The sequence below is a fragment of the Arvicola amphibius genome, chromosome X, assembly GCF_903992535.2.
Source record: "Arvicola amphibius chromosome X, mArvAmp1.2, whole genome shotgun sequence".
Classification (NCBI taxonomy): domain Eukaryota; kingdom Metazoa; phylum Chordata; class Mammalia; order Rodentia; family Cricetidae; genus Arvicola; species Arvicola amphibius.
In genome coordinates this window covers 16814861-16959039 of record NC_052065.1, presented here as the reverse complement: position 1 = coordinate 16959039, position 144179 = coordinate 16814861, and positions in this window count along the sequence as shown.

The following is a 144179-nucleotide window of genomic DNA, read 5'->3' as shown; positions in this document are numbered from 1 at the left end:
TGGGGGAAAACACCAGTTTGGCTGATTCTCTTTTGGACCCACATCCAATTCAATGGCACAGTTCACACTAAAAAAAAATACATATAAACCCACCTGTCATTTTTAGAGACCAGGTCCTGAAGCGTGACTAGAATAAAATGTGTCTGCCTGTTATTAACTCCTCATAGGAGTTACCGCATCTAAGAAGAAAGGGAAGCTGTTTTCATTCTGAGGCAAGGATTCCCAGACATCTGATCATTCCACCCTTACAAATTTCAAACTATCTTAAGATTAACTTGTACAAAAAAAAGATTAAGTTGTGCTTAAAGTGTTCATGACTTCAGAACCCCCCAGGGTCTTTGGTTTTCTCTAACTTACCGGTGTTGTCCACCTTTATCATATGGTATATAAAAAGGAATATCTGCCACTACACAATTAATTCTTCTGAAGGAGTCAATTGGTTAGTAAAAAAAAATCCCTAAGAGGATTCATGTATTCATTCCAGAGTTCAAATCATATAAAGACCAGGGCTACCTCAAACTACAACAGAACCAATTCCCATTGACATCAATGCCACAGAAGAAGTGAAGGAAGTAACAGAAACTTTCACCTCAGAAAGAGAGCTATTATCAGAGTCCATCCACAAGCATCGCTCTATGATTATTCAGAAACCACAGAGGACTTGGTCGAAGGAGGACTCTTTGTTATTTCTGCTTCAGTTTGAGCTTTCAATTTGTCCATAAAGTCTGCTGCACTAGTGATAACCTAGGCCATTTGTTGAGTGAAAAAATAGTTGGAAAAGCCCCCATTTTTCCACAGAGATAGCAATATAGATATCGATGTGTATGTCTTACTTATTTATCATTATTCCCTAACTAATCTTAGGAGAAAACTAGCTCCTAACCACAGGAGAAATCAAGTTATGCAGATAAGATGACCCTTTGTATAAGGACATACACTTCTGTTCTCCACATGCATTGTACATATACCACCTGCACATGCATGCACATATATACATAACATAGAGAGAATCTCTTCTGTGAGGAAAACAACCATATCAAAAAATGATGGCTTTAAACAACAGAAATTTATTCTCAATTCTGGAGACTAGAAAAAGCAAGATGGTGGTAGATCACTGGTTTTCAACCTTCCTAATGCTGCGACCCTTTAATATAGTTCCTCATGTTGTGCTGACCCAAACAATAAAATTATTTGTATTGCTACTTCTTAACTGTAATGTTGCACTGTTATGAGTCATAATGTAAATATCTGATAATGTGAACCCCAAAGGGGTCAAGACTCACAGGTTGAGTACTACAAGGGGTAGATTATAATCTCTCTTAAAGCAGGGAATGATTTGTTTCATGCATTTCTCTTCAATTCTGGTGTTTTGAGCAGTCCCAGGCCTTCAGGCTCTATGGACACACCGTTTTCAACTCTGCTTCCCTTGTCGTATGTCATTTTCCCCGTGTGTCTATGTGTCTCTTTCTCTGAGATTCCATCTTACACCTATCGGAATGGCTAAGATCAAAAACACAAATGATAAAGTACGCTGGAGAGGATGTGGAGCAAGGAGAACACTCTTCTATTGCTGGTGGGAGTACAGACTTGTACAGCCACTTTCGAAATCAATACGGTGATTTCTCAGATAATTGGAAATCAGTCTACCTCAAGACTGGCTATACCAATCTTAGGCATATACCCAAAGGATGCACCATCATACCACAAGAAAACTTGCTTACCTGCATTCGTAGCAGGTTTATTTGTAGTAACCACAACCTAAAAACAAGTTAGATGGCCCTCAACCAAGGATTGGATAAAGAAAATGTGGTGCCTTCACACAATGGAATATTACTCAAATATTAAAAACAACGACATCATTAAATTTGAAGTCAAATGAATGGAACTAGGAAAAAAAATCATCCCGAGTGAGGCAACCAAGACCCCCCCCCCCAAAAAAACATGGAACGTACTCACTTCTAAGTGGATATTAGCTGTAAAGTAAAGGATAACCATGCTACAATCCACAGACCCAGAGAGACGAGGGAACAAGGAGGACCCAAAGGTAGCATGCATAGATCTCCTGGAGAAGGGGAAATAGAAGAAATCTGAGGGTGGATTGGGGGCAGGAGGAGATGGGAACATGAGGGACCGGGTTGAGGAGTGGATGAATGGTGAGAGTACTAAAATAGATTATCGGAAGGGGGGGCGTTTGGGGTCAAGTAAAAACCTGGTGCAAGGGAAACTCCCAGGAATCTACAAGAATGACTCCCACCTAAGACTCCTAGTAATGATGGATGCATAATCTGAACTATCCAGCTCCTGTAATGAAGCAGACTTCAAATGTAGGGACTGGAACGCTGGCCCAGCCATACAACCTTTGGCCTGCAGTCTGTACTGCTTATGGGAAGTGTGGGAAATGAGAGTGACACAGAGATTGTACCAGTGGCCAACCAAAGACTGGTACAACCTGAAACCCATCCCACAAAGAGTGAGCCCACCACTGATACCGCCCTCCCAGAGTGCCAGGACCGGGAGACTGGATGCTCCAGAGACCTAGGATAGAGCAAAACACGAATGAAGAAAAGAAATGTCATTGTAGTGATTCCTAAGGATATTCTGCTATACTCAAAGATTGGCGCCTAGCCAAACTGTCATCAGAGAGGCTTCATCCAACAGCTGATGGAAAGAGATGCAGAGACCCACAGACCGAACATTAGGCCAAACTCAGGGAATCCTGCTGAAGAGGGGAAGGAAGGATTGAACAAATCAGGGGGCCAAGGATATCACAAGGGACCCACAGAAACAACTAACCTGGGCTCATAGGAGCTCACAAACTCTAGACAGACAAACAGGGAGTCTGCGGGGGACTGACCTAGACCTTCTGCATATGTGTGACAGTTGTGTAGCTTAGTCTGCTTGTGGGACTCCTAGGGAGGGAGCAGGGGCTGTCCCTAATGTTTCTGGCTATTGGGATCCTATTCCTCATACTGGGTTGCCTTGCCCAGCCTTACTACAAGGGGAGGAGCTTAGTCCTACTTCAACTTGATGTGTCATGCTTTGTTGATCTCCTTGGGAGGCCTGCCCCTTTCTGAACAGAAACAGAGGAAGAGTGGATTGGAGTAAGTAGGGGAGAGAAATGGAGGAGAAGGGGAAAGGGGAAACTGCAGTTAGAATGTAAAATAAATTAATACATTTAATTACTAAAAAACAATATTAACATGTGCTAATTAAATGTGCACCTGAGTTTCATTATAAAAATTTCATGCCTGTACATAACATATTTGATTATATTCCAAGTATGTATATATTACTCCCTCTTGTCCCCATCCCACCCTGCTAATCTCCTTCCTCTTCCAAACTACCCCCTTATATTTTCATTGATCTTATATGTATGGCCCAGTGAGTTTCATTGAAGCTGTTTACAGGAGCATGGTTGAGAGGTTGTCACCAAGAGCACAGACACCTTACCATTGGCTACACCACTGAAGAAAGTGTCTTTCCTCCCCGGCATCAACTGTTAATTGCCTGCAATCTTCAGAGAGGAATCTCTCCCTTCTGTGGCAGGGTTTTGTGACCATCTTCAGTAGATCTTATGAAAGCAGTCCCAGATGCTGTGAGCTCAAGAAGAGAGCACAAATTGTGGCATGCCTGAAAATCACTATGCCTACCTCTGGCTCTCACCTCCTTTCCATCTTTTCTTCTGCTGTGTTCCCTGAGCCTTAAAGGGGTGACGTAGATGTCCTATTTATTGTTGAGAATCCGACTTCCCTTATTCTCTGTATTTACCACTGACCACTGCAAAAAGAAGCTTCTAAAAAGATAAGCAGCACAACTCTATAGATAGAAACAGCATTATTCAGAAGGCAATTTGACATGTATGCCGTGTTCATTTAGTAAAGCAGAAACTAGCACTTAAGACGTCCACAGCCATGGGCTTTCAACTAGATTGCTAATACCAGATGTGAATTCCCTCCTGGGCCTCAAATCCAGTTCAAAAGTGTCTGGTTACCCCCATAACAGACTCCCCATGATCATACCAGGGTAGTCATCTTGCCTGTATTGTATTGTTGCACACAGGGTCCACAGCTGCGTCAAATTATTAATGAGAATTCGCTTCCAGCAACCAATACTCCATCTTCTAGCATGATGAGGGCTGTCCAGCAGTAAGGACGACTAGTTTGGTTCTGCTTGAATTCTGTACATTCTGTGGCCGGCACATGTAGCATCTTCAGCAACAGGATCTTGCCATGTAACTGGTTACCAGTAACAATGTGACCATGCTACCATTAACAGTTGTCTGTATTACTTTTGGTTGAATTTTCCCCATACCCTCTTCTCTCCCTTATCTCCTTGATCTCACTCCTCACTTAAACTTTCCTCACCCCACTTTTCTCCCTTCACATGCATTTTCCTCATCTTGTGAGCTCCTTTCTCCTTCTCTGAGCTCTACACACACCCACTTCCCCATAAATGCACATATTCAAAAGTTAGAAGCTAAGATCCACATATGAAGAAAAACATGCAGCGTTTGTCTTTCTGACCTGAATTACCTTACCTAGTATAATATTTTCCACTTATGCCAATTTTCGTGATTTCATTTTTCTTTGTGTTCAAATTAAATCCCATTGTGTATATGTGCCTTATTTTCATTATCCGTTCATTCACCAAGTGATGGACATCTAAACCTGATTCCATACTTTTGCCGCTGTGGGACACCAGTTTTCTGGCTGAGATTTTCTTTGAACTGTGTTAAGGACCAGGACCCTTCCACAGCAGTCCTACTTCCTTTTTCTTGTGCCTCACAGGTATGTGAGTTGTAGGACAAAGGTTCCTCTCTTCTTACTTCTTCCTCTTTGTCACCTACAGGCCTTTGTCCCAGACAGTTTCAGACACGTCTGATCCTGTCTTGTTAGCTGCTTCTTGAAAGTTCTAAGCACACATAAACTTGACTACGGTGGAGTCTAAGAAAGCAGATGGTCTTGTGGCATCGGAGGACTATGTCACTCAACAGCTGGTGGATAGAAGGGAGGAGATCCTCACTTGTAAATGAAAGCAGTTAGCCCTTCACATAGGAGAATAACCAAGGGGTGATCAGTTCACCGGTGCTCCATGACCTAAAAACAAAGTCTGCTGGGGAAAAAAACAGCCTTATAAAGGCAATGATTCTGGCATTCAAACAGCAGGACAACATACACACATACTCTGCTCTCTGGTAGAGAATAACCCAAATAGCCAGGAAAAGAAAAGCGAGGTGGCATTAAGACTCTCCACCTCTCTCCACTCCCTGCCACAAGTGCCTTCTCTGTTTCTATTTTAAGTTAGAAGTTGCGTTTTGGGGACTTGGGGATTGAGATAAGGTCTCTCTATATAGCCCTGGCTACCCTGGAGCTGTCGATATAGACTAGGCTGGCCTCAAACTCACAGAGATCCGCCAGCCTCTGCCTCCAAAGTGCTGGGATTAAAGGCGTGTGCCACCACCACCCAGCTACTTTTAATTAAGTTTTTTTGTTTGTACTCTCATTTTATTTTCTTCTTTGATGGATTTTCTTTCTTTTCTTATTGGTCTTTTAGAAGCTGTTTAGTTCTGACAGATTAAATCAGATAAAGCGGTTCAAATATACATACATTTTCATTTATTTTCTTGTTTTGCTTAGCTGTTGAGATGCAGCTCACGACAGCTTCAGGCTTTGTGTGTATCCAAGGGTGACTGTGAATTTCTGATCCTGTGCTTCCACTTCCTAAAATGGTAGAATCACAGGCACGTATCACTTTTCCCAGCTATTCTGCTTCGTTTTTCCTCCTGTTCATTTTCTTCACTTTTTTTGCTTCCCTTTATATTAAATTTGTGAATCAAGGTTGTCCCGTGTGCACCTTTCCACCCCCAACAGGTTCTCAATATGGGGCACAGGTTGTCCCGTGTGCACCTTTCCACCCCCAACAGGTTCTCAATATGGGGCACAGGTTGTCCCGTGTGCACCTTTCCACCCCCAACAGGTTCTCAATATGGGGCACAGGTTGTCCCGTGTGCACCTTTCCACCCCCAACAGGTTCTCAATATGGGGCACAGGTTGTCCCGTGTGCACCTTTCCACCCCCAACAGGTTCTCAATATGGGGCACAGGTTGTCCCGTGTGCACCTTTCCACCCCCAACAGGTTCTCAATATGGGGCACAGGTTGGCCTGGGACTATAATCTTCCCAGTCTCAGCCTCTCGGTGCTGGATTTGTTTCAGGTTGTCTGTTTGCATTCATTTCCCCCTTTTCTTTGCTCGCTTATCCTTAGCTTGAGCTGCCTTATCCGCTTCCTTCTTCTCTTGTTCCTTCTTTTGCTTATTTTTTTTTTACTTATTTCTGCTCTATTGTTCTTGTACTGATAACTGGTTCTGCTCAGCTGACTTTCTTTTCATGTCTGCCGTTAGTAACTATTATTCCAGTATACATCATACTACCCTCATTCCTTTATTTCTCAAAAGATATTGCAGTGGGGAGGGTATTATTTTACCTGGTTACTGCTGCATGTTCAATAGCTCAGTAGCCATCGATCCCTTTGGTTTGTGTTTATCATAGCACGCTTTCCTTTCTTCATTATTAAGGGCAGTTTTGATGAACTTAGTAATTTTGCTAGAAGTCATCTTTCAGGGCTTGAAATATATTGTTCCATGTTGTCTTATATTTTAGAGTGTCTGTTGACCCTATAATATGCTGTTATTCTGATAGATTTGCCTATACATGTGACTTGATGTTTTCTCTCTTGCAGCTTTCAACAGGATTCTTTCCTTGTTCTACATACTTACTTGGTTTTCTTTTTAAACTATATTATGATATAGGGAGGTTACTGGAAGTAAAGACTGACCTTAATATAACTATGGTGGGTGACTTCAAACCAAGAGATAGGTAATCCAAAAGAAAAAAAATCAACAATGCCTTCTTTGGGGCTTCTATTTCTGTGTTAAAACATCATGACCAGCTTGGGGAGGACAGGGTTCATTTCATCTTACAGCTCTCAGATCATTGTCTGTCACTGAGTGAAGTCAAAGCTGGAAGTCAAGGCAGGAACCCGGAGGCAGGAACTGAGGTAGAAGTAAGGAAGGGATGCTGTTTACCGGCTTGCTCAATTTCCTTTCTTATATACCCCAAGATCACCTTATGAATAGTGGCAGCACCCACAGTGAGGCGGACCATCCCATATCAATCATTAATGATGAAAATGTCCCACAGACTTGCCTACAGACAACCTGATGGAGGCACTTTCTAAACTGCAGTCTCTCTTCCCAGATAACATTAGCTGTGTCAGGTTGATTAAAAATAAAAAAAAAAACCAACAGTACAGAAACCTACTACTTTGTTACCAATTAAGAAATATAACTTTAAAAAAGAATGATAAGGAAAATGTCCTATATGACTGAATAATGATGCTCCTAGAAGCCATTGTATGTTAAACAAAAGTCCTTGTACCAGTCTGAGATACCTCCTTATGAGTTCTTGGTCAGGGAAGTCCCAGAAGCCCCATCCAAGAAATAAAAAATAAAATAAATAAAAAAATAAAAATAAAAAACCAACCAATACAGGCTCTTGCCATTACTCTTGGTTACCAGTCCCAAGAGTCTGTTGCTGAAGATACCATACATCTTGGTTGCACATTAATAGAGAAATCACCTGAAACTGGCTTGAAATCTTCCCTATCAGCTAATTTTCATACTGCTGGAAGGTACTATGCGGGCTCCTAGGAGGAAAAAGTCATCCTTAGTCTTAATCACCTGTGAACCCTGTAAACTACAGTTTTTGTTTGTTCGTTCGTTTGTTAGGGTTTGGGGGTTTTTTATTTGCTGCTGTAATAAACCAGCATAACTGGGGAAACTTATAAGTAGAGTTTATTTGGCCTTACAGCTCCAAAGGAAGCGGTCATGTCCTGAGAGAAGTATGCGTAAAGCTGAGAGCGTACATATTCAGCCGCAAACACAAAGCAGAGAGAGCAAACAAGAAACAGGGTAAGGCCATGAGATTTTAAAGCTTTACCCGCAGTGATGTACCTTCTCCAGCAAAGGTTCCATAGCCTCCCCAAGCAGTATCACCAAGGGTTCAAATTCCTGAGCCTGGGAAAGACAATTTTCATTCAAACCATCACAAATGCCAACCTGTTAGACAAGGTGTGCCAGTGGAACAATACTGGCATGGCTGTTATGAAGATCACCAACTGCTCCTGGATTGGAATTTGAGGTCCACTCAGTGGGAGGAAGTGCATACCTTGTACTGAACTGGGTCACAGTCATGACTGAGTAACATGGGTCCTGATCATGGTGGGAGGCACTGACTACTGCTGTTGGCTGAACTGACATGGCACCATAGTGCCTTCTAAAATACTTACGTGTTTAACACTTAGACAAATGCTAACTCTCAGCCTTGATTAGAAGCTTCTCTTTGCAGTGAATGTCAGTGAACACAGACTTACAGTTTGAATGTAATTGGCTCCAACAATCTCACAGAGAGTGGCACTATTAGGAGGTGTGGCTTTGTTGGAGTGGGTGTGGCCTTGTTAGAGGAAGTGCATCACTGTGGGGGCGGGATTTGAGGTTTCCTATTCTCAGGATACTGCCCAGTGACTCCCTGTTGCCTGCAAGATGTAGGACTCTCAGCTACTTCTCTAGCACTATACCTGCCTGCATGCCACCATGCTCCCCACCATGATGATAACGGACTGAACCTCTGAACCTGTAAGCCAACCACTTCAATTAAATGTTTTCTTTATAAGAGTGCCGTGATGATGGTGTCTCTTCGCAGCAATAGATACCTTAACTATGACATAGCCTCTTATGGTGCTGAGAATAAGTGACAGTTGAGCGTCCATCCCTACAGAGTCCATTTAACCACTCTAAGGGGACATTGCAGGAAAGGGAGTGGAAAGTAAGAGCCAGAAGAAAGGGGCTGTGAAATGCCATCTTCTGTCATAACAGAGCCATTGCAATCCCTAATTCACAGCAGCTGGAGCTAATGCACTGAGCTTTCATAAGACCGAGCCAGTCAGCTGGGGATCAGGGAGGGGATCGTGGAATCCTGTGGGGAGCAGTGGAAGCCCTGAGTGTGTGAAGTCCTGAGTAAGTGGGAGTTGTCAATATGAGCCAGCCATGGCAAGGACCAGAGCCTCAGACCCATGGAAAATGGCAGCACCTTCCCTCTGGAGTGAAGTTCAGAGGAATGGTCCATGTAAGGATGCTGATAGTCTGTGCAGCAAATGTCCATCACAGCCTTCTCTCCCCAGTCATCCATGGCCTGACTACTACTCCCTTACAGAGAACTCCTACTGAGATTAGTTAAATCTGTAAACAAAACAAATTTAATGTAGGAGAGGGCCTTATAGGGAGGAGAGGGGCTCGGGCTGACAGGAGCAGGAGGGAGATGAGAAATGATGAAGGGGGACTAGTCAGAATAGGTTATATACAGGGCAAGAGATGGCTCAGCTGTAAAGACTGCTTTCTGCACTTCCAGAAGAACCAAGTCTAGTTCCCAGAACCCTTATCAGACAACTCACAACTGTCTAGGACTCCAGCTCCAGTTGACCCAATGTCCTCTTCTATACTTCATGGACCTGTACACTCAACCCATGTGACACACGCGTGCACACGCACACACACAAATAAAAGAAAAATAAATCTTTGAAGTTGTCAAAAATAGTCGATTAAAAAAATCTCAAAAATGCCAGTGGTGGTGGTGCATGCCTTTAATCCCAGCACTTGGGAGGCAGAGGCAGGCGGAGCTCTGTGAGTTCAAGACTACAGAGTAGTTCCAGAACAGCCAGAGCTACACAGAGAAACCCTGTCTCAAGAAATAGACTTCAAAAAAAGATGAATAGAGAAAACTCCTGATGGATTTGAGACATGGCTATGCCACATTTGGCTTTTTACAGATTATAATTTCAAAAGAACTCCCTACAAAAACTTACTATACAATAGGGAACTTTGGACATTGTTGGATCCATGCTAATACATTAGGTGTATAATAATGTGATGGTTTCATTTTAAAAGAATCCGTACGTTTCCGGGTCAACTGTTAAATAGTGTGTATTACGTCTATGAATTCACTAAAAGCAACTAATGTGTAGTAGTTAGAGAAATTAATCAAATAAAATAGGTCATGCCTTGTTAACATTGAAACTGAGTTGTTGGTCCACAGTAGTTTGTTATGATGGTCTCTACAATCCTTTCTCCATAATTGAAAAAGTCTCCAAGTCATATTAGCATAAAGAATAATGGCAGCCCTCAGAATATAAACTGATCTGTGTAGCTCTTTTTTGCTATGAAGTAATAGTTACCAAAAGCACAGAGGCATGCAGTTTGGATTCAAAACAAGGAAGATATAGTTAGGTTTTGTTGTTGCTTTTTCTTCAACAAGATTGCTTTCCACAGGCCAAGCAAGAAAATTTCATGTTGAAACTTGCAACTTAGAAAGAGCTTGAATGAAAATTCCATTTAAAATAGTTTGTCATTCTTTTTGCCTATTTTCATTTCATTTTTCCTATCTGTCCAATTTCCTTTTTATTACGTTGTTAATTTTTTTTCATACAATAGATTTCATCATATTCTTTCTCTTTCCCCAATTCTTCCAGATTCCTCCCTACCTCCTTACCCGCACATCTTGCACATCTTCGTGTTCTCTCTCGCTCGCTCAAAAAAAAAAAGCTCAGCAAACCATACCAACAACAAAAAAGCACACACAAAAAATATGGAATCCATTTTGTGTTGGCCAACTACTACTAACCATGAGGCCTTCCCTGGAGTGGTTGTTATACCCAGTGCCACTCCAATGGAGAAAGAGGATCCTTCCCTCTCCCAGCAGGTAGTAATTGCAAAGGGTTTCTTGGTTATGGGTGGGACTTCGCACCCACTTCCATCCGCCTTGCTGGGATTTTTTTCTGGCTTAAATTTGAGCAGGTCTTTGGCATGCTGTCACAGTCTTTGTGAGTTCCTAACATCAGCCCTGTTGTGGAAGACACTGTTGGAAAGTACTGGGCCTTGCTGTGGGCCAAAAGCTATTTGCTGATGGCAAGGGCAGATATGAGAACTTTAATCTTAGCAAACCCATAACAGTTCATGAAAAGCACAGGATCAGGCTGATCATGTGTGGACCGTTTGAGTGGGTAAGCAAGCACTAAGGGATGTCTGCCATCCTGCTCAGCAAATGCTTCATTGTGAGAGCCTCGGATTGGAAAGACAGAGGAATTGTGAAAGAAGACGTTTTCGCTGTAGCCATTGGGCTGCATGCAAATGTGTGAAAATTTTAAATTATACAAAGTGAAATGTTTCTGATCAACAAACACTCTTTTGGAAAATTTGAATACCTTTGAGGCCAGTTTGCAATGATTTTGTTAATTTGAGAAAATTGTTTTCTTCAAAACCTGAAACCAAATCTTCTTCTTGTAGCTTTTTAAGTATTTTAGCTCAATTTCATTTGAAAGTGGGCTGTATTATTTTGTCTCTTGACTTTTTATATTTTCATCAACCTTTCTGAGTTTCTATGTGGGCTGAAAATAGATGCCTGCGGCAACAGTTTCTACTCCCAAGTAACAATTGCTACTGTTCTGCCTTCCCTGCTTGGGAAATTTTTTAAATCTTTCAATGTCTTTGCATTGTGTATCTCTTTGCTGTTCGATAAGCTGTTCATTTGCGCAGCTTTGTGTCAGTCTCTGGTGTTATTTTGATACCATATAATGCTGTGTCAAAATTGAGGGTATAGTCTGGAAGGTGGTGGCACACACCTTTAATCCCAGCACTCGGGAGGCAGAGGCAGGTGGATCTCTGTGAGTTCAAGGCCACTCTGGTCTACAAGAGCTAGTTCCAGAACAGGCTCCAAAGCTATAGAAAAACCCTGTCTCGGAAAAACAAAAAAATTTTAAAAAATTGAAGGTATGAATGTTCCTAGAGTTTCCACTTGGGGCTACTTGATCAGATCGTTAACACTGTAGGCATGTTTTAAACTTTGTAAGCTGTTTATGTTTGTACATGCAAGTAATTGTATTTCAAACTGTAGGGAGTGATTTATTGTTCTTTCAGATTGTAAATCTAATTTACATAATACGTTAGTTATTACTACTTTGTTCTTACTAAGTGTCTTCTATCTGCAGTTACTTTTCTTTTGTGGTAAGGACATTTAATGTGAGATCTACTCTCACAACAGTTTTTAAATGTACAACATAGTGTTGCTAATTAAAGGCACAATACTATCCAGTGCTACAGAGTGGGTCTCTAAAATGTATTCCTATTTCCCTGTGAAACCGTACCCACCCGGAATAGCAGCTTTGCATTTCTGCCTCCATCCTAGCCCTTGCCAGCTACTGTTTACTCTCTGCTTTCATTTGGTTATTTTGCAATCCACATCTACGTGGAATCATATTGTATCTGTCTTGTAATCAGCTTGCCACCCTTAGCATAATGTCCTCAAGTGTCATCCATGTTGTTACACTTCACAGTATTTTTTTTCTATTTGAGACATGCAACTGCCAATTCGTGATCTTCCTGCCCAGCCTCCACAGTGCTAGGATTATAGTTGTATGGTACTCTGTGTGCCTGTGTCCCCATCCGTCTGTGCCTTTGGGTATCTATTTGTCTGTCTGCTACCCTTCCAGTTGTCTGTCCACCTGTCTGTCTGTCTGTCTGTCCACCACCCTTCCAGCTGTCTGTCTGACTCTCCATTCATCTGTCTGTCCCTCTGGCTGTCAGTCTGTCTGCCTGCCTGCCTGCCTGCCTGCCTGGCTATCTGTCTCTGGTGCTTAGGATCAAATCCAGGACCTCAAGCATGCTAAACATGTACTTTATCACTGCATGTTCCCAGGCCTGCAATATTTTTGAGAGGTATTGAAATGCATGAAGTTACTATGAAACATGCCTCATGATGCTTCATAACATTTTCAAGGTCAGAGGGTGATTCTGTTGATTCTCTTCTTTCCCTCCTAATCTCTCCTGTCCTCTTTGGCACTCTTCTGCCCTCTCAACTGTTAAAAAAAAATGAAATTTGCAGGAAAATGGATGGATCTGGAAAGTATAATGTTAATCCAGTGGCCCAGACTCATACAATTCCTAGCTTTTAATATTATTGTATGTTAGCACCCGGGAGGCAGAGGCAGGCGGATCTCTGAGTTCGAGGCCAGCCTGGTCTACAAGAGCTAGTTCCAGAACAGGCTCTAGAAACTACAGGGAAACACTGTCTCGAAAAACCAAAAAAAATCAATATTATTGTATGTTGTGGAGATGAGCATGTATATAGACTACGTAACTAGAGAGGGAACTGACTACAAAATGGAAAGAGTGAGCAATAAAGCATACATTTAATTTTTTGAGACATTTCCTGCTGTTTTCCTTAAATGTTCTATCATTTATACCAACAACATACTAGGGTCTTAATGATTTTCACATCCCTGATAACGAGCATCTTATTAAAAGAGATGTGATATTTCAATGTGGATTTGATTCTCATTCCCCTGATGATCAATGATATTGACCATCTTGATTCTTTTTTTTTGAAAGCTGATTATTGAAATAAGCCTTTTTAAATTGTTTTTATTGAGCTATATATTTTTCTCCACTCCCCTCCCCTTCTACCCTCTCCCATGATCCCCATGCTCCCAATTTACTCAGGAGATCTTGTCTTTTTCTAATTCCCATGTAGATTAAATCCATGTATGTCTCTCTTATGGTCTTCTTTGTTGTCTAGGTTCTCTGGGATTATGAATTGTAGGCTGTTTTTTCTTTGCTTTTTGTCTAAAAGCCAATTATGAGTGAGTACATATGATGTTTGTCTTTCTGGGTTTGGGTTACTTCACTCAATATGATGTTTTCTAAATCCATCCACTTGCCCGAAAATATCAACATGTCATATTTTTTTCTGCTGTGTAGTACTCCATTGTGTAAATATACCACATTTTCCTTATCCATTCTTTGGTCAAGGGGCATTTAGGTTGTTTCCAGGTTCTGGCTATGACAAATAATGCTGCTATGAACATAATTGAGCACATGTCCTTGTGGTATGATTGAGCATCCTTTGGGTATATACCAAAAGTGGCATTGCCAGGTCTTGAGAAATGTTTTTTTCTTAATTTTCTGAGAAATCGTCACACTGATTTCCAAAGGGGCTGTACCAGTTTGCATTCCCACCAGCTATGCAGAAGTGTTCCCTTTTCCCCACAACCTCTCCAGCATAACTTGTCACCAGTGTTTTTGAATCTTGATTTATTTTTAATTATCATATATAGTATTACATTTTGTTCCGGTACTTTCAAGTTTTGTTTTTTTCTGATTCTCCTTCCCTTGCTTTTCCTTTAAATACATGTTGATCATTAGTGTCTTCTTTTGGAAAATGTCTATTCAAGCAAACTCTGCCGAATTTTTTGTTGTTGTTGTTTTTGTTTTTGTTTTTCGAGACAGGGTTTCTCTGTGGCATTGGAGCCTGTCCTGGAACTAGCTCTGTAGACCAGGCTGGTCTCAAACTCACAGAGATCCGCCTGCCTCTGCCTCCCGAGTGCTGGGATTAAAGGCGTGCGCCACCATCGCCTGGCCCTGTGCCACCATCGCCCGGCCAACTCTGCCGAATTTTGAAGCCAGTTATCTGGTCCTTTTATTGTTTCATTGTTGAGTTATATGTGTTTCTTATATTTTGTATATTAACCTCTCATCTGACACATGGTTTACAAATATTTTCTCCTTTCCACATGTTGCCGTTTAATTATGTTCACTGTTTCTTTTGCTGTGCAGAAACTTTACTCTCAGTAACATTTTATATTTGAATTAACTGTTACAAAATCACTAGTTGAGCTATTCATACTACAAAGATTATATTTTTAGCCTTAATCAGTATGGGCTAGTCTCCTTTTATTTTATTTTATTTTTCTTTTCTTTTTTGGTGTGTGTGTGTATGTGTGAGAGAGAGAGAGAGAGAGAGAGAGAGAGAGAGACAGAGACAGAGACAGAGACAGAGACAGACAGACAGACAGACAGTCAGACAGAGTGACAGAGAGAGGGGGGAGATCTCACTACATAATCCTGGCTTGCTTCAAACCACAATTCTCCTGCCTCCACAAAGTACTGTGATTACAGAAGAGCACCACCACACTCGGCTATTTTGTTTTCTTTGTTATCATTCCTCTGCCTCTACCACAGATAAACATGGTATATACAATATGGTGTGCATATTTTTCTGCTTTAAAAACACATGGGTTTCACAACTTGTTATTGCATTTTTTTCTCAGAATTTGTATTTTCAAACTTTAGTTTCTTTCTCAGAAATATTCCCTCCTTCTATATATCCAAGCTTGCTATATTTTTGATTACCTTTATCACATCCATCAGTGCAGGTTTTATTAAGCATAATGTCTCTCAGTCCAGTGATATTATCTTGCTACTATTTGCTTTGCTTCAAAATTGAGGCTTTTATTTAATTGGACCTGTTTTGCATCATGAAAGACTGGTCTCAGTGTGTCAGGGTCAGGGATGCAAGCCATTTTCTGGACAGGGAATAATGATTGGTCGTAAACTCTGCAATTGGCTTGATAAACATCTCTTCTAATCATTTACAGTGCGCCTTCCTTTATGATATAGAAGCTTCAAAGCCAGAGGCTCTATTACTTCTCTGAAAAAAAAGAGTGCATGTAATTTGGGTTCTACTAATCAGGTACACTCATGTGAAAATTGCCTTTCAAAATGCAGTCAAGTGGGGAGAAAGGAGGCAATAGAAGAGCCTCCCATCTTGTTGCTGTGCTTCGGAAACCACAGATATGGTGGCAGCTTCCACGTCTCCGTATCACAGCTGAGGTAGTATGTGCCTCAAGTCAAAAGCTGTCATGGAAGATTCTAATCTCGGGGTTTAGGCTTAGATTATTTGATCCTGCACACAGCTGTCAGGAGAGGAGCATTCTGCTTCCTGATGGTGGTGGAGCAGCAGTCATCCTGCTGTGACAGCTTTTAGCTGTCCTACTAATCACTCCCAAGCTTAATGCCTGCTCTTTTAGCTTGCCCATGACCAAAAGCACCGGATGATTTGTCTCAAATGTATATGATGTTATAATAACTAGGGTAATTTGCTATGTGTAACTGAAATTTGATATAGGTGTTAATCAAAATAAAGTCCTTGTAGACACCAACACAGTGTCCTTTCCAATTCCAACACCTTGCTCTTATTTTGAAGAACCCTCATTAATGCCTATCAGGTGCATATCCTTTTTGCACGACCCCAAACAACAGAAGAAAGGAAAGGAGTCTAGTCCATGCTAATGGAGAAACTCCTTTCTCTAGGCAATCAAAGCCCCTTACCCTCAATAAAATTTGCTTTTAATTACACATAGTAACTTTCCTATCAGAATAAATTGAAAAATATCCCACTGTTCTTTGCTTAACACCCAAGTCTAAAAGAAGAAAACTTGGAAGGGACAAGTAGAATGTATAGATCATATTTCACAAGACATTGAAAGAGCAAGAACAAGGAGCAGCAAAGGCACCAGGCCTGAGAGTTGGTTCAAAGGCTCCTGCCAGCTCCCTGAGCTGTCTGACACAGTACCGTCCTGCTGAAGAGTCGGCCTGTTATCCTTCTTCAGAGGGAGCCATTTCTGCATGTGCTTCTGGCTTACTTTGCATGCTCACCCCACCCTGGGCAAAATACTTATACAACACTTCCAGGCCTTAGCTACAGACCGACTGGAGTTCTGATTTGCGTTTCCCTGTTGGCTAAGGTTGTTAAACGTCTCCTTAAGTGTGTGTCTCAACCCTTTGAGATTCAGGCCTTCACCACCTCTGCATTTAACCCATCCAGCTGCTTTTCAGTGTATCACTCTTCTATTTTATAAGCTTTGTTTTTCCAGAGTGGTCTTCCTGTTTCACATACGCTGTGACTTTTCTACCTTTGAGTTGCATTTTTAAATCTCCTATCAACATGTGTCCATACCAAATATTTTCCAGGCAAAAATTCCAGAACAGAGCCCTACTGGGGTCTAGTATTGGATCACCTATGACCTTGCCTAGAAGGCAACCTTAATGGAACTTGGCGCAGGTCAAAGTGAGAGCTTGGTAAAGTAATCGCCCACCATCAGCCCAGCAACTGTTTCTACAGTTTTGATTTTTATTATTAGTATTTGAAAATCAGCATACAAAGTAGTAGATTTCATTATATTGTTTTCACATATAATTCATTTTATTCCTTTTCTTCCACTCTTCTCTCCCACCTGCCTGCCCCCCTCCTGTTGGTCCGCTGTTTCTCCCAGTAGCTTCTCTGAATGGTTTTCTGAAATGTGTTTCAAAGTTAGAGGGTTTGGAGAGGCAAAATCCAAGATCATGAATTAGGTATGAAATTAATGATTGTTTGGGGAAAATCTCTGCTACTTCCCTATACTGGTTAAGGTAACAGATGCACTATCTATTATAGCAGATAAAACACAACTTTTAAAAAAAAGAAAGGATGGGTGGTGGTGGTCCACACCTTTAATCCCAGCCCTTGGGAGGCAGAGGCAGAAAGATCTCTGAGTTCTAAGCCAGCCTGATCTATAGAGCTGCTTCCAGGACAGCCGGGGCTACACAGAGAAATACTCTCTCTCAAAAAAGAGCAGCAAACAAGATAAAAACATGACACAACTTCACTAGTGTAACACAGCAGATTTTAATTCTTGTTTCCTGAAACCAAAAGTACTATTGTGGCCTGCCGGTGGACACCGCACTTTCTCTAGACCACCCCCTGTATTTTCCTTTATTTAGAAAGCAGAAAGAGAAACAGACCATTAACAAGGCACAACCAATTTTTGGATGTAGCAATCCTGGTGCTCCTAGCCATCTGAATGGAAGGGGTGGGATGAGCACTAACAGCCATAATCTGTTGCTAGGCAGCTGCTCGTAGCAAGCCTCCCAAGCCATAGAGATGGCATGCAAATCTTAGGGAGAGACTGGGCCATCTCAGATATACCACCTTTCTTTTTCAAAAAAAAAATAACATTTTCCAAATAAATCACAGCTAGGAATAGAACTTCAGAATTTATCAAGAGTCAGTGAAATAATATTTCTTCAAAAGAAATTAGAAACATATTCTTCTAAAGTCTGGATATTGACCCAAATGTAAAACTGGTTCTCAGGAGGAACAAAACTGTTAGAATGAATCTGTATTAAAGGGGGCGGTAATTAAATTGGCTTATGCCATGCGGTCAGGGTACTCCTACAACAGCAACGATAGTTCTCACACTGTGGAAGGTGAGCAGGGTAGCTGCCCAGCTCATGAGGCTGGGTGTCTCCAAAGTTCAAATCTAGTATTGAAGGTTTTGAGTGTTTGTAGCAAGTCATTGGTTTTCAGACCATGTAGGAAGCCCCAAAAAGCAGGTTCTGATGTCAGTGAAGGGTGGCACCATCAGCAACAATAGCAGAGGCAGCCACAGTTTAAGCAAACTCACAGAGAGAGTAACTGAACTTGCCAGCAAGACACAAAGGAAACAGGCAGAAAGGGCACAAGCTGTCCCTTCAGCCTCCTCCTATCTCAGCTGCCAGTGGAACATGTCCCTCGCATCAGAAGGGCATCTTTCCATCTCCATTAGCCTAATTAAGATAGTGGCTCACAAGTGTACCCGGAGATTTGCCTCTCAGTTGATTCCAGATCCAGTAAAACAGATAACCAAGACTGACCATTCCATTGCCCCCATGGAAAAGATTCTGAAAGGGTCTCTCTTCCATCTGCCCTGGGAGAATAAGAACACAGGTTTGTTCTTTAAGCCATCTATAAACTAGCAAGTAGCCAAGTGATCAAACAAACTTTGCTAGAACCTTGATCTGAAGCTACCTAGCTTCTGAAAGCATGATAAACAGATGTTCCTTGTCACTTAAACCACCCAGCCTGTGGCACTTTGTTAAAGCAGGGCAAATAGAGTAACAACCGCTACCAGAAAACTACTGATTCTGGCCTTTCCTTTCATTTAGATGAAACTTATAAATTTATGCTTGCTTTTAAGCTACGTTTCTGGATCTGGATCTGGTAAGACTATCCCCACCAGGGGTCTGCCTTCTCTGAACAGCATCATTGGGGGCATGAAGTCTAGTTGTGCTTCTTGGTGGTCAGTATGGAGTTGTGTTCTAGGAGACTTGAGGCTTTTCTCAGAGGAAATTCCATTTGGGTCCTGCCCATACCCCTCTAGCCTTTAGCCCTCCAGTCAGGCACAGTAAATACTCGCCACCATTACGTAACAGGTGGTGACAAATGCTAGCTAGATCTTTCCATGATGTAAGGAGGCTGCTTGTTGGTTCCCAGCTGCTCAGCCCCAAAATAATCCCACAGAGGCTATATTAACTAAATCACTGCTTGGTCCACTAGCTCTAGCTTCTCACCGGCTAACTCTTACATCTTAATTTAACCCATTTCCATTAATCTGTGCATCACCACAAGGTTGTGGCCTACCAGCAACGTTTCAGCACGTCTGTCTCCAGCAGCGGCTACATGGCTTCTCTCTGCCTCCTTTCTCCCAGCATTCCATTTAGTTTTCCCTGCCTAGCTAGCTCTGTTCCCCTATAGCTCTGCTATAGGCCCAAAGCAGTTCCTTTATTAACCAATGATATTCACAGCACACAGAGGGGAATCTCACATCATTGTCATGTAACAACACATGTTCATTTTCAAAAGAGTACCTGTTCTGCTGACCTGCAGTTTTTTTTCAGCTCTAAAGCTTGATCCTGTTCAAAATCACCTAATCATAGATAATCCATTCCCACCAGACAGATGGGCACTAAGGGGTTGCAAGATTTCCCAGGGAAAGATGTGTACCAGCAGAATTTACCTAAAAAGGCCTGATCAACATTCTTTCTTCTCCCAAGTGTACCTTTCCCATCTCCAGTGATCTGGTCACCCTCTTCTTCACTAGCCACACCCTTTCCCAAACAGCTTCTGTCTCCCTTGGCTTCCACCCTGCCATCAGGTAGCTTACCCACTTTCTCAAAATCCCTCTACTTGCTCTTGTGGGGACATTTTCACCTCTTTTTCTTATACCTCTCTTCTTGTATGCTCTCCCCACCAGTGAATACTCTCGTTATAACTGGAATTGTTAACTTTCTTGAAGTCAATAACTTTGCACTAAGATTCCCATAAACAAAACAAAGAAGAAAAATGAAAAGCTCTGTTATTTGGACTCCGTCCTCTTCCAAAGCTATATGGTATTAGGTCTGATTTCTCTCCTGCTACTTGTACAGCAAAAACATCATATAATTTTATCAGCTCATTTGGAGGGGAGCCACTGTGTTTGGGGGAATCCATCTGTAGAAGGCATTAAACTAGACATTGTCGGATAGAAAGTAGGGAGGGAGCATACATTATGGGTCAAGTGAAATCTATACATGTTTTTGCTGAAAGCTGGTCAAGGCGCCTCTCCTCCCTAGCCACCTCACTGCTGGATACTCAACACTGATTGGTCCATGCATGGGAATTGACATGTACCTGTTTGGTTTAGTTACTCCAGCTTTCAGACTCGGACAACTACACTACAGTTATAGTTGTTAGAACAGCCTTTAGTGTACGGGTACGTGTAATTTCTTGATTACTTGATTGATTAATTAATTAATGCAGGGCTGAAGGTCAAACCCAGGTCTTGTGTATGCTAGGCAAGATGTATGCTAAGTAAGAGTGCTCTATCCCTAAATCACTCTTGCAGCCCTAATTTTTAAAGTGGTTCATTTTAAAGCTGGCCTCTGCCTAATATAAAGATATTACTATTGTTTAAAACAGGATAAAATATGGCCTTGGGGGCTGGAGCAATGACTCAGCTGTTAAGAATATGTACTGCTCTTGCCTAGAACCCACGTTGTCTTCCCAGCACCCATGTTGGGCAGCTCACAATCACCTAGAGTGGTGGGTTGAGACCTCTTCGGCAAACCTCTGTCTCTAAAGATATTTACATTACAATTCATAACAGTAGTAAAGTGACAGTTATGAAGTAACAACGAAATAATTTTATGGTTGGGGTCACCACAACTTGAGGGACTGTATTAAAGGGTTGCAGCATTAGGGAGGTTGAGAACCGCTGCCCTCCAGCATTCAGTCTGGAGTTCTGATGCTCTCCTCTGACCTCCCTGGGCACCTGAACTCACATACACTTACTGCCCCATGGACACACTTAGTTTTTAAAAAAATTAAAAACGATGGCACTGTCTTAGGTAGGCTTCTTCCCCAAGGTAATGCCTAAGCACTAATCTTCTCTGTAGCTCTCAAATGTCATGGAGTTCCAATCCCTGGACAGAAAAAAACACAGGAGCCAGCATGGAAAGGAACACATTGGGTTTGCACAACCGAGATTTTCTTAGCCACATTCTTTCCAGTTGACAGCCAAAACAGCATTCCTAAGAACCGGCCATAAAAGCAGGAACTTTCTGGAAATGTCCACAAATGAGAAAAAAAAATCCAGTAAAGCTGCCTCTAGGAAAGGGATTACTTCTGTATGTTCCAAAGGCCTGTTGGTAAGAGGCTAACCTAAGCAACTCTTTCCAACTCCACATTGCATTCAAGGAGAGCGTTGGTAGCTTGGCCTGGACCTTCGTAGGAATATTCACACCGTGAAAATTGGCAACTGACATAAATCGTGATTTTCTTCCTAAAAGTAAACACCTACTGAAAAAAGGAGGCCTGGATGTGGTGGTGGCACGAGCTTTGAATGCCAACAGAGGAGGGTCTGTGAGCTTGAGAGTTTGTTGAGAGCTTGAGAGTTTGTTGAGAGCCTGGTCTATAAAGCGAGATGCAGGAGAGCCAGAGAAACCCTGTGTTGAGAAACCAAGTGCACAGTTCCTGTGCCTGCTGACGTTTTCCGCTTGCATCCTCCACAGTTACCTTCTTCTAATCGCAATAGCCCCGTTTCCCCCCTTGGCTCTCATAGTCAATTTACAAATTGATATTTAGCTCTACAGATTTCCAGTAGGCCCATTCATACTATGGAAAGTGGAAAGTGGGTTACCCCTGTACAAATTAACTCCAAACTATGTCAGGTGATTTTACTATAGAACAAAGGATGGTCCTGCCTCCGCACATTCCATTGTCCTTCTCAGTACAGGTCCAAGCTACTGAAAACCTACTGTGTGCGGGTGCTTGAAATAGATTTTTCTCTTTCATATTTTGTAACCACTTTAGGACCTGGTGACGCAAGGTTCTAAGTGAAGGGCTAAAGGAAACATCAGAGCAGAACAGAATATGAACCCTAAATGCCGCATTTGTAATCACTGCTAACAATGCGTTTATCAGGCATCATGGTAATAAAATGGGCTGTGTGGGAAGACAGAAAGTGCTTGGGGACTGCTGTCCTCCCTTGCCCAGCCTCGGTCTCATTATACTTCAGACAGCGCGTATCGAGAGTGCTGAGGAAAAAAGCCAGCTGACGCGTGGGATTGCCAAGCAACAGCTTATGAAACGAATTCAAACCATGGCAACCAAACACTGCAGACCCAGCAATAGCTTCATTTCATTTACAAGAGTAAGAGGAGGGCTTTGTCAACAACAGATGAGCTAGCTGAGAAGACTACTGGCTTTGCAAGTACACGGAATGGTCCCCGCCATCGTCCCCGCCATTGTTCTCTGGCACACAATGCCAAATTATCTATGAAAGTTATTCCTTCATGCAAATTAAGCATCATGCTGCTACAGCAACTGCGATGCACACATATTCTTGAAAAAAAAATACAAGCCCACTACCCTAAATCCAACTAATTACTCTTGATTTAATAGAGCTATTCATTTGCAGGAGAAAGAGAGCACAAATATGCCTCATTTAAGAATCAATTTCTGCGGAATGCACTTTCTAATTCGTTCTCCACAATGAATGCTGTTCTCTGGGTATATTTTCCACTCCATGGACAAGCAAAGTATGATGCGGCGATTGCAAGCAAGCACACAGCTACTAAACCACAGCCCAGTATTCCCTCCCGCTAGAATGGCTCCTCTCCCTTCAAAAGTGCACCCGCAAAACACCGTTCAGTACATTGCTGTTCGCTTGTTCTTTCAAAGGGCTCATTTTGCCCTGAAGTGTTTCCAGGCAACCCAGGTGGGCTTTTAGCCATGCTAGACGATGCCCCTAGAGCGTTTTCCTTTTCTTTTTCTCCAGTGGCCATGGGAGACTTCCCTGAAATTCAGAGCGCTACTAAGAGTCACAAGGTGGGACCGTGATGAGAAGAGAGGTCACACATCATTTGAGTTCATGCTTTTTTCTCTGGCCCGATTTTGATCTCTCCAGATTCAACCTTGACTTGTGTCTTTGCTCACTGCCTTGACCAGGCTCTCCTCCACCAAAACGGAAAAACCTCTCAAGGGGCAGCTGACCCCAGAACAAATGGTTCTGACTCCAGGTGTGCCGAGGCACTCTGCTGATTTGTGATCTAGACATTGTTGTGCCTTTCTTTCAGGAAAACTCGTGGCTGTTCTAGCAATGGGATAAGTAGGCTCTTCATTTGAAAGTCGCCGTCAAGGTAGTGGGGTGTCTTCTCGGGGGCTCTAAATCATCTGCTGAGGACTCTAGACAAACTCTCACGCTTTGACAATGCAGCACACGCCTCTGGCTTACACTGGTTTCCACACAGCAACTGATGGTGACCATTCATAAACACCGCAGATTGTCTTTATTCTCTCAGTCCCGAGGCCCAGACTAGAAGGTAGCTGAGTGGAGGCTGTGGACTCTCGGGGCACACTGCTGTGATATTTGGAGATGGAAAGGAACCCAAGCCCAATTGTGGAGAGGGAAAAGAAGAGGAGCGAGACAGAGACAGAGAGATTGAGATCCTCTTTGGTGTTTCAATTGAGCCTGAAATGCTGTTTGAAGCCCTTTAGTTTTGAATGCCATCAGTATTCCTGTCTCCCTACAAGCTCTGTCTTCTGTATGAGATCTTCATCTTGTCTGGGATGGCCGTAAGACCCATTTGCAGACCACATATACTTCTATGCCTCTGCACAGGTCCTTATTTCTTTAAATTCAAAATACCCAAGAGCCTATCATTTAAAAAAACAACTTTCAGTTCTATCTCAAAATTTCTTGTGTGACTCAAAACTTGGGATCTTTACTTCTATTTAAGTTTCTGCTGAAATATCTCTACCCTAAGTCAGGAGCCTTGGACCTGCTGTGACTGCATCCAGGCCATGGGTACAAGGACAAGCTAGAGGTGGAAGCAATAAACAAAAGTTAATAATTCACAACATCCCACTCTCGTAAGATGAAAGAGAAGCAAGTTGTCCGTCAAGAGGTATGCACTGAAGAAACGCCATTAACCAGTGGCAGCAGCAATACCAATAACCTGAGTACTTGGAAAGCTGAGGCAAAAGATTAGCCTGGGATACCTAGCAAGACCCTGTCTCAAAAAGAAGAAAGGGGACAAGGAATGGGGAGGGCTAAAAGAGGCCCTTTCTCTTAGTCTTCTCTGAAACGAATAGAAGGTTCTAGTCTCGATTTTACAGATGTTACAACTCCTAGCATACTAGCCCTTCTGATCCAAAAAGATGGTGCCTTATATGCATTATCTCGTTTAAATCTCTAAAACAGTAAGATTATACTTGGAAATATTACAGAAAATAAGAATTACAAAAATAATTTGCTCATGGTATATAGCTAAGAGTTTTCAGGAAGCTATATTTCTACCAATCCCTGTACTAATAATCATGATGTAACCATTTCCTCAACCTGAGTTCCTAACTAAGTTTTGAAGGAAGAAGAGACAGCCCTGCCCAGTCCCAAAGTTAGACTGTGTATGGAATACTTGACTCTGATATATAGCCATCTTTGTGGGCTGAGCCCTGGGTCCGAGTGTCTATTAGTCAGTCCGTAACAAAGAGAAGAGAGGATATGTGCTTTGAGATGAGTATCACTTATCACTCATGGTGCCATCTTTCTTTCCATATGCATGGATATACATAAGAGTGATCACAAGAGCCTTAAGACAGACACTTTTTGAAATGTGTGCTTTCAAGGTGACAATCTGAAAAGCACTTGTCTTGGGCCCCTACTCAAAGCTGTTTGCATCGCAGTGCCCAGAACCTTGGCAGAAGGGATTTTTGAATATGTAATGAAGACTATAGGATCTGAGATGGGAAAAATTACCCTGGCTCACCCAGGTGGGCCCAGTCGAATCACATGAATTCATAAAAGTGGGAGAACCTTTCCCACATGAGACTCGAGAGGTGCGACCTGAGAAGGACTCAACTCATTGCTCTGGTTTTGAATTTGGAGGGGCCACAGGTTAAGGAATGTAGCGGTGGCCTCTGAAAGCTAGGAATGCCACTCGAGGAAATAGACTTCTGGCTTACAATCCCCAAAGAGTTGAATTCTGCCAAACAACCTGAGCAAGCAGGAACGTGATTCCTAGCACCTCAGAAAGGACTATGGCCCTGTCAGCAGCTGCATTTTAACCTAAGGTTGCCTTTCTGACCTACTGAACTCGTAAGATGATAAAGCTGTAGAATTTAAGCCTCCGGGTTGGGGGTAATTGAAAAGAGCTTGTTTGGTTAAGATAGATTTTGTTTGTCTTGTGGTTTCCAAAGACAGGGTATCCTAGTTCAAGCAGGCCTTGGAGTCATAGTCCTCCTGACTCAGCTACCCGGATCTGGGGTTAGGAGCAGAAATGAAAAAACAATAGCGGACATGACATGTTCTTTCAATCATGAGGCTGGTTCACTGTGTCTAACCAAGTTACACAAACAGTGAAGCCTACCCTGCTTGCTTCCTCCTGAGAGCCCAGAATTTGATACATGATAGGCAGTGGGTGTTTAGCAACCAATCCTCAGGAACAAGCTTGGGCTCTGAGCAAGCTTTCTTGGGTTAAAAACTATCAGCTACTTAGTGTGCACTTCATTCCTGAGAAAGAGTCTATTTGTATTGTTCCCTTACAAGAGGAAGAGGGCATAAGGAATCCCGTGCATAGATTTCTCCAAACCTTATGTAATTTTCCCTCATTGGTCTTATTGGACATCCTTTTTTTGTAGTAATCCTTAGTTATGAGTGCAATGATATACTAAGTCCCATGAGTCTGTCTAGCAAATGCACTGACAATGTAGGCTGCCTTAGTCCCCTAAAATAATGAGATCAGAGGCCACATTTCAGGTAACTAGTAAGTTCCAAGCTGTTACAATAGATAATATCTGAAAGAGACTTTATGTTCCATGTCTCACTCAGGGCTAGTGACAGAGACCTGAAGTGCAGGCATGATTGGCTTCCTTGTTGCTAAGCAACAGTGATTTTCTTTTTTCCAGAACAGGAACAGGGTGCAAACAGGAAGGGCCATGTTCCACCAAAGCAGAAGCACACTGGCCCCCTCTAGTGGTCTATCGACAGTCACCGGCAGAGCTAGAAATGGGCACTTGCTCAAATGTCAAGGCGCAAGCTCAACCATCCCCCTGAATGCCTACAGGATTTCAAATGCAGCAGTGCCAAAGCTGGACCGGTTCACCCCCCCCCCCTCCTAGAAATACGCCCTGAGTGCGGACTTGGCCCTAGAAAACACCTGGCAGCACGAAAGAATCAGAATGGAGACACTGGGTGTGGAGAAGACTCCTCTCCTGAAGGGGAAGGAATCAGAAGCCTCAGGGAAATTATAAGAGTGGAGCTGCCTCTGATTTCCCTTATTTAATGGGACACCCCCAAACAACACCCCCAAGGCTTCTCTTGAGATTTGGACCCTGAAATGTCAAGATTTTACAAGTCCAAGGCAAGTGGCCAGCCACATTTGTTCATGAGGCAATGACTTAGTTGCTGTACAGACAACACAACCCATGCTCCAGCAGAGACATAAGTCCCCCCCCAAAAAAAGACCTCCCATTTGGTAACATCTTGCCCACCCAGCAAATAACCTAATGATATCTGACCAAAATTAGGCAGGTCCAAATTCCCAGGTGTGCCTGGGCGATATCTAAAACCCCCTGCTGGAAGAGCAGGACCTGGGGAAGGAGGACAGGACTCTCAAGTACTCATGTTCCTGTGCACAGAGACGGAACGTTGCCATGCCCTGCCCTACCCAACATTTTCTGAATAGTCCTTGGCAATTTTCAGAAATCCTTGCTTTAAGAGTCCTGCCTCCCTCAGATGGAAACCCAGTCTTAGCCTAGGGGAAAGGTTTAGCCCTAGGTTCTACTAATCAGATGTTTCTCACTGAAACTTTGGCCTGATGGAAGCCATGTCTCATGGATGTGGTAGACTGTGGCCAAGAGACAGTAAGGATTAGAAATAAAAATGAAGATTTGTCTGTTTTGTGTTTGAGTTGTCATGCTCACATGTATTTCTGTGCATGTACACACCAGTCTAAGCTTTCCGAAGTAGCACGATAGATAGCTATGATCATGGTTGTGTCTGTGTCTGTGAGCACATGCATAATATCTATTAGGTAGCTCCAAGAAACCTCCAGCTAGCTAGAAAATCTGGTTTGGAAGCTAAGTAGTAGAAACATGTGTGATCCCTCCTCTTGTCCATATGGACCCTGCTGTGCTTGAGTTCAGAACTCTGCCCCTAGGGCATCTACAACATCTGCTTGTGAAAAGCACTCTTGGGACTAGAGAGATGCCTCGGTAGTTAAGAGCGCTTTGTTCTTACAGAGGAGGATATGGGTTCAATTCCAAGCCCCCAAGTACCACAACTCAAGTACCAGAGGAGAGCAATGCCTTCTTCTTCTGACCTTTGCAGGCACCGGGCAGGCACACCTTACACACACACACACACACACACACACACACACACAAACTAGTAAGTCTAGCCAATAAAGAAGGACCTAAGCCAGGCAGTGGTGGTACATACCTTTTATCCCAGTACTCAGGAGGCAGAGGCAGGCGGATTTCTGTGAGTTCGAGGTCAGGGTGGTCTACAGAGTGAGTTCCAGGACAGCCAGGACTCCACAGACAAACTCTTTCTCGAAAAACAAAACAAAACAAAAAGCAGGACCTGAAATGAAACAGCCATGAGTTACTATTTTTAATTTGGCACAGTCATGGCTTGTGATCGGGAACAGCTGGGATCAAAGATGACAGCCAAGTAAAGGACTGTGATCCGCATCCAGATACCTGCTTACGATTTTATTTCCTTTCATTCTCAACTTTGGAATTCCCGATTCATCCATCCAACCAAGGTGCACACTTCTAGAGAGCTGGAGTGTCTGTGTATTAGCACATACTGCTTCAGGACTTGCGCTCACCGACCACAAGGTGGCGAAAGAGATTATCACATCAAACCAGCCTGCCATCTGCCTAGTCCGTACCATTGTTTTTCTTAACCGAACCTTCAGTGAGCACTCACTGTGTGCCAGGCACTGCCCTGGAGGCTTGAATGCATGCGTCATTCAGTCATCACAGTGATCGTGTGGGGTAGCTATTATCTCACATATGAGCAAACCAGGATCCAAAGAGACATGTAGAGTTTCGCTGGTACCTATTTTTAGCACCACATATGTGAACACTGTACTGTAACTATTTGACAATTGCTCTGTCATCATTTTGGATATAAGAAGTTTTTCAGCCTAATCACAATCTTATAGGACCATCATATATATATATATATATATATATATATATATATATATATATCACAATCTTATAGGACCATCATATATATATATATATATATATATCACAATCTTATAGGACCATCATATATATATATATATATATATATATCACAATCTTATAGGACCATCATATATATATATATATATATATATCACAATCTTATAGGACCATCATATATATATATATATATATATATCACAATCTTATAGGACCATCATATATATATATATATATATATATATATATATATATGTGCCAGGCACTGCCCTGGAGGCTTGAACGCATGCGTCATTCAGTCATCACAATGATCGTGTGGGGTAGCTATTATTTCACATATGAGCAAACCAGGATCCAAAGAGACATGTAGAGACATATATATATATGGTCTGTTGATCAAAACATCACTACATGGCACATGATTACATGTTTCTCATCTATATTATAAAAGAAACATGTATTCATGGTAAAATTTTCAAATTATAGTAATTAATAAAAAGTTTCTTCTCTTCCCTAATCACCATCCCACCAGAACTATCAAAATCACTTAATTCCTGTCATGTTCTTTCATAAATTTTTGAATATGTGTAAGCATGCTTTATAAGTTTATTTTACAACAGACACACACAAATACTCTCTACACTGTTCAATAGCATGCTTTTCCCAACTAGGTTAGTAACCTGATGTCAGCTGTCAGATGTGGGCTGAGGCCACAGAGGCCACCGTGGCCTTTAGGCCTTATTTACAGTTCTGGAGTGTGCAGCAAGGAGTGTCATCTGATGGACTGCAGCCTGAGGTGACAATGAGCTGAGGGAGGAGAAGAGAGCAGATTTCTGGCAGGGGTGGGAAGGTGTGATGAGATGTAAGGCAAATCACTTGATGGGCCTCAGGCAGGCTGGTCTTCTTCACCTCTGCTGTTTCCAGGCTCCTCGGCCGTCTCTTTGGGAATGTTCAGAGTTGGATATACCCAACCTTCACAGTGCCTTTAAGACAGAGCAAGCTCTTTACACTGTACAAAACCATTGTATGGAAACCCTGTGGGGTAGTAGTTACTAACATTTAAAGGAGACATGTAGTATGAGGAGTGGGCGTGCTTTTCGTCCTGGCTGCCAGGCTAGCTTAACCCGAAATAATCACACAGAAATTGTATTAATTAAATCACTGCCTGGCCCATTAATTCTAGCCTCTTATTGGCTAACTCTCACATCTTGATTAACCCATTTCTATTAAATCTGTGTATCACCACGTGACTGTGGCTTACCGGCAAGATTCTAACCTACGTCTGTCTCAGGCAGGAGATTCATGGCATCTGCCACACTGCCCTTCTTCCCAGCATTTAGTTCTATCTACTCTACCTATCTAAGTTCTGCCCTATCAAAAGGCCAAGACAGTTTCTTTATTAAACCAATGAAAGCAACGCATACACAGAAGAACCTCCTACACCAGAGACAATGTTGAGACTCAAAGAGGACAATACTCCCAAGGCCAACCCACCGGAAGTGTCACCTCCTCTTGCCCACTGTGTCAGCACTCATAGGCCCAATCCTCCCTGGGGAACTTTCTGTGAGATGGAGAGTCATTATCTTCAGATGTGTACCCGCTAGGGAACCCACCCGGCTCCAGCTGAGAGTTCCGGACCCATGGACACACAAGCAAGCCTTTCTAAACTCAGTTGTTCCTGAAACCAAACAAGAAGACATGAATGTTGGAAAGGGAGGACAAGGTGAGAGACAGATGAAAAAATGGGGGTTAGACCCCAGCTGCACAGACATTAAGGGCAACATTGAATAAATGGGACCTCCTGAAGCTGAGCAGCTTCTGTAAAGCAAAGGACATTGTCACTAAGACACAAAGGCAGCCTACTGACTGGGAAAAGATCTTCACCAACCCTGCAACTGACAAAGGTCTGATCTCTAAAATATATAAGGAACTCAAGAGACTAGACTTTAAAATGCTAAGTAACCCAATTAAAAAATGGGGCACTGAACTGAACAGAGAATTCTCAACAGAAGAAGTTCAACTGGCTAAAAGACACTTAAGGTCATGCTCAACCTCCTTAGCTATCAGGGAAATGCAAATCAAAACAACTTTGAGATACCATCTTACACCTGTCAGATTGGCTAAAATCCAAAACACCAATAATAACCTTTGCTGGAGAGGTTGTGGGGTAAGGGGTACACTCATCCATTGCTGGTGGGAATGCAACCACTTTGGAAAGCAGTGTGGCGGTTTCTCAAGAAATTCTGGATCAACCTACCCCAGGACCCAGCAATTCCACTATTGGGAATCTACCCAAGAGATGCCCAATCATACTACAAAAGCATTTGCTCAACTATGTTCATAGCAGCATTATTTGTAATAGCCAGATCCTGGAAACAACCTAGATGCCCTTCAGTGGAAGAATGGATGAAAAAAACTGTGGAATATATACATGTTAGAATACTGCTCAGAGGTAAAAAAAAAATGACATCTTGAATTTTGCATGCAAATGGATGGAAATAGAAAACACTATTCTGAGTGAGGTAACCTAGACCCAAAAAGATGAACATGGAATGTACTCACTCATAATCGGTTTCTAGCCATAATTAAAGGACATCGAGCCTATAATTTGGGATCCTTGAGAAGATAATAAGAAGGTGAACCCAAAGAAAAACATATAGTAATCCTCCTGGATATTGGAAGTAGACACAATCACCAGGCAAAAATTGGGAACTTGAGGGTGGGGCGAGACGGGGCCAAGGGAAGATGGGGAGAGAAAAGCGTGAAGGGGAGAATGGGGGGAGCTCGGAGGAATGGGATGCTTGGGATACAGGAAGGGTGGATATGGGAGCAGGGAAGCATATATCTTAATTTAGGGAGCCATCTGAGGGTTGTCAAGAGACTCTTGACCCTAGAGGGGTTCCCAGGTTTCCAGGGAGACGCGCCCAGCTAGTTCCTTGGGCAGCTGAGGAGAGGGAGCCTGAAAAGGCCAGATCCTATAGCCATAGTGATGAATTTCTTGCATATCACCATAGAACCTCCACCTGGCGATAGATGAAGGAAATGACTGAGCCACACATTGGAGCACCGGACTGAGCTCCCAAGGTCCTGATGAGGAGCAGAAGGAGAGAGAACATGAGAAAGAAAGTCAGGACCGTGAAGGGTACGTTCACCCATGGAGATGGTGGGACAGAACTAACGGGAGATCACCAACTCCAGTTGGATTGGGACTGATGGAACATGAGACCAAACCAGACTCTCTGAATGTGGCCGACGGTGGAGGCTGACTGAGAAGCCAAGGACAAAGGCGCTGAGCTTTGACTCTTCTGCATGGACAGGCTCTGTGGGAGCCTTCTCAGCTTGGTTGATCACCTTCCTGGACCTGGGGGGAGTTGGGAGGACCTTGGTCTTAACATACAGTAGGGAACCCTGATGGCTCCTTGGCCTGAAGAGTGAGGGAGGAGGGGTATGGGTGGAGTGGAGGGGAGGGAAGGGGGAGGAAGAGGGGAGGAGATGGAAATTTTTAAATATAAAAAATAAACCAAAAAAATGGGGGTTAGAGAATTACAATGTGTTATAAACATAGATGAAATTATCAAAGAACAAACATAATTAATTTAAAAAGAAGAAAATGCACATACAAAATTAACCTAAAAAAAACCAAAGACACAGATCTTATTTTTTTGGTGTCTAAAATATCCAGTGATTTTTTTAAAAAACCAATCCTACAAAGCTTTTTTAAAATTAGCAATTCCATTGTATTGTTTGGCTATACAGTTATTATTCAGAAGTGTTAAATAATTCATGTACTTTAAAAATGAAATTTACAGAAAATGGATGGATCTGGAAAATATTCTAAGTGAGTTGAGCCAGACTCAGAAAGACAAATACTGGCCCTCCCATATGCAGATCTGTGAGTGTGTGTGGACATGTGCACATGTGCAAGCCTATGCCAGAGAGAGAAAGAGAGAGAGAGAGAGAGAGAGAGAGAGAGAGAGAGAGAGAGAGAGAGAATTAAAGGGAGATTTAGAAAGAGGACAAGAAGAGGGGGAAGGAAGGTATTGACGAGGGGAGAGAAAAATTAGAACACATGCTATGAAAACAGAAAGGAGGCTATTGAGGGTAGAAGGGTATGAGGGAGGTGAAGGCATGGGGGAAAGAGAGAAGGAAGATCAACAAAAACAAATGATGTTTAAAAAATACCATAACATCTCTGGAGTAAATTGGGAGCATGGGGGTCATGGAAGAGGGTAGAAGGGGAGAGGGAAGTGGAGAAAAATATATAGCTCAATAAAAACAATAAAAAAAATACCACAACGAGACCAAATACTTTGTATGTTGGTTAAAAATAAAAGCTATAAAAGAAAAGAAATATACCCCAAAAGATAACTTTCAGCAGCTATTCTTCAAGGTTGAGACACCTTCTTTGTGCAGAGGAAAAATGGGGTTGTTTGTATTAAAATGCTTATTTTAATTTATCTCTACTGATTTATGTATTTTAAAGGTCTGAGCTATGATTGATTTATTCATCTTCATAATTATAGACTTTCTATTACTGCGTGGCAAGTACAGGGCTCTTTTTTTTAATATTTATTTATTTATTATGTATACAATATTCTGTCTGTGTGGATGTCTGCAGGCCAGAAGAGGGCACCAGATCTCATTACAGATGGTTGTGAGCCACCATGTGGTTGCTGGGAATTGAACTCAGGACCTTTGGAAGAGCAGGCAGTGCACTTAACCGCTGAGCCATCTCTCCAGCCCAAGTACAGGGCTCTTAAACATGAACTAGCACTGTTTTAGAAAACACGCACCGAATTATTGAGGGGGTAAAGGACAGAGTCTTCTTGTTTATACTGTTCATCAGTGGGTGTCTGGGTCTTGGGAGAAGGGACATGCAAACAAGGAGTATTTTATTAATACAGTGGTCCAAAGGCACAAATATACATATGGTGTGACATAAATAAATGATCACCAATAAATCTGAATGATTTTTTCCCTCTTCTATGGCTATACTCTTAAAGAACTATCCCTAACAGAAGGGATAAAGAAATGAATGGGATCAAGATACCTGATGTAAAAGACACATAGAATAAATAAAAAGAAAGTTAAAAAATAAATAAAAATAAATTGCTCTTTCTACATAGAAAATAACCTAGGAAAGGAGCTAACTGCAAGGACCAATAACTTGGAAGCCACTTTAATAGTCTCTGGGCTATTTCTTAGTAGTCCTGACATGGGCACTATTTTCAGGATCATAATATTCATGTCCAGATATTTATTGGAATGTAAGTCTCCTTGCTTGCTGTCTTGTTCATGGAATTCAGTCTTCAGCCATATAAGCAAGGAAGTCTGTTATACAGCACATGACCCCTGATTCAGAGCTAGACTGGTTTTCAATTTTTTTCAGAAAAAATAAGCATCTGCCAAAGGAACTGTAATATTGGGAAGAGATGAGCGGGAAAGGCCTTAGAGGAGAAGGGTGGGGAACATAATAGAACACATGTAATTTAAAAGTGCAGGGGAAATAGTGGAGGTGCAGTGTTTAAGTGGAGAAGGGGAACTGAGAGGTGAGGAGAGGAGGCAGTGGGGAACGCTGGACCCAAACTAAGTTCCCACGGAAATGTCATAGGGAAAATCGCCACTTTGGAAACTAAACGTTTTTAATGTAAAGAAAATACAATCAGCTTGAATCCCATTGGAAGATTCTTGCCCAGCTTTCCTTCCTATAGTCCCTTCCATACACATGTTTCACGCTGAAACTAGAGAGTCATGAACTGAAAGCTACAACAAAAATAATTACGCTGGAAAATTTCTGGTAATAAATGTTTCCTTACGCATTTCCAAAGTAACTTGTGAGCTGGTGATGCAAAGACACTGGTTTCCAGCCACATCCGACAGAGCGGTTTGCAAACAGCTCTGTTGCGCTTACAGTCAGTTCAGGCGTGTGACTCTCACGAATGAACTGTCTAGAGACCGCGCAAACCAGAGGAAAGTCACAGCTTGACTCTTTTATTGGCTTTGGTCTCAACCCCCTCTCCATTTCTTCTTTCTGTCTTTCTTTTTGGGAGGTTGTCATTGCTGTTTCGGTTGTTTTTCAAGACAGGGTTCTCTGTGTAACAGCCCTGCCTGTCCTGGAACTCTGTAGACCAGGCTGTTTTCGAACTCACAGATTCACGTGCCTCTGCCTCCTGAGTGCTGGGATTAAAAGTGTGTGCCACCACTGCCCAGCTCTTTTTTAATTTCTTAACAGAGTTTGTACACATAGTTTAGACAAGCCTTGAACCTGCTGTGGTAGTCCAGCTCAAGCTGCTCGTGAACTCACAATCCTCCACTTCTGTTTTAGAAGGTCTTCCTCTAAGAACATCTCAGATAGCTTGTATCAGCTTTGTAAGAATTCACTGTAGCAGTAACAAGCCTCAGTGAACTCTAAAGGATCTCACCTAGAGTCATTGTGGGTCTCACCCATCTTGTAGCTATATAATCATGCCACAGTTTCCCTGAAGGATCATCCATGGTCTTCTGGGTGGCAGTGATGGCAGGGATCGGGACTAAAGTCCTTCCCTGGTACTATGACCTAAACCTGAAAGAGCTCTAAACAGTCAGCCGTACAGGAGGCACTGGTGAGAATCTGGTGGACTTCTAATGGCTTCATGCCCATCATAAAATACAGGGGCATCAGAAGGGACAGAGATAATTTGCCTTTTAGTTCTACCCCTCAAGTGAACCCCAGTTTTCCCAAAGTTCATGCAGCAGCCAAATCCAGAATATATTCGGCCCCATCATCACCCATTTGATGTTGGCTCCATTCATGACAAGCTTCCCCTTTTTCTCGGCCTTGACTGTGCCTTGTAACTTGCCATGGGTGGAATAATACTGGAACATGCAGATCGCCGCGTTGTTAAGGTCAGTGAAGGGACCACTGGTGGCACAAATAGCCAGTTTGTCAGAGCTAAATGCAGCCCTGGTGCCCAGATGCTCAATACAACTAAATCCATTTACTCAGACCTTGACATCATGTCTCAGGAATGTGGCTGGCACTGCATGAAAAGATGTGGCTGTCGGTCAACTAGGGAGAGGCAGAGAGCCAGCCAGCACGCTCTGTTCTGCAGCCAATGTGTTTCTTGGTTTTACAGCCATTTGTTTCCTCCAAGGATACTCCAGGGGATGAAAGACAGCCTCGGGGGGGTTGTAGGCGTCGCTACATCCGATGTCTTGCAAAGAACTCCACAGGTAGTTCAGTCCTGGATTATTACAAAGGAGTAGTGTTAGGGGAGGTGGGGGCAGGGGACAACAGCCCACTTTTCAGACTCGTGGCAAACAAAAGAAGCTGGGTGTTTGCTCTGCATATTCTTGCCTCCACTTAACCTCTCAAGAAAAACAGTTCTGTCTCTGCCGTTCCAGGGCTATCCTGGTCTCTATAGGTTACCCTTAGACAAGTTCACATTGCCTGAGAGTAAGACAGGATTCCCTACAGCAGAGGTAAAATTGCCAGACAATTTTCCCTCTCCTCTTATCTTGCATGGATAAGATGCAGAGTCAAAATAGAGACAAGTACAATTGCCCTGCCTAGAGTCTACCGGGCATAACCACTTTTAATATCCAGGCAGGTAACTGCAGCCTCCTGTGTCTCCTCAGATCAAAGTGATTTCACGGGTTCTTATTCATTTCCTGTTACCGTCCCTGCCACTGTCTTTCTGGCAGTGTCTGCCTTTTGGAAGCAGCTGCGTTCTCCATGTAAGGTCACATTTCTCCAGAATTCTATTCAGGAGTTACAGGAGGAAATGAGGTCCTTTCTGGGCGAGGGCTTGATGAAATACAAAAGAAACCCCATTTGCCTAAATATATGAGCGCTCCTGGGTAACCTCACTGATACTCAGACAACATCAGCGCCAAGCAAGCCTGAATGCTTCCAAGCCTTATTTATATCATGGAGATGATAGATACCACTTTTATGACACAATATCTGCTCCTTACAAGTAATTCAATCCCTCAAATTGTCCAGCCTCACTGTCTTGTCATTATTACTTAAAGTTCAGCACAGTGTCACAAGGTGTTCCTCCCACCTGCCCTTCTCCTGTACCATTATAGCAAACACTTTGCCTCTTGGTTTACCGGGGTCAGGATTCATATTAAGAATGAGGACTGCCAGGTGTGGTGGCACACACCTGTAATCCTAGCACTTGAGAGGTTAAGGCAGGTGGATCACAAGTTCAAAGCCAACGCAGGGTACTTAGTAAGTGCCAGGCTAGTCTGAGATACATATAAAGATCTTAAAAAATATGGACAAGTAATTGTATCTAATCTGAATCAGAACAATGCCAAGGCTGGAAGTAGACTCTGTGAAGACTCTCCAGAGTCCCCAGGGGGCCAGAGCTGCACAGACATATCACAGTCCCCAAAGAGTGACTTTATGATCCCATTGTATTGAGATGCCAGGATTTATTCAACCAGCTGTCTTCCAGTGGACATTTGAGTGTTTCTCATTATTCCAGGTGGCTTTCTTATTTTCATTTTAAGTATATTTTCTGTTTATTAGGGGGAATTTGATACATGTAATATTTTAATATTTTAATACATTTTAATCCTATTCACGCCTTTTTCCTTTTAATATGTGTCCAGGATACATATGTGCGCATATGTGTATGTGCGCACGCATACTTGTGGGTGTGCAACCTTTGGTGCGTTCATGTGGAGTTCAGAGGCTAACTTTAAATGCACGCCCGATGACCTTGTGCTATGTTAGATGACCTGAGGCACCTGTTCAAATACTCGGAGAAGTGAAAACTCTCAGATAGAGGTTCCCAGGGAAGGCTGCAACGTATTGTTGGGTATACAGAGTTTATTAGAAGAGCTATTGATAACGTGGAGAGACAGATAGGCAGCAGCATGCAGGAGCTCTGAGAGAGGCTAGGTCCCAGCATCAGAGACAGACAGCAAGTAAGGCCCACAGAGCAGAAGTGGGAGCATTTCTTACACCTTTCTGCAGATGGGGTGCCTTCACAGCACAAGCCAGCAGTCAGACTCTCTTGATTCCCCAGCAGGGAGCAGAGAAGGGGTGTGGAGCAGGACATGTGGTCACCGGTACCTGAGTCCATCAATGCTCACTTCCCCAGGTGAGAGCCTGGCATTTGAGAGTCTGTTAGCTAGAGATTCACACCGGTCTTGGCAGTGGCCTCTCAGGTGTCTGCCGCAGGGAAAGGGCTGTTCGACTATATTGTGGCCTGAGCAGCATATGGATACTAACATTGCATGTTTATGGGGAGGAAGTGAGAGAGTAGGAGTTACACAGACCCCCTGGTAGGCGGGGAGAGAGAGAGAGAGAGAGAGAGAGAGAGAGAGAGAGAGAGAGAGAGAGAGAGAGAGAGAGAGAGAGAGAGAGAGAGAGAAGGGCCATGGCTAGGTAATAAAAGAGGTAAATTTTCAAGGTGGCCAGCTTCTTCCTCACCCTCCTGACCTGAGACAAAAGCCTGGTGGCTTAAAACAAAGACCTTGTAGGCTTTGTCTCCCATCAGCAGGCCCCGTGCTGGTGGCCTGGCTCAACAAGCTCAACAGTCACAGAACATTTCCAGGCCATGCTAGCTTCCTTCAAACTGGCCAACCCTAAATCAGGGGAAGAAACTCCTAGAGGTTTTAAACCCCCAGCTCTGGAGAAGAGGCTTCTCCTAGCATTGCCTCCATGGGTCTGCAGATATGTCCGACCTAAGGGGGTTCGTTCCCTGCCTCCACTGCCAGCTACATTCGAGGGAAATCACAAACAGCAGCCTTGGAGAGAGGTACAGCTGGAGTGTATTAGAGCTCCCTTTGCTGAGCCCCAACAGCTCCTTTTATAGAAGAGGAAGTTTAAGACTTTCGAAGACCAGAGGCACAATGTGAAACAAACTATTGATTGTCACTACTGTAGCTTCATTTAATGTCCCGGGAAGGAACGTCACACCATACAACAAAACTCACGTGGGATGTTTATTGGGGGAAGAGAAGGGGGTGCAGAGGCGCCCTCTGGGAGCGAGACTGGAGGGAAAGAGAGTGAGGGGCAAGAGGCAAGGGGAGGAGCTTGCCTTTTATGAGGGGATAAAGAGCATGCGCATAGGGAGTGGCTGTAGCTGATGATGCTGATGATGTACGTATCCTGTTAGGTCCCCAAGAGCAGGCCAGTGCAAATGCCTGAATACTAATAGTCATTCCCCCCACCACCACTATCACCCCTCACACGATGTGCAGAGCGTCTTGGCCCTTGCCAATGCTGAGCTGAGTACATTAGTCCAAAGACACCTGGTTTCCTGGCGTAGTCACATATACAAATAGATATGGCTGCCATGCCCTGAAGGTTAAGCCAGTGTCTATGACTTTGGGCACCAGCTGTTTGAGGTATATCATAGTAATGGATGTTTCTCCAGTAGCCAATATATCCTGAGGGTGGGCATCTTTCAAGGGCTGGGAACTCCCCAAGTCACCAAGACTATAGTAGGGACTATTAAGCCAGTGATTCAAAGCCCACAAGTGCTACCATTCCCCAGAAGGGTGGTCTGGGTCCAAAATATTGACTACCTAGGGGGAGCATGAAGAGATTACTTGGGCTGTTTTGTAATCAGAAGTAGCTGATATAATATTGGCAGGACCCAACCCCTAAAACTCCCCGATGTGATCAGTGTGGCTGGACGGTGGCAGATGATTGTGAACTACAAGAGACCGAATGAGGTCTTGTCATTCATCATGAACCTAATGGAGCAATTGATTTGGGATCAATACCACTATGTGGTGGATGTGTACAACACCATCTTCTCTGCTCTCATTGTCTGGGAGAGTCTAGAACAACCCGATTTCACCTGAGAATGAGAGACCAGGAGTTAGACAGATGCCCTGATAGGCAGACAGATGGGGAGGGAGGCCATGGCGAGGGACTACGAGTGGCTGGCTTCTACCTCATCCTCCTGATCTGAAACAAAAGGTCAGAAAACAAAAGCTTTTTCTTCTGTCAATAGGCCCCCATCCATTTGTGTTCAGATCAGTACATGTTTACACAGTGGTTGTGGTCCAGTCATCCTGTCTTTCTTCAAACTGACCAACCTGAAGGAAGGGTGGGAAGACTCCTCAGAGGCTTAAAACACCGCAGCCCTCAAGAAGGGACTGGATTTTAAACTTCCTGAAGAATCTTTTTCTCTATGTGCCTGTGCTCTCTCTTTCGCTCTCTTTTGCTCTCTTCCTCTCTCTCTCTCTCTCTCTCTCTCTCTCTCTCTCTCTCTCTCTCTTTCTCTGTATGTGTGTGTGTGTGTGTGTGTTCTGTGTGTGTTCTCAGCCTTTAATAAAAGCCTTTCTTCAACTGCTGATTCTATTTCCTGCTTGCTGTATTTGAGATTTTTGAGATTTCACGGCTGCTTCCTGTCAGACTCAAGATTTGTCCTGCCTTGTCATTCTTTGACTTGTTGTGAGGAGGCTGTTTGTTTGTTTCCAGGTTGCCCAGACTCCAGAAATAATCACACAGAAACTATATTATTTAAAACACTGCTTAGCCCATTAGCTCTAGCTTCTTATTGGTTAACTCTTACATATTAATTTAACCCATTTCTATTAATCCGTGTATTGCCACGTGACTGTGGCTTACCAGGTGAAGTTCTGTCTGGCTCTGGCGGGTTTACATGGCTTCTCTCTAACTCCTCCTTCTTTCTCCCAGCATTCAGTTTCATTTTCCCTGCCTACCTCTATTCCCTGTGCAGGCCCAAGACAGTTTTCTTTACTCAGTAATGGTAATTACAGCATACAGAGGGGAATCCCACATTATTGACTGACAGAGAAAACAAACCAGTCCAGACCCTTAGATGGTAACAAGAAGATCAATAATGGGCATCTGTCATTTTGTCCCAGTGGTAACTACATAGCCCCACCATTTGCCATACTTTGGCGACTCAGAATTTGCATTCCTGGAAATGGCCTAAGGCAATCCAATTGTAACATTATATTGATGGTATCATGTTGGCCTCTGATTCTCTTGCAGGTTTGGTGGCTGAAAGTCTGGGAGCTGCCCTGGAATCATAGGAATGGGCAGTGAGCAACTTCAAAGTATGGGATCCCAGTTCGTCTCGCGAATTCCTGTGAAATGATCTGGTTGGGTAAGGCGAACGCTGCACCAGAGGCTGTTCAGCAAGGTTAAGTTGTACCCCAGACTGATGACTCTCAAGCAATGACAAGCCTTTGTGAGATTGCTGGGTTGTTGGGGAGTCGTTTATCCCTCGCGTGGCCCAGATATTGAGTCCTCTGTATTGTTTGTATAAAAAAGGAAGACTATGGGATTGGACTGAGGCAGCTAAATAGGCCATTGGCCAAATCCAGATGCGTAGGATTGATGCAGGTGACCTCTGCTCACCCAAGAGAAGGAGACCAGGATGAACTCTTTATAATTGAGCTGCACAGATCCACCCAGGGGACATGTACTCTTGGGACGATACATCTAAAGAGGCAGTCCCAACTCCCTAAAGCAGAGGGTTTGTAAAGGGGAAAACCACAAGTTGGGCATTTCCGTTGACGCAGCTATGAGCGTAACAGGATATAAACTTTTCACAAAAATGGGGCATGATACCATGATATCACTGTTTGATTGGGGGGGGGGTGTACAGAAAGCTTTGCAGTTACAGAAGCAGAACACTGGCGGGTAAGCTATGGCTCCCTTATGTACTACATGTGCCCAGGGGACAGGATGACCTCAGTGTTAGCCTGAGATCAGGTAAAGAATTAGCAAGCATCGCCAGCCATATTGCACCATTTGAACTGGCTATGACTGCTGCCCACACAACAAGGTTTGGTTGGGGCTTATGGCAATGTATGGGGAAGAGGTACCCATGAGGTTTAGGTGACAAGTATGGAAGGGGCTAAGACCTGCCTTACCCTTGTTGGGAAGCAGCTGACGGTGGTATCTGTAGACTTGCCGGCTGCGGAGTCTATCGCCAGATGAGGTAAACTGAAACCTCAGTCAGCAGTAAAAGGATGTACTCCATCCCACTGCCGGATGGGTGAGGTCCTGATTATCCACTCCACAGGTGGCTTAACTTCCTGCTTTAGCTACATAAGGGATCTACCTAGACTGGAGCAAGCACTGAGTAATAGGCCCCTAACAGCTGAATTGCAGGACATCCCGGGACCAGTAGAATAAGTGACAATGCCAAGCATGGATCTCCAGGATATGGAGCCCATGGAACCAAGTCCAAGAAGGGGGGACTCTGGCCCCTGATGCCTGCTACACTGATAGTTCCAGCAAGGGACCACAGGCCACACGGAGAGCAGTGGCAGTTCAGCTGTCCCATGACCTCTGGATAGGGACGAGGTCACCCAAAGCATCAATGGACTAATTACAAACAAGCCCTCCCCTCTTGTTGTGTGCATAGATAATTGGACAGAGTATAAGGGGGTTCTCTGTAGATCCCCACATGGCACCTGCAGGATTGGGAATTGGGCCATCAGCCCTTGTGGGGTCATTGCCTGTGAGAGGATCTCTCATGTGCAGGAAAGCAGAAGGCTGTGGCCATCTACCAGCCATAACCTTTACTCGGCCCAGGAAATGATGCAGTTGATACAAAAGCCAGTAGTGGAGGATACTGCTGTGATCACTTGGGCATGCAGGAAGCAAAGCCAGGACACAGGGACGTGTCCAACAGAGACGAGACAGGAAATGCCTGTGAACAATGTCTAGTGTGTGTCCAGGTATTTCTCAAGTGGAGGTGACTAGAAATGACAGCTGTTCAGGTCAGGAGGGGAGAAGCACCCTCGAGGCATGACAAGTTCATACGTTGAACTCCTTCTTGTGTCTGGGCGTTGTGCTTGTGCCGGCACCATGGCTACAGAGCCTTTACTTCCTTACCCCACTGTCCAGACTAACCAGAGAGCAACCGTACAGGCTTTGACATACCTTTGTGAAGTGTATGGCCAGCCCTATACTGTGGGAAGTGACCAGAGAGTCTCTCCATACCCCTCCAGTCACCTCACAACTTGCATGCTGTGCATGCCTAACAACACCGACAAAACTGCACTCTGGTGGTTTCTAATCCCTAGGAGTTTTTCTGCCCAGGGAGGGGTGTACATGTGGAAATCGGGGTAAAATAGAGTGCACCGGTACACTCAATCAGATCTGCAAGGCTCTGGCTATTTCTATGGAGGAGACCATGCAGATGAGAAAGATGGAGTCACATGACAGAATTTGCCTAGATTTATTGACAGCTGCCCAGGGAGGAATTCGTACTGTGTTACACACTAAGCTTTATGTATATACCCCCAGATAACCAAATACATGCAATGGCTTTACAAGAAGTAGACAATGAGGTACAGACAATCCAGCAGTGTTTGGGGGACTCCCTAGAGTGATGATAGGGTAGCATTTTCGCTAGCCTAGAGCAGACAACCCAAGCTTAGGAATTAGAACTTATTTACTGTCTACATGCTGTTGTTCCCCTGTATTGTTGCTGTGGACTATGTATCCAAGGAGTTTCTCCATGGCCATTTGAATAAAGCATCTCCTGTCTAAAAAGGGTGGAATGAAGGGAATAAAGACCTAAGGGCCTGATAAAGGTTTAGACAACACGGTGCCAGTGTGGATAGCTGTAATGACTTAGTTAAGATAGCCTGTACCAGATATCCAGGAACCCACGAGAAAGCAACAAATGTGACAGTTAAGTAATTCATTATGTAAATAGTTCTGGCAAGAAGCCCCTTTTGAGTGATCCTGTATGGGCATGTGCTCTTTCCTGGAGTGAATAAACTATATCACAACTGTTAGTAGTTCGGCACGTCTTCTTTAATTTCCCAACCCCCTCAGAACCCTGTGTCCCTGGTCCCCATCTCAGTCCCAGAGTCTTCCCCCCCCCCCCGCCCACACATACACACAAGTAAATAAATGTAATAAAAATGTTTGAAGAGACTAAACAAGAAATGTATGTTAATTCCTGCACATCAAGTGTATTGGGTAGTTTTATGTCAACTTGACACAGGCAAGAGTCATCTGAGAGGAGGGAACCTCAACTGAGAACATGCCTCATAAGATCTGGCTGTAGGCAAGCCTGTAGGGCATTTTCTTAATTAGTGCTTGATATATGAGTACCCAGTTCATTGTGGGTAGAGCCACCCCTGGGCTGACGGTCCTGGGTTCTATATAAAAGCAGGCCGAGCAAGCAATGAGGACCAAGCCAGTAAGCAGCATCCTTCCATGGCCTCGGCATCAGCTCTAGCCTCCAGGTTTCCAGCCTGTTTGAGTTTCTATCCTGACTTCCTTTGATGAACAGCAACGCTGAAGTATAAGCCAAATAAACCTTTTCTTCTCCAACTTGCTTTTAGTCATGGTGTTTCATCACAGCAAAAGAAACCCTAAGACACCAAGTTTGGGATAGCATGAGAATGGGAAACTTTTAGACGACTCAGTCATAGGGGGTCCCTACTGACATACAGAGTCTTCCTCTGGGTACCCCAAGTCTCACACAAAAAATCGAGAAAAGTTCCTCCAAGGAACTGGCAAGGGGATAAAAGGTTCTATTGCCAAACTCCCTCAGATCCACATGCCCTATGATGGTGCACCTTTGTTATCAATTTGACACACCAGGGAAAAGGGAACCTCAACTGAGAAATTGCCTCCATCACCTTGGCCTGTGGGTGCGTCTGTAAGGCATTTTCTTGATTGCTGATTGATGTAGGAGGGCCCAGTCCACGGTGGGCAGTGCCATTCTTAGGCGTGAGAGCCTGGGATATATAGGAATACTAGCAGAACGCGAGATGGAGAGGGAGCCAGTAAACAGTATTCCCCTGTGAATGGCCTCTGCCTTGGCTTCCCTCGATGATGAACCATAACCTGTAATATACAATAACCCTTTCCTCTCCAAGTCGCTTTAGGTCACAGCAAACAGAAAGCAAACTAACTAGGACATCCCCTACCTCTTTTAAAGGAAAAACAAACATGAGACATGTCTTGGTGATTTTCCACCTAGAAGTTAAGACTTTTGCTTTGTTTGGGAGACTGAGACCATTGGTCTCGGTAGAATTTCAATAGTGGCAATTTGTTCCCCATCTGTTTTCTCAGGACTCTTCCTAGCAGTGCCTGGAGGCCTTTCTAGATGATAAACCTATAAACTGTAGGTAACTTCAATGGCTGTGGACCTGAGGAATTCACACGCACACACACACACACTACACTGAACTCAGCCCTTTGACTATGAAAAATTCCAACCTTAGTTTTCTTACTAGCTCATAGGGCATTGAGAGCTATCTGGCCAAGACAATCAAATACTTGGGTACTGTACTCCCCTCTGACTGCCTGTTTCTTTAAATGTCAGATGTTTTCCCCAGAAAGTTGATTTCATGGATGGTTTTCCAAAAGTATTTAATTTGTATTTTGTCCCGCTGAGCGTATAGTTCAGTGGCAGAGTGAACACAAGCGTGCACGAAACACTGGGTTCCATCCCAAGTTTGGCCAAGTCAAACACTTCCCCAGTATACACAGAAAATCACAGAATTAATTTGCAGCTTGCCTGACATTTTTCTTGTAAGGAAGTAAATGTGGCGTTTTCTCAGAGCTCTGTATCTCATCCTGAGCTGGTTATCCTACACTCTCCATTTCTTGTTTCTTTTAATTTTATTTTTATTTTATATGTACACTTGTGTGAGGGTGTTGGATCCCCTGGAACTGGAGTTACAGGTGGTTGTAAGCTGCCATGTGGGTGCTGGGAATTGAACCCCAGTCCTCTGGAAGAGCAGCCACTGCTCTTCACCGCTGAGCCACCTCTCCAGCCCCATTTCTTGTTTCTTATAGAAAATTTTATTTTTAGTCTACCTATGTCATTATACTGTTATCGTTGGAATATCCAGAAGGGATTCATTCTAAAACCACCACTTCACCAAGGATCCATGAGTCCCTTATGTGAAGTAGTGCAGTTTCTGCATGTGACCCACACATATCCTCCCATAGAGTTGAACACATCTTTAGATAACTTGCGATGTGTAATGCAATGTACACACTATACAATTAGTTATTATACTTCATTATTTGGGCAATGTCAATAAAAAATGTTAGCGCAAGCTCAAGACAGACACGGTGCTTTTCCCTTCCCCCCCCCAAAAATATTATCAGCTCATGGTGGTTGAATCAGAAAGTACAGAACCCACAGATAAGGCAGGCTGACTCTCCTTAGAGATACCATGTAATTAGTTTATGGTTTGAAATTGGTCCTGATAAGCTGTTTTAATTGGAATATTTGGACAATTTAAATTTTCATTGACATATTTGGATTTAGAATGCCATTTTAATATTTGTTTTCTGATTGCTTCTTTTCCATCGTTTGTTGTTGCTGCTGCTGCTGCTGCTGCTGCCACCTTTGAGAAGTCCCATTCATTATCCTTGCTTGCTCTCTTCCTCCTCCTAGCATACATCCCCTCTGCTTTCCAGTCCCCTTCTGCTCTGATTCTGAGCACATCTTTACAGTCCATTTTTGTGATTGAGCTAGAAATGAGATGAAACCAAATTTTTTTAAGTTTTTTTAAGTTATACTTTTAATCGATATTTTATCACAATTTGGAATGTAAAAACCTTTACACTCTACAGAGTATAACTGTGGGTCCAACCTAAAAACCTAGAAAGGAAATCAGCAGAAGGTGATAAGTGCTGTGTTGGCCAAGTTTTAAATGTGAGGTATTTGGGCGAGTCTGCCAGCTGTGTCAGGTCTGTGACATTTCAGACAACTTGTCTTCCCAAAGGTCCCACTGCAATCACTTGGGGTTCCATAATCGGGCTGTGAAGTCTTTGATCATTTGTGCATTTTTCTATTCTGAAGTTTGACCCTTGGGGAGTTGAAGGTCTGACTTCAGGTTACCAGGTCTTTGGACTCTCTACAGCCCATTATCCAAGGGTTTAAAATGAATTCTGACGCATTTGACGCTCTGTGTGCACAGTATAGGGGCTCTGAAGTGTTCAGATTTTGCACGTTGAGGTTTGAAATGGAGGTCACCTTGAGTTTGCATTCAGAATATTTGAGCCTCGGTGTCTGAGTCTGGGGTCTTTGCTCATGGTGAAAGATTTCTGAAATCTGTGGAAGTCTGTTTCCAAATATTGAAGTTTCACATGTTTGGGGGGGTCTCCATCCACTGTGTGAGGTCTCTGTACTTTTTACAGGAACTGTGTTCCAAGGATTCAGACTGAGTTATTTGGGGCCTTTATTCAGGAATAATACCGCCAAAGTTTTCAGTTTCTGTTCCAACGTTTTAATCCTAAGGATTAGACGGCCTGAGTTCTGAGTGTGTGGTCTTTGAGTTTTTAGGGGATCTAAATCCCATATTTGTTCCTGGGTCTTTGTCAAGTAAGTGAATTCTTTGGGGCCTTTGTTGCTTATCTTTTGCCTGAGGTGTTTGAAAGTTCCCATTCTGAGTGCAGGTTCTCTGGCCTTTCAAAGGGCATGCATTGCACAATGTAAGTCTGGTATACACATAGCTATGGCCTCTGCCTCCTAAAGCTCTCAAGGTCAGTCCAGAGGGCTGAGTCCTGGGTGAACTGGTGATTTGTGTTCAGGCCACGAAATCTGAATTTGCACAATATGCATTCTACTATTTGAACCCGAGCTAATTGAAAGTCTTTACTGAGTATGTGGATTCTGAAATTGCAAACTGTATCTCTGGTTCTGAAGGCATCAGATACTTTCATCCTGCATTCAGAATGAAACTTTTGAATTCACGTTTTTGTGTGAGTTTTGCCGCTCTGCTGAAAATGTGAAGTTGCTGATGTCTGGAATTTTGTTAAAAATTTGACTCTAAGATATTTGAGCATCTGTTTTCCAAGTAGAAATCTCTGAAGGCCTGGGTGGCTGTACTGTAAGGCTTGAATTATGAGCTACTTGAATATCTCTGTCACTTATACTTTGGGGTCCATGTCCAGAGAAGGGGGTGTCTAAATTTCTGAGAGTCGCAAAGGTCTGAGCAGGAGGAATTTGAAAAACTGCGTTTCTGTTCACGTTGTGTGAATCCCTACTTTCCTAAGGTCTGTGGGGATCAGTACGCATGCTATGATAGTCTACATTCCAGATTCTCGGTCTAACCAAACTACTCTCTAGTGACGCTGCGTGCTAGCCCACATTGGTTGGATTGGAAATAATGGCAGAGACTGAGGCAGACTCCTGCAGTGTTGAGTGAGGTACCAGAGAGAACTCCCCACTAGAGTGGGCTGACTCCAGATACCTGAAAGCCCATTTTTGGAATAAGCTATGGCTGTTCAACTTTGTTCTTATAGAATTCCTTCCTTTTGGTTAACAATTAAAAATACAGCGGTAGCAGGGTGGTGGTGGCACACACCTTTAATCCCAGCACTTGGGAGGCAGAGGAAGGAGGATCTCTGTTAGTTTGAGGCCAGCCTGGTCTACAGAGCAAGTTCCAGGATAGCCAGGGCTACATAGAAAAACCCTGTCTCAAACAATCAAAATCATCATCATCATCATCATCATCATCATCATCATCATCATCATCATCATAATACTTCCTAGTGGGTGAATAGACCCCAAGTGGCTGCCTGTACCCACAGCAGCCACGTTCTAACCAGGGATATCTACCCCAGGGCTTGAGTTTAAACCTTTAAACCTTGGCTCTTCACAATGTGAGTTGGAGGCAGAAACACAGGCATACCTGGGAAACTCAGAAGGAATATAACGTCTCAGCACCCAAGGGATCACTTCAATCACAATTTGTATAATTTTTTTGGTGTTTTGAGACAGGGTTTCTCTGTGTAGCCCTGGCTATCTTTGAACTCACTCTGTAGACCAGGCTGATATTGACTCCAGCTAGTATTGTCCATACGTGCACAGGTTTAGGACTGACTAATTAAGCTTGGGTGACATATTGGAGGCTTATCAAGGAAGCCCCTGACTTAGTGAACTCCCTGGGACCCATGATTCAAGGGCCACAAAAGCTACTATTAACCTCTGAGGGGGGAGGTAAGAATTTCCCTCTCTGTACTCACTTATAGCCAGGATCAGCTCTCGCCTCTGGGCAAAGCCGATGAGCCGCTCTGAGTCTCTGGAGACTACCACAGGAAAGCCGTTGTAGTCTGTCTCTTTGATGAGTGTCTCCACGTCCTCCACAGTCATGCTGTCCTGGGTGAGTACTGACAATGGTGGTTCTCCCCTTCGGGGCCGCATCACATCTGTGGCCAGGGTACGGTGGGTGAACTCATCCTTCACATCGAGAAATGGGTACCCATTCAGATGGATGTGGGCTTTATAAATCCCTTCTTTCCCAAAGGCATCAGCCACCCACTTGCTGGTGACAGCAGCTGCCATCAGGGGCACATTATACTCAAGGCCTCCAGTCAGTTCAAACATGATGACCACCAGTGACACCGTCATCCTAGTCACCCCACCTAAAACAGAAAACGGTGAGATGTGACAGCTCAGCCACAGACCCCGTGAGTACATGATTTGTGCAAACAGACAAGCTCACAGAACAGAATTTCAGCCCAAGCAAGCCCTCTAATGAGAACATTCTGTCCATCCCATACTTGTTGCATGAAGTCAGTGCCGCATGATGCCGGGGCTCAGGTAATGTTAAACCCAGCTTTGCATCAGGGACCTGTATTGCTCGACAGGGAGCTCTACTCCCAAGAACATGGTGCCTATTCTCCCAGTTAATGTGCCTGGCCCTTTGATGAGTGGGTCCTACCAGGCTAGCCAGGCTCCTGACAGTGCAAGCAACTCAGAAGCCAAGAAGCTGGAGAGATTATTATAATATTGGGTTGGACAGGGATCCGGCTTTAAATCCCTAGGTATTCAAAGGCAATTCCAACCAAATCCTACTCCAATAAACTGAAACCAGGATCTCTTAACCTCTGTCCATGAGATATTTGGGGCTGGGCTATTCTATGTTATCAAGAAGGTGCTATGCTTGAAAGCTAAGTGGTCTCTGTGCCCGCTGCCCACTACACACAAGTGGAACTTGCAGTTATGATAAGGAAGTGTCTTCGAATATCACCAGAGGCGGAATCACTGCTTGCTGAGAAGCCATATTTTGAAGCAGTGCTTTTCAACCTTCCTGAGCTGCGACACAGCTCCTTGTGTTGTGGCCGTCTCCAATCACAGAATTATTTTCACTGCTACTTTATAATTGGAATTTGCTACTGTTAGGAATCACGGTGTAAATATCTGTGTTTTCCCGATGCCGATGGTCTTAGGTGACCCTTGTGAAAGGGTCATTTGACTCCAAAGGGGACTCAATGGACAGGTTGAAAAACCACTGGTCTATGTCTTAAAATTGCAATTGATTGATTAAGGTTGTGAAGCCTCTAAAAATCAGCTAAGGTCTTCAGTATACATTTTGAATCTGAGATTCCAAGGGTATTTATTCACGGTATGAGGACTCTAAAATCTTTGATGCTCTCAAGCCAAGGTTGTGGCAGACTAGACAATGTCACCCCAAAATCAGAATCATGAAGTTAAGACCATTAAGAAGAAGCAGATACAACGTGGATCTCTCCTCTTCTGTTTACGTAAAAGCAGGACTTTCATTAATACAGACAAGAGGTCTCTTTCTCTCATTGCCCCCACCAGGAAGAACAAGGTTAATCACTGAAGTCTCTCATGTACCTGGAGATGATTTCTTTTACCAGAGGAATTTATGTGACTAGGCTCTGCTAACTAGCATTTCTTTGCTTTTCCCAAGTTTTCTGCTAGTAGACATATAAGCAGTCCTTTTGCCTTTGTCTTTTTTGCTTCCTTAAAACATGTACTGCTTTCGTTGAAAATGTGGTAAAAGCGGCAAGTCAAAATCCGACTCCATACCTCAGCCTTGACAACAGACCTTTAATAAGTTCAGAGAGCAAAAAAATAAGCCAGGCTCTCTAGATCAGTCATGTAGTCCCAGCTCCTGGAGAAGCTGAGGTGGAAGAATCCCTGATTCAAGACCTGTCTGGGTTGAGTTCAAGATCCCATCTGTGCTATATAAATACTCAAGCACAGTTAATGTTAACAAATTTCAGGTTCTTATTCTCTTGTCAATCTGGATTTTGTAACCTCTGAGTCTGCGGCAGCGGTTCTCAACCAGCACCCACAACCACCTGCAGCTCCAGTTCCAGGGGATCTGATGTCCTCTCTCTACTTCCGCAGGCACCACGGATGCATTTGCTACCAGACATACATATGAGCAAAACGCTCACTTTTTAGAATTTCAATTCTTTCAAATCTTTGAGGGTCTATGTTCTAGTTATGATATAAAGGCAATTCATGTGTGTGTTTCTGGGTGTAAGACTAACCAATCTTTTGGGATCTATTTTAAGGTTTATATGACATGGACTATTTTTAAGCTTTTTTTTAAACGTATATTAGTGTTTTGCCTGCATGTATACCTGTGCATTCCTGGTGCCACAGAGGCCAGAAGAAAGTGTCAGATCCCCTGGAACTGGAGTTACAGGTGTGTAGAAGGAGCAGCGGGCTGTGTCCCGCCACCGGGCTAGCTTTACCCAAAATAATTATACGGAAACTGTATTCTTTTAAATACTGTCTGGCCCATTAGTTTTAGCCTCTTATTGGTTAATTAACCCATATTTAGTAATCCTTGTAGCACCACTAGGTGGTCGCTTACCAGGAGAGATCTTAACCTGCGTCCTTCTCGGAGAGGAGAAGCATGGCAGCGACTATGGCGACTGCCTGAAGCGTCTGCCTTCTCTTTCCCAGAATTCTGTTCTGTTTACTCTGCCTACCTAATTTTCTGTTCTCTTAAAGGGCCAAGGCAGTTTTTTATTAATTAACCAATAAAAGTCCTCCATCAACAGGTGGTTGTTAAGTTGACTTGTGGATACTGAAATCAAACCCTGGGCCTCCATAAGAGCAACCATTTCTCTTAACCACTGAGCTGTTTCCCTGATCTACCTAGGTCAATTTTAAAAAGAGTAATTTTTCTGAACTCACCGAAGGTCTGTGGTTCAAGGTTATAGCTGAAACATTTCAGACCTGTGTGCAGGATATGTGGTCTCTGAAGTCTTTCTGGTTTTGCATCACAAGATTTGATTCAGGAATCTGTAAAGGCATGCCCTGGGTGTGAATTTCATGTTTGTCAATGAATCCATACATCAAATCACCAGTATGGTATGTGTTCCAAGTTGGAATCTAACATGGTTAGGGTCCTTTTTATAGCTTAGAGGTTGACTTCTTCGAGTGTTTGTTTCCTAAGTATACTTCTGAGTTTATTTTTGCTATCATATACTAATAATGCATATTAATGGAGTTAAGTGGAGTATTTCCATGCATTCATGTAGCAGTCTCTGAAAATATCCATGCATTCTTTTGCTATATCGCCCTACCTTTCCCAATTTATAGTAGTCATTATTCTTTTAGGTGGAAAATTTTTATTTTTCACACAAGAGAAAATACCCATCTTTTTGTGTCTGGCTTACATCACTTACAATGATGCCTCCTCCGGTTCCATGAATTTTGCTGCAAGTAGCAGCTAAGTAGATGGATTTCTTTTGTGTGGTGCTGGGGCTCAAACCCAGGGCCTTGAACATACTAGACCAGCACTCTATCACTGACCTATAGATCCCAACCTCATTCTTTTTTATAACTTTAATAACATTCCATTGTGTCTATGTGCCACATTTTACTTATTTGTTTATCTGTTGATGGGTGTGAAGGCTGATTCCATGCCTCAGCTATCATGAAGAGGGTCACAGGAAACACCGCTCTGCTGCTATCTCTTTGGTATGCTGTTTTCACTTCCTTTTAATGTATGCTCAGGAGTGGGCTTGCTGGATCCCATGGTACGTCTATTTTTACCATTTGAGGAGTCTACTGTTTGTCGCAGTAACTGTGCTAGTCCACATTTGCACCAGTGGTACATGGAAGGTCCTTTCCCCCCACATCCTCATCATTGTCCACTTTTTAAAAAAAAAAAATAGCCATTCTGACATGGAATTTCACTGTAGTTTTTATTCACCTTTCCCTGATAACTATTGATACTGAACAACCACTGCGCAGTCTTTGCCAAGGTTGTATTATCCTTTGAGAAATGTCTATTCAGATCATTTACCTACTTCATTGGATACTTGGGGCTTTGTTGTTAAATTTGTGTTCTTGAGGGGCTAGGGAGATGGCTCAGAGGTTAAGAGCATTGCCTGCTCTTCCAAAGGTCCTGAGTTCAATTCCCAGCAACCACATGGTGGCTCACAACCATCTGTAATGGGGTCTGGTGCCCTCTTCTGGCCAGAATATTGTATACATAATAAAAATAAAAAAAAAATTTGTGTTCTTGATGTTTTCTGGGTATTAGCACCCCATAAGATACATAATGGACACAGACTTTGTCCTCTTCTGTAGGTTGTTTCTTCACATTGCTGATTATTTCCTTTGTTAGGCAGAAGGTTTGTCATTTGGGTAAACCCATTTGGCAATTTTTATTTTACAAAAAAAAGCATGGCCTGTCTTGGAGGTGTGTCTGTTATATTTTCTTCTCGAGTTTCACAGCTTTCATTTAAGTTTCTGATCCATTTTGAATTGATTTGGGGGCAGGGTGAGATAGGGGTCAAGGTTTAGTTTTCCCATCATCATTTGCTGAAGATGCTTTCTTTTTCTGTGATGTCTATAGTTTGAAACTTTTGTTTTTATTAATTTGGATTTTTGTTTTGTTTTATCAACTTTGTTTATATTTTGTGTGCTGGGGTGGAATACTGGGCCTTGTGCATATTATTCCATTGTTCTAGAGTTTTATTTCTGCTTTTCTTTCTTTGATCTTGGAACAAGATTTCATGTAGCCCAGGTTAGCCTTAGACTTGCTATGTAGTCAAGGATGACCTTGAATTCCTTACCCTCTTGCCTCTACCTCCCAAGTGCTGGCATTACAGGCCACAGCTTGTTTTTTGTTTACTTACTTTTGCCAGTAGCATATATTCATTGTACAAGGTCCTGAGTTTCATAAAGACAATTTCATGCAAGTATGTATGATACACTTTCAGCATACTCGTCTTATGGACCCTTCCTCTCTGTCTCCTGTTACTCTCCTTTCTTCCCAGAAAGTTTCAATTCTACTTCCATGTTTTGATGTCTGTTTGGAAACTCAAGCAGCTGTAGGCATAGGAGTTCATTTCAGGGATCTGCATCCTTGTTAAGTTTATGCCAAGATTTTTTTAAGATTATTGTGAATGAATTGCTCATATAATTTATTGCCCCTCAAAAATTGGTACTGGCAATATAGAAAGGCTAATAATTTTTGTGTATTTCCACTTAACTGAATTTGCTTACCAGCTCTAATAGTGTTTGGATCGAATCTTTAGGGTTTGCCATGTGCAGATCATCATCTGTAAGTAGAAATAATTTGATTTTCTCCCATCTTGTCTGTATGCCTTCTGTTTCTTCACTTGCTTAACTGATCTTGTTATAACTTCTGGTGAATGAAGCCAACGAGAGCAGACACATTTATGTTGCTCCTGATCTTAAAAGCAATACTTCGCATCTTCCCGAATCAATATATAGCTCACTATGAGATCCTCCCATTTCCCTTTTTTTGTGTTAAGGTTCAATTTCTCTGCATCTAACTTTTTAGGCCTATCATGCAGGATGCCATTTTTTTGAGACAGGATTTCTCTGTGTAACAGTCTTGGCTGTCCTGGTACTAGCTCTGTAGATCAGGCTGGCCTTGATCTCACAGACATCTGCCAGCCTCTGCTTCCAAAGTGATGGAATTAAAGGTGTGTGCCACCACCACCAAGCTAGGATGCCAAATTTTATTGAAAGTTTTTTTCTGAATCTATTGAGATGATCATATAATTTTAATCTTGCTTTTTGTTGACATAATGTATTAGGTTTTATTGATTTGGCTATGTCAATGTCGCATCACAGGAACAAAACCAACTTGATCATAGAGTATGATCTTTCTTGATATCATAATTAAATTTGATTTGTTAGGAGTTTCTTGAGGAATTGTGTGTCTTATTTATAAGAGATACTGGCCTATAGCTTCCTTTTTGTCGTTGTATCCTTACCTGGTTTTGAAAACAGGTTAATGTTGATCTCAGAACAAGTTCAGAAAGGCTCCTTTCCTCTCAGTTTTATGGAATGCATTAAGAAAATTAAAGTTCTTTAAAAGTTCGCTAAGCTTCTGCAGTGAAACTACCTTTGTACTTTCCTTTGTTGGAAGACTTTTGTATTTCTGATTCAACCTTAATTATATGGTATGTCCATGTTTTGTGATTTAATGGTTAATTTTGGTAAGTCGTATGTGTCCAGACATTTCTCTCTTTGCTTCTTCCAGGTAAACCAGCCTGCTAGCCTATAGTTTTTTCAATATAAATCCTACTGATCCATTGAATTTCTGTGCTATCCTTTGTAACATCTCCTTTTCTTCATCGGCAATTTTATTTATTTGGATTTTGTATTTTAAGTCTCTGTTAGTCTGGCTAAAAGCCCATCTCAAAAGTGAATGAACAAGCAGCAAATGTTTGCATTACAGTGTGTCCTTGGATTCTGTTAGCGACTCTGTGGCTGTAAAAGCAAGTACATAAGTTAAAATACATGTTGGGGCTGAAAAAGCCAGGTCGGCAACACTAGGGATGAGAACCAGAAGCAAAAGGGCTGTAGCTGGGTACACGGTAGCCAGGTGCGCAGCTAGGAGAAAGGGCAGGGCTCTGGGGAAACAGCAAAGCTGATTTTGACAGTCTCCAGCTGCCCGAACACAGAAACTGCTGACCTTTCCCGTATTCGTTCATCTAATTGCAACAGACTAAATTAAGAAGAGTTTCTAAGAAAGCATCCACTCATTACGTTCTTGCTCTTAAAGGTCTCTAAAGGTGAGGGACCACTAAGTTAATATGTGACCTACAGATGTGCTTATGACGTGGTCTACGTGCTAAGAGTCACTGGAGCACTAGATCGGAGAGTAGGGCTCAGACCCAGGCAGCAGGAAGCCCAGCTTGTCTTTCTACCACGCTCCAGCTGACAGAAAAATTGGGGGCTAAGCTTGTCTACAGAGTTCTCTGCTTAGGTCCTGAAGGACCCTGATGCTCTAACATGCACTTCATAAATATTCATACGAACTTCTTTAAAATCCACATTACAAAGCCCACTAGGCCAGTCCCACCTTAGGAAAGCGCACACCATTCTCCCTTCAGAGCATCTGCGTTACTTAGCATTGTGTCCCTTGCTTTGCTAAGTAAACATCTGCTCAAACTTTCCACGGCTCCTGAGTGAATTTATTTCTCAAGAACCGAGAGACCCCTGCAAACATCTGCAACAGCTGTAGCAAATAATTGAACCTAAGAAAGGGGTCACAGGAATGCCCTATTTCGGGTGGACTAGTCAGAGGTACCAGAGGCCTGGATGTGCAATTGGCATCTGAAGTTAAGGGAAGTTAAGTGAGTAGAGCCCTTAGCCCGGGAGAGCCTCCTAACAGACAGTGTTACCGGACAGAAGACTGAGGTGTGCAGAAATCCCCATGCAGGGGAAAGAGTACTGATACAAATAAAGCACAATGAAAATTACAAAATACAACCCATTATTTTGTATGCTAACACAAAAAAACGAATTAAAAGAGAACCCTACACACCTGGTATCAGAAATTAAATAGTGAGTATAGAGTCTAATAGGAGAAAAGGCTTATTTTTCCTAAAGATTTATTATCCTAATTCAATGTTATTTAGGGGTTTATAAATAGAATGCAAAATCTTTAATAATTTTAGGGCTACCGTTCCAACTTTACAATCAAATGTGTTTGTTGGTCTCTGGAAAGGGAGCAAGAGTTCTCTGAGTGTGTGTTCTGGGGTATAAGTGTGATCATTTGGGGATCTGTGTTCAAAATGCTCTGTCTTCAATCTTTTGGAGATCTTTATTCAGAGGCTTCAGTTCAAGTTGTCTGTTACTCTGTGTTTAGACTGTAAAGTCTTGGAATTCTGAGAGTCTATCACAATAAATACTGGGGTTGTTGGGGTTTGGAGGTTTTTGTTTAAAATTCTATTCTTTAAAACACTTGCAGGCCTTTAATCCCAGTACTTGGGAGGGAGAGGCAGACGGATCTCTGGGAGTTCGAGGCCAGCCTGGTCTACAAATCAAATTCTGGGACAGGCTCCAAAGCTACATAGAGAAACCCTGTCTTGAAAACCCCCCATTGAGGGTGGGTCTTCCTTCTTCAGTTAAACCTTTCTGGAAAGCCCCTCACAGATACACACAGAGATGTTTTCCTGGTGATCCTAAAAGCAGACAGCTTGACCATAGTCATGGCCATACAAAGCTTTTGGAGTCCTCATTTTAAAGTCTGAGTATGAGGCATAAGAATTCTGTGTGCAGGGTTTGAGATTTCTGGATTTCGTGAGGCTTTGCTATAAAGTCTGAGTTTGGGGTATTTGGAAATTTCTTTACTGGTTTTGAGATCTGTCAGGGATAGAAGGTCCTGGTTCCAGTTTCTGCATGCTCTGTTGGGAAGTGTGGGTTCCATCTGTGAGCAACACAACTCTTTCAGGGTCTCTGTCCCATGGTAAGAGTCAGAGGTGTCCAGGTCCATTCCTCAAATCTGAACTCTTCTTACGTTTTCTTCCCATTTTCTCGTGTTTCCCTCCTCAGGGTATGTTTGTGAATCCGTGGTGTTTGGGGCCTTACGTGTAAGGTATGAAACTTCTGGCCTCTCTCAGAGTGAGGACTGTGTAAACGTACTAAGCACAGAAGTACATTGGAGGCCAGGTTTAGAGCATCATATCTCCGAGACAGTTCAAATTGTTTGTAAAAGTTTCTTTTTATGTGCATTGGTGTTTTGCCATGGGTGTCAGGTGCCCTAGAATTGGAGTTACAGACAGTTGTGAGCTGCCATGTGGTTGCTGGGGATTGAACCCTGATCCTCTGGAAGAGCAGTCAGTGCTCTTAACCACTGAGCCATCTCTCCAGCTCCCCTCAAATTATTTTTTATAATAATGAATATGAGTGGCTGGGTCTCACAGTAGGTAAAGAGCACCTACTGCTCTTCTAGAGGACCCAGGTTTGATTCCCAGCATCCCACATGGCAACTCACAAGCATCTATAACTCCAGTTCCAGGGGATCCAATGCCTTCTTCTGGCTTCCACGGGCACCGTACATGAGCATAGCATACAGCTAGACATGCAGGCAGAAGACCCATACACATAAAATAAAATATTTTTTTATTTTTTTTATTTTTTTTGGTTTTTTTATCTTTAAAAATTTCCATCTCCTCCCTTCTTCTTCCCCCTTCCCTCCCCTCCACTCCACCCATACCCTCCCTCCCTCCTTCTTCAGGCCAAGGAGCCATCAGGGTTCCCTACTCTATGTTAAGACCAAGATCCTCCCAACTCCCCCCAGGTCCAGGAAGGTGATCAACCAAGCTGAGAAGGCTCCCACAGAGCCTGTCCATGCAGAAGAGTCAAAGCTCAGCGCCTTTGTCCTTGGCTTCTCAGTCAGCCTCCACCGTCGGCCACATTCAGAGAGTCTGGTTTGGTCTCATGTTCCATCAGTCCCAATCCAACTGGAGTTGGTGATCTCCCGTTAGTTCTGTCCCACCATCTCCATGGGTGAACGCACCCTTCACGGTCCTGACTTTCTTTCTCATGTTCTCTCTCCTTCTGCTCCTCATCAGGACCTTGGGAGCTCAGTCCGGTGCTCCAATGTGGGGCTCAGTCATTTTCTTCATCTATCGCCAGGTGGAGGTTCTATGGTGAGATGCAAAAAATTCATCAGTATGGCTATAGGATCTGGCCTTTTCAGGCTCCCTCTCCTCAGCTGCCCAAGGAACTAGCTGGGGGCGTCTCCCTGGAAACCTGGGAACCCCTCTAGGGTCAATTCTCTTGACAACCCTCAGATGACTCCCTAAATTAAGATATATGCTTCCCTGCTCCCATATCCACCCTTCCTGTATCCCAAGCATCCCATTCCTCCAAGCTCCCCCCATTCTCCCCTTCACGCTTTTCTCTCCCCATCTTCCCTCTAGATGCCCTTCAGTGGAAGAATGGATGAAGAAACTGTGGAATATATACATGTTACAATACTACTCAGCGGTAAAAAACAATGACATCTTGAATTTTGCATGCAAACGGATGGAAATAGAAAACACTATTCTGAGTGAGGTAACCCAGACCCAAAAAGATGAACATGGGATATACTCACTCATAATCGGTTTCTAGCCATAATTAAAGGACATCGAGCCTATAATTCGGGATCCTTGAGAAGATAATAAGAAGGTGAACCCAAAAAAAAGATATAGTAATCCTCCTGGATATTGGAAGTAGACACGATCGCCAGGCAAAAATTGGGAACTTGAGTGTGGGGCGAGTATTTTTTAAAAGAATGAATATCAGGTATTTGTTGTATGTGTTTGTACTGTGAAGTTTGGGGGGAATTCCTGTTCCTTAGTGAGTTTTAGGTATTTTGATCAGTATTCAAGATATAATATTCACAAACAATTTCAGGTATGTGTTTTAATATTTAAATATGTGGCATATGAAGTTGTCAGCAGAGCTGACGTCACTTGAGTTGTCGAAGGCTTGTGATCACAGTTTGAGTCTGAATTACTTATGAGCTGTGCCTCAGTTCCTTCAGAATCTTCTGTACCCTGTGTCACAGTGTTTGAGTCTGGGGTATTTGCAAGTTCACTCTGTGGGTCTGAGCTACATGAACACTTAGGACTGAGCTCGAAACCCTAAGAGAAGTATTTGGAAATGTGTGTACATGCTGAGTGACCAGAAAACTCTCTTTCCAAGTTGGGATCTGGTAATGTTGAGCCAATAATCAAAACACATGACCTTGAGGGTACATGTCTAGAATTTTCTTTGGGCATTTTTTAATATCTGCGTTTAGAATGTGATGTCACTGAAACCTTGGGATGTCCATGTTCTAAGATTTGAACTTGTCACATTTGAGAATTTACTTAGAGTATGAGGTCTCTGAATTCTCCAGCATTTGAATGGGGTGTATTTGAGGCTCTGTGTTGTAGGAGTGAGGGAAGTATGCTTACTTAAGTCTGCTCTCTGAGTCTGGAAACTGAAGAGGCTTGTAGTTAGAATGAGAGATCTCTAAGATTTTTTAGCATGTTTGCAGGACCTGTGGTCAAGATAAGATGTTTGTTTTAAGCTTTGAGTCTTACATGTATGCGCAGGTGGGGGAGGATTCAAGGTTTGAGATCACACAATACATTGATGATTTACTATAATATTATTCACAATAGCTAAGATACGGAATAAGACTAGATGTCCATCAACAGATGAATGTGTTAAAAATGCTGTTTTATTAATCCATACCAAATGAAGCTATGGCATTTACAGTGAAATGGGTAGAACTGGAGACCATTCACAAATGAATCAGATTTAGAAAGACAAATATTGCACATTTTCTTTCACATGTGGAACCTAGGTTTTAAAAAATATATATACCATGAAACTAGACGAAATACTATATGGGTAAAGAACGTATACTAAAAGATTAGGAAAAGTGAAGCAAGAGATGGTAATGGGGGGGCAAAGGCAAATACTATGTTCTCTATCATGTGTGAAATCTGGAATATATATTTATATATTCATATATTCATATATAGAGATGACATGAAGCAGCAGGAGTATTAGATAAAAGAAGAGCACACTGGGGGGTAAATATGAATAAAATATAATGATATACATATGTGTAATGTAATAAAATTCATTTTGTATGTTAGCTGAAGAAAATCCTTTAAAAGAAACACATCAATGACCTGTGTTAAAAGGCAAGAGTTTGAGGTAGTCAGAGGCCAGTTCTTGGTGTGTCAGGACTTTGCAATCATTAAGCATATGTGTTTCAACATTTTAATCCAATGGGTTCCAGGTACACCATTCCAAGTATCAGGTATATGAAAAACTGGAAGTTATGAGGCCCATATTTTCAGCGAGAGGGAGTGGGACGGTGTGTGTTCTGGTTGCTGTTTTAGTTGCTGTGACCCTTCTGGGTTTTTAAACTGTGTGTATTCTGAGGATAGAGGCAGGGGATACCCCAGTGGGAGATCTTCAAGGTCTTTGATGAGTCTCTTTTCCAAGAGCTCAGTATTTTCGGATTTGTGTTCAATATTTGAAACTTCTAAAATCTCATAGATCCTGTGCTCCAAATTTTTAGTTGGAGTTAGTAAGTTTTCATTGAACAAGTCATGATATACATGTATTTATATATTGTCTACTACCCAAGGGATAAGACTGAGATTATGTGATTTCTGGACTCAGCCTATTACTTCTCTGGCATTTAAGAAGTCTGTGCCCCCAAGGTAGAGTGTGAAGTATTTAGTGTTCATAGTCAGAGGATGATATATGCAAGTACTATACATTTAGGATTCGGAATTCAGAACGTAAAATTCTTTGACTAATTAAGAAGCTTCTACCGATGTGTTAATCAGGGGTGTTTAAGGGCCTGTGTTTTTAGCATATGCTCTATGAACACAGAAAGGGTTACTTAAAAATTTTTTTTAGTCAGAGGTATTTGAAGTCAGTGTTGAAGGCAAGAAATCTCTGAATTCTGTTGGGAGTTTTGTCAGGAGTTTGCTTACGAGTCATGTGGTTCTTGATCTAGAGTCTGAGGTCCTCGATCGTTTCCGAGCTTCTGTGTCCGAACGTTTAAGCATGGGGTTTTGGTATGTTTTTGCCCAATGACATCTGAACTCCTTGAGATTCTGCACACTAAAATTCTAATAAATGTGTTTAGGAATCTGGAAGTAGGATTTCAGGGGGTTCTGAAATCACTGAGTATCTGTTTTTCACGTTTTCATTCTGAGCTATCTGGGGATCTATTTTTAGGATGTGGAAGCTCTGAACTTACCTTTAAACACCTTTATTGCCAGATCAGTGCTATATGTTAGAGCAAGAGTGTTAGGTGTTTTGAAGCTCTTTTTTCTTTCACAGTACGGAGTCTCAAGTATGTGGGGTTTTTTTTTGGGGGGGGGGGAGTCTGAGATCATTCACCTTTTTGAGGATCTGTGCCCTGAGTATGAGATATTTGTAGTTATGCATTAGGGGGCAAAGTCATGTGCATTGGTGGATCTATGTTACATTGTAAAATTTAGGAAGTCTTGGAATTCCTTGAAAGTCTGCATTCCAAAACTTTAGTTGGCCCCTTTATGAACTATACTTTAAATAAGATATTTAGGGATCTGTATTTGGGTTGTAAGGCTTCTGAACTCACTGAGGCTCTGTGTTGCATGGTAAGGGCCTGGGGTTTTTAAAAGTGTGTGCACATGGTGTGAGGTCCCTCTCTCATTCCTGAGGGTCTGTTTCCTAGTATTGACTCTAAGGTATTTGGAGGTCATCTTCAACGTGAAAGGTATTTGAATTCTTTGAGGTCTGTCTCCTAAGATTCCAATTTGATCTATTTTCCGGTCTGTATTTAAGAACTGAGTTCCCTGGAGCCTTTGAACAGCTAGCTGTGTCCATGCTTTTGAATGTCTGGTATCAGAGCATGTTCAAGAGGAAGGAGCTCGCAGATCTTTTGGAATCTGTGGTTTCCACGTTGATTGTGAGACACTGAGATGTGTACCCAACAGGTAAGATGTCTCCAAGATCTTTTGTGCCCAATTGTCCACATTGGTGTATCAGGTATTTGGGAGGTCCTGTGTTTTATTTCCAGTTTCAGATTGCTGAGAATTTTCATCACAAGGTTTTGAGACTGAGGTATTCTTTAAACAGGAATTCACAATGTAGCCCCAGGATGGCCTAGAACTCTAGGTCCTCTGGCTTTGGTCTCCTGGGTGCTAGGATTCAAGGCATGCACAGCCACACCTGTCAATCAGAGGCACTTGAAAATTCTGAGCACACGTGTTCTGAGCATGAGGTCTATGATGTGTCTAAAGGGCTGTATTTCCAGAGGTTTGGAGGCGGGAGTTTAGATGTATCGCTTCAGATTGTGAGGCCACAAAACTCCGTGACTTTTGCCATCTCAGACTAGTCTGAGATGGGTCAATATTATAGACCAGATCTTGGTATGTGACATCTCTGAACACTTTTGAATATGTCATATTTGGGGATTTGTGTGTATAACATGGAGTCTTCAATTCTTGCCTAGTATTTGTCCCAGATTTGTTCAGAGGTTTTGGAGGTTCTGTGTTGTGAGAATAAAGGGTGTTTTAATTCATTGTATGAGTTTCAATGACTGAATGTAAAATATTTGGGCATCTATATTCATATGAGAAATCTCTGAATTTTTCAGTATGTTTTCTCAAGATTTGATTCCAAAACACTGATTTGTGAATTCAGAATCACAATTTCTAATTAATGTAGTGACCTTTAGCCGGGGTTTAAGTCTAACATAACTAGGAATTTGTTTTCAGTTTGAAATGGTCTAAGAACTCACCAACAATCTGTTATTCAAGAATTTTTCCTTTGGAATCTGGAGGCCAGTGGTCAATGTGTTATGTTTTTGAAGTCTTTGGCAGGCTGTTCCAAAGTAAGAGTTTGAAGCCTGTTTGTCTCAGTTAAGGATGTAATGTCTTTGAACATTGGAGGGTCTGGGTTCTGTGATTTGAGTGTGTGGCAAACGAGAGCTTGTGTTTGGAGTATAGTTTCTCTTAACTATTTCAAGCTGTATTTTGAATTGCTCACAGTATCGTATGGTCACTTGCAAGTCTGTATCCCAAGGTGTTAAACTTGGATATAGTGTTCATGCGGCAAGGTATCCAAAATGTAATAGGCTTTGTTTCACAAAGACAATTTTTTTTAAAATATTTGGGAATAAACGTTGAACACATAAGATCTCTGAACTTGGAAATGGCCCATGTCCCAAGATTTGAATTGTACTTCTCAGTGAAATGTATTGTTTTTCCCTAATAGCTTTTGAAGCTTTTCCCACTATATCTCTGTTTGCAGAAGTTTGCTATTTTTTGGTTTTTTTTGTTTTTGTTTTTGTTTTTTTTTTTTTTCGAGACAGGGTTTCTCTGCAGCTTTAGAGCCTGTCCTGGAACTAGCTCTTGTAGACCAGGCTGGTCTCGAACTCACAGAGATCCGCCTGCCTCTGCCTCGCGAGTGCTGGGATTAAAGGCGTGCGCCACCACCGCCCGGCTCCTAGAACCTCTTAAATGACTTTTCTATGTTCTTACATCTCTTCTCTTTCCTCCTAGAGCTTCCGCTACACTAACGTTCAACCCTTTGGCACCATATCTCGAGCCTCTGAGAATCCATCCATCCACTTAAAATTGAAATCTCTGTTCTAAAATTATACAATTTCTGTCAATGTAGCTTCAGGTTTGCTGTGTTTTCTGTCATCTCCAGTTTCCTATTTTAATCCATCCAATAGAATTTCTATTTCAGGTTTCTATTTTCTTTTTCGGTGTTAAATTTTCCATTTGCTTATCCTTTAACGTTTCTATTTATCTCCTGAAAACTAGTGTGCTTACATTCATTCCAAGAATACTTTTTTATCTACTCCATGGGATGTAGGTAAAAACAGTGACTGTCTCTGACTGAAATTCTCAATATCTTCGTCATCTTAGAGAGACCTGTCTTTTACCTTGAAAACTTGTTTCATTTATACCAGGAACTGGTGAGAGTTGTTTTTCTTTGTTGTTTGTTTGTTTGTTTGTTTGTTTGTTTTGAATTTAAATAATTCCTTGTTTAATTTTTTTTTAGTTTTATTTTGTATGAGTATAGCATGTCACTAAAGTTAAATAAACTTTGCATTGTGCCTCAGGCACTATAGATGTGGTTTGTAGACTCTGGTTCCTATGTAGAATGTTTGTAGTTTCGATCTAGAAAAAAATCAACCAAGTTAGTATCATAATAACTTCTATCTACTTCTCTGTAATAATTCTAATCTCGGTTTAGCTCTTCTAAGTAGTTTGGTCAGTGCCCATCTCCCCACTAGCTCAGATGCCAGTCTTACATGAGTGGAGGCAGTTCAAATTTCAGATCATGTCTCCTGTCTTGACTATACTCATCTTTGTCCTGCTTGCGTGTAGCACAGGGATTGGCCTGAAACCTTTACAAGGTTTCTATGGATCTCTGCTTCCTCTAACCCAAAAGGTGGTATTTCTACCAATCATCTGGCCGTTGTATCGTCTGGCCTTTGACAGGGACTAGGAAAGAAGCAAAGATCTAGTAAGATCTAGATATTTTTTTTTCTTCTCCAGCTTTACAGAAGAAGTAAACAACTGCTGGGAACAGAGGCTCTAACCAGATGAGCTGCAGAGGAGAGATTCTTGGACCCCTGAGCCGCCTGCCAGCAGTGCAGAGAGCACCACGGGTGCATGGTCCATCAGCTGTCACCTGGCCTGGCCTGGGCTTCTCAGTGACACAGCTGCTTTTTGAGTCACCCCTGCTCCTTTAAGCAAACTGTCCCTGTAAGTGACCCCAAGAAAAACCTCACTGGCTCAGGAAGTTGGAGTTCGGTACAAGCATTGCTTTTGTCTATCCTGGGCTCTCTTCCTGTGGTGAGCAGGCATGTGTTGCATCTCACCAGGGAAGGCCTCTCATGCACCCATCTTTGCCACATTAGAATGGTTGGCAAACTGTGTCAGAGATTTCAGATGTAGAAAGTAGATATTTCTACTTATAGACAGGTACCTCCATTGTACTAGCGACACCGGAGAAAGCTATAGCCGTAATCCTAAGGCACTTCCTCCTCACTTTAATGCCAAAGGGAAGCTATGGGACTCTAACACAATCGAAATACTTCCTTAGGCTCCTAGTTGTACGGTACTATAATTAATCAAGAAAATGTTCCAAGGCCAATGAGATGGCTCAGAGGTGCTTGCCAATCAGCATGATGACCTGAGTTCCATCCCCGGGTGCCACATGGTAGGAAAGCACTCCTTCCTGTAAGTTGCCCTCTGACCTCCACATGGCACACGCACGCGCACACGTGTGCGCCCCCCCCACACAAATAAAATAAAATAAAATAAAATAAATGTAAAAATATTCTTTTAAAAAGGATGAACTGCCACTAACTGGGAAGTGAGTCCATGGGGGTCACTTACGTAGCATATGACTCTGATCCAATCCCTAGCACTGAAAATAGCTAGTATAATTAAGAGTCCTCTATAAGGTCCTTCCAGAGGTCTTATCAAAATAGTTCAAAGCTATTGACCCACAATACCATAAACTCTACTGGACATCACTTAGAGGTAAGAAACATCTCAGTAGTCTGAGTGGGAAAGGAGAGCAGGAGACAGACATGGCAGAAACACTGAGGTGGCTGGTCCCCCTGTGGAATAATGAAGTCTTAAGTCTACAATACCCCAAATCCAGAAAGGTGGTGGACAAGGGGTGCTCTATTCTAGACAGTACCACCCCCCCCCCCCACTATCTTGCAGCTGCTGTAGGCAGGTTATGCGGTTAGGAGACTAAGGGGATTACGGAGATTGGAGTATTTAAGGAGAGGTGATGACAGAGAGCCCAAGGTGTCACTCCCAAGATGCTCGACCACCATGGATCCTCAGCTCTGTCATCAATGTTGTGACATTAAGCTGCTCCTTCTCTTGTGGGCACATAGTTCATCAGTACAGCGGCCATGACTGGGGTAGCCAGTGTTCTCTGAGCTGGGAGGGGACTGTTCCCTTGTGATCCGGGAGAATAAGAAAACCTGAACAGTACAACCATCTGGGGAGCACCTGATATGGGGCTCAAGAGACAGGGGAGATAGGGACCCGGCGGATGATGGACAGATGTGGACAACTGCATAAACGCTCTCTGACCAATGGTACGGCCTTCCTCACAGGCAACTTCCCTTGCTTACAGAGCCAGCTTCTGTCGGATGTGGAGCAAGGGCACCCCAACTTCCTGGAGTCCTCTTCTCCTTCTCTGAGAATAATGTCCTCTCACTTGAGGTCACAGCTCATAGTGTTATGGGGACCCAGAAGTCCACACTTGCAATGGCCAGAAACAACGAACATACGTCTGGGAAAGGTTGGTTCAGTGGTATCTCTCCCCTCCACCAAATAAAGGACCTTCACATGAGCCTCTCCCTCCTCAGATACCCCTTTATCACCCTGTCCTGATCAGTTTGCTATTCACCCAAGGGTAGAGTACCTTCCCCACCTTTCTGCCATGCTTCCATGACCTTGAGGTCCCCAGATCCCAAGGTAGGAACTGCTATTGCAATCTCACATAGGCCCTTCTCACACGGAATCCTTGAGCTCGAAGAATCCCCACTCGGACCAGCTCTGTTTGTTGTAGACTTCAGGAGACAGTCTGCTTGTTTATACACGAAGAGCGAGATGCAGGTGACAAGTCTCCATCCTCATAGCACAGGGCTGAGAGAACAGACCAATGCTAGCATGCAAGACGGATGGCCAGCGGTCTCCACGGGACATGGTGCAGTGAAACCACCAAAGAGCAGACAATGGATCTCCACCCAGAGACAGAAAAGAAACGAAAGTGAGTGCACACACACACAGAGGAGGGGGGTGCCAGACAAAGACAGAGAAAGACTTACACATACACTAGTATGAATAGAGATTATCTCAGGAGAGATCCACAAAAAAGAAAAACTACCATGACAACAGGATGGAGGAAGTAGCTTATTTTCACTGTATTCTCTTTTGGTGCATTTATGCATCCTTTTGTGCGCATTTTGTGTATTTATCGCCTACTCACTGGGATTTTTACTTGTAACAATGATAGTCAGTCAATAATGAAATAAAAGAACTATGGATCATACCCAAGACTATTAAAAGCCTCATATAAACATCTATTCAGGCCGCAGAATCAGTTTGTGACTGCTCAAGAATCTCTTGTAAGCACCTCCACCTCCTCCTGACTGGGCTACAGACTCTAGGGTCTAAAGGGGAGACAGGCCATCCCATTCGGGGTGGTGGCTAGGTAAGGGGCAAAGACATCAGCTAAACAACTTGGGAAGGTCAAGGCGAGCTTCAGTTCACACTACTGATATCTCGTATCAGATCTCTCCAAGTGGGACGTGGGAGTAGGGGACGCACAATTAAGGGGCTCTGTTTGTGAAGACCAATGAAGTCATGTGCTCTTCTCCAGACGCTTCTCAAAGTCCAGTCATGTCAAATCCTCAGAACAACTCCTGCAAGGGGAAATAGGGATTTTCCTGTGTAAAAATGAGGACAGTTGTATCCCAAGAGCAGAGAAGCGGCTATTATAAAGATACTGCCCTCCAGAAATGAAGACAAAGAAATTTATGGCCCAGATTCAGATTCTAAATAGTTCATAAACTTCATGACATGGGCTAAAGATCCTGAAGTCTCTTAAAGTCTTCCTTCACAACACAGAAAAGACCTGTAGGGCTTTAAACTACTTCATCCTATTACCGCAGGTCCACACATCCTGGACTGATACAGACCCTTAAGTATCACACAGACTTCACTCACAGAACAAAGAGTTTTCACACCCTGGTGCAGACCAAACCCTCAAATAGCTTATTAACATTACTACCTGGATTACCTATATAGCTCTGTTTACACATGTACCTATATAGCTCAAGGGAACCCACAATGGAGAAAATACCTCCTTAAAGTTAGGGCATTTTACACTGAGGATTTGGATTCCTAAACATCCACAAACTTCACAAGCCTCGACAAGGTATCTTAACTTTCTATCAGAGAATTAAAATCCTTAACACAGAGCCCCAAGGATATTAGAGAGTTCACACTCGGAACCACTCCTTCCATGTAACCCAGCAACACATACTCTGGAGAGACATGCGAACAGCTCTCATCTCCTAGACATGCAACATCCAAAGCCTCGAGGACTTCGAGTCCTTGGAACAGACTCTAAAAGGCTAGCAGGCCTCTCCGACTAATAACATTTAGCAAAAGTTAAGATATGTACACCTGAAGAAGCAGCTCAGCAGTTAGGAACACTGGTTGCTCTTCTAGAGGACCTGGATTTAATTCCCAGCACCCACATGGCATTTCCCAAGAATTGTCTGCAATTCTCGTTCCAAGGGATCTGAAACCCTTTTCTGGCCTCAGTGGGCACCAGGAATGGCCATGGTACACATAAACAAATGCAGGCAAAACAACACCCACATACATAAAATTTAAAATTATTTAATGTTCATATACCTTACATTTTGAGGAACAGAAAAACCCCTCAAAGTGCCACAGAAAGCCTGTGCTAAGAACTAGATCATCAAGCACTTCAGAAGCTTACAATATACCCTTACTAGCTTAGGGTTCATATGCATATAGCTTGGGTCCCTTGAGTCCTTTACAGAGACTGCACAGGCTGGCCAGTGGGCACACATTCTGAACATACACCATAGCATCCAACTATGCTGAAATAAACTATCCTAGATACTCTAGGAATGCCTTCACTTTAAAAAGAAGGTTAAAATAATATGTTACGTTGAGGGGAAAGTTATGCTTTTATTTCCACAAGAAACAAAAGGCTGTGGATTCATTCAAGGTTGATAGAGACCAGATTTGATTGGGGAAGACCCCTGAAAATCCTGGCTACAGACATAAATACCCCCCCCCCATAAAACAGAAAGTCATCTTTGCCTGGCTTGTGCACATCGTATATTCCGTACTTGTGTTAATGCAAGTATATATGTTACCTTTGAAAGTGTATGTGTTCTCAGAGCAAGGGGAATGAAAACAAGCTGCCTAAGTGATCTAGTCTCTCAGAGCACCGCTGCTGCAGTTCCCTCAGAGTTCAGAATCCAGAACAGCTTCAAGGATGCTGGCTGTGATAGTCCAGCCTCACAGACTCTTCTAGCCAGGACCATTATCCTAATTTTCTTAGAGTCCCCTAAGGATGCCAGAGCCCCCAGACATCAGGAAGCAGTCTAGAAAACACAGCACCCACATACCCAAGAGTTGGGGTGATGGATAAATCCATTACTTTTATTCTCACTCAGGCCTCTAAGTTTCCCTCACCAATTTCAGCTATGGGGGTAGACGGGACCAATTCCTCCCCCACTTAAAACTCTGCCACTGTCTTACATTCTTGTAGGACAATTTTTCTCTCATTCTTTCTTAGCGATACAGGCTTGCCCAGCACCCTTACTGGGTGGAGATATCCTAGCCGCTTCCCCAAAGCTTTGTTCCACTTCTTGGAGCCCCTTTAACCCCACCCATCTCCAAGATTCTATTTTACAGGTTCACTCCTCCTCCCAGACGTGTGCCCAGGCCAACCCACAAGGAGCTCTCCACATACACCAGCTTCCTGGACACAAACCGGGCAAAGATTGGCAGGTTAATCCCACCTATATGCCTACCCATAAAAAACTTCATCATCTCTTAACACTTGTGGACACTTTTACAGGATGGATAGAAGCATTTCCTGTCTCCAGGGAAACAGCAGCTATGATGGGTCAGGGTCATGGAACTTGTGTCAGAAGCTCTCAACATCTCCTGGAAATGGGACTCATCAAACAACAACTAAGCAAGCTCTTCACTGAACTCAGGTTATCGTGGCCCTCTCCTCAGGGCCACCCCCATGTTCCCCTACAGGCCTGAGCCCTTTAGAGCTGCTTTATGGCAGGCCCTTTCTCCTTAACCATCACCTCCCAGTTCAAACTCCTCCACTGGCAGGATACCTACCCTACCTCTCCCCTTTAAGGTCTCTTCTCGTTCACATGCTGACAGTTGTCTCTCTGCCCCCACACCAGTGGACCCTAATGCCCCTAAACCTGCCCCGCTCTCTCCAGGGGACAGAATACTCCTCAAACAGTTAACTCCTAGGTCTCTCAAGCCTCGATGGACAGGACCTCACACGGTAATCCTCACCACACCCTTGGCTGCCAAGTTCTTGGGACACCCATGCTGGTACCATCTCTCCAGGCTCAAGTGGGCACCTACTCAAGACACTTGGTCTATCCAACAGACAGGACCTTCCACCCTCCAGTTTTCCAGGATGCCGCAATGAAGGGCCTACCTGCTCCTCATTCTGACACACTCATCTTTATCCATAACAATTTTTTCCCAGACACCTGCCTTCTCCGGGATGACAGTTCATGGGATGCCTTTCCAGCCACACCTCTCTCTAAACGTTGACACCTGGCTCTCCCCTTCCCCACGCCACCGCGTGCCCGCAGGAAGTAGCCAGATTTGAGTCTACGCCCTTTTTTCCCAAAGAGAGCCTAAGTGTTTGTCATAATTACCATTCCAATTTTCTGTCACCCCTATAGCCAAAGAGTCTGGAATGTTAGGTTGGGAGCAGTCCCTCGCCTCTATCCCAGCCCCCCAGTCCTGGTCTGGACTTCAAATCCCAGAAGGCCAGGTGGGGGGTCAGGACCACTCCCCAGGGTACTTAAGTGATCCCCCCCAAAAGAAAAACAGGTGGTCTCTCTTTCTCCCTCCCGGGGGTCGCATTTCCGCAGCTTCCCAGTTTCCCCCTCGGGGCCACCCGAGAGCGCAGATCTTCCATTAAGTCTGGATATTTTTTTATTTGGCTTTTTTTGATTTGGCTTGATTGGGAATTTTTGCGTCATCAGAGAGCTCGCTTAGGAAATATTCCTAACAGGAATGATGCCTGAGAATCTGCATCTCAAATAAGGCTTCAGATAATGCTTTCGGGGGGGGGGGAACCTTTGGCTTGCTAGAAATGTACAGGATTCAACAAGAATGGGTACTGTAAGAGACTTGTCTTTTCCTTCTAATCTAAGATACTGCCAATTCTGTATCTTGCAAGAAGTCCACGGTTTTACCCAAGACACATGTTCTACTTCATCAGAATGCAGTGTCTCCTTTCTCGTGCAAAAATGAAAGACCTAACAGGGAAATGATGCAATTATGTTACCATTTCAGAAATCAAAGAAATTTAATTAAATGCCTTTCTCTCCTCAGTACAAATTATGTTCTAACTTAGCTATAGACTACTAGAGATTGCCTGGTAGAACGACATTCATTCCTTTTATCCAATAGCTTTTTTTCTCATTTTTTTAATTAAAGATTTCCATCTCCTCCCCCTTCCCTCCCCTCCCTTCCACCCATACCCCCACTCCGCCCCTCTCCAAGCCAAAGAGCCATCAGGGTTCCCTTCACTATGTTAAGTCCAAGGTCCTCCCAGCTCCCCCTAAGTCCAGGAAGGTGAGCAACCAAACTGACAAGGCTCACAGTGAGCCCGTCCATGCTGTAGAGTTCATGTTCATTGCCGTTGTCCTTGGTTTCTCAGTCCTCCTCCACCGTCAGCCACATTCAGAGAGCCCGGTTTGGTCCCCTGTTCCATCAGTCCCATTCCAACTGGACTTGGTGACCTCCCGTTAGATCTGTCCCACCGTCTCAATGGGTAAGCACACTCCTCACGGTCCTGACTTCCTTGCTCATGATCTCCCTCCTTTTACTCCTCATCAGGACCTTGGGAGCTCAGTCCGGTGCTCCTATGTGGGGCTCTGTCATCTTCTCCATCCAATGCCAGGTGAAGGTTCTATGGTGATATGCAAGATATTCATGAGTATGGCAATAGGATCTGGACATTTCTGGCACCCTCTCCTCAGCTGCCCAAGGACCTAGCTGGGGGCGTCTTCCTGGACACCTGGGAACCCCTCTAGAGTCAAGTCTCTGCCAACCCTAGAATGGCTCCCTTAACTAAGATATAGGTCTGATCTCCAAAATATATAAGGAACTCAAGAGACTAGACTTTAAAATGCTAATGAACCCAATTAAAAAATGGGGCACTGAACTGAACAGAGAATTCTCAACAGAAGAAGTTCGAATGGCCAAAAGACACTTAAGGGCATGCTCAACCTCCTTAGCAATCAGGGAAATGCAAATCAAAACAACGTTGAGATACCATCTTACACCTGTCAGAATGGCTAAAATCAAAAACACCAATGATAGCCTTTGCTGGAGAGGATGTGGAGTAAGGGGTACACTCATCCATTGCTGGTGGGAATGCAAACTTGTGCAACTGCTTTGGAAAGCAGTGTGGAGGTTTCTCAGGAAATTTGGGATCAACCTACCCCAGGACCCAGCAATCCCACTCTTGGGAATTTACCCAAGAGATGCCCAATCATATTACAAAAGCATTTGTTCAACTATGTTTATAGCAGCATTATTTGTAATAGCCAGAACCTGGAAACAACCTAGATGCCCTTCAGTGGAAGAATGGATGAAGAAAGTGTGGAATATATACATATTAGAGTACTACTCGGCGGTAAAAAAACAATGACATCTTGAATTTTGCATGCAAATGGATGGAAATAGAAAACACCATCCTGAGTGAGGTAACCCAGGCCCAAAAAGATGAACATGGGATGTACTCACTCATAATTGGTTTCTAGCCATAAATAAAGGACATCGAGCCTATAATTCGTAAAAAATCCTAGAGAAGCTATATAAGATGGTGAACCCAAAGAAAAACATATAGTTATCCTCCTGGATACTGGAAGTAGACAAGATTGCCGGACAAAAAATGGGAACATGGGGGTGGGGGGGGGGGGGGGGGGGGGGGATGGGGAGAGAAAAGTGTGAAGTGGAGGATGGGAAGAGCTTGGGGGAATAGGATGGTTGGGATATGGGAACAAGGAATTATCCAATAGCTTTGAGTAGAGGAAACAGTTGCTAAATTCGGAAGTACCACGATGGCAGAGGGATGGTGAATCAGCTTAGATCATGAGCCGGGTGTGGCAAAGAGGAAGAGCAAATTCTCAGAATCCATGTGAGGAATTAGATCACACATCAGGAAGGAAAGTGCAGAAAGTGGAAGAGTTCACAAAGGAAAGCAAGGCCTCCTTATGTTTCGCTCCTTTGCCCGGGACTGCTTTTCTTTTTCTCAAGGGCTATTCTACAAGGGATACACATTTATTGCAGGAGGAGAAGGAGGAGTGGGAGGAGATGACAAGGAAAAAGAGCAAGTAAAAGCTCAAGTACAGCTCCACGATGTAACATTGTTAATATTTTAGGAGGAAATTCTTTTGAATGCCTCCTTGTAAGTACAAACTGTCTTAGAAGTGAGATTTCTGCATTCAAAGGCCAGAGATTGGGTTATTAACCTGGCTGTCTCCTCATTTTCCTCTTTGTTGCTAAAGATGCTTTCAATTTTAAGTGTTAAAATGTGCCCATATTTAATCTGTCTTAGATTAGTTTGGGCAAGCAATAGAAAACATAACCCTAAAATTGTGCCGTTAGTTTTGTTTGCTTTTCTTCTTACACTGAGACCATTTCGCCAGCAGTGTTTTTTGGGGGGCATGAGAAAGCAGTACTGTTCCATGAACCCAGGGCCCAGCTGGGGTCATCTGCGCTGTCTTCCCTGCCATGAATGTATAATCTAAAATCAGCCCTCTCTTCCCTAAGTTGTTTTTGCCAGAACAATAAGAAAAACTTTGCTGACTCCCCTGGAAGGGCTTCCCCCTTTCTGAATGGAGACGGAGGAGGAGTGGATGGGGAGTAGAAAGGAGGTGGGAAGGGAACAGGAGGAGAGGAGGGAGGGGAAACTGTGGTTGCTATGTAAAATAAATTTAAAAATTAATTTAAAAAATAACTGATATGCCAAGCAAGCACTGTGACACTGAGCTATATTCCAAACCCTTTCTTTTTTTAATCTTGAGACAGGGTCTTAGAAAGCTGTCCAGGCTGACCTTCACCTTTGTAACCTAAGCAAGCCTTGGATTTGTGATCTTCCTGCCTCAGTTTTTCCACTAACAGAGATTACAGCCCCTCGCTACTAGGCCTGACCTCACATTTTCAAAACATTATAATACTCATATGTGGGTGAAGCCCTAACAGGTGAGAAAATACAGGCTTAGGGAAGGTGAAAAGATTAGCAAGGAATAGAGCCTTAATCCTATTAAGTGAATACCCGGCTCCAGGTCTACTCTACGCACGCCCGTAACTTTGGAAATGCGGTGACTGTGGGTGACTCTATCTGCCATATAATAGGAACTCAATAACTGACCAGGAAGGATGGTGTCACCTTCTGTGGCAGCTCATGTCTAGAAGACATGCAGGAACTCCAAACCACTAACCCAGATAAGGGGAAAAATACAAAGGTTGGAGAAGCAGCCCTGCCTCTGGTACGTAGCTCCAGATACGTGAACTAGGTAGTCCTGGGCTCCCTTGAAGCCTCCTATAGAACAAGATCTCCAGGCATTACAGGTGGAAAATATGCGGACCCCAATTTTAATCAGCAAGCTCTAAAAGCCTGAGCTCTTTTGAAAAGGTTTGTTTCCCCCAAACTACTTCATGCTTGTAATTCTAGCACTCGGGAGGCAGAGGCAGGAGAAATTGCAAGTTTTAGGCCAACCTGATCTACATAAGGAGGTCCTGTCAGAAAGAGGGGAGTGAGGAGGGAAGGGGGAAAGAAAGATAAAGAGAGGAATGGAGGGAGTGTGGGAGGGAAGGAAGGAAAGCAGGAGGAAGGGAGGGAGGGAAGGAAGGAAGGAAATCTCATCCCTAGAACCTGAATATTTGGTGTCAGAGACAACTTTCTGAAGAGCAAAATGATGGACTAGGTGCACCTCTCTGCCTCTCAGAATTTCAACTTGCTCTTCCCTAAAACCAAAAATGGACTACAATCCACGGGTTCCTGCGGCATTGACATAGAAGAAATAATACAGCCCTGTGAGAAGTGTTAGGAGGGAGCTAAGACCCTGAAATCAGACAGGTCTATTAATCCGGAGATTGTACACGGATGATTCAGGCCCTAATGATTGGAAGGGAATTTCTTCTTTTCCAAGCCTTGGTGTCCTGCATATGTGAACAAACCCTCAGAAAGTAAGAGCTAGTGCATAAGAAGTACTTGAAGGATGATAACCAGTGCACTTTATAATTAAAGTTTAAGGAACACTCAGGGATACTTTAAAAAAGTTTCTCTCGCTGGCTCCATACAGCACAGCTTTCTTTTCCTATCCAATCTCTTGTCTTGCTAATAGGCCACCGTGTTTGATGTTGCCTCTGGGATGTAATGGAATAAATATCACTCGTGCCAGCAATGACTCTCCGGCGGGCAACCAGTCCCATTTCAAACCTCAGTTAGCTTAAGTTTCTGCAAATGCTGCTCCACCCATGGGCTCGGGATCTCTCAACTTTCTCCACCTGGTCTTTGGGGCTTTCTACAATGTAGCATGTATATGGTGAAAGCGTGGCAGTCAAAGGACATCAGGTGTCCTGCCCTAACGTTCTCTGCCTTATTCCCTTGGGACGGGGTCTCTCACTGACCCTCAAGCTAGGTTGACAGCCAGTAAGCACCAGTGATCCTCCTGCCTCTGTCCACGGCAGTGCTGGGGTAGCGGGCACCTGCAAGGCCTAGCCCAACTTCACAGAGGGTCTGAGAATTTGAACTTAGATCCTGAGTTTTCACAGAAATTGAAAACGTAATCTTAAATTTTATATAGAAACACAGAATTTGATCCCAAAACAATCCTGAATGAAAAAAAAATTAAAAGCTGCTGTTATCACCAGAATGGTCATGTTCACATTACTAATCCTATCAACCAAGGAGCATGGAAGGTCTTTCCCTTCTTTGGTTAGATTTATTCCAAGACATTTTTGAAGCTATCATGACTGGTACTGTTTCATTCCTTTCTTTTTCATTATATTTGGTCATTTGTATAAAAGACAGCTACCAATTTTTCTGTGAATTTGTATCCTGATATTTTGTGTGTGTTTATCAGATGTGGGGTTCTTATCCATTTACATATATTAAACCATCCTTTCCACTCTGGGATAAAGCCCACTTGATCATGGTGGATGAACTTTTTATGTGTTTTTGAATTTGGTTTGCAATCATTTTATCAAGAATCATTATATCTATGTTGGTTGGGGAGATTATATATAGGCCATATCATTATTTTCGGGGGAATGTGGTAGTTTGAATAAGAATAGCCCCCATCGTCTCATATATTTAAATGTGAGGCCATTAGGGAGTGGCACTACTTGACAGGGACTAGAATGTGTAGCCCTGTTGGAGTAGATGTGGCCTTTTTGGAGGAGATGTGGCCTTGTTGGAGAAAGTGTGTCACTGGGAGTGGGGTTTGGGGCTTCAAAAGCCCAAGCCAAGCCCAGTCTCTCTATCTTCCTGCTGCCGGCTAATCCAGGTGTAGAACTCTTGGCTCCCTCTCCAGTATCGTGTCTGCCTGAATGCTGACATGCCCCTTGCCATGACAATAATGGACTAAACTTCTGAACCTGTAAGCCAACCCCAATTAAATGTTTTCTTTATAAGAGTTGCCATGGTCATGGTGTCTCTTCACAGCAATAGAACACTGACTAAGATGGGGGTATCATTATCTGGCTTAGGTATTGGGGTAATACTAGCTTTGTAAAAAACATTGGGCCAGGCGGTGGTGGCGCACGCCTTTAATCCCAGCATTCGGGAGGCAAAGGCAGGCAGATCTCTGAGTTCAAGGCCAGCCTGGTCTACAAGAGCTAGTTCCAGGACAGGCACCAAAGCTACAGAGAAACCCTGTCTTGAAAAATACCAAAAAAAAAGAAAAAAAGAAAAAAAGATTGGGAATGGAGGGGTGGCTCAGAAGTTAAGAGCTCATCCAGAGGACCCAAGTTCAATTCCCAGCACCTACATGGTAGTTCACAACAGTCTGTAACTCCATTTCTGGGGGACCCAACACCCATAGCAAAACACCAATGCACATAAAAATAAAAATATTTTTTTAATTGGAAATGTTCTATCCTTTTCTATTTTACAAAATAAATTGATGCGTGCAGGTCAATTCTTTAGGGGTCTGGTAGAATTCTGCACTGAATCTATCTGGCCAAAGGTTTTGTTTTTCAGTTGGAACATTTTCAAGAATTACTTCGATCTCATTGATTGTAAAGGGTCGTTTAAATTCTTTATTTTACCTTGATTTAGCTTTGATAGGTCATGTAGACCTATTTATAAATTCATCTATTTGTTTTAGATTTTCCTGTTTAGTGGGATGAATTTTTTTTTTTTTGCAGAAGGAAAGAGTTTATTTGGCTTAAGCTCCACGTCATAGTCCATTATTAATTATTAATTGTTAATTAATTATTAATTATTAATTAGGAAATTCAGGGCAAGAACTGAAGGCGGGACCTGGAGGAAAGAATTGATTCTGAGGCAATGGAGCAGTGTTGTCTACTGGTTTGCTCCAGTCTCGTGTTCAGATACATTTATTTGGGGGGGGGGCAGTATTTGGTTTACAGGTTATAGTTTATCATCAAGGGAAACATGATAGAGAGCTCAAGACAGGAACCTTAGGCAGACACTTGGACCAGGGGCCATGGGAGAATGCTACTTACTAGCTTGCTCCCCATGCCTGCTTAGCTTGTTTTCTTTTTTATTGATTTTATTGAGCTATATTATTTTTCTCTGCTCACCTCCCTTCCTCTCCCCTCCCCTTCTACCCCCTCCCATGATCTCCATGCTCCAAATTTACTCAGGAGATTTTCCTGCTCCTTACATCATGCTTTTCCTGGCTGTTACTATGCCTTCCCCACCATGATGGATGGACTCTATACTTCTGGAATCAGCAGATACAATAAATCCTTTCTTTCTTAAGTTCCTTCTTTTTTCAGAGAATATCACAGCAACAGGAAAGTTGCTAATACACTTCTTAGATCTCCTTCCATTTTAATAGATAGTTTTGTTGGGTACAATAGTCTGGATTGAAAATTGTGGTCTTTGATCACTTGAAATACATCTCTCTGGGTCATTCTGGCTTTAAAAGCTCTTGTTGAATAATTAGATGTTATTATAAGTGACTTGACCTTTCTCTCTTACAGATTTCATTATTCTTTCTTTATTATGTATTTTAATGCTTTAATTATAATGAGTAGCGGGGAATTTCTTTTCTCCCCCTCCTATGCCCATAATTCAAAGACTAGGTCTTCTCCTGGTGTCCCAAAGCTTTCTCAAATTTACTTCATGTATTTTAAATTTTATACCTTTGTTTACTTTTATTATATGAATGTTTTGCCTTGCATGTATGGTTGTTCACCATGTGTGTGCCTGGTGCCTGTGGGGGTCAGAAGAGGGAATCAAATGCCCTGGAATCGGAGTTACAGATTGATTTCAGCCACTGTATGGGTGCTGGGAATCAAACCCAGATCCTCTGCCAGAGCAGCCAGTGCTCTTAACCCCTGAGCAATCTCTCCAGCCCCTAGCTCATATTTCTTAATTTATCATAGACCCTTACTGAGTGATGCTATTCCTCTACCTTGTCTTCTGGTCATGACTTTCTGTTTTCCACATGACATGACCTGTTCCATAGGTAAGGCAGTTTCCACTGAAGTTTTTGTTTGGCTCATTGAGTTCTTCATTTCTAATATCATTTCGGTTTGGATTTTTCCCAGCAGTTCTCTATGTTGGATTGACTTCCCTATTCATCTTTTTACTCCTAGAGTATAGTCATGATTTCTTTAAGTTGTTTAAACTTAAATTCAGTCCTTTGAATCCTTTGTCTGGAAGTTCTTCCAGGTCATTTTCATTAAATACTATTACTATGGGATTAGCAATTTCTTGGTTTTTCATGTTGTTTCTGTTTCTATGCCTAGGTTTGTTCACCTGGAGTAGTTTGTTAGCTGAGGGTTTTTTTTCCTACTATCTTTCTTTGTTCAAGTCATTTTTCTTCGTTCAGTGGAGGTGTTTATAATTTTCAGGAGAGGACTACATTTTAGCAGATTTGAAATGCTACTCTTAGCTTCTGGAGCCCTAGAGGCCTCCACAAAACTAGGAACTGTCAGAACCACTAAAGTTCTGACGCATTATGAAACATCGCATTACTCAGTTGCCAAGGCAACCTCAAGACTCTTTCCTGAATTCAGGGCACATGCTGAAGGTCTACTAGTTTAGCAGATTTTCATTTGTGGAGCTGATGTAGGAAGTTCCACAGGAGAGGGAAGCCGGTGCCTCCCACCGGCTGGGCCCTGGGGGGAGATTTCTGGGAACTGTAGGTGAACCTGGAGCAAGAGGCCAGCAGCTGGAGCGTTGAGCACGGTTCCTAGACAATTTGCACAACCCTACACAGTGGGAGCAGGGAGCAAGGATTTGGCTCTTTGTATAGGAAGTTCCCTAGTAGCATAAGTAGGTCTGAGCAGGGGAAGCCAGTGTTTCCTAGTTGCTGTGGGAGGTCCAGATCTTGAAGGCTGGACCCTGGAGAAAAATTCCTGGTGAACTATAAGTAGGTATTGTGTTTGAGTCCATGACCAGAGTCTAGGGCTTATGATAATTTTTTTAATGCCCGAGTTCATTGGAAGAAGACTGCATATTTCTGTTACACTTAGTTTAGAAAACTACGGCTACATTTTCCCCTGCACAAAACTAGGAACCGTCAGAACCACTGAAATAAAACGTCGCATTGCTCAGTTGCCAAGGCAACCTCAAGATGCTTTCCAGAATTCAGGGCACATATTGAAGGTCTAATAGCTTGCTGATGGTGCATTGTTGTTGTCTCCCCAGTAAATAATGCAGTGGCAGAGTGCAGCTGCAGGAGGACACCCCCATTCTAACCTTTGCAGAATGAACAGCGTGCTGCCTCCATGAACTCCCCGTGGAGGAGACGAGACTTCTAGAGCTTTAGTAGCCCCTCTGGAAGGCTTTGTGAAGGGAGAGCGGTGTTCATCCTTTCCCACCTCCTAAATCCTCTATCATGGAGTCGGACAAACAGCAAGCGCTTAGAAAGGGTCAGCCACTGAAGGTAGAGAGGGTGAGCTGGGGTGGGGACAAAAGGCGGTGAGGGAAGAACGAGGAGGCCAGAGAAAAACTCCTTCCTTCTTTAAATTTAGCCTTCGATTTCAATCTAATCATGAGAAATTTCTGTTCCTTTATAATCATGACAAACCTAAGTTGAGTGAATTCCTCTGAGAGCTCCACAGTGACGCTCAGAGGTTGTTAGCTGCAGTAACAGCAAATTGGTTCAGTGATCTGAAGAAATGAGTTGTTTTAGACCTACATTTTCTGAATCATTGAACAAATGTTTTGGGGAGGCACTACATCTAGAAAACAAATATCTACTTCTCTACCATCTTACACAGAGCCTAGAAAACCCTATTTAATTATTTATAGTATTGGTTTGAATGGTTTGAACATGTACGTCATTGCGTCATATGATAAAGAAATTCTTGGGTTGGTTCAGGAGAAAAGCTGTCGGCACTAAGACTTTTAGTCCTGCTTTGTAGACCTTCGTTCTCTCCTCTCCCCCTGTTACACAACCTTGTTGTTCCCTAACATGAAGAGGGGATAAATTAAGTGAATGACTTTGAAGAGTGATGTACCACTTTGGAGTTTTCTAAGTTGACATTATCATCCTCGTTATCAGTGTTCTTGGTAATCACTAAGAACCACGCTGTGAAGACCACATTATCACTCAAGAAAGCCAGTGACGGGCTGGAGAGATGGCCCACTGGTTGAGAGTATTGGCTGCTGCTCTTCCAGAGGACCCGGGTTCAATTCCCAGCACCCAAATGGCAGCTCACACCTGTCTGTAACTCCAGTTCCAGGAGATCTGATGCCAATGCACATAAAATAAAGTTAAATAAATGTTGTTTTAAAAAAAAGAAAGAAAAAAGAAAGCCAGTGACTGGTGGACCGGCACCAAGAGCCAAGAGAGTCTATGACACAGTGAACATCATCACTGAGGCATCTTGATATGAATGTCACCGACGTTGAGGAGTCACTGGGGCCACAGTATGCTTCACTTTGTAATGTGACCAGAGCACGATAATTCCTGTATCCTTGTCCTTGACACCTGCGGGTACTCCAGGCACCCCTCCCCTCCTCAGACTTGATAAATCTGTCTCTAAAAGTGAATCTGTCTCGAAAAAGGACAGTTGAAAGCTGTTTTGAAGGTCACCTCTAGCTCTACCCTTCTAGGAGGCTGCTGTTTGAGATATGCTTTCGCTCTCATATGAAAGCCTCCAGTGCTATTTAAGGGATAATTATCACCACCAGATGGTGAAAATCGCAGCTTTATCAGTTTGGGTATAATCCTTTCTTTTTGAAGTAGATTCCCCTACATTTCCTGGGACACACTGGAAAGAGCTTTATGTTCAGAGAAAGTGCTAACGTCAGTTACCAGCCCAAAAGGCTCTCTGTGCACCAAATTATCGGGAGATTCTGATACTTCCTCCTGTGGAAGCAAACACGAGTTGTCTGTCTTGGGAGTCCATCCACAGAAAGCAAGCTGGTGCTAATCAATGGAGCCCAGGGGGAAGTGTTCCGGAACTACAGGGGTTTTTTGGTGTGGAAATGTCTGAAGAAATTTCATTGACATTTTTCCCCCTTCACTGTGTGGAGATCTTAGCATGCTTTGATGTGATTTATTATGTAACCCAAAGTTGAATGAAGAAGTACAGAAATCCCATCATCCAAGCCCGTCAAGCAGCTCATCTAAACTGAATAAACTTAAGGGATACAAGGGAGGCCTCCAGGGAGCGCCAGAGATTATAAGGCAAGTAGGACCTCAGCAGACAAATTTATGGAGGCCAGGTTTGAAAGAGGGCATCCTTGGTCCCCCTCATGCTGTAAGGCACCAAATCCAAAGGCTTAAACTGCACTTCCCACCACAGCCCTGCTTGAGTAACTCGGCATTACTAGCCCACAGCCATGTGACCTTGAGACAGAGTGCCCAAGGGTGAAGAATCTGGGTCCAGGTGAACAGACTGACCTGGGTTTGCATTTTAATTATATCATTTATGAGCTGTAATGCGTTATGGGACCGACTGAACAGCCCTGTGCATGTGTCTCCTCATTAAAATGAAGATCATACTTCTATTCTGCCACAGGGTTATTGGAAGATTAAAGATAATGCACACAAAGCTCCCAATAATAGTGCTTGCGCCACGGTAGTCATAGCAACCATTAAAAGGTAGCTGTTTTTCTCTGTTCCCTGTGAAAAAAGCCAGACACAGAAGATCACATAGTCTACGACTCCATTTATATGAAATATCCAGAATAGGTAAATCCATGGAGACAGAAAGTAGATTAGCGGTTGCTAGGGCCCAGAGAGAGGAAGGAAGGGAGAGTGGCTGCTAATGGACACGGTTTCTTTGGGGATGATGAAAATGTTCTAAAATTAGAGAATTGATCATGGCTGTAAAAATCACTGAACCATAGATGTTGGAAAGGTAATTCTTATGTTATGTGGATTATATCTATTTTCTTTTTTAAAAAGTAAATGACCTGTTCTTTAGTTTATGGGTATAAATAGACATGAAAATTTCTAAGATGTGAGCAGTAACAGGACCTACTTCACAGTTCTTATTCTACTCAATAATAATAATTATTATTATTATATTATCAAGCCAGCATATGTTATAATGATTAATGGCGCAGTCATTAGATGAAGACTATCTTGATAAAAATCCTCACGCCATCATTTATGTGACATTAGGCAGGCTTTCAGGTCCTCTTTCCCTAGTTTCTCCATCATCCAAATGAAGGTAATAATAATTCAGACCTAATGAAATGTCAGGACATTAAATGACATTTCCCCAAGAGTGCTATTTGGCTTTAGGTTTCAGAAACTTAGCTTAATTTGCCTTAAATCAGATAGGTATTAAAAAAAAAGAAAGAAATAGAAGAGAGAAAATAATGGATACAAATCAAGACGGGAGTAAGAATTAAAAAGGAAGGTGACAGAAAGAGACAGAGAGAAACAGAATAATGGCCTGTCAGCCATTATTCCTGTACACATGTTTCCCACAGACTTCTCTGCCCGAGCTTCCCTCTGGACTTTTTGAGATTATTATTCCTATTTTTAATGCAAACTTCTTCAGGCTCTTTGTTAACAGGTAGGCAGAATGCAAAGCAACAGTATATTGCCTTCTATACTTGATTTTATCTCTGCTTCCTAGAAGTATAAATTTCATGAGGGAACTACATAAAATATTTTAATAATATAACATTTCTGCCAAATGAGATCATTTGTGGAGATTTTGTAAATGGGCCAGCATATACCATAAAAGGCTAAGGTTTCATTAAACAAATGCAACAAGACCGGAGAACAAGGCCTTGGACTGAACATGTGTAGATTTTGGAATACACAAGGATCCTAGAACAAACCTCCAATGAATAGCAAGTGGTGTGTGTGTGTGTGTGTGTGTGTGTGTGTGTGTGTGTGTGTCTGTGTCTGTGTGTCTGTGTGTGTGTCTGTGTATGTGTAGGTTTCTGTGTCTGCATTTGTATGTATGCCTCTTTGTGTGTGTGGTTTCTGTGTCTGCATTTGTATGTGTGTCTCTCTGTGTGTGTATCTGTGTCTATGTGTGTGTGTGTGTGTAGGTTTCTGTGTCTGCATTTTTATGTGTGTCTGTGTCTGTGTATCTGTGTCTGTGTGTGTGTAGGTTTTTGTGTCTGCATTTGCATGTGTGTCTCTCTGTGTGTATCTGTTTCTCTGTGTATGTGTAGGTTTCTGTGTCTGCATTTGTATGTGTGTCTCTCTGTGTGCGTATCTGTGTCTGTCTGTGTATGTGTGTAGATTTCTGTGTCTGTATGTGTGTCTGTGTGTGTATACATGCATGTGCTAAATATACCCGTGCCCCCTGCACCTGAGAGTATATATCAGCTAGTATCCCAATAATTTTACAAATACTTTTATATTCTTTCTTTGTGTAGATATTCACACTTACCTATTCTTTATTTTTAAAATGCATTTATTAACTTTATGTGTATGCTTGTTTTGCCTCCTTGTATGTAAGTGTACCATATGCATGCGGCAGCTGCTCTGTAGGTACTGGGAGTCGAACCCGGGTCCACTGGAAGCACAGGTAGACACTTTTAACCTCTCTTCAGCCTCTCTCCCAGAAATGGAAAGAAGTGTTAGAATCTGTTTTCCTTTTGGCTTAATTTGCCAAGACCAAGTTGACAAATGAGGGTAAAATTGGGATCAGGATGTGACTATTCACTGGCCTCTAACTTCATCCATATTTCTGTAAGTAAAGAAACCAAGGGCTTCTGCCATATTTGGAATTTGTTTCTCTTAAAATGACAGAAAGATGCGTTAGTTCAGGTTCTCAGAAACACTGCCCCATTTTGACAAACCTGCCACAGCTTCACAATCATAGAAAGAAAAGGACATCTTTAAAATTCTCTTTTAAATTCTCTTTTACCATTTTCTGGCTTCCGTTAAACTGCCAAGGAGCTGAAAACTGTTGACCATGAACTCACAGCACTGAGAGAGGTGGCGTCCTCAGCAGTCTGCGCTTCTATAATTTTTGCATTTCTCATTTTACTTCGGATTAGAATGGACCCAAGTGCCCTTTATGTAAGACCTGAAATTTTGAAATTGATATATTGAAAAACATAGGTAAAACACTTCCAAATATTGGCAAGGCAGGGACTTTTTGAACAGAATACTGGTAGCATGGGAAAGAGTGCTGAGAGTTGGTAAATGAGATTCCATGAAATTAGGAATAGTCTGTACAGCAAAGAAAATGGCCACCAAAGCAAAGAGGCAGTCCTTATACACAATGAGACATCAGGCAATGGATTAATATCCAAGATGTATCAAGAGCCATAAAATGCAAGCGGCCATATAAACCATGAGAGAAAAAAAAATGCAAGCGGCCAATAAATACCGGGAAAACCGTGTCCAACAGCTTTAGCCACTGGGGAAATGCAAACTACTTTCAAATCCCATGTCACCCCAATTAGAATGACCATCTCCAAGAAAGCAAATGACAGCAAGTGCTGATGAGGATGTGAGAAAGGAAGCCCGCTGATCCATCTCTTGTGAGCATGCACACTAGGGAAGTCAGTATGGAGGCTCCTCAGAAACCGGAAACAGAACTCGCATTTGAGCCAGCTACATCATTCTTGAGTACATACCCAAGGACTCTATACGAACACACCACAGAGATACTTGTTTCTAGTTACACCAGTCACAACAGACAGGAAATTGAGCCAACTTTGGTGGCCATTAACAGGTGAAAGGATAAGAAAATGTGGTATATATGCACAGTGGAATTTTTATTTTATTTTTAAAATCTAAATATAAGTTCATATTTTTCCTCCTCCCTTTCCTCTCGCCAACCTTCCCCATAGTCTCCACTTCCTCTCAAATTCATGGTCTCTTTTTGTTATACATGAATATATATATATATATATATATATATATGTGTGTGTGTGTGTGTGTGTGTGTGTGTGTGTGTGCATGTATATATAAAACATGTAATTGAATATACACATGAACACATAAATACTTAAATATAACCTGCCCAGTAGTTTAGTGTCACTTGTAAGTACAGCATTCCAGACCTGACTACTCAGTATTGGGTAATCAAGCATGGGGCTCACCCCAGGGGAAGACTAATTCTCCTGCTCTTAGCATCCTTCAGCTGCCTATAGTTCTTTTTCTAGAAGTGGAACCCCTTAAGCTTTCCCCCTCCCATGTTTGCGTGGTTGGTGGTATCCGTGTTTAGGTCTTGTTTAGGTCGCCATGCTGTTGAGGTATCATAGGTATAACTTCTCTGACATTTCCAGGAGACACAATCTCCCAGCAGATTTCCTATTCCTTGGATTCTTACAATCTTCCCCTGACCCACCCCTATGTTCCCCAAGCCATAGATGTAAGAATCGTGTTGTAGATGTTTCCACGCAGAGCTGGGCACCCTGTGATCGGTTGCTCTCTGCATTTTAAACATTTCTGGATTTCTATAATGTTCTCTGACTATATTACTTATGTAGATGGCAAGATTTACTCTGTAAGTCTATCAATAAATAGAAGGTGTAAATACTCTTTCTTGTATCCTCCGGTATGAACATAGATGGGCATACCTGTAATGCTAATACATAATATGTATATACATATACATATATACATGTATATATATATATATTATGGGTAAGATTAAAAATCCTAAATGCTTTCAGATACCCTTGATTCTACACAAATAAAAATGTAAGGATATTTTGATGTAAAGGCACATGTCTGTAACCCCAGCAACTGAGAGGCAGGGCAAGAGAATCATGAGTTCCAGGATTACATAGCAAGTTTAAGGCCAGCATGTTCTAGTAGGAAGTTCCAGGCAAGACTGAGCTACAGAATGACACTCTTAACTAAAAAGCAAAAGAAAGGAAGGAAGAATTTGAAGGAGAACAAGGAGAGATACGTGTGAGGGAGGAAGGGAAAGGGAAATGTTGTAAATATAAAGTCAAAAATAAAAAAAGGTGGAAAAAAGATCAACCTGAGTTCTACTTCCCCGAATATTTCTGAGTGTGCTTCATTACAAGGCATTAAATGAGATGGTGAAGGTGAGCAGTACACAGACCCCTGTGTGCTGGGGAATTTGTTCCTATTCCTTGCACTTGGACAGCGGTTCTGCCTCTTAGCTCCACTGAGAAAGATGGACAGACTTCACAGTGACTCGTGTCAGTTGGCTCATTCTGGAAAGGAAATCCTTCCCGTTTTATGGTGAGAGAAGGCTCAATTCACTGTCAAAACTCCCAAAATTGTTCTCCCCTCATCCTCCAAGTGTACCTCAGTGCTAAGATGGCAACGTGGCTTCCAGCAAATGGGAGGTCACAGATTTCCCCTCCGCGACATCACCTTTGGGGAGTAGCCATGACTGTGGCAGTATTGGGAGCCCTGTTCTCTCCTGGTTGATCTCAGCTTCAGGGCCTTACAGTCTTGCACAGCTACCTTAGGCCCACTGAACATTTTGGCACTTTCAGGTGCTAGATTTCTCAAATAATTTTATCCCAGTGGCAAGGAGTAGTGGCACAGGCAACTTGCAGAGATGAGGTTGGATTTTCCCTGACATATACACAGCGTACCTGCAGGTGGAGACACAGGGCTGTCCATATGAGCCAGCACGCTTGGTGCTTATTTGCCTTCCCTTCAAAACACATTTGCTTAGCGTTATAACTTCTGCTTTTCACTTGCCCCTGTGAATCCTGGGAGTGTGGGGAGACATAAATACACACAGAGAGAGACTGACTCACACACACATGGGGAGGACAGCTACAGTTTTCTTCTTCCCATTGTAAATGACAATATTGGCCCTACTTCACCCGAAATAATTTCAAGAAATATTTTATGTCCTTTGTGGGCATTTATGTCTGTGTATCTCAGGAGTATCTGGTGCCCATGGAGGCCAGAAGAGGATATCACATCCCCTGGAACTGGAGATAGACAGTCGTAAGCAACCACATGGGTTCTGGGCCTTGGACCCCCGTCTTTTGGAAGAGCAGCCTGTGTTCTTATCTGCTGAGCCATCTTTCCAGGCCCTTCAAGAAATATTTTAAAGGAAAAAACAGGGAAAATTTATGAATTATTGCTTAGCACAGTGGTAACCAGTCATTTGTGTTCCCGGGGAAACAGTAGACACACCTGCCATTGCGGTTAAAGTCAGACCTTTAAGGGCAAACATTACAAGGCTGTGTGCTTGTTCCACCTACATGGGAGGAAGTGCACAGATATCCTCTTTGTAAAGCGTCATGGTCAGAAACTACACCATGTACAACCTGAGCAAAGTGTGTGGGACCATCTACGTGTAGGTGCCAACTCTGCCTGGAGCCAGGGAGAGAGACCAGATGGTTGGGAGGGTTCCTGCCTCTTAGCATACCAGGTGGAAATGTACTAGGAAACATGCATGCTGGTTTCTCTGCACATGCCAGTACATGAATAATCACCCTTCCTTCAGGCCATGTATTAGCTTCCTGTGGTCACCCTAACAATTTACCACACTTGTGAGGAGTTAAAGCCATGGCTATTTCTCCTTTCAGAGGTCTGGAAGTCAAAACTCCAAAATAAGGCTATTGCTGGATCCATGCTCCTTCTGAAGGTTGAGGATTCTAAGTCCTACCCTGCTTCACCCAGAGTCTTGCTGCTCCAGATGTTCCTGGGCTTGAGGCTGCCCTGCTCTACCCTCCAATGCCACCTCCGATGGATGGCATCCTCTTCTGTCTCCAACATCCCTCTCCTTCCTCCCATAACCATTGGATTTCAGGACCACCATAAACCTGGGCTAACCTCAGCTGAATTACTTCTGCATCCACATGACATCACAGTCGCAGACTGGCGACACCTTGGGGAAGACACAATGTTACTTACCTTAGGCAGTGTATTCAAGATTTCTCATGGAACATTTGCTCACTACAAATTTTCAGACATGCCAAGATCACTTTTTTTTTCTTTCTTCATGCCTCACGAACTAAGGCTAAAGATAGAAGCCTCATTTAAGGGGTTGGGAGTGTAGCTCAATTGATACAGTGCCTGCCCAGCATGCAGGACGCCCTGGGTTTGATTCCCCAGCACTGTATAAAATCAAACATGGCGGCCCAGGTCTGTAATCCCAGCACTTGGAAGGTGGAGGCAGGAGGATCATAATCTTTGGCTACACAGAGAGTTTGAAGCTACGTGAGACTCCCTCTCAAAAACCTAAAACCTCAGTGAAGACATAACCATAACTGTAGTTTTGACTTAGAAGCAGGGCATTCTGCTTGACTGGGAAGTGCTCTTGCCGTCACCAGACTAGGCATTACCTGGGGTGTTAGATTTAGTGAATGGGTATGAGCCTTATAGTGATACCTAGGAATCTGAGGTAGAAAGCAGGAGCAAGTCCTGCATCTGGAAAAAAAAGTGTAAAGGAAAAAGAAATTTTATTCGTTTATAAGCAGAATTATTCATGGGCAAAACCACCTTCCCTGAGCAACTCGGGCTTTTGATTATTCTCTGATAATAACTGTGTTATCTCAGTGTGAGAAGAAATGCGCACCGGTCTCACACCGGTCTCACAGTAGGGGCTACTGGCTCCTAGTGTGCTTTAAATGCTGTCACAGCACAAGGATGAAGAGGAAGGGTGGTTTCATATTCGTTCACTGGAAGGTCAGTTCTTGTGAGAAGCACTCTGCTCCGGAGCACCAGTGCCTTTCCTGGTATTCCCTTTGGCTGGGCTGCTATTGTCCCTCCTGTTTGCCGGGGGAGAGAGGAGGCGAGCATTTATACTTTAAAGACTAGCAGATGATGGGTTGGGGTTTTGTTGTTATTATTGTTTGTTTTTTGTTTGTTTTGTTTCTTGTTTGGGGGTTTTTTTGCAGATGATGTTTTTAACCAAAGAAAAAGTTGGAGGAAGAGAAAAGAAAAACAGTACTTTTAACAACAACAACAACAAAATGTGTATGTTCCACCTTGATTTCACAAATGTCTCAGAACGCATGTTTAAGATAAGGCAAGAAGGCTGGAGAGATGGCTCGGGAGTTAAGAAAATGTCGTCCAGAGGACTCAAGTTCAATTACTAGCATGGTGTGAGACGGCACACAGCTGCAGGGAACTGCAACTTCATGGGGATGGAAATTTTCCCACCTCTTTGGGCACTTGCATTCACATATGTACACACATACATACATATCACATAATTTAAAATGATAAAATAGATTTTTTTTAAAAAAAAAGAAAAGAATTGGCTATGTACACTGTCATTTGTGTGCTGTGGTTGTTTAGATTGACAGGTAACGAGAGGTCTATTGACAATGACTGGAGTCCAGCACAACTCTAACAGACATGGTGTATAGGGGATCCCCAGTGATGGTCTCCTATGTTGTGTTTCCTCTCCCTGTACTGGAAGCTCTTGGATTTTTAGAAATCACTGAGGTAGAGGAAATCTAGCAATGAGGTGGTTGGGACATTGAATAAATCAGGAAGAGAATTTTAAAATAGCTAAAATCAAATTAAAATGAAAGTCCAACTTCCCAAAACCTCTGAGAAACCTTTATACTTATGAATGCTTATAACTCATAAGTAATTCACAAAAATTATAAAATCAAAACAATATCAAATAAATAATCTCATGACGTATCTCAAGGTCTTAGAAAATCAAAAAGAAGCAAAGCCTGAAAGCAGTAGACAGCAGGAAAAAACAAAGCTCAATTAGAAATCAATGAAATGGAGATCAAAGTGTATAAAGAAACAGCTCTTTGGAAAGATTAAGAAAACAAGATTGACAAACTTTGAACCTAACCGAGCAATGGAAACAGGAAAGGTTGAAGTTATAAAATCAGGGGTGAAATGGGACCACTACAACAGATGTCGATGGAATCGGAGATGCGCTAGGAAATATTTTGCAAAAAAAAAAAAATGGGAGCTCTAAAATGAAGAAATTCCTAAATACATATAATATACCAATTAAATCAAAATATATAAATGACTTCAACATATACCTGACCACAAATTATAGTAGAGAGCCGTAGTGACACGACAACGAGCTACCTGAACAAAAAGAGAACAAAAAAGACATGTGGACCAGGGGAACAGAATTAAGGGCCCATAAATAAACCCACACTGCAACAGCCATCTGATTTTTTGACAATGGTGTGAAATACTTATATTGAAAAGAGACAACTTCCCCAACAAGTGGTGCTAGGAAGTGCAGATATTCCATGTAGAAAAATGAAACTACCTCATAGGCTGGGTCTCTACAGTTCACATTTTATCCACTCCTCCTTGTCTTCGAAATGCCCTCAAGAATGTTCCATCAGTCTCGGCTTAGAAAAGTCAAGGGCTTTTCCAACCCAAATTCATCAGAGCATGCCTCTTCCCTTGACATCTGTGACAAGCACAAACCATCTTTTCAATGGCACTTCCTGACCTGTTGCCTCACCATCTCATAGTAATAACTAAAAATAAGTAAATGAATATATACTAAAAGACAATTCACCCCCAGCTCCCAACAGTGACTTAATATCCTGACCAGATTTCACCAGATCCAACCCCTCTACCGCTGATATATCATCCTTAGCTCACGACTTAAAACATACACCTCAAATATTTCAGAGATGACACACCATGAACATAAACCTCTTATATCTCTGGCTCAACGTTGGAACAGGCTCTTCAAAGGTTCAAGGATATGATGCTCCAATCTCAGATGGCAAGTACCTCAGAACCAAACTTGCCTTATAGATAAAAGTTCTAGAAAATTAATTCTCCAGACCTTTAGCATAGACCTCACAAATAAGTCAGACTTAACCATAAAACAGATTTCCAAGTCCACGCACATCAAACACAGATATCATTCAAACTCAATTAGAAAACAGAGAGTCAAAGCATTTTAAAACCCTATGCTTTGAAAAAGCCTCAAAATACCCATGATATCTTACTTTGGCATACAGAATTCAAAACCCCCACAGCTGAATACAACAAAAATGTATTTCACACAAACCATGAAGCAGAAACCCTGTAAGAGTGCAGAGGCAACACCATCTCCAATAGCCAAAAGGCTGAATGCAACCAGAGTGTCTATCAGTTGATAAACAAAATGTGATTTTGTGTGTGTGTGTGTATTCGTGCATGTGTGTGTATTTGTGCGTGTGTGTGTGTGTGTGTGTGTGTGTTTTCGTGTGTGTGTGATACAGTAATGATGAATAGTTTTATGTCAACGTGGCACACAAACTAGAGTTACCTAAAAGGAAGGAACCTCACTTGAGAAAATGCCTCCATAGTATCTGACTGCAGGGCATTTTCTTAATTAGTGATTGATGCGGGAGGGCCCAGTCCATTATGGGTGGTGCCTCCCCTGGGCTGGTGGTTCTGGATTCTATAAGAAAATGGCTGAGCGAACCATGGGGGGCAAATAAGTAAATGGCTCCTCTCTATGGTTTCTACATCAACTCCTGCCTCCAGGTACCAGGCCCTGTTTAAGTTCCTGTCCTGACTTCCTTCAGTGATGAACAGCGGTGTGGGAGTGTAAGCCACATAAACCCTCTCCTCCCCAACTTGCTTTTTGTTCATGGTGTTTCACCGCAGCTATAGAAACCCTAAGTAAAACACAGTATTGTTTTCTAAGGAAGGTAATTCTGCACATGCTACAACATTGGTCAAATTTAAGGGCATTGTGGCCAGTCACAAAAAGATAAACATTACAAGATTCCCCTTTTATGAGGTACCTGAAGTAGTCAGGTTCACAAAGACAAGACAGTGGAAGACAGTGGAAAAAAAGTGGTCAGGGACCAGGGCAGGGTGAAGAGAAGATGGGGGGATATTGTTAAATGGTTATTTATAAAATTTTACTTTTCAAGATGAAAATGTTATAGCAATATGAATATGTCTAACAGTGCTGGAGTGTATCCTTAAAGTACATGAGATAGTGGATTCTCAAATATGGATTTCGTGACAATTAAAATGCACAGCGTATATATGTATTATGCCAGGCCGTGGTGGCACAAACCTTTAATCCTAGCTCTCGGGAGGCAGAGGCAGGCGGATCTCTGTGAGTTTGAAGCCAGCCTGGTCTACAGAGTGAGTTCCAGGACATCCAAGGCTACACACACAAAACATATTAACTACATCATCCATGTCCTTGGTCCATTTATCCCCTGGGTTCTTCACCGAGGACTGATCTATAGCTCCTCCGAAGTACAAACAGTGATCTACCAAACTCCTAAGGCTACCCTGAGCAGTTTTTTCAATTAAGTCTTGACCTTTGGGCCTTCACATTTGTCTCTGCATTGTGTGACTTTCAGCAAGACTCCCCCTCCTCCATGCGTGCTCCCTTCCGCTATCGAACCAGATCCCCTATTCGCTATCATCTTCCAGGTACTGGCCTACCTTGAGCAAGAATCCTGTCAGGTCAGTTTAGCCACTTGCCTGCTCTGTAACTTTCCATAAACTGACTTCCCATGCTGTTCCATGAGTATAAATTTCCACTTGCAAATTTTATACTCAGAACTGAGCCTAGTTCTATTCCAAGGCTCATTTTCCCTGTTGCAAAAGTTCTGGATAAAAATCTGTTTTGGCCCTTTCCTTTGTCAAATTGCTTAGTCACCATAGCTTGTAGGCATCCTCCACCCCATAGATGATATTTTGTAATCGCCAGAACACTGATCTATCAGGGGTCGCCTATGTTATCATCCTCTTTCTTGAAGACAAAGAACAATAACACGGCAATGAGTAAACAGAGACACGATAATGGGCATTTATGTGAAAGAAGGGAGTGGTTACAGGATGTGTACAGCCCAACCAAAGATGCTCTTTCTATCATCTCTTCCACTGAGCTCACTCTTCCCATGTGTGATCAAAATTTATTGGTGTCGAGCCCACATCCACCCATTGGAGACTCAGCCTCTTGGTGAGAGCCTAGGGTTCCACCAGTTCTTTCTGGCAGTCCTTTCAGCCTTGCTTTCAAGCTCACTTCCATTGCTTTCTGATTCCATTCCACAGCGCTTTCCTCTAGCAGGAGACCCCCCAGGAAGCCTCCTAGGCTGGGACTCAGGTAGGACACTTCTTCTATCCTCCTTCCTGTTCTCTGGTTCAGCCTCTCCACCTCAGTCCTGCCACAGCCTGCCTGCCCAAGTTTCTCCTCCCATCCCCATGGGACTTGACCTCTTGATGCAGACCCAGGGCCCTCCTAGTTCTTCCCCACCACACCCGCACTCAGCCGTCCCTTCTGCCATCTCTATTCCTTTGTGACTCCCCTCCAACCTGGAGAACAGTTCTCTGCCAAGGACTGCACACCCAGTACTCTGGCTAGGACCCAGAGTAGGCAACAGCAACCAAAGAATGGGAACACCCATCCATCGAAACTAGGGATCAACACCAGGAAACACTTCAAATATCATAACTCCAGATGCCTAGATCCCCATGCAAAAATACAAACATGAACAGAAGCCCGCAACCTTATTGTTTTAGGCCTTAGAAAAGCAATTTAGCTGAAACACAAGACAAGCAGTTCAGAATCACAATTTGAATATTTCAAAGACCTTAAAGGGGATATGAGTGAATGGCTAATGAAAACTGTGAAAAATAGAAACAATTAAATGAAATAATGGAAACAATTCAAGTAGAACTTAGCAACGAAACAGAATCATTAAGAGAAGGAAACCAACCCTAAAATAAAACTGGAAATCAAAAACTCAGGAGCTCAAGCAAACACTTCAGACATAAACCTCACCAGCAAAACACAGAAGAGAGCATTTCAGATCCGGAAGACAACATAGAAGAAATGGATAACTCGGTCTAAGAAAACACCAAATTAGTTAATTAAAAAGGAGACACAAAACCTCCAGGAAATCTGGGCCACTATGAAAAGATAAAATAAGCATACAGATAATAAATACTGTGAACGGACATGAAATCCAGGCATAGAAAACAGCTTGAACAAAATCATAGGAGAAAATTTCATCTGTAGACCAGGCTGGCCTCAAACTCCGAGATCCATCTGCTTCCTGAGTGTGCCACCACATCTGGCCTGAAGAAAGTTTCCTCAATAAGAAAGAGAGACACCTATCAAGGCATGAGGCATGAAAAGCACCAAGTAGACAGGACCAGGGTGTAGCACAAATTCTAATTGTTCTTCATAAAAACCCGGAGCCAGATATCAGGAGGCAAAAGCTGAGAGATCAGAGAAGCCGTGCAGCCAGCCACTGGAGAGACCTTTCATCTCTACAGAATCCTCAGACCAAAGGACAACCCTGTCCTCAGACTACTTCAGACTGCACTGAGTTCCTGTCTCCTCCTGCCTTATATTCCTCTCTCCACCCAGCCATTTCATTCCTGTCTCCACCTCCCTAGTGCTGGGATTAAAAGCTGGGATCCCGAGTGCTGGGATCACCTTTGTGTGAGCTCTGCTTCTCTTTCCGACTGGATCAATTTTGTGTAGCCCAGAGTGGCCTTGCACTCACAGAGATCTGTCTTCCTCTGTCTCCCATGTCCTGGGATTAAAGGTATGTGCCACCACTCCCTGGCCTCCAGAGGCTTAGCTCTGCACTCTGATCTTCAGGTAAACTTTATTTGTTAAAACACAAACAAAAATCACTACACCAGGATAAAAGGATGAAAAGTTATTCTAAGTAAATGGAACCAAGAAACAAACAAGCATAGGTATTTCAATATCTGACAGAATAAACTTCAAACACAAATTAATCAATAGAGATAGGAAATGACACTATATACTCATCAAAGAACAACTATACCAAGAGGACATTGCAATCCTAAACATTTATACACCAAACACATGTACACAACTACAAAAACAAACACTACTACAGCTAAAATCACACACAGTAATTCATAGTGGATGACTTCAATACCCAACTCTCACCAATAGACAGGTCATCTAGACAATAACTAAGCAGAGAAATGCTGGAGCTAACTGATGTCATAAACCAAAGAGACATGACAAATATCTACAGGACATTCCACCCAAACAATAAAGAATATGCTTTCTTCTCAGTAGCTCATGGGACTTTCTCCAAAATTGACCACATAGTTGGATACAAATCAAGTGTCAACAGACACAAGAAAATTGAAACCAGGCGTTCTATCTGACCACCATGGATTAAAGCTGAATAGCAACACAAACAGAAAGTTTGCAAAGTCATGGAATCTGAACAACTCTCTATGGGAAAACGGCCTAGATAGAAATCCAGAAGGAATATAAAAACTGTTTACAACTGGGTGAAAATGAAAATACAATACACTCCAACCTATGTGTCACAGTGAAAGTAGTTCCACGAGGCAAATTCGCAACACTAAGTGCTTACACACAAAACAACCTGAAGAAATTTCATATTAATAACCTAACAATACAGTATAAAAGTCTAAAAAACAAGAAGAAATAATATCCAAAAAGAGTACGTAGGAACAATACTCAAACTCAGGGCTGAATATTAAACAGAAATAAACAATACAAAAAAATACAAAGAAACAATGAAATGAAGAATTGGTTCTTTGATAAATTCAACACAACTGACAAACCTTTAGCCAAATTAAACAATGACAGAGAGAAAAGATCCAAATTAATAAAAATGGAGATAAAGGGGAGATATTACAATAGACACCAAGGAAATTCAGAGAATCATAAGGACATAATTTTTGTTTTGTTTTGTTTTTTAGGACAGGGTTTATCTGTGTGTAGCCTTGGCTGTCCTGGAACTCACTCTGTAGACCAGGCTGGCCTCAAACTCTCTGCTTCCTAAGTGCTGGGATTAACGATGTGTGCCACCACTGCCTGATAAGGATATACTTTTAAAAATCTGTATTCTACCAAACTGGAAAACCTAAAGAAAATGTATATATTTCTTGATCTATCTGATCAGTAGTAAAGTTTTATGACTTTTACTTTAATAATCCATATAGAAAGCCTCTTCTACTCTCGGGCCCTTATTATCCTAAGTATACTGTTGTAATACCCTACCAACTACTCTCCTTAAGTCCACTCTGATGCCTTGATTTAAAAGTTGAACTAATGGGCTATTGTATTGGTTCCTTTTCTGTTGCTATGATAAAACACCATGCCCAAAAGCAACTTATGGAAGGAAGGGTTTGTTTGAATTTACAGTTACAGACGAATAGTCCGCAAGAGAATGGCAGCCAGAGCAGAGAGCCGAGAGATCACATCTTCAACCATTACATGAAGCCGCGAGAGAACGGAAAGAGGGGCCAAGGCTTCCTAATTCTCAAAGCCCACATACAGTGATGTGCTTTCTCCAACAAGGCTCTACCTCCCCAAACCCTCACAACCTCCCCAAAGAAGTACCACCCACTGAGGACCAAGCATTCAAATACCTGAACCTGTGAGAGACACTTGTCATTGAGACCACCACAGCCATGCATGAAGGTTTGACCAAAGTGAAAAGAACAAGCTAAAGAATGATGTGGCACCATGGAAAACAATGTTAAGAACGTGTTGCCCTTCCATATATGTGAAGAAGCAAGGGGGAGAAGCAGTGCTGCCCACCCAGGGGCCAGAATTAAATCACTGGCAAATGGGTCATCAGACAAGAACTCTGGCTCCTATAAGACAGCTAAGCAGGGAGTGGGGGACAGGAAGGACACACAGACAGATCGATATGCCCACAAATTCTCTGTTTAAATATACTCAGATTCTCTAGAACATACTTCTTCCCAGGCTGCCCCTCATGCACAGATACATTGTTCTACTTCAACCACAAGTTAGAAACACATCATCATTTTGAAACCATGGCTCTAAATTCTTTTGCAGTTTTTCATCAAGAAGTGGTGTCTAGCTGACCAGAGATGCTGGGAGCTCATGGACTCGGGACCAACAGCGAGGGAGCCTTCATGGAGCTGACCAAGGCCCTCTGCATGTGGATGACAGTTGTATAACTTGGTCTGTTTGTGGAGCTTGTAGCAGTAGGATCAGGACCTCTTCCAGGCGCTTCAGTTGGTTTTTGGGACCCTATTCCCCATGCTGGGTTGCCTCTCCCAGCCTTGATGCAGGGAGAGGAGCTTGGTCCTTCCTCAATTTGATGTTGTCAAACTTCATTGACTCCCATAAGAGGACTGCCCCTCTCTAAATGGAGACTGAGGAGAAGTGGATGCGGAGGTGGGTGACTGGGAGGCAGGGGGCGGGAACTGGAAGAGAAGAGGAGGGAAGAAAAACTGTGGTCAGTATTGTTAGGAATATTTCTTACGACAAGCCTCTCGGCCGATGCAAATAATTCAAATTAGACCAAATAAAAGATGCCCATGTTTAATGCAGTGCTCCCGGATGGCTCCTGGAAAGCATGGCAAGGGAAATAAAGAGGAGGGGAGACCACTGTTCATTCTCTGGGGGCAGCCTAAATAGCCTGTGAGAGTGGTCCTGACCCCCCTGGGGAGGAGGTCACTGCTTGGTGGGCTTTCCCGGAGGACTCTGGACTAAGGCAACTCCCAGGGGAGGGGGCTTGAAATGGATGCCAGGGGCTGGCGTATCACTTCAAACCAAACATCCCAGACTCCTTGGATATAGGGGTGTCAGGGCGCTGGGGTCTCACTTCCAACCAAACAGGTATGTAAAATAAAGGGAAATTTTTAATTAGTAAATAAAAAAAGAAGTGTCTAATTCTTCACCATTTAAATATGGGTCAGGCTTAATGACTAATCTCAACAGATAATACTTCTGCTACGAGGAAGCCCAAGAGAGAGTGTGTGTAGGTAAATATTCTAGCCAAAGGCCTCTGTAGAGATCTGTAAAGGAGCAAAAGAAAATTTCCCCTATCTATCTCAGGATCTCTAGCCAGGGCCTTGTAAATTAAACTGACCAAAGACAGATGGTTTTTTGTTTGTTGTTTGTTTGTTTGTTTGGTTGGTTGGTTGGTTGGTTAGTTGGTTGGTTGGTTTTTCGAGACAGGGTTTCTCTGCAGTTTTGGAGCCTGTCCTGGAACTAGCTCTTGTAGACCAGGCTGGCCTCAAAGTCACAGAGATCCACCTGCCTCTGCCTCTCGAGTGATGGGATTAAAGGTGTGCTCCACCACCACCTGGCCCAGACTGATGGAGGAGAGTTATCTGTCTATGTTACTTTCATTGTTAATAAAGATACTGCCTTGGCCCTTTAAGAGAACAGAAAATTAGGTAGGCGGAGTAGACAGAACAGAATGCTGGGTAGCAGAATTGGTGAGACGATTCAGGCAGTCTCCATAGTGAGTCACCATGCTTCTCCTCTCCGAGATGGACGCAGGTTAAGATCTCTCCTGGTAAGCCACACCTCGTGGTGCTACATGGATTGGATTACTAAATATGGGTTAAAGGAAGATGTGAAAATTAACCAATAAGAGGCTACAGATAATGGGCCAGGCAGTGTTTAAAAGAATACACTTTCCATGTAATTATTTTGGGTAAAGCTAGCCGGGTGGCGGGACACAGCCCGCCGCTTCCCTCTACACCAGACAGATGTTTTTAAAGTTATTTATTACCTTTTGTTCTTATGGCTATTTTACCTCCATGCCTGGCTATGCACTGAACGCACGCTGTCCTTGCAGAGGCCAGAAGAGGGCGTTGGATAACCCAGAACTCGACTTACAGAAGATGTGGGAACTCAAACCCAGGTCCTCTGGAAGAGGAGCCAGTGATTTTAAACGTGAGAGACATCTCTCAAGTTCCGCCAAAGACAGATTTGTAGGAGAATAATAAACTGAGGATTATCAATGTATTCATCCCATATGTGTCCACAGGAATTGTTAGGCCTGAGTAGCCCGAAGGACTGGTTAGAGATTGGGTTTTATATAACCGGCTAAACCAGAAAAGAGAGTGGCGGGAACTCAGTCCAAAACATTAGGCTCTGACAATTTTGTTCAACAAAGCCTAAGTATAGGATCATCTATGTTAAAGGAAAAAAAAATACTTTTCATCTTCTCAGTTAGAGCTATGTGGCTACTGATTCTTTTTTTATTTATTCATTTTATTTAATTTTTTATTTTACGTACCAACCCCAGTTTCCCCTCCCTCTTCTTCTTCTGCCCCCACAACTTCCCCCATCCCACCCCATCCACTCCTCAGAGTGGATTCTTAAAGATTTATTTTTAATTATGTAGGCGTGTCCGTGTGTGAATGTGTGTCTGTGTCTGTGTGTCTGCACGCCATTTGCCATTTCTAAAATTATTTCAATCAAAATATACAAAGAACTGAAATGGTGTCTACGAGGGGCTGCTTATGCTTTGCACCACTGATGGATCTCCATGCGTTAAAGGCCTTTAAAAGTCAAAATCAAGCCAACCCTTCCAGCCAGGCAGGTACCACACACCTATAATCCCAGCTCTTAGGCAGAAGGCTCTCAATTCGAAGTCAGCCAACAAACAAAACAAAAGAAAACTCTTAACTTTTACCCTAAAATGCTGAAATAGAGCAAAGAGAAGAACTATCAGCATGAAAACAAGAAAGGGAGGGGTAAAATTATCCATATTAGCAGATGTTATGATCCCATTCTTTCAAAATTCTAAAGAACCCACCAGAAAATTCTTGGTCCTGTTAATCATTTCTCAAAAACTAGAACATAACAAAACCTCTAACTTTCCTATACACCAATAATGAACAGCCTGATTTTTTAAAAAGGGACGGGAAAAAAATCCCTCAACATAGATTAAAAATACCTGGAAAAAAAAAGCCTGACCAAGGAAGTAAAAACCTGTAATAATAAAGACTATAAGATACTGGGGAAAAAATGGAGAAAATTCTAGAAAATGTATAGCTTGGTCAAGGATTGACAAAGTATTGTGAGGATGGATATACTACCAAAAGCCACCCCCAAAGTTACTGTAATCCTTATCAAAATTCCAATGACCTCTGAAGCCTAACTGTAATAGCCTTTTCCACAGCATCCTGCTGTGTGAACTCTGTTCCTATAGAACTTTGTTTACTCCCCTAGGAGGAAGGAATGTCTCTCCTAGCTCAAGGAATGCCCCACACAAGCTGTTTCCTCTCCTCTCCTTAGAGATGCAGCTTACCACATTCAAGGAAGTTATGCAAACACTCGCCATTGGGCCATGAGACTTTCTGTCTCCTGAGCACATCTGGTGATAGTGATAAGAAATCCTGTGTTTTTCTGTCTCTGCTTTGAACTCTGTACTCTGCGCTATCCAAATAAAAGTTCCATAGAATGCCAGTAAAGGCATTCTTGTGCATCATACATAGCTTTGAGGGCCGTGGTTCTGTTCAACCTTAAATTCCCCTTCAGCTCTTCCCCACATGTCACTGGTGGATCTCACTAGCATGTTCATAAAACCAGGGGGGAAATCTTAAAATTCATATGGAAGAACAAAGCACTCTGAATAGCCAAAAGAAACCGTAATCAGGGAGAGAGATGGTGGATGGATCACAGTAAATGTCCTCAAATTGTACTCCGGAACCACAGTGATAAAGACAGCCTGGTACTGCCACAGAGACAGTCATGTTGACCAATGGAATATAAGGGAAGATCCAGAAATAAGCTCGTGGAAGTATATCTAGTTACCTGGTTTTCAGCAGGAATACCAAAAGCATATGTTGTAGATAAGACAGAGTTTTCAATAATGGCATTGAGCAAACTGAAGATCCACATATAGAAGGGTGAAACTAGATACCCGTCTCTCATCCTGTAACTCATTCAGGATGCTGGAGAGATAGCTCAGCCGGTAAACTGCTTGCTTATAAGCATGAAGAGCCGAGTTTGATTCAGGCACACAGGTAACAAGCCTGGCATGGTGGTGTGCGTGTGTAATCTCAGTTTGGGGGGCAGAGACTGGCAAATCCCCAAGGCTCACTCATACACAATAAATAATTCAACAAAAATGTTAAATCTCAGTTACAATACAGAGAGAAAATGAACAGACATTAAAGAATTAATTTTATTCCTGTTCAAGAGAACCAGAGCTTCTCAGCAACATGGCAGAAACAGATTTTACTCAGGAACTATGAGAATGGAGAGAAAGACCTTAGGTTAGAATTAGGCTCAATTCAAATACAACACGGGCAAGTGGGAATTTACACCTAAGGGTAGAATGAGCAGTGTTATCGATTAAAAGCAAGTAGGAGAAGATGTTGGAGTGGAGATTCTTGTTAAATTGTCTTAAGGCAGAGCTGGAGATGGCTCAGAGGTTTAGAGCACTGGCTGCTCTACCAGAGGTCCTGAGTTCAATTCCCAGCAACCACATAGTGGCTCACAGCCACCTATAGAGGGATCTGATACCCTCTTCTGGCATGAAGGTATACATGCAGACAGAACATTCATAACATACATACATACATACATACATACATACATACATACATACATACATACATAAATCTTGCCGGGTGATGGTGGTGCACACCTTTAATCCCAGCACTCAGGAGGCAGAGGTAGGTGGATCTCTGTGAGTTCGAGGCCAGCCTGGTCTACAAGAGCTAGTTCCAGGACAGGCTCCAAAGCTACAGAGAAACCCTGTCTCAAAAAACAAAAAATAAAGTGACTTAAAAGGTTTCTTTTTATTGCTGAATATACAGAGGCCTATCTAGAAGATTGGGTTGGAGGTGGGAGAAAGAGTCAGGGTAGTGTAAAAGTTGGGGAGAGAATTCAGGAACCTGACTACAACTCCTTTAATGTGAGAGTCATTCCTATGGCATGAAAGAGAAAGGCAGAAGTTGTAGCCATTTTAAAGAGAGTCAATCCAGTACAGACTTAGGAAAATGAAGGAATGCTTTGGGTTTTTGTTTTGTTTGTTTATTTTTGTTTTGTTGTTGTTTGTTATTTGAGGGTTTCTCTGTGTAGCAGCCCTGGCTGTCCTGGAACTTGCGCTGCAGACCAGGCTGGCCTCGAACTCACAGAGATCTGCCTGTTTCTGCCTCCCGAGAGTTGAGATTAAAGGCACCCAGTCTGAATGAAGGAATGTTGAAGTGAATGCCTACAAAACTTTTCCCACAAGTGTAGAAAGTTAATTTAAGCCACTACCAGGGCAGAATTTATACAACCATCACCGAGAGCTTACAGAGAGTTGCAAAACTGCTCAAAGACGGTGTCATTGTTAGCTTCAGCTGTCACCTTGACACTGGCATGGAGTCATAGAGTCATGAGGGAAGAGAGAACCTCAACTGAAGACTCTCCCATATCAGATTGGCCTTTGAACATGTCTGTGAGGCATGCATGCCAGAGGACAACTTGCATGAGCTCAGCTCTCTCCTACCACGTAGGATCTCAGAGAAAGAATTCAGGTCACCAGGCTTGAGGCAGGGACAATTACCCATTGAGCTCTCTCAGTGACCTGGAACCTGTTTTATACTATTTTATAAATAAAAATTAATGAAGGGGACTGGAGAGCTGGCTCACTGCTTAAGAGCATGCATTTGTTATTTCTCTATTGTTGTGAAGAGACACAAACAACTTATGGCCAAGACAACTGAAAAAAGAAATAGTTATTGGGGCTCACAGTTCCAGCTGATTGGCGTTCAGGACCAGCATGGTGGGGAGCGTGACAGCAGGCAGGCAGGCATAGCACTGAGCAGCAGCTGAGAACTTAGAGCTTTCTCCAAAAGTAGGAGGCAGACAGAGAGCTAACTGGGAATGGTGTGAGCTTTTGAAACCTCAAAGCCCACACTCTTTCAACAAAGTCATACCTCCTAATCCCTTTCCAAACAGTTCCAATAACTGGGGGCCAAGTATTCCCATGTATGAGCCCCTGGGGGCCATTCTCACTGAAACTACAGCAGAAAGAACTTGTTGCTCTTGTGGATAATTGGAGTTTGGATCTTAGCACCTACAGGCAATTCACAACTGTCTGTAATTCTAGTTCCAGGGGCTCCTCTTCTGACCTCCATGAACACATGCACACACACACACACACACACACACACACACACACACGACAAAAAGTAAGCTACCATTCTAACAAAAGTTTTAAATTAATTTAAAAATTAAAAATATTAAAATCCCAAATGTTGCTCATATTGCAAACCCAGCCAAATGGCCTTATCTTTTCTTATTTTCCATGTAACTGTGGCCATCCCTTTTTGAGTTATTTTTGGCAATTATTTTTGCTCAGCATTCTAAATTCTAAAGAAAATCCACACCTAAGTAATTAAGATGTTGACCACTAAGTAATATTTCTTTGGACTTACAGAACCCAGAATATCTGACAAACTTCAGACAGTGTTCTTCCTTCTTCTTTAATCACATGCATCAATAACTCAAAGCTGGGAAATCAAGATGAGATTTATCTTGCTGAAAAGGAATGCTTGTCATGGCCAGCCCTTGACACTTCTTTCTTTTTGTTTTAAATTTAATGTAATTTCTTTATTGATTTTTTTGGGAACTTCACATCATGCCCCCTAATTCCACTCACCTCTCAGTTCCCCCATATCCTCCCCTCACCCCTGTAGCAGTTCCCAAAAAAAGAAAATAAAAATTCAAACTAATACAAACAAACAAACAACCCTCTTCACTCTTCATTTCTCCATCTTTCCCGCATCTCTAACACTTTTTCATTCGGCATGGTGGCATGGGGAGCCACAGTGTGTCACACAGTATACCTATTTGTCCAATCAGCTTTACCAGCAAGAGTTCATTGCAATGAGTCATTGATCTGATTCAATGTTCCGGGTTGCTGGTACACCACCATCACTGAGACCTCACCAAAACCCCTCTGGGGTATCTGCGGCTGCCTGAGGAATGGAGATCCTGCAAGTATCTTTCCACAGGACCAGCCCCTTCAGGAGCTCCAACAGGTCCTAGATGAGGTAGATGTTAGGGTGGGCCAACCCAGGCCTGGTCCAGGGCCTTGGTGGTAGCTGAGCTGGTCAGTCCAGGCCCCTGGGAGCTGCCTCCTCGTGCCATCCGAGTCAGTTCTTACTTGCTCGTGGTGAAAGGCGGGGCCATCTCTCCTAACGGGGTTGGCAGTTCTGGAGGTTTGGGGGCAGCCCCCTTGCTGCAACACACAGCCAGAGGCAGCACCATCTTTCCCAGAGTCAGTGAAGGGCAGAGCCAGCTCTGCATGCCCCTTTGATTTCATCATGCATAGTTCCCATGGCTCCCTGAGGTGACATAGGCCACAGACATCAACCCAGACACCAGCTGGACCACCAACCCAAACAGCCCTCTGCAGCAGCTCGAGCCTGGATGACATCCTGGATCCAGTGAAAGCATGGGCCACTCAGATCAGGATGGCTCTGGCAGCAGCATGGTCCCCAGACACCAACAAGGTCATAGGTTGTGGCCCCATCCCTGGGTTTCTGTGTGACCTTTGGTGGCAACACTGGCCTTGGACTTCAACACAGATCCCAGCTGCAGTAGGACCACAGATCCAGACATGACCCTCACGATAGATGTCACCATTGCCCCAGGTAGCAGCACAGGCCACTCAGGTTGGCACAGCCCCAATAGGAACTTGGCCCTCTGACACTAACATGGCCCCAAACTTTTGTTGTCAGCAGAGATTCAATGATAACAAGAGCCTCAGACATCAGCACAGACCCTGGCTGCAGCAGAGCCATAGACCCAGCCATGGCCCTCAGTTGCAGCTCTGTCCAGGATGTCACCATGGCATCAGGTAGCAGAGCAGGTTACCCAGATCTGCATGGCCCTGACTGCAGTATGCCCCACAGACACCAACATGGACTCAGGTGGCTGACCTGATCCTGGGCGTCCATGTGTCCCTGAGTGGCAACTGGAGGCATGGATGTCAACCCAGACCCTGGTTGCTGTAGGGTTATGGTCCCAGACATGGCCCTTGGCAGCAGCTGGGGCTGGGATGTCACCATGCCCCCTGGTGGCAACACAGATCAGCCAGATCTTTATGGCCCCAACTACAGCATGGTCTCCAGACTCCAACAAGGTCATAGGTTATAGCCTAGACCCCAGGCCTCCAAGTGGGCCCTGGAGGCAACATGGGCCACAGACTTCAACACAGACACCAGCTACAGTAGGGCCACGATCTCAGACATGGTCCTCAGCAGGGTCTGGATGTCACCATGGCCCCAGATGTCAGCAAAGGCCATCAGATCAGCATGGCAGGTGGCAGCTCAGTCCCTGAATGCCAACAAGGCTCCAGGTGGTAACCCAGAGCCAGGGAAACAGAATGGCCCTAGATGGCAACAGGACCCATGGACATCCACACAGACCCTGGCTGCAGCAGGGCCATGAACTCAGACATGGCGCCCAGCTGCAGTCCTGGCCCAGATGTCGCCATGGCCCTAGGTAGTAGTATGTGCTACCCAGATCTGTGCGGCCCAGCTGCAGTGTGGCCTTTGGACACCAACATGATCCCAGGTGGCCGATCAGATCCCGGGCAACCACATGGCCTTTGGTTGCAACAGGAGCCACAAAAGTCCATTCAAACCCTAGCTGCTGTGGGGCCACGGGCCCAGACATGACCCTAGGTAGCAGCTTGGGCCTGGATAACACCATGGCCCCAGGTGGCAGCACAGGTCACCCAGATCAGCATGGCTTCGGTGGCTGCATGACCCTTGGACACATGGCCACAGGTGGCAGCCCTGACATTGGGCATCCTTGTGACCTTTGGTGGCAACGTGGGCCATGGATGTCCACACAGACCCTGGCTGTGGTAGGGCCATGGACCCAGACATGGTCCCTGGCAGCAGCATGGTCCAGGCATCACCATGACTCCAGGTGGCAAGCAGGCCTCCCGCACCAGCCTATTCCCCACTTCCTGCATTTCTTCCATTCTGCGTACTTTCACAGCACATGACCCATTCTGCTTTGCTTTCTCTCCCATTTCTCCTCTGCATATTTGCTCATGGTAATGAGACCTGTCTGCTGGGCGCCACAAGGGCTTTGAGGGCCCAGGCCAGTCTGTGGGTAGCTTGCATCCACCTGAGCAGAATAGAAACTTAGTTCTTTCTTTTCTTTCTTTTTTTTTTTTTTTTGATTTTTCGAGACAGGGTTTCTAATAAAATAGAAACTTTCTACCATTTCTAACCTGAAATAGTCACTTTTAGACCCTTTTTATTACCAGGCTAGAGATAAGGCTCAGTTGTTAAGAGCTGCTCTTCCACAGAGTCTGGACTTGATTCCCAGCACCCACATGGCAGCTCACAACCATCTCTAACTCCAGTCCCAGGGCCTCTGACGCCCTCTTTTGGCCACCTCAGGAACTACACACATACAGTACACAGACATACATGCAGGCAAAAGACCCATACATATAAAAACAAATTTGGGGGAAAAAAAGCTTCATTACATTTATTTGTTTGTTTATGGCACACACTATGGGACATGTATAACATGTATAGGTCATAGGGTAACTTCTGGAAGTCATTTCTTTCCTTCCACTATACATGTTCCAGACATTGAACTCAAACAAGTGCTTTTACCTTCTGTGTTATTTCACAAGCCCAACTTTTTTTAAAAAATAATGTTTATTTATTATTGCTGTGGTGGTGATGGTAGTGTGTGTGTGTGTGTGTGTGTGTGTGTGTGTGTGTGTGTGACAAAGAGGACTAGCAGGATACAAGTGATCTGATAGGATAAATGGGGAAAGGGGGTCTCTTAAGGAAGACAAGGAAATAAATACAGAAGAAGGAAGGAAGTATATAGAATAGCAATAAAGATGCCTGAAAAAGTCTCAAGGAATCATTCTATTGAATGTTTACCTAAAAACTACAATACACATAAATGTGTAGAACCCTGATGGCTGTTTGGCCTCAAGAGGGAGGGAGTGGGGGTGTGGGTGGAGGGGAGGGGAGGGAGGGGGGAGGAGGAGGGGAGGAGATGGCAATTTTTAATAAAAAATAAATAAACTGGAAAAAAAGAAACATAAAAAAATAAAAATAAATAAAACTGATTTTACTGTTTAAAAAAAAAAGAAATATACATACATAGTTTTAATGAACTTTCCTCATCTTGGCTGACAATGCCCCCTCCAGGAGCCAAAGTTCACCTAACTAAGATCCCAATACCAAACATGAGAAGCCCTCTTTCAAGTTGTTGACCAGGGCTTTCCAAGGACTCCAGAAAGATACAGCTGATTGTTGGTGCCCTTGGCTCCCGCCAGAGGCAGAAGGTAAATCCATAGAGCTGACGAGATGCAAGAGACACCGGAGTTAGAACTGCCCTTGATGCGCCACTCCATCCTTGAGGACTAGTTTTCGTGGTAGCAAAAGGCACTATGCAGGCCTCCAAAGGAAGGAGGCACTAACAGCTCTATCCAGACACGATGCCTATGGAGCACAACAGTGGCCAGTGTGGATGATCAGCCTAACGGTGCTGTGGTGGCATGCACACCTTGGGCGTGACAACAGCTCTCTAATTGGACTTAAGACTGTCTCAACAATAGGGAAACCATGACTGCTACTGGAAACCTAACTAACTACTCACTGCTAGTGATGTCATGGGCATTAGAAGAGAATCTACAACCACTACTTTAGTAAACCAACACAATCCCAAACAAAACTCTACAATCATTGGTCCTTATACCGGCAGATAAAGGTAGTCTTCACCCGCCATCAGGAAAACTTCTCTTTGTAACATATGGAATCTACTACATAAAGCCACAACCAATCAAGATCCAGCGCTGTGGAGCCCAGCTCCAGTGACTACATCTACAAAAACACTTCTGTACCTAAGGCTCTGGCAACCTTGCAGAAGTGACAGACGACCAGTGAATTCGCTGTGATACTGTGCCCCCCTAGTAACAACGCAAGCGACACCCATGAAGTCTTACCAATATGACCTGCCAAACATGAGCTAAACATGGAGAACGGCAATGAGCAGGCCGCAGTGAGCTGGGAGAAGCCCACGAGACTTCAACCCTACACGAAGAACACAGGCAATTGGGGAAAGCTGGGAGTGGGCAAGGTGGGCTCCCCCAGGGAAGCATGTAATAACAATTAGGGGAAAAAAGGAACCGCGAATTTGAAGGAGAGTGGGGAGGGGTAAATGAGGGAGTTCGAAGGATGAAAGGCAAGGGAGAAATATAATTATGCTCTAATCTCAAATACAGAATTAAAAATAAATTAAGAAATAAAAATTTAAAATATCAAGAAAATTATCAGTTTTACTGCGTGTGTGTGTGTGTGTGTGTGTGTGTGTGTGTGTGTGTGTGTGTGCGTGCAGATCAGAGGACAACCTAACTGGAGTCTGTTCTCTCTTTCTACAGTGGGTTCTGACACTCTTGCCCCCTGAGGCATCTCTCAGCCCCACCCTTTCATTAAGGTTCTTTTTATTTCCTGTACCAAAACACCTGACAGAAACACCCGAAGGGATTAATTTCACTCACAGTTTCAGAGGTGTCCATCGATCTTGCTGAGGAGAGCATAGCACAACACAGCTATTCCCATGATAACTTGGAAGCAAAGAAAGATGATACTGGGCAAGATAGGGCCCCAAGAACATACCTCTTATGACCTAGGTCCTCACTAGACCCTACTGCCTACCTTTCATTACCACCCTATGTCAACATATTAGGAATCCATCAAGAGATTAACCCCCTGACTAGGTCAGAGCCCTTGGGATTTCACCCTCTCTGGCAACATCTTCACAGGCGCACACAGCAGTGTGCTTCCCGAATCTCAGGGGTTCAACAGACTCAGACCGGCAGTCAAAATGAATCATCACAGCTTTCAAGCCTCCAGCAAATGGTCTTGTATTCAGTAACACATTTCCTAAATTCCTACTTCTTCACTTCCCTACTGCCATTGACCCCTCCATTCAACTTGCCTGAAAAGCCACAAAAAGCAATATTGATTGAGTGAAAAACTGCCTTTCGTGACTTTCAGAACCATCTCTCTATCTGTTCCTGTTTGCTCTCTGTTGCTGTGATAAACATCAGGACCAAGGCGGCCAGGCGATGACACACATCTTTAATTCCAGCACTCACAAGGCAGAGGCACGCGGGTCTTTGAGTTCGAGGCTGGCCTTGTCTATAAATTGAGTTCCAGGACAGCCAGGGCAACACAGAGAAACCCTGTCTTGAAAGAAAAAAAAACAAAAGAAAGAAGAAGAAAAGAAAAGAAATCATGACCAAAAGTAACTTAGGCAGGAAAGGGCTTACTTAATTTTACATAGTCTAGTCCATCGTCAAGAGGAGGCAGAGCGGGAGGGAGTTCAGGGCAGGAGCCTGGGGGCAAGGATTGAAGCACAAACAGTAGAAGACTATTGCTTACTAGCTGGCTCTCGGTCCCATGCTCTGTTACCTTTCTTTTTTTATTTTTTTGGTTTTTTGAGACAGGGTTTCTCTGCAGCTTTAGAGCCTGTCCTGGAGCTAGCTCTTGTAGACCTGGCTGGTCTCGAACTTACAGAGATCTGCCTGCCTCTGCCTCCCGAGTGCTGGGATTAAAGGCGTGTGCCACCACCGCCCAAATTCTGTTACCTTTCTCATATGCCTGAGGCCCACCTGCCTAGGGATGGTACTGCCATAGAGGACTGGACCTTTGTGCATCAAAGGATATGCTCATGTCAACAACACCAATGTGTGCGTGCACACACACACACACACCAACATAATGGAGTTTATTACTACATCATGTGTGTGTGTATATATATATATATATATATATATACATCATTGCATTTTGATCAATTTTACCTCCTCCTTTTTCTCTATTTCACCTCTACCCTTCCATTGGTCTCCTTCCTCCCAAATATGTATATTCTGTATGAGAGAAAGCAGGGTACTTGGTATTTTTCTCCTGATTATAGTATCTTGTTCCCCTTTCTTTAGATTCTCCTTTTCCCCAGATAGCTCACCTTTTATGTCTGTGTTCTATACATCACACACCTATGCAGACAGACAGACATTCATTCTGTATATCAAGGGGGGTGTGCACCAGTGGTAGAACGCTTGCCCATGTGAGAAGCCCTACGGTCAATCCCCAGAACTGACTCTCACCTCCCCCAAAAAAATCTATAAAATATTCTTTACCCTCCCCAAAAGATCTATAAAACAGTCTATATGTGAAAGAAAATGCATTTGTCTTCCCTTTTCCTGCAAATGACACAATTTCATTTCTTTTTATGGCTTAGTGAAACTACATTGTGTACCTTTACCACATCTCTTTATCCATGTGGCTGGGAGGCATCTAAGCTAGTTCCATATTCTGCCTGTTGTGAATAATGCTGTCATAAGTATAGGCTTAGATTTCTTAGGTGGATACCCAGAAACGCTACAGCTGCATTAGATTAAAGGCGTTTGCCACCATCACCCAGCAGTATTTCTTCTCTTGAGTATTCTGTTCAATTCACTTGCCCACCTGTTGATTAATATTTTTAGTATTTAATTTTATAGGTTTTCTATAGAGTCTAGGTATTGCTCTCCATTGGATGAACGGTTCTCAAGATTTTCTCCCTATTTTCTGGGCTGTCTTTTCATTCTGCTAATTGCTTTCTTCACTGTGCAGAACCTTTTAATTTCAGGATATTTCATTTGTCAATTCTTTCTATTATTGCCTAAGATACTAGAGGCCTTTTCAGAAAAGTCCTTGCAAATGAGGTTATAAAATTTGGGATGATAATGCTCCCTGTAAGAACAATAGACTAATAAAAACTCCAGTCCCAAGCTTGTAAAATCTCTCAGTAAGTCATTGGTCAGAGGAGTCTATGAAACTTCCAAAAAAATCTAGACTATTGCCTTTGTCCCTGGGTTCCTCCTAGGACTTGAAGGGAAGACTAAGTTGCGGAAGGCAGGACACATTTCTGACACTGGACTCGGAGTAATGAAGCAGGAATTGACCTGAAGTCTATGGTAAGCAGAGGAAGCCCTGAGCGAGTGTGTAAAAAGCACTGTGCCGCACCATCAGAGGTCAGAAAATGGCATCAGTTACACACTTCCTCCAACAAGGCCACACCTCTTCATCCTTCCCAAACAGTCCCAACACCTGGGAAACAAATATTTAAACATATGAGCTCATGGGGGCCATTTGTATTCAAGCCACCACATAAGCATATATGAAATTCTCAAATAATAAATAAAAATATTTTAACTCATAGATTTTGTTTTTCCCATCCGGAGAGTACATTCATTATTCTCTCGTGATAAAAAATATCATTTTACAGGTAAAATACCTTAAAAACTGTGTAAAGTACTCCCATGAACACCAAACCTTTCTACCCCAGACTGACTCAGTGTTGGCAAAACAGAATGTGCTAGTGAGAACGCAGCATTCCGTGTCTCTGATCTGGTGAGACATGAGCAAGTGGCCTCACACTCTAGCTGCCGTGGAGCCATCTGTGGCCGTACCTTCCCCACCATGATACACCGTGTTCCCTTCAACTGTGAGCCAAAATACATAGCTGCTTTTGTCAAGTCACAGCAACATGAAAAGTAGATTAAAAACAAACAAACAAATAAAAACCTGGTACTGAGAAGTAGCGTCATTGCTGTGAGAAACCTGACTGTGTGGATCTCAGGCCTTTGGGACTGGTTTCCAAGAGGAAGAATATGAGTTTGGAGATATGGGATTAACTCTAGAGCAAAGTAGAGCTTCTAATAGGAATTCAGAAGCTCAGGATGCCAAAAGAAAGTCAGAGAGTGAAAACCAGGCTCAGGAAGTTTCAGAAGACAACAAGAACTCTATTAGGAATTGAACTAGAGATCCTGCGTGTTACATTCTGGCAAAAAAACTGGCTATGTTTCTGTATCCTGAAATTTTGAAGAGAGACTAAATTGGAAAGCAATTGGCTAAGTTGCTTGACAATAGAAATGTCAAGACAGTGTGGCATTCGTTATATCGCTGTTACCTCCATAGCTCTTAGGCAGAATAAACAGAAGATCAGCGACTGAAACAGCAAGATGAAAAATGAAAGACAAAGAAATGAGCGTGCGTGAATTAACAGTTGCGGACAAAGTAGGTATAGACCAAACATCTGTAACTGTTAAGGAGTTAGCATCACTAAAGATAAACCACAGGCTTTGCACTAGGACAATGGGAAAGAAACCCCAAGGACAAGACCCTGCCTATCATTGGTCCAAGAATATGATAACAAGTTTATTGAAAAGGATGTTGTCTAAAAAGACAGACTTTTAAGGGTATCCTTCTGGAAAATGGTCACCCAACAAAATGCTTTCCCAGGTTCAGTCATGAAAATACACAGAGGTTTCTATGTCTATGGTCCAAGACAGTCAGGCCACATCTCAAGCTAGTGGGAGATCTGAGTATCACTGGAGAGGAGTTTTTTATCAAGCATATAAAGATAAGCATTGTGGAGTCATGGAAGGTTGCACCAAGAAAGATGCGGCGAGTTGTATTTGTAATAACCAGAAGTTGAAAACTACCTAGATGCCCCTCAACTGATGAATGGATAAAGAAAATGTGGTACATTTACACAATGGAGTGTTACTCAGCTGTTAAAGAAAATGACATCATGAAATTTGCATGAAAGACAAATGTGGAATGTACTCAATTATCAGTGGATATTAGCTGTAAAGTAAAGGAAAACCAGACTACAATCCACGGACCCAGAGAGGCTAGGGAACAAGGAGGGCTCAAAGGAATGCATGGATCTTTCTGTAAAGAACAAATAGAAGAGATTTCATGGATAGACTAGGGACAGTTGGGCATAGGAACAGGAAGAATTCTGTCGGTATGGTGGCATGGAGGGAGAGAGTCCTGGGAAAGATGAGTGGAATTAGGGAGACTTTTCAGGGGGAGGTAGAAAAACAATGCAATGGAATTCCTAGGAGTCCAATAGGAATAGCAGAAGCTCCTGGTAATGGGGAGATACAGAACATGAACCAGTCACTCTGTGTAACCAGACTGGCTTCTAGCATAATTGTTATCAGATGGGCGTCATCCATCAGAGCAGATGCAGCAGAGACCCACAGCCAAACATTAGGCAGAGCTCAGAGAATCCTGCTGAAGAGAGGGAGGAAGGCTTGTAGGAGCCAGAGGGGGTCAAGATGCCACAAGACAACAGCCCACAGAATCAACTAACCCAAGCTCTTAGGGACTCACAGAGGCTGAACTGACGATCAGAGAGCCTGTATGGGTCTGACTTATGTCCTCGGCATATATGTTATGATTGTGTAGCTTGGGGTTCCTGTGGTGTTACTATCAGTGGGAGCGGGGACTATCTGACTCTTTTTCCTGCTTTTGGGACACTTTTCCTCCTACTAGACTGCCTCATTCAACCTTAATATGAGAAGATGTGCCAAGTTTTATTCTGACTTGATATGCCATATTTCATTGATATCCCTGGGAGGCTTGCCCTTTTCTGAAAAAAAAAAAAAAAAAAAACCTCACGAAAGAGCTCACAGAGGAGCCCGTGAAGGAACTCATGGAAAAGTTCATGGAGAGGCTCTCGTGATGGGTTTAAATCCCCCTGAGGATCCAACTATTAAAGTAAAAAGGTTGCCTATGTTTTGCTAAGGTCCAAAAGTCTACAAAAAGGCTGTTTTCAGTACTGTAACTCTGTAGTAGTGTTTGAAGTCAGGGATGGTGATTCCTCCAGAAGTTCCTTTATTGTACAGGATTGTTTAGGCTATTCTGGGTTTTTTGCTTTTCCATATGAAGTTGAGTATTGTTCTTTCAAGGTCTGTGAAGAATTTTGCTGGGCATTGCATTGAATCTGTAGATTTCTTTTGGTAAGATTGCCGTGTTTACTATGTTAATTCTACCTACCCAACAGCATGGGAGATCTTTCCACTTTCTGGTGTCTTCTTCAATTTCTTTCTTCAAAGATTTAAAGTTCTTGTCATACAAGTCTTCCACTTGTTTGGTCAGAGTTACTCCGAGATATTTTATGCTATTTGTGCCTATTGTGAAGGGTGATGTTTCTCTGATTTCTTTCTCAGCCCTTTTATCGTTTGTGTACAGGAGGGCTACTAATTTTTTTCCAGTTAATCTTGTATCCTGCTACATTACTGAAGGTGTTTATGAGTTGTAGAAGTTTCTTGGTAGAATTTTTGGGGTCACTTATGTAAACTATCATATCATCAGCAAATAATGAGAGTTTGACTTCTTCTTTTCTGATTTGTATCCTCTTGATCTCCTTTTGTTGTCTTATTGCTCTAGCTAGGACCTCAAGAACTATATTGAATAGATAGGGAAAGAGTGGACAACCTTGTCTTGTTCCTGATTTCAGTGGGATCCCTGGGAGTTTCTCTCCATTTAGTTTGATGTTGGCTGTTGGCTTGCTGTATATTGCCTTTATTATGTTTAGATATGTTCCTTGTATCCCTCCTTTCTCCAAGACCTTTATCATGAAGGAATGCTGTATTTTGTCGAAAGTTTTCTCAGCATCTAATGAGATGGTCATGTGGTTTTTATTTTTCATTTTGTTTATATAGTGGATTACATTGACAGATTTTCATATGTTGAACCATCCCTGCACCGCTGGGATGAAGCCGACTTGATCGTCGTGGATGATGGTTCTGATGTGTTCTCGGATTCGATTTGCCAGTATTTTATTTAGTATTTAGTATTTTTGCATCAATGTTCATGAGTGAGATTGGTCTGTAATTCTCTTTCTTAGTAATGTCTTTATGCGGTTTGGGTATCAGGGTAATTGTACCCTCATAAAAAGAGTTTGGCTATGTTCCTTCTGTTTCTATTGTGTGGAACAATTTGAAGAGTAATGGTATTAGTTCTTCTTCGAAAATCTTATAGAATTCTGAGCTGAAACCATTTGGTCCTGGGATTTTTTTGGTTGGGATATTTTGATGAATGTTTCTATTTCTTCAGCAGTTATAGGTCTGTTTAATTAGCTTATCTGGTCTTGATTTAATTTCGGTAAGTGATATTTATTTAGAAAGTTGTCCATTTCCTTTAAGTTTTCCAAATTTGTGGAGCACAGGTTTTTGAAATATGACCTGATGATTCTCTGAATTTCCCCCGTGTCTCTTGTTATGTCCCCCTTTTCATTTCTGATTTTGTTAATTTGGATATTCTCTCTCTGCCTTTTGGTTAGTTTGGATAAAGGCTTGCTTGTTTTGTTGATTTTCTCAAAGAACCAACTCTTTGTCTCATTGATTCTTTGTATTGTTTTCTTTGTTTCTATTTTGTTGATTTCAGCTCTCAATTTATTTCCTGTTGTCTAGTTTTCCTGGGTGAGTTTCCTTCTAAAGTTTTCAAATGTTCTGTTAATTCACTAGTGTGGGATTTTTCCAGCTTCTCTATGTAGGCATTTAGTGCTATGAATTTTTTCTTAACGCTGCTTTCATTGTGTCCCATAAATTTGGGTATGTTGTGTGGTCATTTTCAATTAATTTTAGGTAGTCTTTAGTTTCTCCCTTTATTTCTTCCTTGACCCATTGATGATTCAGGTGAGCATTGTTTAATTTCCATGTGTTTGTGGGCTTTCTGCAATTAGTATTGCTGTTTAATTCTAGTTTTAAGTCATGGTGATCTGATAAGATATATGGGGTTATTCTAATTTTTTGTATCTGTTAAGGTTTGTTTTGTTACTGAGTATGTGATCAATTTTTGAGAAGGTTCCATGAGTTTCTGAGAAGGTATATTCTTTTCTGATTGGATGGAATATTCTATAGCTGTCTGTTAAGTCCATTTGAGTAATAACATCTGTTAGTTCCCTTATTTCTCTGTTCATCTTTTGTTTGACTGACCTGTGCAGTGGTGAGAGGGGAGTGTTGAAGTCTCCCACTATTAGTGTGTGGGGTTTAATGTATGATGCAAGCTTTAGTAGTGTTTCTTTTACATATGAGAGTGCCCTTGTATTTGGGGCATAGACGTTCAATATTGAGATTTCCTCTTGATGGATTTGAGTAAAATCTTAAAAGATGACAGTGATCCTAATTCACCTAGACAATTTACTAAAAAAGGTAGACAAGTTCTTTTACAGGTTAAAAATGCTATTCAGTGTCAACAAGTACATTATATTGATTATGATCAACCTTGCCAAGCATATATTCTGTCCTCAAGACATACTCCTACAACAGTATTGTGGCAGAATGGTCCTTTATTATGGTTTCATCTTTCAGTTTCACCAGACAGAGTATTAAATCCATATTACAAGGCTGTAGCAGGTCTTGTACAAAAATGCAGGGTAAAATCTCGAAAAGACTTTAAAAAAGAGCCCTACACTATTAATGTGCCTTTTGCCTTAAAACAGTTAATTGGCTATTTCAAAATGTAAATTCTTGTGCAATTGCTTTTACACATTTTTCAAGATAGATTGATAATCATTTTCCTGCTGATGGATTATTACAATTTACAAAGATATATAATTTTGTGTTTCTGAAATTATTAGTAAAATTCCTGTTAATAATACTATTTTAATTTTTGCTGATAACTCTTCTAATGGAAGAGTAGCTTATGTTGTTAATGGTAAAAATATGTTGTTCAAACAACCCTAGCTTCAGCTCAAATAGCTATGCTATGAGCTGTAACTATGGGTTTTCAGCTTTTTCACAAAAATATTCATTTAATTTGTATACTGATAGTCATTATATCTTTAGAACCTTTCAGGTTTTAAAAACTGTCCCATATATCAAAACTAGTAATAATCAAGTTAAAATTTCGTTTCAACAAATTCAAAATGTTATTCATCAAAAAAATGCCATGTTTTGTGGGTCACGTTAGAGCACACACAAATCTTCCTGGTCCATTGGCTGAGGGTAATACCTTAGCTCATAAGTGCCCTAAATTGATTGCTTTGTCTCAAGTTGAGCTTGCTCAACAGTCACATGCTTTACATCATCAAAATAGTAAAAGTTTAAAAAAATGTAAATTAACTAAAAACACTGCTTGTCAAATTGTCAAGCAGTATACTGTATGCCCACAATACTTACTTGTGCCTCATTTTGAAATAAATCTTCGAGGTCTTCTTCCTAATCATTTATGGCAAATGTATGGGACTCATGTTATAAAATTTAAAAACTTAAAATATGTACATGTAACAATTAATACTTCTTCAGGATTCCTAATGGCCAGTGCACAGTCTGGTAAAGCTACAAAACATGTAATTACTCCTTGCCTAAAATGTTTCTCCTATTTAAAAAAGCCAAAGATATTAAAAACTAATAATGACTCTAAATATATTAGTAAATCATTTCAATGTTTTTACATGCAATAAAATATTAAACACAAAATAATCCTCAAGGACAGGACATTGTTAAAAGACCTCATGACAGCCTTAAGATGCAACTTAAAAATTAAAAGAGGGAGGATTATACCATCAGTCACCGGATAATATTTTGAATCATGCCCAATTTGTTTTAAACTTTTTAAATGTGGATGCTGCTGGAAAATCTACAGCAGTTGGATTTTGGCATGAAGGCACCTCTATGAAAGTCACTCAAGTTAAATGGAAAGATCCATCTATTGGTTTATAAAAGGTCCCCAACCCTGTATTAGCATGGGTACGAGGGCATGTTTGTGTTTTTTCACAGGATGAGAATGAAGCCTGTTGGTTGCCAAAACAATTGGTACAATGTGTGGAGCAAAAAGATGTTGATCCTGATATTGCTGACGATAATCCAGAAAAGCCAGAGTAAGACCTATTGGGCCTACATTCCTGACCCACCTATTTTACATCCTGCTGTCTAAAAAGAAAAAAATTGTGGTCATAGTCAATGATACACGTCTTTTAGATTGGCTTGATACACTAGAGTTCTCAATTGCTCAAAATTTTTCTTATGTTGGATATGGTTAAAAAAATCCTGTATATTTTACAAAAAAAAAAAAGTTGCTTTAAAGGGATGTCTCAGAGTGTTTCCAAAACTAATAATGGACATAATAAGCAATGAACATAATATGCCAAGTTATTACTTCCTCAAGGTAGCTGGGTAAATAATATTTCACCCCCTCAACGATTTCCTCCATACACAAAGGAACTGTGAGAGTCTAATGAAAAGCGTTACTATGGAGACGATGCACTGGTATTATCCCATTAAGTACAACATCACAGGGACACCACAGGACATTTCTGACTGCTCTAAAAATCAAAAAGATTATGGTGACTCTTGTTCTTTGTCTACAGCAAAATTTGGGACCGAGGACTGTCAGCTAAAATTTAGTATTCAGTTCAAAATTTCCACAGACTTATTTATATTTAAAAACGTGCTGCTGCCATGAAAAAGTGGCAGGACAATCCCGTTCTTCAAAACCTGTTTGTCCCCTAAAAACCTGTTTTGCCTTGTGTCAAAATGCCTTCTGTTCTTTTGGTGGGAGAGATAAAAAAAAATCTTCATAAATGGTATTGTGTTTAATGTATCGTGCCCTGATTGTATTTTGACTAATTGCATTTCTCAAGTAAATGGTCATACCTGTATATTGGTGTTAAAATAACCTTCTTTTGTAATGCTCCCAGTGCTTATAAATGATCCATGGTTTAATGACAAAGGGCTACAAATAATTTTAAAAGTTAAAACACGGTAGGTAGACAAAAACGTGCTGTTTGGATTAGCTGTAGCAGGGATTGCAGCTCTTGTTGTGATGCTCACGACTACTGCAGTCGCTGTTGTGATGCTCACGACTACTGCAGTCGCTGTAGTGGCTTTGTCTCAGTCTATTCGCAATGCGGGGTTTGCTTATCAATAATCTAAAAATGCTAAAATGCCATGCTAATTGCAAATAAAGTTGTGTTCCATCTTCTGTATATAATAAAAATGTTATTGGTTAAAAAAGAGTTAAAACACATCTTCAAAAAATAGGCATAATTCTAATGAGTCCTCAAATTGGGCTAAATTACATCAAAAATATTAAATTTTAAAAAGGCTAAAATAGATTTTTAATACATCAACCTGGTGGCCTTAGGGGCTGTTTTCTTGGTCAGAGTGGCCTGTGGGTTCCCAGGGAGTCACTAAATAGTCTTTAAAGAAACTGTCTTGAATTTCAGAAGAAACTTAGAACGATGGAACAGAATTGGCACTGTTAAAACTTTTGAGGACACTTAGAGATGAGTGAGTGTCTATAGAGTTCAGGAAGCAAGAAAGGATCCATGGTAAGGGACACTAATTGGGGGATAAATATTAAAACACCAGGGATATGATAGTAGAGGGAGGGCTAACAAAAACTCAGGATACATTTAAAACCCATATAGAAACCTACTACTTTATGAATTGAAAATATATAATTAAAATTTAAATTTAAACAAAAAAAAGTTTGAATGGAATTACCCTTCAAGGCTAGAGAATGCTATCCCCAGGAGTCATCGGCTTTTAAAAAAACAACCCTAGTACAAGATGCAGGAGTTGTTTCGTGGTACAGGTCTCAGATGCCCCACCAAAGAATACAGGCTATTGCCATTGCCCGCCAGAACTAAATGGTAAGGCTCTGTTGCTGAAGATGCCACACATTTTGGTTACACAACACATAGAAATGGAGATGGTACTGAGCTAGAAACTCCATCCCTTCCTTATTGGTTAGTATTCATAGTGCCTCGAGGTGTTCTGTAGGCTGCTGGGAGAGAAAATTCAACAACAGTCTCCCCAGCTATGGACCATGTGTTGCTACAATACTGACCCAGCAGGTAAGATATGCCCCCTGGTACAATAGCAGCAGAACTATTTTAGAGCTAGACAACTACATTGTGATTGGACTTTAGACCTACTTTGTGGAAGGGGTTACATGCCTGATGCTATGAACCTGGTCAAAGCCTATGGCTTGGGAGGGCATGGGTTTAAACACTACCGTTGTTTTCCTAAATGACATGGTGTCAGACTTTATGCTCAGAGACTACTGCAGTTCTCAGCCTAGACCACAGAAACTTCTTTTTCAAAATGAAACATTCCATGAAGACACTCATATCTGGTCAAAGTGCTGAGAATAAGTGAATTACAAGCAGTAGGCCTTCAATGGGACAGCTGTACTATATCACACCACCCACACCATCAGCCAGCCAACGTCACCGAGAAGAAGACAGAAAGAACGTAATAGCCAGAAGATGGGCAAGAGTATAAGGAAACTATACCATCCAGACATGACACTACTGTCTCAACCATGAGCACAAAGAGGCCTATGGACACCTGCATAAAATTGGGCCTTCTAATTGTCCATCATAGATTTAAAAAAAAAAAGCTGCCCATTATCCCCCATCCCTTCCTGAGGCACTAACAACTGTGAGTGGCTGCTGGAGGAACAGGTATCATTTTCTCTGATAATGTGGCCACTGGGGAATAAGATGGGAAGAAGAAATGGTTCAGAGAGAAAGGAAGGGGATTAATGGATGGTAATAGGCATAGCTATAACCATAATGCATTACAGTATGTGTGTATGTCCATAAATGTATATATGTATATATATGAAACTGTCAAAAATAAAGAAAAAGAAAGATAAATAAGGGTTACCACATAACCCCCAAAATATTACAGCTAAAATACTCACTCTAAATTTTTCTGCTTTCAGTTTCCTCAAATACCTTGATTTCCAGAAACTCTGAATTCATTCTCTTCAAAGAGCTCTAACAAGAGCAATCTTTCCAGCTGCTGGGTTTCTATTCCACCCCTGACATTCTAGTAAGGATTTTAGACCTGTGTCTATGATCCTAAGTGGGGTCAGATTTCACCCTCAAACTGATCATGTCGTTCCCTTACAGCTCTTCCAATATGAAAACATTAACTTTCGCTTATCCATATATCATGCCTGTATAGAAGATCATCAACAATTGGCTACTGCTTCTGATATTCTTTGAAGCCTTAAAACAAACTAGGGAAATATCATGAATAGGACAGGATATAGGGCTTATAATAAAACTATATTCTATTATTTCTCACAAAGCTGTACAAAAGCCATCAGCCATTACAAGATGCAAAAGTCCTAAGTCGTCCAAGCATGATGCTACCCACCTGTAATACCATCATTCAGGAGGCTGAGGCAGGAGGATTGCAAGATCAAGGCCATCCCAAGCTTCATAACAAGTTTCAGGGTACATAAAGAGATCATATATATTATATATGTATATATACATATATATGTATATATATGTGTGTGTGTATAATGAAACTGGGCGATGGTGGTGCATGTTTTTAATCCTAGCACTTGAGAGGAAGAAGCAAACAGATCTCTGAGAGTTCGAGGCCAGCCTGGTCTACAAGAGCTAGTTCCCTGACAGGCTCCAAAGCTACAGAGAAACCTTGTCCCAAAAAACAATAATAATAATAATAATAATAATAATAATAATAATAATAATAATAATAATGAACATCATCTCTCAGCCTAACCTAGCACACATATTCTTAAAACACATTTGCCTACAGTTTGGAAAATCAACTAACTTTAAAACCTGTTTTATAGTAAAGTGTTGATGATGTCATATGCACACACAGGTAAGCATTTTGTGGCTATCATAGAATATAAAAACACTAAAAACAGATATTCCAAACATTTGCAATACGGTGCCTTTCTCTGTAGCAGCTGTTCCCCTCTTTAGTCTGCTGGCTGACCAGCTGAGATTCAGTGCTCCTGCCCAGGACCATGAAACCTTGCATATTATTAGCCTAGGGAGTAGATCAAAATTTGACGTACAGTTTCTGCTAAATGAATATTACTTTTCTATCATCATAAATTGGGGACCATCTGAGTATAATTGCTTACCTTTTCCAACGTACCTTCCTTCAAAATCAGACAAATAAGCCTCAAATATTAGTGCTAACTGTCATAACATATTTGTGCTCTTCTCAGTGGACGCCTATGGGATTTTCTTCTTGGTACAATCAAATGGATTTTTTGTTAAACTATACTATACAATGTGTATCCATTTAGTCTTTCAAAAACATTCAAAGCTAACCTTCACTGTTTTAATTTATAATTTGATTTGTTATTTTACCAAGACACAGTATTCACAGATTGGTGCAAGGGTTTATACTCTGGCTAGGAGTTCCTCAACTAGATGCTGATATCTATAATTTATGTCAGACTTTGGCCCAAATAACAAATTAAATAACTTGAGCACTAGAAGCACAGCAAGCAAGCACAAACAATCAGATACAATATTTATTTGTTCACCAACCAAAGTGACAGCTGGGGTAATGGATCATGCATCTCAGTAGAAGTAAGACAATCAGTCCATCCATCAATCAATTTTAAAGCTACCTTCTTATTAAATATCGAGCAAACTAAGTCAATGACTTGTTTTCCTTGTTGGACCTAGGGAAGCTAAGGAATTGAATGGGAAGTGGGTTTCTCTATTTCTTATTATGATTTTCCTCCGACTTTTTGTCCTCTTCCACCACCTAACATACAGGTGATAGGTTGCTGCACAGCCCAGTCCCATGGCAGGTCAACTCATGATCAGAATCTGAAGGAAAGGAAAGTCGCCATAGGCAGCCTTGCTCATGCAGTGGCTGAGACGCAATGACTGAGATTTTTCTGGGGAGATAGACGGTGCAGAGCAGGCATAGGTACTAAATAAAGGCAGTGGTGCTCAAAGCACACAGACTGCCTGGCATGCACTGCTCAGAGCTAAACTGCCAAGGTTTTCTGGAGACTACACACACATACTCATACACAGACAGACAGACAGACAGACAGACAGACAGACGGACGGACGGACACACACACACACACACACACACACACACACACCATGTTTTCTTTGGTCTTAAATGAAGCCCAAGTAAAACAGCTTACTTGACCCTTTGCCAGTCACCAATTGATCAACAAAAGGAAAGCAAAATGTACTGTTTCCGAATACAGCCATAAGCCTCCCTCTTACCTCTCTTGTTTTTAATAAAGAAAGTCGGGGGCTGGAGTGGTGGTTCCGCAGTTAAGAGAACTGGGTGCTCTTCCAGAGGGGTCAGGTTTGATTCCCAGAACCGGTATGGCTCACAATTGCCTGTAACTCTAGTTCATGGGGATCGAATACCCTTCTAGCCTCTGTAAGAAGCAGCCAAGCCTGTGATTGATGCACAGACACACTTGGAGACAAAATATCTATGCACGTAAAGTTGTTTTGGGTTGTGAGCCTAGCCTTTAAAAATTGAGCCATCTCTCCAGCCCTACATAAAATTATTTTTAAAGGTGGGGGCTGGATGTCTCAGCAGCTAAGAGCACTTGTTGCTCTTGCAGGGGCCCCTGAGTTTAATTCCCAGCACCCACATGGTGGCCCACAATCATCCATACCTCTGGTTCCAAGGGCTCTGAAGCCTCTTCTGACCTGCACAGGTACCAGGCATGCACATGGTGTACATACATACACACAGGGAAAACATCCATGCACATAAACTTTTTTTTAAAAAAAATCCACTGGCCTATTCTGTTTTTGTATAAAATCATCAAAAATATAAAACAGAGAAAAGCCGGATGAAATTCTTCCCTTAAGGAAATAGTCATATGGATGGGCACAGCAATGCATAAAGCAATACTTCTAGAATACTGTTGCCACAGAAGGGCAGCAAACAGTGCAGATGTTAAATGTGAGATGCTTGACAATGGGGAGGAACAGAGTCGGGCTCATACCCTGTGGCTACGTTCTGCTGCCCCAACAGAGTGCCTCGGAGTCTATTTTAGGGAAATACCCTCCCCGAACATCCTTTGCCTGTTTACTAATTTAAGTAAAGACAGCCTGCTTAGTTTTCATGGTCGCGCCCTTTCAGAATCAGACAGGAACTCTTCAACACTCCTGGAGAGTCCCTTCCCCCTCAGCTCAGTCCTGCTAGCTTGCTTCCGCCTTTCCACTAGCCACAAAAATTCTCTGTCCCTCAGTTTCCTCATCTGCAAAACAGAAATGATCCTAACCTCCAAAGCCCATGTGTTTTAAAAGTGATAATACGTGAAAAGCACTTAGCTTTCTCATGTATTTCACACAATATAAGGTAGGCCACAGGGCTGGAGAGATGGCTCAGTGGTTAAGAGCACTTGCTGCTCTTCCAGAGGACCCAGGTTCACATCTCAGGACCCACAGGGCAGCTCACAACTGTCTGTAACTCCAGTCCCAGCGGACCCGAATCCCATGGCCAAACACTAATGCACATAAAATAAGGCAGGCCATACACAGGACGGTGGTTCCTATAACTTCGGTCCTCTGTGGGTCAGAACCCTGCTTAGCTCCTACTATCGTGAGCGTTCCTTGCTCTTTCTGGTCTCTACTTTTTGTATCTTCACTCTGATTCCCAGATCAGTTCCTTTCCTGACCTACCTGTGCAGTGCGCAGTCCCAGTGGGCTCGAATAGCAGGGAGTCCTGATTGCCCTTTATCTTGGAGAACACAAATTTATTTATGAGGCTAGGGATGTAGCTCAGGGGTATGTTCCATGCTCCGGGCCTCAGTTCCATCCTCACTTAAGTGTATCTTCACACTTTTTCCTGCACCGTAACTCCACCATCACTGCAGCCAAAGATACACAGAATATATTGACCTGCTATAGCGGTTCTTAATTCTCAAGGACATGCCATCTCAAATCATACTAAATTTGCATGCTAATATGGTGATTATTTTAAGCCCAACTCACTTGATTTCTGTAACTGTCAAGAAAGCCATGCGGCCTCCCTACCAAAAAGAGCCCAGGACCTGATGGGTTCAATGCAGAATTCTACCAGAACTTCCAAGAAGACCTAATACCTATACTCCTTAAGGTTTTTCATAATATAGAAACAGAACAGTCATTGCCAAATTCCTTTTATGAAGCTACAATTACCCTGATATCTAAACAACACAAAGACTTAACCAAGAAAGAGAATTACAGGCCAATCTCACTCATGAACATCGATGCAAAAATTCTCAATAAAATACTGGCAAACAGAATCCAAGAACACATTAGAAAAATTATCCACTATGATCAAGTAGGCTTCATCCCAGAGATGCAGGGCTGGTACAACATACGAAAATCTATCAATGTAATCCATCATATAAATAAACTGAAGGATAAAAACCATATGAGGAGAAGGAGCCAGAAATGTCCAGATCCTATTGCCATACTCATGAATATCTTGCATATCACCATAGAACCTTCACCTGGCCATGGAAGGGGAAAATGACAGAGCCCCACATTGGAGCACCGGACTGAGCATCAAGGTCCTGATGAGGAGCAAAAGGAGGGAGATCATGAGCAAGGAAGCCAGGACTGCAAGGAGTGCTTTTACCCATTGAGACTGTGGGACAGATCTAACGGGAGACCACCAAGTTCAGTCGGAATGAGACTGATGGAACAGGGGACCAAACCGGACTCTCTGAATGTGGCTGACAGTGGAGGAGGACTGAGAAACCAAGGACAATGGCAATGAACGTGAACTCTACAGCATGGACGGGCTCACTGTGAGCCTTGTCAGTTTGGTTGCTCACCTTCCTGGACTTAGGGGGAGCTGGGAGGACCTTGGACTTAACATAGTGAAGGGAACCCTGATGGCTCTTTGGCTTGGAGAGGGGTGGAGTGGGGGTATGGGTGGAAGGGAGGGGAGGGAAGGGGGAGGAGGAGGGAAGGAGATAGAAATCTTTAATAAAAAAAAAATGAGGAAAAAAAAAGAAAGCCATGCGGCTTTGTCTTTGCTGCATACAGGAAGCCACACAGACTAATTCCAAAAGAGAGTCCTCCCTATTAAGGTGAGAAAATAGCCTTAGCCACCAACATGTGCAATTTGGGCCATAATGCACCTAAATAAAAAAAAATCTCATTGGTGCCTCCCCTATCTTCCACTAGCTCTCACACTTTCCCGTCCACCTCTAGTCACTAGAGCCTAGTGACAGCCCTAGAATGTACTACCCTAGCCCAGAGATCCACTCAGCCTCTCATTTCTTCAAAACTGTTGTTCTTTGTCGAAAACGACAAGCGTTGGACTTGGCTCATTTCTTTGAACTGCGCTTGTATAGAGGTCGCGTGGCCATGTCCTGCTTTCCTCTTACTGCCCATGCTTGTGGTAATTTGCTCTCTAAATCCAGCCAAAAGAGCACACATGAGAATCAAGGGGATCAAGGGGACCTCCCTCTCCCCTATATGCCTAAGTCCGAATATCATAGCCCTCTCTAGAGTGTGTCTTCCAGCACATTTTCCAAGGCCTCCAAACCCCTGCCCAGAAAGTATTAAACTTTAGCCTGGATGGCTACGAGAGTGTTCGTTGTGTCAGAACATGAAGGTGCTGTTTTAACAAGAACTGAATGTTCCCTCTGTGTGAATCTAATCCAAAATCTCACAGTGAAGCACCGCTTTTGCTGGTTTTGAAGTATTGTTTCTTCAAACATCATATGTTTCTTTGTATGTTTATTAACTTTATTAGAGATATTCTGTTTATGGTCTTCACGACTACTTCTGAAAATGCAGAGATCGCCCCAGTGAGGGCTAACCCGAACCCTTCCCCCATGCTCAGTACTGCTTTTCCAGTGACTGCAGCTTCTGAAATGGGGGAAAACAAACCAACCTTCTACCAGTTTCTGTCAGAGGTTAGAAAACCATATATCACATCTAATAGCTCTGGTTTTGATGTCCAAGCAGCAGTGGAGGTAAATGGCTTATGTTGATGGCAAACATGTCTCCTAAGAATCGACCCTAACCTTGAGCACTGGGAAAGATAAACAGGATAATCTAAAAGACATTGGTGTAATCACGGGAACCTGGAGCCATCTGGTCAAAACAAAAATAAATCAGAATTGAAGCCTGCATGAATCTCCAGAGGCCCTGGGGACTAAATTAACATTACTCGAATGAAGAGCAGAGGAAACTGGCAGCAGAGACCATAGAAGTGCCTTTAATTAACTTGCAAGGAGCGAAGGGCTTTTAGAATGAAATGCCTTGTATTGTCTGCAGCTAAAACCCAAACAATAATTTGAAAGTCCCACAGCTTAATAAAGGTAAATGAAAGCATGTATTGATCAGAGGATAATCTCTAGCCTGCTACAAGAATACAGCACACCAAAACAACAGTGGCCTTTCCTCGGCATGTTGCAAGCCAGAGGGCTCAGCTGAGCCGAATCATCCAGTTCTCTGGTGTTAGAAAAGCCACTACACCTCTGTCTGCGAATCTGTGTTGGCCTACAGCTTTACGAGTGCACAGAGCTCCAGCTAAGCAAATATTAATCATACAATAGTTGGGATAGAGCCCTGCTAACAAATTACTTGTTGTTTATCTGAAATTTGTATTTAATAAATGAGAAGTATTTTATAGAGCAATCCACTGAGAAAATGAACAAAACACACCCAAATGAGAGCAAGCAGGCTCTTTGTTCAGAATTTGCTATGTGTTGCAAGGAAGACAGACACCATCGCTTGCATTTAGCAGATAATGCCAGGCAGGGGATAGGAGAGCTTTATAGTGGGGGAGGGGGATGCTTTCAAGTTTGTCCTGGTTAGAGGCCATTGGTCTACAGAAATTGAAGGCAGCTACACAAAACCAGGCATCCTATGTGATTGGCCAGGTCAACGGATTTGTTCTTTTCTAATCATTCTTGAGTTTAAAAGTGGGACAAGAAATAGAGAGGTTGTCAGTCACCAATGCAAAGCCCTAGTAATTCTGAGCCAGCTGGGAATTCCTAAGTCATGCAGCATGGGGGGTAGTACAGATGCCAGACCGGCTGCAACAGAAGTGATGGAACCAAGGACATGAATAAATGTTTCTCCAAAAAAAGATCTACAACAAGCACATCAAAAAGTATTTGTCATTATTAGTCATTGAAGAAATGTAAATCAAAGCCAAAATGAGCTGAACATTTAGCTCAGAAGTAGATGGCTTAACAATTATGTTCAAGGCCCTGCTCTTTATCTTTAGCAAACACACATACACATATGCACATACACATAACACACACACTTACCCACAGACACAGACACATACAACCACACATACACACACAACTACATACACTTACATACACACAAAACCATACGTACATACACATAAACATCATATACAGAGACGCACATACAAACATATACACACAACCACATACACATATACACACATACACATGTATGCACACATACATGCACACACATGCTTATACACACAACCACACACACAACAACACAGGCAAATATACACACAAGCACACACACATAATCACATACACATGCAACCAAACATGCATATCACATACATACATGTACACATACATGCAGAACCACACACATGCACACCCACATATACATACACAACAACATTAATGCACGTGCACACAGCCACATGTACACACATGCACACACAAGCTCACATGCACACAACCACAAATGAGATACTGCTTAATACCCACTAGGATAGCTATATTAAAAAAGAAGAGGACATGGGAAGTCGTTGACCAAGAGTACAAAGTTCTAGAAAAAGAGAAATACATTACAGACTACAGTCAGTGTAATGCCTTATATATTTCCAAATAGACTAAGTATATTTCAAATTTACTCCTCATAAGAGAGATAAGAAAGTAAATGCTAAATCACTGGCAATTATGATCTAAGCACAATTTAATGATTATGTTAGATTGATTTAACCATTTTAAATTGCATCCACAGACTACAGCATCACATAGTACTCCATAAATGTGTATAATTATGATCTACCAAATGAAAGATAATAAGAAAATGTTGGCATAAAATTGCAATGTAATGAAATATTCTTCAATTGCAATAAAGAATCAAGTACTAATATATGATACAACATAGCTAAAATATGAAAGAATTGTACAAAACTGGGCACAGTGAGGACTATGTGTGTTTCCAGCACTTGCAAAGCTGAGGCAGGAGAATGGTAAGTTCAAGTCCATACTCACCTAACATAGTGAATTCATTGTCAATCTTGACTACATTTCATGGCCCTGCTCAAAAAAACAAAACAAGGAAGGAAGGAAGGAGGGAGAGAGGGAGGGAGGGAGGGAGGGAGGGAGGGAGGGAGGAAGGAAGGAAGGAAGGAAGGAAGGAAGGAAGGAAGGAAGGAAGGAAGGAAGGAAGGAAAACTGTATACAAAGTGGAAGGTGCCAGATACAAAAAGCCATAAGATGTTTTATTCTGATTATTTGAAATACTCAGAGTAAATTAAACACATAAAGAAAATAGATCCACTATGATTGAGGAGTAATAATTCATGACTGCTGATGAGTATAAGATTTCATTTGCAAATGGTAAAAATTCTGTTAAGTACATAGTCCCAATAATTACATAATTTCCTGAATTTTCTTCTCAGAAACACTGGAATTTACATGTAAAACTCAATGATTTCTTTAGAGCATGCTGTCGGAACACAGTCCAAGAGTGGAGTCATCTGAGAACTCTGAGTGCTCATGAGAAAACTCCAAGAAAACAAGAGTCTTGTGGCCTGTTTCTTCAAACACACCAACTGTTCTTGGAGTGCACCGTTGGGGCCCTCCCAGGTGTGGCAGAGAGGGAGTGAGCTTATTCCAGCTGTTGTTGCTCATGCGCCTCTGTGGAAAAAGTGGGTTTGCCATGTGCAGCTTGTCCTTGTGACTGTGTGCTTTACTCAGGTGACTCTTCCTACCCTCAGAGTACAAATGTCTGAGGCTCTGAGGAAAGCTGGCTATTGTGTGAAACTTTAGTCTGCCTCATCTATTGGCTCCATTCCCCCCAGGTCCCACCATCAGTTACGGCAGAACAAGGGCCTGCTCTTTATCTTTAGCAAACACACATACACAAATGCACATACAACCACACAGACACACACATACAACCACACACATACACACACACAACTACATACACTCACACACACACAAAACCATACATACATGCACATAACATGCTTTCCAAACACCTCTTGTAATTAAGATGCCTTTGAACTTCCGCAGCCCTCCTAAATGTACACTTCTGAGCAGCTAGTCAATTCTCACCTTTTTATATCTTGTTTGTCCATTTTCCCATGTTCCATTGCAGACAGACTCAGTGGCTTCGATTTTGGCTCATTAGCCATGAGGGCTGAGTGCTGATGGAGGCCCAAATAAAAGAGAGGAAGTATCATGTGTATAATAAATTATTTCAAGAAATATTTTAAGGACTACGCAATACATAATACACTAATTTTAGGACCTATGTTTTCTTTTGCATTTCTGTCCTACTTTAATTTCTATTGCTGTGATAAGGAAACTTGGGGAGAAAAGAGTTTACTTCACCTTGCAGCTTATAGTTCATTACGACAGGAAATCAGGGCAGGCATTCAAGGCATGAACCTGGAGGGAGCAGGTCATGGAGGGATGCTGCTTACTGGCTTACTCCTCATGGTTTGCTTAGCTTGCATTTTTTTATACAACTGAGGACCACCTGCCCAGAGTTGGCATCCCCCACAGTGGGCTGGACACCCTCCTGCATCAATTATCAGTCAAGAAAAATCCTAGAATCCAATACAATCGAGGCAACTCCTTGATTGAGACTCCCTCTTTCCAGATGTATCAAGTCAATGCCAAAATTAACCTGAACATGCCACTCCCTGTCACCTTGACACACTAATATTACTATTAGGTCATGGCCTCTCCTTTTCATCAGGATCTCATATTAATATCACAATACAAAATACAGTTTAACTTTATTTTTTGAAGATTTATCTTTTCTGTGTGCAGGTGCTTTGTATGTATGTATGCTTGCAGACTTGAAGAAGGCATCAGCTTGTGAGCCCACCATGTGGTTGCTGGGAATTGAAATTAGGACCTCTGGAAGATGCGGTGCTCTTTACCGCTGAACCATCTCTCCAACCCTACAGTTCAACTGTTAAAAATCCAGTCTTGCCGGGCGGTGGTGGTGCACGCCTTTAATCCCAGCACTCGGGAGGCAGAGGCGGGCGGATCTCTGTGAGTTCGAGACCAGCCTGGTCTACAAGAGCTAGTTCCAGGACAGGCTCCAAAGCCACAGAGAAACCCTGTCTCGAAAAACCAAAAAAAAAAAAATCCAGTCTTTAAAATTTTTCAATACTGTAAAAGTCCAACGTCTCTGTAAAAGTCCAAAGACTAACTGTGGGCTCCTGTAAATTCAAAAGCAAGTTATGTGTTTTCTTACTTCAAGAGGAAAGAACCAGAACACAGCTATAAATCAGATCAACATAAAACCAGAATCCAACAAGATAAATAGCTCAGTGGCCAACGTCTGGGACTCACTCATGATCTTCAGGAATCCGAAAGGCTTAGGCAGCTCTACCTGTCCAGCCTTTCCATCCACAGCACACACAGCTTGTCTGGTAGGCTCAAGTCTGTTCCACTCCACAATTGTCACTGTCCTGGTGGTGTCCCGTAGCCGTGGTGTCGCCAATAGGCTGGTGTCTGCACTGCAACTGAGGAACCCACCTTCACCAACGACCTCCTGGCCTCTCTACAGGCCAACCCTATTACATGGTGCTGTGCTTCAGATTGTCCCCATGGCTGCTTCAATCCTGGGGTTTCTACAGCAACTAAAGCCACATTTTCATCAGTGCCTCTCCTCGCCACGTTTCAGGGAGACGCTGAACCTGCCACACAGTGCCAAGCCCCAGGTTTTCTTCACAACACCTTCATGCCTTCAAAAACCAGCACCATGTAGGAGACTCTCATACACTATTTGCCAAGTTCTACTACCAGCTTGAGATACAGTCTTGCTGCCCCGACCCAAGACCACAGCCTGTGGATGCTGTCCCTGAGGAAATATTTCCCAAAAGATTTTACCTCAGTGATGCTGGTCCATTAGTCACAACTGATTTTTTTTTCCATCTCCAGTTAACCTGCTTCCATTGTCCCAGAAAAGCAAAGATTTTATTTCCACAGATGCTTAATTCAGATATGACACAAATGGCCCTGATAGAGTCTTTGCTTCCCTCTTAAATTTCGCAAGCCAGGTTTCCATTGTCTGTTTTTCTCTCAACATTCTTATCTTCCAAGCTCCCACAAAGCAGCTCCTTAGGCTTTGAGCTTGTGAGCGCTTTTCTAGTCCGAGGTTCTTCCTCCCACAAAACAGTCCAGGTTATAAAAAGTCACATGGTCAGGTCCACCACATCAATACTCAATACATCTGGTATTTTCCTAAGAAGAAAAATTGCTTTTAGAAAACTAGGGAGATACCTCTCAGTCCATAACGTGCTTGCCATACAAACATGAACACCTGAGCAACTATATAAATGGCTGGGCAAGCTGGCACATGTGTGATCCCCGCACTGGAAGGGCAGAAAAAGGAGGAGCCCCCGGGCTTCTTGGCCAGTCTGTCTAGCTTAATCGGTGATCCGTACGTTCTAGCAGGAGACTCTATCTCAAATAACAAAGTGGGTGGGTCCTGAGAAATGACACCTGAGGCTGACCTCTGATCTCCACATATACCTGAATGTATGTACATGTTCTCTCTCTCTCTCTCTCTCTCTCTATATATATATATATATATATATATTTAAATTCTTTCTAAGGGCAGGTTTTGATCAAAGTTGGAGGGAATTATTCACTTACTAAAATCTTGCTAAGAGCCCAAGCAACAGGCATAGTGCTATGATCTAAGGACTCAGAGATTTAAAAAAAGGTGCATTTACTTGATACCCAAAGAGTTTCAGAACCTTCCAGATTAATGGTTAAAAAGAAGAAAGAAAAAGAGGATTTAGAGGCATATGTCACTAAGACCAGCCTTCTAAGGTCATTCTTAAAATACAAAAAAAATGCAAATGGTTATAAGGAAAAGCACAGAAGTGTTCCAAGAAGCCTAGGTTTCAAGTTGGATGTATCATGTACTAGTGATGTGAACTTGAATAAAGCCCTTGTCTTCACTGATCCTTGCTAGTCTCACCCACAGAATGTGAATAGTAGAATGGGGGAACTTATACTGTTTAATGAGAAGAGGTTTAATGAACATAGACATTATAACATCTTCAGAGTGATGCAGTGCTTCTGGTGGTCCTTCTGGACAGGTAACTGAGAAACAGGCATATGCTAGATCAATAGCTGCATACGGTGTACCAGGACATGTGTTAATCTGCTCAGGTAAGGATACCACATCTGGTACAGCAGCTGCAATTGGAGTCACTACCTGATTGAGTTTTTGATAGATCTGGTGGGGCAGACAGATACATAACCAAGGATAATTGGAGTAGATAAAGAGAATATACACACGGGGGGGGGGGGCAGATGCAGAGAGGGACAGGTGCACACAAAGAGACAGAGGCATAGAGAGACAGAGACCGACCTGGAGACATTGTCAGTGAATGAAGGAGTCAAGAAGCAGGAATGATGCAGCTAGAGGAGCCTGATGAGGGAAGATCTTCTGTAGAGATCCTCATCTGCTGCCCACTGTGCTTGCATTCTGGACCTTGTTGGTACATGGTAAGTAACGCCTGTGAATTGTACTTAAGAACTAAAATAACCAGGTTGGCAGTACTCTGGTTTTTCAAAAGGCTTTACTGAAGGTCTACTTTCTTCATCAGCCTGTCTATATAAGAGGAGACTCCATTGAAGTAGGCAATGTATTTGTTGAGACCTGGTATTTAAAAGTAGCCCAAAACTAATCATAAAAATAGAAAAAGCTGGGGCTGGAGAGATGGCTCAGTGGTTAAGAGCATTGCCTGCTCTTCCAAAGGTCCTGAGTTCAATTCCCAGCAACCACATGGTGGCTCACAACCATCTGTAATGAGGCCTGGTACCCTCTTCAGGCATGTATGTAGACAGAATATTGTATACATAATAAATAAATAAATAAATATTTTAAAAAAATAGAAAAAGCTTTTTTGTGATGTTGGGTGCCTGAGATTCTGTCACTGAAGCAGGAGAATTCTGAGTTTGAGGTTTAACTATGTAATTCACAGCCAGGACAGACCACAAAGCCAGAGCCCCTGTCTTAATCCTCACAAAGTACTGGATGATCCCAGATAAAGTATAAAGAGAGTGAAGGGCTCAGTAGCCCTGTGTCTGGAATCCACAAGTCAGCCCTGCGATTTGATGTTCCTTATTCATAAGACACAGAAGGCGATATGCTTGTGGTTTCATTTGTTAAAGTCAAAAGAACTATATTAGAACCAGGAAATGGGAAAAACCTCACGGGGTGAAGTTCGGGAACGTCAGAGACAAGTTTCCAGATTTCTCTTTCCTAGTAGAGCTGCACAGAGACACACACACATTCTTCCAGCAGTGACGTGTGGCAAACTAGCAGTGACGTGTGGCAAACTAGCAGTGACAGCAGAGTGACATCTGAGCCTTACTGCTTGGCCTTTGTACTGGGCATGAGCCTCGTAGGCACGAAAAGCTCATGTTACTAACCTCAGCTACTCAGACCCCCAGCCCCTTAGAACAAAACCGGCCCAAGGCACACTGTAGGACAAACTCGCCTGGCTCCACTGTTACAGCTGTAGCATAACTCTTGCAAGCATAGCAAACACTTTCATAAAGAAAATACACAAGGGTCTCAGGGGGTATGTCCTCGCAATGGCTATTCTTGATTGCCAACTTGACTTCATCTGGATCTGAAACCCAAAACTGGAGTGCACATTTGTTGTAGGCGGCTGCTTGTTTGTTTTCTAGCCACCCAGACTCCTGAAATAATTACACAGAAACTATATTATTTAAATCACTGTTTGGTCAATCACTGAAGCGTATTGTTAGCTAACTCTCACAGCTAGAATTAACCCATTTTTATTATTTTATATTTTTTTCCACATGGCTGTGGCTTACCAACAAGGTTCCATCTGACGTCTATCTCTGGTGGGGCTGCATGGCTTCTCCTTGACTTTGCCTTTTTTTCTCCCAGCATTTGGTTTAGTCCCCTCCCCACCTCCTGCCCAGCTCTACTCTGCCCTATCACAGGCCAAGGCAGCTTCTTTACTTATGAACCAATATAAGCAACACATATACAGAAGGACCTCCACATCACACATCTGTGAAGAATTTTTGTTTAATTTGAAATAAAAAAAAAACCATTTCTAATCCAGATCTTTCAGGTGGGAGGACACACCTTTAATCCAGATCATTTGAGGTGGGAAACCCACCTCTAATCTGGACCACACCTTCAGCTCGAAGCCTATATAAGGGCAAGGAAGAAGGAAGCTTTTGCTCTAGGCTTGCTTGCTCTCACCTTACTAGCAAGCCCATTCCTCCACTGGTATTAGAGCCTACTTCTTTGAGATTCCAGCATATACAGAAGACCAGCTGAGACATCCAGCCTCAAGGACTGAGCAACTACTGGATTCTTGGAGTTTCCATTTACAGCCAGCCACTGTTGAATTAGCTGGACCACAAGGTTTAAGTCGTCCTAACAAATCCACCTCTCTCTCTCCTCTCTCTCTCTCTCTCTCTCTCTCTCTCTCTCTCTCTCTCTCTCTCTCCTCTCTCTCTCTCTCTCTCTCTCTCTCTCTCTCTGTGTGTGTGTGTGTGTGTGTGTGTGTGCACACACGCGCGCGCACATCTGTGTCTGTGTGTCTGTGTCTGTGTGTTTCGTTTTTTGAGACAGGGTTTCTCTGTGTAACTTTGGAACCTATCCTGGAACTCACTCTGTAGACCAGGCTAGCCTCGAACGCACAGAAATCAGCCTGCCTCTGCCTCCCGAGTGCTGGGATTAAAGGTATCCACCACCACCACCCAACTCCTCTTATTTTTTGTGTAAACACTAACCCTTTCACCCAGTTTTACAACCTAGGGACCACCCATGCTCTTCAAGTTGGCTTAGATAACCTGCATTTGGTCTTTATTTGAAGCACAGATTTTCAGTTCTTTTTGACAAGGGATGAGTTTATGGGGTTTTGGTTTGGTTTGGTTTGGGTTTTTTTTTTTTTTTTTGGTTGGTTGTTTTGGTTGTTTTCTTTCTTTTTTTGAAATTAGGGTCTCATTTTTTTATTGATTTTTATTGAGCTCTACATTTTTCTCTGCTTCCCTCCCTGCCTCTCCCCTCCCCTTCAACCCTCTCCCATAGTCCCCATGCTCCCAATTTACTCAGGAGATCTTGTCTTTTTCTACTTCAAGATTAGGGTCTCATTTTATCACCCAGGCTAGTCTCAAATTCATGGACTCAAGTGATCTTCTCACCTCAGATCCCTAGTGCTGAGACTCCACACATGCACCAGGACCTGGACCAGGACATATTTTTAATCTCTATAGGAAGGATAAACAATTGATACTTATAATTCCCTGCCATTTCTTAATCAGGATTGATTCTTAGTAAGATTTCTTTCTTTTTATTTATTTAGTATACAATATATGCCTTCAGGCCAGAAGAGGGCACCCGACCTCATTACAGATGGTTGTGAGCCACCATGTGGTTGCTGGGAATTGAACTCAGGACCTTTGGAATAGCAGACAATGCTCTTAACCGCTGAGCCATCTCTTTGGTGCGGGACTATTTTGGGGTTGTGTAAAATGCAAATGGGGCTCAGAGAGGTAAGTTACTGTCACTGTGTATAGAAACAGGAGTGGAGGATGGGTACCAGGCAGCTGGAAAGGCTCTGAGATGTGGTCAATGTCAGATTGGTAGTTTTTGTAGAAGAAAAAACAAAAAAAGTTTTAAGGCTCTTGCCTCTCAGCCTGAGTAGCTTGTAGGGAAAAATGGCTTTGAGAGGGTATCACAGCTTTTTTAATGTGGTTTTTGTGACACAGCTGCTTAACTGTCTCCCCATCAACTACCCCAAATAGCTTAAGTATGTTGGCCATATAGTCTGTAGCACAAGGAAGTAAGCATGCTGTTGTGGCAAGCTTGCAAAGTTTCTGTATCATTGACTTCAATCTGTTCTGTCAATCCAAAGCCATATGAGGACACCCCCCCATAGCAACAAGCAAGGTAGTCCCCATGAGGAGGTACCACAAACCATCTAGAAGTGGGGCCAGTTGAGATTCCAAAGAAAGCAACACTAAACATCACATGATCCGTCTCAAGCATTTATTAAGGAAATTAGGCATGAATTGCAGGGTCCTCACTGTGGTGAGAGAAAGAAATACCCCATCCTACCGGGTGTGTCTGCAGTGACACTGTCAGGGTGTGGAGTTTGCATGAAGCAGTAAGGAATTTGGGTTGGGGCCAGTTTCTTGAAGTGTTTTGGGAGACAACGTTAATAACTATCAGTGCCTGGGAATGCCCAGGGCCTCAGCCTGGACTCAGACTGGCAGGGGAAATGTGTAGGTGCTTAGTGAGCCCCAGGACAGTCAAGGCACTTTGTGTGTCTCAGGACAAGACAGGAAGCAGGGGGAACAGCTAACTCTCCGGACAGCGACAGCGTATGAGGTGCTGCGGAGAGACACATTTACGGAGATGCTTCCTTAAAGGGAACAACAGTGCCGTGTAAATCAAGCAGCGTTAGAGAGAGACTGCACTGACCCTTCTAAAGCATTAAGATTAAGGAAAGAACACAAATATTGAGTTCAAATCTGCTACTTACTGAAACTGAACATCATGAATTTTGTGGTAACTTTGAGTCACCTTCTTTATATTTTATTTATCAATTTGGGGGAGTTCAGGAGCTATCGAACCTGTCTGTAGCCCAGGCTGGCCACTACCACACATGGCAGCTGACTCATCTTCTTTATGAGGATTAAATGAGGGTGTGAACATATGGAATCTGGCACAGAGGCATGGTTAACAGGCAGCAATACCCAATAAATGTAGATTCATGTCATTGTGCCATAGAGTCAGCTAAACCTATTCTCTCTCTCTCTCTCTCTCTCTCTCTCTCTCTCTCTCTCTCTCTCTCTCTCACACACACACACACACACACACACACACACACATATACATATATATATATATATATATATATATATATATATATATACAGAAATATAGAGAGAGGCTAGAGAAATGACTCAGAGGTTAAGAGCACTGCTTGCTCTTCCAAAGATCCTGAGTTCAGTTCCCAGCAACCACATGGTGACTCACAACCATCTGTAAAGGGATCTGATGTGCTTCTGGTGTGCTTGAAGACAGAACACTTAAACACATAAAACACATAAGTAAATTTTAAATATATATATATATATATATATATATATATATATATAACCATAAGAGTAACTTTGAGCTTTCTATATACAGAAGCCCAATAGCATCACAGAAACAGGTAGTTCCCCTACAGTCAGCGTCAGTATTGTTTTCAAGGGGATGAACCTGGAGGACCCTTTCTGCTAAGTAGTACCTGAGTACCCTTCAGTTAAGTAGGGTTCAATCCTAAAAGAGAACAGCAATCCAGAAAGATTGGCCCTACACAAGCCAAACCTTATATTATCTATCCACAGCCACGCAGAAAGCTCAATTCCAAAAACAGAAAGAGATTTTACATCCCAGCTCATTTTATGAAACTACTATATATAACCTTGCACTAAGAGTGACAGCAATGCATTAAACAGAAGTGCAGACTAATGGAACTCATAAAAATCCTTTTAAAAATTATCAAGACATAGATTACTCATGATGAAATTGTATTACCACAGGGATGCAAAATTGATTGTCAGAATTTAGCGGTGCAATTCAAAATAACAGATTAGTGGTTATGTACATCTCAATGATGCAGTCTTTGATGAAATTCAACATATATTCACGTCAAATATACTCAGAAAACTAAGAACATAATGGAATGACTTTACTGTGTAATACTTTACCACACATCTACAAAGAGGCATAATAAACACCACAATGAAATGTTGAATTTTTCATTTCTGATCATAAATAAGACAAGATTGGCCACTATCATCAGATAGATTCACCATTGTACTGGGTGGGTGCATCCAATGGCATAAATAAAGAAAAGAAAATAACCGTATAGCATTTAAAATGGAAGAGACAAAATTGCTCTCAGAGATCATTTGTGTTAAAAGAAATCTAGATAGCAGTGGTAACACATGCCTTTAATTCCAGCACTCAGGAGGCAAAGGCAGGCCTCTGAGTTCAAGGCCAGCCTGGTCTACAAAAAGAGTTCCAGAGCAGCCAGAACTACACACAGAGAAATCCTCTCTCAAAAAAATCTAGAAATATAATTTTAGGACAATCATATTTAACAACCCTTGCTAGAAAGAAAATCAACATACAGAAATTATGTATCTTTGTGCTACCTCAAAATAGAAACTATAAAATTTCAAAAGCAAAGCCAGGCATAGTGGTGCACGCCTTTAAACCCAGCATTCAGCAGGCATAGGCAGATGGATCTCTGTGAGTGCCAGGCCAGCCTGGTCCACACGGTGAGTTTTAAATCTGTGTTCGGCATATGACAGGAAACATGACGTATTTGTTTTGCTGAGACTGTCTTATTTTGTTTAACATAATCATTTCGAGTTGCGTCCATTCTCCTGTATATGTTAGCATTTTATTTTTCTTTTCATTGCAGAAAATTCCATTGTTATATATACCACATAGCTTTATCCTTTCACCTAATGATGGAAATCCAGGTTGGGTCCATTTCTTGCCTATTGTGGATGAACATAGATGTGCACATATCTCTTTGGGATGCTAACTAAGCTCCTTCAGGTCTATATCCAAGAGTGGTCTAGCTGAGTCATGAAGTTATTCTATTTTCAGTTGGTTTTTCTCTTTAACTTCCGTAGTGGCTGCACAAGTTCACATCCCACCATAAGTGAACATAGGTTCCTCTTCCCCCACATCCTCATCTCCATTTTTTGTTCCCTGTTTTTTTAAGGACTGCCATTCTGACTGGCTAAGATAGAATCTCGAAGCAGTTTTAATTTGCATTTTCTTGATGGCTAAGGATGTTGCACAGTTTTTCAAATATTTATTGGCCATTCATATTTCTTCTTTGGAGGACTGTCTACTCAGTTCATTGGGCTGTTTATTTGATTGGATGATTGGGTGCTTTGTGGGAGTTTTACAATTCTTTATGTCCTAGATTTGAACCCCTGTAGTGCACAGGTAGCAAAGACCTTTGCCCATTCTATAGGCCATTTCTTCATGCTAGTGGTGGTTTCTGTGCTGTCATGTAATCCTATTTGTCAGTTCTTTAGATCATTTCCATTAAAGTTCTGTTCAGAAAATCCTGCCTATGCCAATAACTTGAACTATTTTTCTCTAGTGTAGTGGTTCTCAACCTATGGGTCATGACCCCTTTGGAAGTCACATAACAGATATTACATTGTGATTCATAACAGTACTGCTCTGTATGTTCGCCTCCATGCCAGTACTATGCTAATTTTGTACTATGATTCTGTAACATGATTTGAGATCAGATCTTATGATAGCTCCAACAGTGCTTTGACCACCAAGGATTACATTACCTGTCTGGGGTCTTTTATGCTTTTACTAAAATTTGAAAATTGCTTTTTCTAGTTCTGTGAGGGTTTCTGATAGGAATCTCATTGGTTATATAGATTGTTTTGGATAACAGCCATTTTCAGCCGGGCGGTGATGGTGCACGCCTTTAATCCCAGCACTCAGGAGACAGAGGCAGGCAGATCTCTGTGGGTTCGAGACCAGACTGGTCCACAAAGCAAGTTTCAGGACAGCCAGGGTTGTGTAGAGGGAACATGTCTTGAAAACCCAAATATCTACTTTATATAGCCATTTCCACAATATTAATTCTATCCATGAGCATAGGAGAGCTTTCCAACCTCTGGTGTCTTCTTCCTTTCTCCCTCTGGTGTCTTCTTCCTTTCTCCCTCTGGTGTCTTCTTCCTTTCTCCCTCTGGTGTCTTCAAGTTTTTATTCTATACATCTTTCACCAACTGAAGCTTATTGCCAGTTGTTTTATTTTGTTTTGAAGCTAACGTGAGCAGGACTTTTCCTCTTTTTTCTTTTATGGTGTGTTCATTTTAAGTGCATAGAAAACTACTGGTTTTTTGTGTCCTGCTTCTTTCTGAAGGTGTTTATCAGATTCAAGAGATTCCTAGCGGAATCCTTATTCAAGTGTAGGGTTGTAGCCTAGTCAAATGGTTTATTGACTTAAAGTGCTTGCCACAAAAGTCTGGCAACTTGAGTTCCCTCCCTGGAACCCATTTTAGAAAGCGGAACTTAAGGCTGTCATTAAGCTGACTTGACATTGTGTCAAACTTCCTTCTACACTTTTGTATAATCGGGGAAGCCTGACTGGAGTGAATGCTGGTGAAGGCAGAAACTCATGACTGCCCAAGTTGCTGAGAATAAGTGACAGTTACAGGCTCAACCCGAAACGTGGCATTTACACCTGCTCCATCTAAGCCTTCCGTGGAAACACCACGGAAGAGTTGGAAAGAATATAAGTACCAGGAGCTAGGAAGAGGCAGCCACTGTCATAATGAATTCAGCAGCTGGGGTAACCTGTACTGGGCCTATACAAAACTGGCCTTGTCACGAGGCAGCCTTTCTGCTGAGCTATTAGGATTCTGGAAGAAGCCGAGTCATATTGTATTCAGTTGTGTACGCGCTATTGAGTCCACCTGGCTCGAATAGACCGTTCCAAACCCATGCCCACACAGATGGCCCTTGTTAAATTCAGTGGCTCGCAAAACAAGAAGACATAATGTAGAAAAGGGATTATCAGAGAACGGTATTGACAGGGGTGGAAGGGAGGCAACGGGGGCGGGGAGTAATCAGAGTGCATTATATGTGTGTATGATGTTGGCAAAGAACGTATTTAATTTTCTAATAGCCAGATGCAGTGTCACACATTTGTAATCCCAACACTCCTATATGGGGAGAATAGAGGAAGAGAAGGGAGGCAGAAATAGGTGAACCACAGGCCAGCTATTATAGAGTGTGCAGAATCAACTGGGAACCCTGCCTCAACAGGGTAGAAGGAGGTAATCGACTCCCAAAAGCTGTCTTCCGACCCCCAGAGCAGTGGGTCTCAAACTTCCTAACGCTGCGACCCTTTAGTGCCATGCTTCATGTTGGAAAGTTATTATTAACCTCAAAACTATTTCATTGCGACTTCATAACTGTAATTTTGCTACTGTTATGAGTCTTAAAGTAAATATCTGGTATGTGACCCTAAAGGGGTCGCTACCCACATGCTGAGAACCACTGCCCTGTGTGCACACCATGAGACACGGGTACATGCAGTCATACACATACCCAATAATAATATTTTTTAAAAGTCTAAGATCATAGCAGTCGTTTTTCCTCACGCAATCGCCCTGGTAAGACCAGGCGATCCCGCGTACTGGGAGATTCACCTGGGCTGGGAAAGGCAGAAATCTGTTGAGCTCATCGCCAGCAGCGTCCAAAGCTGTGCGCCTTTCTCCGATCATTCAGAGAAAAAGATGAGACACAGAAGTGGCCCGTGCGGCTGGGAAGTGGCTGCACAGGATGCCGCCACACGGGAAAGCGTAGCCGCCGCCTTCTGCTCCTTCTCTAGTTAAAGAACAGCAGAATGGGGCTGGAGAGATGGCCCAGTGGTTAAGAGCATTGCCTGCTCTTCCAAAGGTCCTGAGTTCAATTCCCAGCAACCACATGGTGGCTCACAACCATCTGTAATAAGGTCTAGTCCCCTCTTTTGGCCTGCAGGCATACACACAGACAGAATATTATATACATAATAAATAAATAAATATTTTAAAAAACAACAACAGAACGTTTTCTTGCCATTTCTTCAAGAGTAGCCTTTGGAACGCTGCCATATTGGTCTGAGATAACATGTGACATGGGGGGAGAAGGCTTGGGGACCCTTGGAAACAGTATTAGACAAGCTTCCTTTTCTGAAACGGTTTCTGGAACAACTTGTCAATGTGTTTGAGGTATCTGACACTGAAAGGTGGACTCTGGTAAAAAACTCTCCCCGTCCCTCAGTCTGTCTGTCTTTCTGAGATTTCCCTGCAGCTCCCATTCATTGCCTTTGTGCTGCGGTGGACTCTGTCCTCCTCCCAGCCTGCAGCGACACAGTACTGACTGAAACACGTCCGCTGTGGCCGCCTGGCTGGCAGAAAACGCTGCTGCTAACCCACTGCTTTCTCACTCTTCAGAAGAGACAACTGCAAATGCCCAGCTGGTTCGGGACATTTTCAGTTTGTTTTGTTGCCTGGGGCAACTATTCCTCGCAGATTTTTCCTAATGAAATTCTCAATTTAAAAAATGTGTAGGATGGCCGGGGGTTGGTGGCACACGCCTTTAATCCCAGCACTCGGAAGGCAGAGGCAGGTGGATCTCTGTGAGTTCGAGACCAGCCTGGTCTACAAGAGCTAGTTCCAGGACAGCCAGGGCTACACAGAGAAACTCTGTCTTGAAAAACCAAAAAAGAAAAAATATGTGTAGAATCACATTGTCTGAAAATAAGGATAGATTTTGTCTTTTCTTACTGATAGCCCCCTTATTTCTTTCTCTTGTCTTATTGATCTAGCTAAGATTTTGGCACTATATTGAGTATGAGTGGGGAAAGTGGCCTCACTGACTCATTCCAGATTTTAGAGGAAACTTTTCAATTATCCCCCCAAAATGTAAAGCTGGCTCTAGGCTTGTTGTCTGGAGCCTTTAACATAATGACTTGTGCTCCTTCCACTTCTAATTCTGGGGCCAGTGAGATTGCTTAGTGAGGAAAAGAACTGTTTTAGTTAGTTGTCCTCTGAACGCCACATGCATGGAGTGTCATGCGTGTATGTACATGCACATACCAAACACATACACACAATACTAATAAAAGGTTTTTTCTACAGAAAAAAAATTAAAGGAAGTAGAAAGGGGACTTGTACTAGTTGGGAACAGTAAGAGGACTGGCAGAAGCAGGAAGGGGACAAGAGGCAGCCAGGGGTGACATGGCCAAAATACAATACATACATGCATGACAGTGTCAAAATGAACACATTATTTTGTATAACTAACACGGAACAACTGAAAGAGCGGATTCAGACCTGTGTGGTGGCATGCCCCTGCAGTGCCAGCTACTCAGAAGACTCAAGCTGGGGGCTCACTTGGGGCCCTGAAGTTCAGCACCAGCCTGGGCGGCCTGACATGACCTTGTTTCAAATCAAAGAAGAGTCCAGGTCCAAGGGTGGCCATCAGTGACAACATGCTTACCTGGCGTATGCTGATTCAACAGTCTCCGTATCACACACAAGCACCCAGGAAATCCACACTCAAGTTTAGACGCGTGCCAGCAATTTGAGTGGCTCTGAGCACTGCCCGGCCCGGGAATCGGGGAGGAGGCAAGGTTATCGCCCTTGTACCTAGGCTTAGCTAAAGAGCAAAGGAACTATGGAGTGCCAGGGCTTAGAACGGTAC